General features: G+C 43.2%; 2 protein-coding genes and 1 long non-coding RNA gene across 3 annotated transcripts; all 3 read left to right on the top strand.

Moving 5' to 3' along the window:
- The first annotated feature begins 3,925 nt into the window (after positions 1–3,925).
- On the top strand, positions 3,926–5,570 carry LOC140711412 (uncharacterized). Its single transcript, XR_012092582.1, has 2 exons — positions 3,926–4,383; positions 5,285–5,570. It is a non-coding gene; the product is annotated as an uncharacterized lncRNA (long non-coding RNA).
- A 23,576-nt stretch (positions 5,571–29,146) lies between these two features.
- Positions 29,147–60,321, top strand: C3H13orf42 (chromosome 3 C13orf42 homolog). Its single transcript, XM_007960438.3, has 4 exons — positions 29,147–31,173; positions 54,505–54,652; positions 56,723–56,963; positions 57,957–60,321. The coding sequence occupies exons 1-4, from the start codon at positions 30,760–30,762 to the stop codon at positions 58,129–58,131; spliced, it is 978 nt and encodes a 325-aa protein (XP_007958629.2). The 5' UTR covers positions 29,147–30,759; the 3' UTR covers positions 58,132–60,321.
- An 18,334-nt stretch (positions 60,322–78,655) lies between these two features.
- LOC103214549 (guanylate cyclase soluble subunit beta-2-like) lies at positions 78,656–126,259 on the top strand. Its single transcript, XM_073014551.1, is given in 16 exon segments — positions 78,656–78,721; positions 79,214–79,287; positions 93,886–93,980; positions 108,139–108,252; positions 108,255–108,298; positions 112,121–112,220; positions 113,411–113,598; positions 115,011–115,122; positions 116,373–116,476; positions 117,486–117,702; positions 121,057–121,140; positions 121,143–121,160; positions 121,163–121,378; positions 124,749–124,897; positions 125,478–125,624; positions 125,981–126,259. Coding segments are annotated over 16 exon segments (2,007 nt in total).
- The last annotated feature ends 12,821 nt before the right edge of the window (positions 126,260–139,080 follow it).

The raw sequence follows: 139,080 nt of genomic DNA, 5'->3' as shown, positions 1-139,080 counted from the left end.
TCCTGTATGATTTTTGTCTCAAATAAGCCAAATTTCACCTTTATGTTAGTGTACTATTAATGTTAAACCCAATTCTTAATAAAACCTTATAGACACATATACCCAATTTTAATGTTTGACCACAAAGTAAGATTCTCATAAACCTTTAATAACACGTTTATAAATTTTTGTTAAAGGGCAGATTATAAGCAGGTTTTTGCTTTAAGAAAAACCTGTTGTGCTTTTAATTCCAATGTTTACTTTACAGAAAAACTGAATAACACCCATTTAACTTTAGCCAATATGTTCATGCAGAGAATTTTTTTACAAGATTAATTTTTTACAAATCTTTCATGATTTGTTCAAATGTTCAGCTTTATCTTATCTAACATAACACAATCTTTTAACCCTCTAAACTTAGGCAAGAAATCCACATTCCCGTGCCTTCTTATAATCTTTTACCAGAAACACATTTCACTTTCTTTCTATACCTTGCATATAAAACTGTTTTTTTTTAGTAGTCTCAAATACATGTTACAATGTTAACACTTAGCTTTGGTGAAAACCTTGGTAAGTAAGGGATTTTAATTATGTGTTAGGTGTGGAGTCTAGAATACCAGACAGAAGACCAAATGTCCTTATTTTACCAATAATCTTTAAAGTTATTTTTATTTTCCAAAGATTACTAAAGTCACGTGAACTAAAAGGCATTACACTTTTTACTTTTCTGACAAAATTTAAGCTCTTATTGTTATTAAACCTATTAATCAAAGCTCTTTCATATCACACATACAACACATATAAATACACAGACAGAAGAAGATCCAGTGGTTGTAAGATTTTTCATTCGCCACTTTTTAAGTTTATCTTTAAAGAATGCAGGCCAGTCATGGTGACTCATCCCTGTAATCCGAGCACTTTGGGAGGCCAAGGCAGGCAGATCACCTGAGGTCAGGAGTTCGAGACCAGCCTGGCCAACATGGTGAAACCCTGTCTCTACTAAAAATACAAAAATCAGCCAGGTGTGGTGGTGGGTACCTGTAATCCCAGCTACTTGGGAGGCTGAGGCAGGAGAATCTGTTGAACTCTGGAGGTGGAGGTTGCAGTGAGCTAAGACCATGCCACTGCATTCTAGCCTGGGTGACAGAGTGAGACTCCATCTCAAAAAAAAAAAAAAAAAAGCATGCAGTTTCTAGGGCCTAATAAGCAGGAACAGCTGGAAGGCAAAACAAATCTCCAGAAACTAAGGGTCCCATTTTTATATCAAATCCTGATTCCAAAAAGAGGGAATCAGCTCCTCCTCAAAACTACATTTCTTACCTAATTATTACAAACCAAATTTCTCTCATAATGTGAAATAATTTCTGATACCCCCAAAAGTAAAAAATGTCAGATCACACAATGCAAAACAAAACAGATTCTTAGATTTTGAGAGGAATCTATACACTTTTAATTCCTGGGGTTCCATGAGGAAAACAGAGGTTTTTCCCAAAACAGGGTCTGTGGTGCCTCCTCTGCTTTTCCCAAGGAGTCCCAAGCTGTGAGAGCTTGAATATCCACTTTCAATTAAGCTGACTCTTTTTTTTTTTTGAGACAGAGTCTCACTCTTGTCATCCAGGCTGGAGTGAAATGGCATGATCTCAGCTCACTGCAACCTCCATCTCCCAGGTTCAAGCGATTTTCCTCCCTCAGCCTCCCAAGTAGCTGGGATTACAGGTGCCTGCTACCATGGCTGGCTAATTTTTGTATTTTTTAGTAGGGGATTCACCATGTTGGTGAGGCTTGTCTCAAACTCCTGACCTCAGGTGATCTGCCCACCTCAGCCTCCCAAAGTGCTTGGATTACAGGCATGAGCCACCGTGCCCGGCCGCTGATTTTTAACCATAGCACTCTTTTTAAAAATTCCTTTCAATTTTTTATTACCCAACTTTAGCCAGGCCTGATGGCTGATATTTCTGTGCTTAGTGAAAGGAAAATTTAAGATGGTTTATGGAAGGAAAGGAAATCAACAAATGGTAAAGGTCAAACAGATATTAAACCGGGAAGAACTCACTCCCTAAGTCAGGAATTGAATCCTGAACCCAGGCTGCCATTGTGATGGCAGAGACCAAGAGAAAGTACTGCCATGTGGTTACAAGGTCAAGCTCCCAAGGACATACAAGACAAGAAAGAAACCTCATCCAGGTTTTTTTCAGGGACCTGCAGCAAAGTTTATTATTGACTAGTTTGCTGGGCCATCTTGAAAAGCAGGTTTATGGGTTCTGAGACCTGCATTCTATCCTAACGTTCCCTAAGGTACCCCTCTTTGTGACAGAACAATACAGAAAGACACACAAAGCACACCACATTCACTACAGCTTAAGAGTAGCCTTATGAATCCTTTTTCCTATTAATCAAAACTTTACAGAGGAGATAAACAGTGATTTTTACCATTCATTCAACAAGTTTGCACAGAAAGAGAGAGAGAACAGAAGTCTGTCCAGTAAAAAATTCTTACCCTTTCACCAGCATGCCAGGCTTCTGGGTTTCCTTTCCCTGAGCAGACCCAGTGACCCGGCTGGCTGTACCGCAGCCTTAGGGGCCAAGCTGCAACACGGAGAAAAATTATCTTTTTCTGTTCTGGCCAGAGAAAAATATGTGTGACCAAACATAGACATTAGCCACTCTGTTTAGTACCCAATATCACACTGGCCAGGCTTAAACTTGCCCCTGGTTGGGCCCTGATATTGTGAACCCAACTTCCAACTAGGCGTTTCAACATGTGGTCTCTGGGCAAGATTGTTGCCCTGAGTAATAGAAAAGATAAGAAAGGGAAATGAGAGAAAGAAAAGCTTTGCCTGTGGAAGGGTGGGGAAGGCAAAGAGCTCAGGGAGGCCAGAGGAAGACCCACCCATTGAAGTGACACGGAAAAGTTCAGGCCGTCACTTGTCGGTCATGAAGGGATCTTTTCCAGCAGTCCCATCAGCTCTCGAGTTTCCCCTTTTAGGGAAGAAAAAGCTCCCTAAGTCCCATGATCCTGTACATGCCTAATTCTGTCACCCCCAGCTGTCAGCAAGGAGTGCAAGGCAGATTAATCCAAAGAGAAGAGCAGGTAACATCCCATAGTGCCAAACCCATTCTTAGCCGAGAGGGACTTTACTGAGAGGGGCTTCTGATTCCCTAAATCTTAGGAAGGACTCTAACCTTCCTGTGTTGGGCCTCAAACCCAAGTTCAGTCAAGCATCTTTGCCTTTTATTAAGAGGAGCCTTTAACCTACTCTGTCTTAGGAGAGACTGTAACTCTCCTAAGTTGGACTTCTGACTTAGTCCCATCATTTACCTGGGTAACCCCCCCACTAACCCACAGTTGGCCAATCAGTGCTGCTGTCTGTTTCCTTTGGGTTGGGGTTCTCCTCAGTATCGTCCTTCTGTGGCACACCAGAAAGATGTTACCAGGCCCCACCCCTTACCCGTTAGCCTTGTCCCTTCCGTGGTCACCAGAAAGATGTTACCGGAAAGAGGTCCCAATCCAGACCCCAAGAAAGGGTTCTTGGATCTCACACAAGAAGGAATGTGACGTGAGTCCATAGAGTAAAGTGAAAGGAAATTTTTTAGGAAAGTAAGAGTAGCCCCAAGGTTGCCCATTTTTATGGTTATTTCTTGATTATATGCTAAACAAGGAGTGGATCATTCATGTTTCCCCTTTGTAGACCATATAGGGTAACTTCCTGACTTTGCCATGGTATTTGTAAACTGCCATGGCACAAGTGGGAGTGTAGCAGTGAGGACGACCAGAGGTCATTCTTGTCGCCATCTTGTTTTTGCTGGGTTTTGGCCGACCTCTTCACTGCAAACTGTTTTATCAGCAAGGTCTTTATGACCTGTATCTTGTGCCAACCTTCTATCTCATCCTGTGACTTAAATATCTCACTTCCTGGGAATGCAGCCCAGCAGGTCTCAGCCTCATTTGACCCAGCTCCTATTCAAAGCGGAGTTGCTCTGGTCCAAATGCCTCTGACAGTATAACTAAAATTTTTTACCTGTTGATTAGCAATTCCTCTTTTCCTCATCTCCCCAGCCCGTGGCAGCCATGATCCTATCCTTTGCTTCCATGAGTTTGACTATTTTATTTTATTTTATTTTATTTTATTTTATTTTATTTTATTTTGAGATGGAATCTCACTCATTGCCCAGGCTGGAATACAGTGGCATGATCTTGGCTCACTGCAACCTCCACCTCCCAGGTGAAAGCAATTCTCCTGCCTCAGCCTCCTGAGTAGCTGGGACTACAGGTGTGTACTACTATGCCTGGCTAATTTGTATTTTTAGTAGAGACAAGGTTTCACCATCTTGGTCAGACTAGTCTCAAACTCCTGACCTCAAGCGACCCAACCGCCTCGGCCTCCCAAAGTATCGGGATTACAGGTATGAGCCACTGCACCCGGCCGGAGTTTGACTATTTTAGCCACATCATAGAAGGGAAATCACACAGTATTTGTCCTTCTGTGACTGGTTTATTCCTCTTAGCATAATGTCTTTCAGGTTCATCCAAGTTGTTGCATGTTGAATGATTTCCTTATGTATATATGTTTGACGTGTATATATACATATGTATATATACGTAGATATGTTCATTATCCATTCATCTGCCAATGGATATTTAGGTTGTTTCCACATTTTGGCTGTTGTGAATAGTGCTGCAGGAAACATGGGAATGCACAAATCTCTTCAAGATTCTGATTTCAATTCTTTTGGATAAATACCCAGAAGCAGCATTGCTGGATTGTATGGTTGTCCTATTTTTAATTTTTTGAGGAATCTCCATACTTTTTCCACAGGAACTATACCATTTTGCATTTCCATCAACAGAGTACAGGGTTCCAGTTTCTCCACAACCTTGCCAACAACGATCGTCTTTTTTTTTTTTTTTTTTTTTTTTTTTTGTTTTTTTGATAAAAGCCATCCTGAGAGGTGTGAGGTGGTATCTCATTCTGGCTTTGGTTTGTATTTTTCTGATGATTAGTGACATCTTTTCAGATACCTGTTGGTCATATGTATGTCTTCTTTTGACTAATGTCTATTCAGGTTCTTTGCCCATTTTAAAATTAGGTTATTAGGTTTTTTTGTTGTTGCTGTTTTTGGCTATTGAGTTGTAAGAAATGAAAGCTTTTAACCTACATGCAAATGTGCAGTACAAAATCACTGTAGTGTTCACAGATAATCACAGGATTTCTAAAACTATGAAGTCATAATATGCCACAGCAGTGGGGGCTGATAACAGGCCACAAATTTAAAGTTGTGTAGTAAGCATCTTTCCATTTTGTAGGTATAGCTCTATGAGTGAATCCTGGCATTTGGGGATCCTCTGCCCCTCCTCCTCACCAGGGCCTGCCCTCAGCTCATGGACATTCTAGAAGAATGGCAGACAGAAGTAGCATGGAAAGGAGGTCCCTGGAAGTGCGAGGGTGCTGAGGACACAAACCCTCCTGCCTCTACACCATAGAACACCATGTAACCATTTAGAGAGAAGCTGAAGAACAGTAGACAGTAATCTGAAATAAAGCACATCCATGCCACATTTGTGAGTAACAAAAGCCAGTTTCAAAACCAGACTCTGTGCCTTGTGGGTCTTTTTGGAGAAGGTATATATACATATGCCAGAACACGAAATCGAGATGAAAAATCTATGAACCCACTGTGGGATTATGTGATTTTTAGTTTTCTGGCTTTCCTAAAACTTCCAGAGTTTTTACGATGAATACATACTACTTTTGTAGTCAGATAAAAGTATTTTATTTTAAAATGCTAATATGCAAGAAAGAGGAAAGGAGGAGGGAGAAAAAAGGGGAGGAAAGAGAAAGGGAAGGGCCCCCTTTCTGTTGTGCTTGGTTGGCTGGTTTCCATCTGTCCTGGGGCTCCAGAGAGTGGGAGACAAAAGGACTGAGAGTCAGGGAGTGGCGCTGGGCCTGGAACCAGCAGGGGGACAGAGTAGGATATATAGAGTCCTCTGACAGCCCCTTCAGGGAGGGACGGTAGAGACTGGGACAGTCTGTACTCCCAGTGGCCTCGTCACAGCCCTGTTCAAGAGTGGCAGGACCTGGGAACCCACAGACGGATGCAGGCTGTGACTTGGGAGTGACTGCCGGGCATCCCAGGGTTGCACAGACCCCACATCTCAGAGGCTGTGCAGGGTTCAACTCCCTCGCTGAATATCTCCAACTCTGGTTATTAGTTTTAAAGCATTGTCTAGAAATGTGTCATAGTGTGCCATTTTAGTTAGTTTATATAAACACATGTACTGTTTATAATATAAATAACTTTTTAATTTCCACATGCACTCTCTTCAGTTTTCAGGATAACAAAGAGTTGCACAGACACATAGCTGTGCAATACACACACACACACACACACATACACACACACACACACACACACACACACACAGCTCTTCTCCCTTATGGGGCCAGGTGCTTGACTTTTGCTACTCCCATTCCTCCCCTTTCCAGCTGTCACATCATGTCCCTGAGGGGTCACCTTGTCCCCAGGAAGCCCTCAAAGGAGGAGCAGGGGCAGCAGAAACTGGACAGCAAGTTTTATGAGGGCTGGGCCACAGCGTTGCTCACAGCCATATTCCCGGTGCCTGGCATCTTGGTGTTTGTTGAATCTTTGCTGGTGAATGACCCAATGCATGAATGCTTCCTCAGCACCTCTGGCTTCTCAGGGCCTTGCTCCAGGACTCTGGGGGTCCTGGCCCTGGGCGGGTTACCCTCCTGGTGTCACTTTTTCCTCCTTCAGGACTGGGGAAGAATTGTCTTTGTGTGCTCTTTTCCCACTAGGAGTGGTCCTCTTCCTTTGTGGATTCCAAACTCCAGCATGCCTAAAAATCATTTGGGGGGTTTGTCCCCCACCCTGGTGAGCCCTGGGACCTGCTTGATAGTGAGGTGGCTCTGAAGTATACAGCCCCTCCCATGGGGGCTGCACTTTACAACTTTACTTTTTTTGGATAGCACTTAGATGGGAGCTGTCCAAATCCTTCTCTGCCACGACTAAAAGACTCAGAATCTGATTTGCTCCATAGCCATTCGTTGAGCCTTACGGTTCTGTCTTGACAAAGAGAAGTCAGAGTCACTGGGGTTCTCTGGAGGACTCAGCCAGCCTGGGTTTTAGATTCAAGTTGACCTGAGTTCACCTTGCTTCTTATTTTGGGGGTGGGTTGGGTTGTTATCTGTGTCTTCCTACCAGTGGAATGAAAACTCAAACATGCAGGGTGGTTGTGAAGATTCCAGAGATGATCTAAGCGAAGTGCCTAGCACCGACTAGCTCAGCAATGGGAGCACAGTGTGGTGGGGCAGGGGGGTTGATCCCACAACCTGGGGTCTGGGGTCGCCCAGTGGGAGGCCTGGGGGAGACCAGAGGGTGGGCAAGGGGAAGTGGGGAGTTTGCGGATGGATGGGACACTTCACTCTCACCGTGACCTTGGCCCCTAGGGGTGGAGGTCACTCCCTGCAAATGCTAATCTTGGGTTTACCCTCATCAGCCGCTTGCCTGCTGTACTCTTCCATCACCTGTGTGACCAGTGCCCTAAATTACAGTCTACAGTTTTCAATACACGAGTTGTTTCTATTTTTTTGGTTAGATCCTGACTGATACGGAGAGGAAATGCCACAGAATGAAAGAAGTGAGAGGAACTACCTCTGACCAGGCCAGGGTAGGAGACGAAGGCAGATTGAAGGCAGATACCTCTTGGAATCTTGCCAAGTCAAGGAGAGGGGAGGAATCTAGGAAGAAGAAAATTGTTGGGTTAAGGATCACTAGAGGAATTTTCTTTTGTTTGTTTGTTTTTTTTTAAGGGACAAGGTCTTGTTCTGTTGCCCAGGCTGGAGTGCAGTAGTGTGATCATAGCTCATTGCAGCCTCAAATTACTGGACTCAAGCAATCTTCTTGCTTCAGTCTACTGAGTAGCTAGGACCACAGGTGCCTACCACCATAACTGGTCAATTAAAAACATGAAAAAAAAAAAAAAAAAGAATCTCTCTATGTTGCCCAGGCTGTTCTCAAACTCCTGGCCTCAAGCAGTCCTCCCAGATCCTCCCATCTAGGCCTCCCAAAGCACTGGGATTATAGCCATGAGTCACTGTGCCCTGCCAAGGGGGTAGGGATTTAAGCAAAGGCTCAGAGGTCTGTGGCTGCCCAGGGAGTATGAGATTCATCTCAGCACCTTCTCTGGTTCTCTCCACCTGGCCTCTTTCCAGGGCTCTTGGCTGCTCTACTTCGCCTCAGTTGCAGCCACAGCTGCACCGAGAGCCTCTCGTACCCTCACAGTTCCACTGCCAGTCTGGTTCCTCCCTCCTCTGACAGCCACAGGTGCAGCTCCAGAGCAGGCCCTGAAAACTGGCTCCCAAGAGGCCTCCAGAGGGGTCAAGAGGTTGGGTGAGCTTTTCGCAGGGCAGGCAAGGGGTGGGAGATGAGGGCAGCACCTTCAGTGCTCTGATAACTGCTGGGCGGTGAGATTTATTCTCAAGCCTGCAAAGTGCCCAGCTGTGGCAAGGCAGTGGCTGGCACGGTCACGTGTCCCTGGTCTCTGCATCCCATGGTGCCTGTCTCTGTCTTTCTTCCTTCTTTCTCACTGCCTGGAGGATGTGGGCCAAAACAGAAGGTCTTCTGGTTTCCTGGATGAAGACTAAGGCTGGCAAAGCAGGTTGGGTTCAAATTGGGGAGGCCTCTCAATGGCCTTTGAGGAGCCCAGGCTATGTCCGAAAGGCAACGTGGAGACAGTGAAGAGTTTTCAGCAAGAAAGTGACCAGTTTCACCTTAAAGAAAATTTACCGAGTCCTTCCTGGGTGTCAGGTGGAGGTTTTACTGGGGCTGAGTGGGGAATGAAAGGAGGCTGGATCTGCAGAGCAGATCGACCTTGAGGTTGTGCATTTTAACAGAGGTGGGGCGTGGTCCTTGGGATGCTTAATAGGGGCCAGGTAGGACTTCTAGAACCCCCTGAGGCCACACCATGTGACACCACATTGAACTCTGGCCCTGTTGACCATCTGTGAGCCATGTAGCAGGGCCCATCTCTCCCTGCAAGACCCTCCAGCAGGTCTTCCCTCCCTGAATGCTCTTTAGCTCTGCTGGTGCCTGTAATCAGAATGATGGCAATATATTAAAAATAATGGCATCAATGTGTTCAGTACTTCATTTAATCCCTCCAACACTCCTAACAAAGTAGGTATTTTTGCCCTCGTTGATGAAGAAGTTGAGGCACAGAGAGATTTTGTAACTTGCTCAAGGTCACATAGCTACCAAGGAGCCGAGGTAGGAGAGTGGAAAGAGCAACAGTTTCCAAAACTAAGAGAAGTCCACTGGCACCTGCTCCAGCCTGACTAACTCTGAGATCCTGAACAACTCACTTACCTTTCTGGCTGTCAACTTTCCCATGGGTAAAATGCCAAGAACTACATGAGCTGGGTATAAAACTGTGTGGTGCCTAGAAAGTAGTAAGTATGGAATACAAGTAAGCAATTCCACTTCTGTTTTCTTGTTACTATTATTTCACCATGTAGAAATCCCTGCCTGCTACCAGGGCGCTGGGCAGTGCCCGGCCCTTCCCTCTGCAGCCTCACCAGCCCAGCAAGCATTGGAGGAGGAGGCTTCCAGGATCATGCTGGAGGTGTTCTCTTCACAGGCAGGACTCGCCCCAGTGATTTTCTTTGCATTCTTCTCTTTGCTCCCCCATCATGAGCATAGAGAAGAGGCCATCTCAGCTCCTGTTGTCAGGAGTATGGATATTCCTGCTGTTTTTTTCAGAGGTGAACTCTGTGCCTGGAGATAGATCAATGGATTTAAATTTTATAATTAGAAAGGGCCTTGGAGTGTTCAATTTCCCTCATTTTACAAACGAGGAAAATGAAGCTCTAGAGGGGTGAGCGAGTTGCTTAGCTGGGTATAATGGGGCTTTTTTCTCTCCCACCTTGGTCTTTTCAGTATGTCTTTATTTTGTCTGTTCAAATGATACATGCACCAGCTCCTGGGCTTCCTTGCTCCTTGCCTGCAAGCCTCAGCCTCATCAACTGCATCTATGGAGTGTGATGCTTTCAGCAGTCATCAGTTTCTTATCCTTACGCTCTTAAAATCGGATGAGCTGAGTGCCCAGGGCAGAGGTGATGTGTACGTGGCATGGAGTCAGTCATTCACAAGGCCTAGGGCTCTTGGACTCCTACCCCCCTGTGGCTGGTGGCTCCATCCAGATCAGGAGAGAAGATTGTGAGGTGTCATTTGCAGGCAAACCAATCTCTGAGACCATCAGACTTGTAACCTGATGTGCTGAAAGAGTTTCTTGTCCCCTTGAGGTGGCACTACAAATGACCCCTTCCCTCTTTCTAGGTGGATTTGGGCCTATTCATAAGAAAAGGGAGGCAAACACCCTAAGCAGTCACAGAAATTGCTCTGGGACAGAGAATGTGCTCACACCCTCTCACCTGGAGCTGGACCCAGCAGGTTTTTGATGCTGGTGATCAAATTAACCTCAGACAGGAAGAATTTCCTGTCTTGCTTGTTTGTTTAATAAAGGAACAAGAATTGGAAAACAGTTAAGTTGGAGAAATGAGTATATGTTCATTCTTGCCTATTAACCATCATAAATCCCAAAGGATTTAGAGTCCCTTTGCTGAGAGGTGTCTGTCCACAGCAGTTGAGTATCAGATGAGATGGTGGCTCCCCAAACCCCACCAAAACAGCTTGGTGTTAAGGCAAAGCCAAGTTCATTACATACCCCAGTAAAGGGGATTCTGAGACTTAGGAGTGCCTCAGAAAAGGGGGCAAATGTAGTAATCATTGAGTGTGTTGAATCCTGAGTGAGTGAGTTTTTGATGTGGGGGTGGATTAGAATTGGGAAAGTTGGGGACATATTAGGGTCAGGGGACACAGGGAGGTGAGGATTTGGGCTAGATTGCTGCTATTGTTGGTCCTGAGAAGGGGGGTAAATGGACTAGATTTTCAGAAAATTCTGCAAACAAACCATAAATTACCTACGGGCTCGCCTTCCCAAGGGAGTTTCTGGGAGCAGTGGTGTTGGTGGCTGGTGGCTGGAAGGACCATGGTGTGAGTGTGCACAGGATGCTGCAGGTGTGTGGACTGTTCCTGTTCTCCCGAGGGCTGGTGTAGAGGGCCCCAGGAAGACTTCCCTGGCTTTTGTTCCCTGTCCTCGAGATAGCGTCTGTCCTTTGTAAAACTCCATGTTGCTCAGCACAGGCCCTTTGGAGTCAGAGTTTCCAGATGTCTGGTATCACAAAGCCCCCTCTTCTGTCTCACTTTTCTCTTGGACACACAGTGGCACAGAGTTCGAGATGCAGGAGCAAAAGGTTGACAACCACTGGGGAGGCCCCTGTGCATCAGACCTCAGTGCACACAGAATAGTGCTCAGACCAAGTGAAGGCACTCGGGTACCCACACATTTCCTGGGGCCCATCAGGGCTGTGCTGCAGGGCAGCCTGACCTAGCCCCAGGGCTCCCAGAGTGTTTCTGAAATTGCCAAATTTAATTTAAAAATATATGTTTAATAAATTAAAAATAGTAAATGTTCAGTAGAGAAAATTTCTCTTTGTATAGATTTTAAAATTGTAATATATACATAACTAAAATTCAAAATTGTAACCATCTTTAGATGTACAATGAGTGGCATTAAGTACATTCACAATGTTGTGCAAACATCACTACCCGTTTCTAGAACTTTCCCATTCCCCCAAACAGAAACTCTGTGCTCACCAAACAGCAACTCCCCATCCTCCCCTCTCCCAGCTCTTGGTAACCACATTCTACTTCCTTTCTCTATGAATCTGACTACTTTAGGTGTTACTGGAAAGGGGTACCAATCCAGATCTCAAGAGAGGGTTCTTGGATCTTGTGCAAGGAAGAATTCAGGGTGAGTCCATACAGTAAAGTGAAAGTAGGTTTATTAAGAAAGTAGAGGAATAAAAGAATGGCTACTCCACAGACAGAGCAGCCCCGAGGGCTGCTGGTGCCCATTTTTATGGTTATTTTTGATGACATGCTAAACAAGGGGTGGATTATTCATGCCTCCCCTTTGTAGACCATATAGTATAACTTTCTGACATTGCCATGGCATTTGTAAACTGTCATGGGGCTGGTGGGGGTGTAGTAGTGAGCATGACCAGTGGTCACTCTCATCATCTTGGTTTTGATGGGTTTTAGCCGGCTTCTTTACTGCAAGCTGTTATAGAAGACAGGAGGGAAACCCCATCCAGTTTTTTTTTTTTTTTTTTTTTTTCAGGCATCTGCAGCAAAGTTTATAACTGGCCAGTTTGCTAGGCCATCTTGAACAGTAGGCTTACGGGTTCTAAGGCCATGTTCTATCCTAAGGTACCCCTCTTTATGACAGAACAATACAGAAAGACACACAGAGCACACCAGAATCACTACAGCTTAAGACTAGGCTCACAAATCCTTTTTTCTATTACTCAAAACTTTACAGAGGAGATAAACAATGATTTTTGTCATGGGTTCAACTGGTTTGCACAGAGAAAGAAAGGAAAGGGAAGGGAGAAAAGCATTGTCTGTGGCAGGGTGGGGAAGGCAAGGTACTCAGGGACGCCAGAGAAAGACATGCCCATTGCAGCCGACACTGAATGAAAATTTCAGGCGGTCCCTTGTCAGTCATGAAGGGATCTTTTCCAGCCATCCCATCAGCTCTCAAGTTTCCTTTTTTAGGGAGGAAAAAGCTCCCTAAGTCCCACAATCCTATACATGCCTAACTCTGTCACCCCCAGGTGCCAGCATGAAGTGTTGCTCCTCACACTTGAGGGCATTAGCTGCAGGGGTCTGCCTGCAGACCGTGACCCAAATGATGGATGAATAAAATGTACACTGACACACAGATATTCTGTTTTGCCCGTCCAGCTGAGTGTCCGACTGCCTGCACACCAAGAGAGGTTTGTCACTGCTGCTTGTCCAGGCATTTATTTGGTATACAATTAACAACAGAATCTTTGAGTAAACACACTTGTGGATAATTAACATGGTTAAGAGAGTAGTTCTAGGAATGATTAAAGCTCAGGTACCCCGGTTTAAAGTAAATACCACTGGGGGCAATATCCCTGGTCAACCGCCACCTGAGAGGGCCATCTAGCTCAAAGGTTAGTTAATGGAGGTAGGGTAAACAGACTTAACTGGGAAGCCTCTGTTGTCCCTAGTATTTACCCTATGACCTAATACTCCAAGGTAAGAACCGGCTGCCTTCAGTCTGTTCAATTATTGCAAACTGTGTAATCTTTCAGCCTTCCAAAAGGTTTGTGACTATTCCCTATAACTTTCCCTAATATTTACCTTTAATATTTCTGCCACCATCCTGAGTGAATCCCGACATTGGCAAAGAGTGCAAGGCAGATTAATCCAAAGAGAATAGCAGTTAACATCCCATAGTGCTAAATCTGTTCTTAGCTGAGAGGGACTTTACTGAGACGGGCCTCTAACCCCCTAAATCTTAGGAAGGACTCTAACCTTCCTATGTTGAGCCTCAAACCCATGTTCAGTCAAGCATCCTTGCCTTTTATTGAGCGGGGCCTTTAGCCCACTTGTCTTAGGAGAGACTCTAACTTTCTTAAGTTGGGCCTGTAACCCAATCCCATCCTTTACCCAGGTATATGCACCCCACTTGCCCAAAGTTGGCCAATCAGTGCTGCAGTCTATTTCCTTTGGGTCGGGGTTCTCCTCAGTGTTGTCCCTTGCATGGTTCAACAGAAAGATATTACCGGAATGGAGTCTCAATCCAGACCCCAAGAGAAGGTTCTTGAATCTTGCACAAGAGAGAATTCAGTGCAAGTTCATAGAGTAAAGTGAATGCAAGCTTATTAAGAAAGTAAAGAAAGAAAGAATGGCTACTCCACAGGCAGAGAAGCCCCAAGGGCTGCTAGTTGCCCATTTTTATGGTTATTTCTTGATGATGTGCTAAACAAGGGGTAGATTTTTTATGCCTCCCCTTTTTAGACCATATAGGGTAACTTCCTGACGTTGCATGGCATTTGTAAACTCTCTTGGTGCTGGTGGGAGCGTAGCAGTGAGGACGACCAGAGGTGACTCTTGTTGCCATCTTGGTTTTGGTAGGTTTTGGCTGGCTTCTTTACTGCAAGCTGTTTTATCAGCAAGGTCTTTATGACCTGTATCCTGTGCCAACCTCGTGTCTCTTCCTGTGACTTAGAATGACTAACTGTCTGGGAATGCAGCCCATTAGGTCTTAGCCTCATTTTACCCAGTCCCTATTCAAGATGGAATTGCTCTGGTTCGTATGCCTCTGACATAAGTACCTAGAATGACTGGAATAATGCAGCATTTGTTCTTTTGTGCCTGGCTTATTTCACTTAGTGTAATGTTTTCAATATGTATAGTTTTTTAAAAGTGTAAATTTTATATTACATTGTCTTATCGGCATATAAATTATTTAAATTATTAACATATTTCAAAATTTGAGGAAGTTATATATCAAACACCCAAGACCCCCACCACCTGGATTTCATGGAAGGTAACACTTCGCGGTGTTTACCTCATCATTATTTTCATAAAGTTTTCATGAGTCAGGTTCCACTGACTGATAAGCCAGTCTTCCTTGTGGTTCACACACAGAAAAGCAGGGTAGTAGAGAGGATAATAAGAGACCCTGAGCTGCCTGTCTGAATTCAGATCCAACTCCCTTACTAGCTGTGTGCTATGGACAAGTTACACAGTCTTTCTGTGAATCCACTTCCCTTCTGAAAAATGGGGATGGTCATACTAATATCTATCTCCTCGTTGCTATCACCAGGATTGAGTGAGTCAGTAAATTGCCTAGACTGAGGCTGGTTGTTATTCCTTCAAGATGTGGCTACAACTTCTCTGTGGCCCTTTCCATTTCTTCCCCCTTGTCTCATATTTTTTATTTTTATTTTTTTAAGACACAGTCTTGCTCTGTGGCCCAGGCTAGAGTGCAGTGATGCTATCACAGCTCACTCTAGCCTCATTCTCCCTGGCTCAAGTGATCCTCCTGCCTGAGCTTCCCAAGTAGCTGGGACTATAGGCGCCTGCCACCTGCCCAGCTGTCTTTTTGTATTTCTCTTCTGTAGAGAAGGGTTTTGTCATGTTACACAGACTAGTCTTGAACTCCTTGGCTCAAAGAATCCACCCACCTTGGCATCCCAGAGTGCTGGGATTATAGGCGTGAGCCACCGTACCAGGCCCTTCTCTCATCTTTTAAAATTCCTCAGACACCTGGCCCTTGACCACTATTGAATTCTTCATTTGTCAGAAATAATCAGGTGTGGTATTGGCCTTGGTCCATCAAAAAGAAATGGCAACCATCTCCCCCAGTCTTGGGCAGGAACCCCCCTTGGTAATTCACTCCCTTCGTCCCTGGCCCTCAGTCCCTGGGTAGCCACTTCCCAGCCCAGGACAACACAGGCAGCAATCTCAGAAGTTCTTATTTTGGACCTGGTGAGGGGCTTCCTTTTTGCCTGGCACCTTCCATTGGTAAACACATCACTGTATGCAAATAAAGCATCACAGAACCCTGGGTGCATGTGGACAATTTAACAAATGGAGCTGAAGGTAATGCTTTTTAAATTTGTAGGTAAATTCTGGAATGTTTTAACTTCAAGGAAATAATTTTAATACGCCCTCCTGCATTTCTGTCTCATCCCCAGCTCATTAAAGATAGAGTTTTGCCTGAATGTAATTAATTTAAAAATGTTATTCTTAATAGAAAAGGTGCTTTATAAGCCAATTAAATGGCAGTCAACAGATTAGAGGGAAATGCTTATTTTACTTAAGTGTCAAAACAAATACACCTCAATGCATTTCACTGGCACTGTTCTTCATATAAAATGCTAATTATAAATAAATTCATATTAAAGACAAAAACTAAGGCAAGTGGCACCAGTTTTGGCATATGGTAGGTGCTCAATGCACGTTGAACAAAATAGTGACAATGCCTTTGCCACAGCTTTTAAGATGTGAATATACATCCGCCCGGCCACACACGTAGGTACACAGGCACATGAAATTTGCACACATTCGCTAATTCTGACAGGCTTCCTCTCCATCTAGGTGCACACGTTATTGTAATGGCCTGGATAGTCCTTGCTTTGCTGTTCACACGGAGCAGGACCAGGGCTGAGCCTGCGGACGTGCTGCCCCCTGGTGGAAATAAGAAGACTTGCATGGTCAGCCAAATGAAAGAAAACAGTCACCATGTTAAGAGCTCAGTTAGCTGTCGTCATTGCATTTATTTAATGACCTGATAGATGAAAAGAAAACTATGAAGCAGACGGAGAAGGAACAGCCCGAGGAAAACCTTCACAGAGCCTAGGGCAGTGATGAGCACAGAGTAGCTCCCAGCAAATATTTGCTGATTGATGAAAAGGATAAGCTTAGGTGCTGTAGATGTTGATTCACAGACACTGGGGGGTGGAGCTTGGTGCTGGCATCCTCAGTGAACTGAGTGATTCTTCACAAACACCGAGAATCCTGCTGAGTCTTGAATTTTTTTAATATTCACTTTCAGCAATTGATTAATCCACCCAGCACTCTTAGAGAGGTGTGTGGCTTCTCTCCATCAGCTTTTTGAGTTACAGCATTGAAAGGGCCAGCCATTTTCCACTCGAAGGGACTTTAAAAGTGTAGGGATAAAATATACATTCTCGACAGCACAATCTATGCCCTAAAAACCTCGATTGAACCAGGCATCAGTATTTGATGCGAAGTAGCAGTTTCACTCAGGTTCCTTCCAAGATGAAGAAAATAACATGCTTTGCTGAAAGGGGCAAACCAGGGAGCTGAGAATTTAGTGGGAAGATAATGCAATTATAGGTCAGGATAGACACGTTTGCCAATCTTCCTGCAAAGCTTGAAAGATTTACGACCTCTAGCCATACCTGTTCCTAATTTACTTGTCACAAATAAGACTGGCACCTTTGCCCAGCAGAGAGGCTGTTAATGAATGGAGAAGCAAGGCAGGCTGCTAGCAGGTACTGCACCTTTAGAGCTCTGAAACGATCTTTAGGCCCTTTTTCCAGTTAAGACTTGAGAAGAAACACACTAGTAAACCTTACATAGAGGGCTTGCCTACAGAGTAAATGTAACAAGTTTCTTTGGAGTGTGACCAAAAGGAAAAAAATTTCGTTTAACTCTCAGAAAAAAAAAAGGAAGACCCTGCATTAAAGTCACTCTGTGTGTTATGGGGACAACGAGGTTTAATATGAGAATTAGGGTTTATATGAAGGAACAAGAGCTGGGGGAGTGAAACCAGCTGGAAGGTCATGGAAACAGCTGGAAGGTCAGACTGAACACCTAAGCGGGTGGTTCTCTAACATTTGCCAGGAAACTGCTGCAATTTTCAATTTTCAAGAAACTCTGGAAAAACTCCTACCAAACCTGGCGCTTGACAAGAAGCCTAGAAGCCACTGTGAACCTTCTGTATGCTGTAGCCCCCATGACCTGAGGAGAATTGCCTCTCTTCACTCTCTTCCCAATCTCAGGCAAGTTTCTCTCATTGGAAAATTGAACTCAACCTGTAAAAGGCAGGAGATTCTAGGAAAGGAAGCTCCAGTGAGAAGCAGATGAAAGTGATGCAAAGCTGACAACAACACAGCACAACCTCAAAGCACCTAAATTCCTACATTTGCCTCCTCATTATGTAACCGCCCAATGGGTTCACCTTGTCCGCAGCCTAGACAGAGCTGATTTATCAAGACAGGGGAATTGCAATGAAGAAATAGTAATTCACACACAGCTGACTGTGCAGGAGACCTGAGTTTTATTATTACTCAAATCAGTCTCCCCAGAAACTTGGGGACCAGGGTTTTTAAGGATAATTTGGTGGATAGGCCAGTGAATCTGGAGTGCTGATTGGTTGGCCCAGGGATGAAACTGTAGGGAGGTCAAAGCTGTTCTCTTAAGCTGAGTCAGTTCCTGGGTGGGGCCACAGAACTGGTTGGCAGGTCCAGGTGGGGCCGTTCAGTTGTTAGAAATGCAAAAACTAGAAAAGACATCTCAAAAGGTGGATCCTAGGTTCACAATAGTGATGTTACCTTCAAGAGTAAGTTGGGAAGTTGCAAATCTTATAACCTCCGGAATAATGGCTGGTAATATTTAGAATTCCAGCCCCTCTTGTTCTAACTTGGTGGCTGGTAGCTTTTCATTTGTTTTACAGGGATAGTTTAGCTTTAAACTATAAACTAAATTCCTTCCCAAGGCTAGTTCAGACTACGCCCAGGAATGAACAAGGACTGTTTAGAGGTTAGAAGCAAGATGGGGTCAGTTAAGTCTGATAACTTTCACTGTCATAATTTTCTCAGTTATAATTTTGCAGAGACAGTTTCAATTATGTGAGACACACTATTCCTTCATGCACTCAATAAATAGTACTTGCAGTGTGTCAGGAATTGGGTTAGGTGATAGGGGCGGATTTAACTATGTAGAAGACTTTATTCCTGCCCCGTGTGAGCTGACATTGAACCAAAAGGGGGAAATGGTTTGAATACACAAACTGTGATGATGCACAGGCATTTTTAGGGCTGTTCACAAATATTCTGGCTCTCCTCCAGGCACATGCTAAGATTGTACTTCCCCACCTACTTTGAAATTTGAAGAGACCATATGACTTGCTTTGGTCCACAAAGTGTGGGCAGAAGTGATATGTGTAATTTACATTTGGAAGGTTTAGGAATGATCCATGATTCACCATGCTATCTTCCCCCTGCCATGATCAATCTGTTGAGATGAAGCTTGGGTCAGCCTTAGTCCCAAGAGGCTAAGCAGAGCCCCCAGCTGACCTGCAATAGATATGCAATATGATTGGGAAAGAAATCTGTGTAACAAGCCAATAAGAGTTTGGAGTTATTTGTTGTCACAGCAAAAGCAGCCCATCCTGACTGACCTATAACAAGAGTGAAAACAATGTGCAGTGCTGGGGTCCCTGGGGGAGGGGAGGAACTGTTTCCAGATTGCCTTGTACACTGGTTCATCATTCACCACGTGTGGCTTTGGCTTAGCTTGCTCTCTGGAGAAGATCAAAGAAAACAGATAAGCTAGGGAGATACAGCAGTGGGCAAAACAGACCACAAGTATCAATCCACCTTTCTAATGCTATCATAACATCTCCTTTCTCTCCCATTGTTTTCAGCATGCACTGCCCCCGCCTCTTGGTTTGACTTTAGATGATGGTGAACTGATCACCACAAGACTGGTGAGGATAGAATAACAGTGGGTGGGTGTTTTAAAAATTGTTTCTAACATGATAATCAGAAACAAGAACAGAACTGAAGAAAAGAAATGATCAGAATAGAGATCCACAAGGCCCTAAGGATTTACTATCCAATTTTTAGCCTGGTCGCAGGTTATTTCAGGGGAATTGATAAGGCTCTAGCTTGGTGTATCAGTCAAACCTACTTGTAGTGGGCAGGAATTCAAGCACAAAACAGCTGAGCTAGCACTTTATAACAAGATGATGGTTTAAAAAAATTTTTTTAAGCTTATACGTGCTTTCTTTTCTTTTTCTTTTCTTTTCTTTTCTTTCTTTTTTTCTTTTTCTTTTTGGAACAGTTCTTGCTCTGTCGCCCAGGCTGGAATGCAGTGGCGCAATCTTGGTTCACTGCAACCTCTGCCTCCTGGGTTCAAGCAATTCTCCTGCTTCAGCCTCCTGAGTAGCTGGGACTGCAGGTGTGCACCTTGATGCCTGGCTAGTTTTTGTATTTTTGGTAGAGACTGGGTTTCACCATGTTGGCCAGGGTGGTCTCAAACTCCTGACCTCAAGTGATCCACCTGCCTCGGCCTCCCAAAGTGCTGGGATTACAGGCATGAGCCTCTGTGCCCAGCCCAATGTTTTATTTTCTAATCATATATTCTGGTCATATATATTTCTGATATATATTCTTTATATATGTAAATAATCTTTTCAGCATTTACATTATACTGTAATTACTATTTATATATTTTTCAACTTTCTTTTTTCTCTTAATATACTAAAAATATTTGTGTATTTAAATATTCTTTTTCTACATGACTTCAAAACAACACATTTGTCTACTTAAAAACAATACATGAAATATTTATTATACAGACACATAAAAGGGAATGTATTGTATGTACTGTTTTACATTGAACTTTTTCCACTTATTACATTGTGAATATCTTTTTACATTATTAATTATTGCTCTAAGACATCATTTTTAGTAACTGCTGTGTTCCATTATGTGAGTGTAATTTATTTAGCTAATTCTCAGTTGTAGAAAATGTATGAGGCCAGATGTGGTGGTTCAGGCCTGTAATTCCAGCACTTTGCGAGGCCGAAGCAGGTGGCTCACGAGGTCAGGAGTTTGAGACCAGCCTGGCCAACATAATGAAACCCAGTCTCTACTAAAAATACAAAAAATTAGTCTGGCGTGGTGGCACATGCATGTAATCCATCTACTCGGGAGCCTGAGGCAGGAAAATTGCTTGAACCCAGGAGGTGGAGGCTGCAGTGAGCCGAGACTGCACCACTGTACTCCAGCCTGGGCAACAGAGTGAGACTCTGTCTCAAAAAAAAAAAAAAAAAAGAAATATTTTTTCAGGCCAGATTACTAGAATTGGAATAGCCAAATCAAAGTGAATGCACAATTTTAAGGATTTTGATATGTATTTCCAAAATACCCCAAACAAAAGTTATTCCAATAGATGCTGTCACTTCGCTAACAGCATATTAGAGTAACTTTCCCCTGAAACTTTCCCCACCCTTGCAACCCCGGGTATTATTTTTCTCGAAGTCTGGTCTAACAAGTGTTAAATGTGGTTTTATTTTAATTTAAATGTCTTTGGTCGCCAGTGAGGTATGCCGTTTGGAATCATTCCACACTTCCCGCGGCACTGTTCCAGGTCTCTGGGCTCTGATCTGCTTGGTGAATCCTTCACAGTGTTCCTCAGGACAGCTCCCGGCCCTTCTGAGTGCAGGAGGGCAACTCCACCCCGCTCTCAACCCTGGGCTCAGCTACCAACCACTATAGCTTGTGTGGCTCGAGAATCCTTAAAACCCAACCAACAGGAGACGGAAGAGGGCAGGGTTTATTATGAAGGGCATTTATTTGTTTATTGAGGTGGAGTCTCGCTTGGTTGCTCAGACTGGAGTGCAGCGGTGCAATCTCAGCTCACTGCAACCTCTGCCTCCCAGGTTCAAGAGATTCTCCTGCCTCAGCCTCTACAGTAGCTGGGATTACAGGCCGGTGTCACCACGCCCAGCTAATTTTTTTATTTTTAGTACAGACAGGGTTTCACCATGTTGGCCAGGCTGGTCTTGAACTCCTGACCTCAAGTGATGTGCCTGCCTCAGCCTCCCAAAGTGCTGGGATTACAGGTGTGAGCCACTTCGCCATGACGGGCATTTTATTGAAGAAGAAACCAAAGGCTTTGCCAAAGTCACACAGCAATAATTGCCAGATCCGATAATAGAACCCAGGTCTTCTAACTCCACGTCTGGTGCCTTTTCAGGACCTCTGAAGTTAGAGACAAATGAAAGAAGCTGGGAAGCGGTGAAAACAGTCTCAAGGCATTTGTCCTTTGACAAATATTCAGATAACCATTTTCTATGACCACAAAAAGGTTGAATCTCATTTAACACGTGTTTATAAAGCTCCTACTACATATCTAGAAAGGCAATGTGGATACAGCAGGGAGCATGAGCACCCACAATTCCTGCCTGGTGGAGCTTCTCATAATGCGGCAAGGATACTTGCTTCCAGTGACACAGCTTCTGCGTTCACACCTCGGCTCTGTCACAAAATAGATATAGGATGCTGGGCACGTTACTTAAAAATGTCCGCTTCTAAATGTCCCCATCTCTGTGGTGAGGACAGTAATCATACCTGACAGGTCAAGTTATAGGATTAAGTGAGATGACACATGTAAAAGCCCAGCTTATGTAGTCAGTGCTTGCAAATATTAACCATGATTACTACTGTAATTCTCAAGTGGAACCTCTACGGACGAAACCCTTTACATTATTCATAACAATGGCAACTATTATTGAGCGACCATTTATTGAGTGCCTATAAATCAGCGTGGACTTCAATACTTTCCTAAACTTCCTTGATGGTAATAATCCCCTGGGATAGTTTTTTTTTTTTTTTTAAAAGGAAAAATTCCCAGCTTCTCCAATCTCCTAGAGTTGGGAGTTCCTCTAGAGGGCCTTGGGAATCTATTTGTTTTTAAATGTATCATTTTAGCCATTTTTAAGTGTACAATTCAGTGGCATTAAGTACAGTCACACGGTGCATTCACCACCATCCGCCTCCAGAACTCTCTTCATCTTCCCAAACTGAAACTCTCTCCACATCAAACACTAACTTCCCACTTTCCCCTCCCCTCAGCCCTTGGCAACCGCCATTCCTTCTGTCTCCATGAATTTCATTACTCTGGGCACCTCATGTAAGTGGAATCATACAGTATTTCTCTTTTCGTGTCTGTCTTATTTCACTTCGCATCATGTCTTCAAGGCTCATCCTTGTTGTAGGGTGTGTCAGAATTTCCTTCCCTTTTAAGGCTGGATGCTATTCCACAGCATGTATAGACCGCATTTGGTTATCTATGCATCTGTTGATGGGCATTTGGGTTGCTTCCATCTCTTGGTGATTTCCCATCTCACTCTATACACCATGGCAGCAGGAAAGCATTCAATGCTTTTCTGGCTCTGCTAGAGACAAGCTCATCAGACAAATGAGGACTCTTTTTGAGCATTTTGCACCCACTGATGTCACCTGTGAATTCACCAGGTTTAGTGAAGGTTACTGAATTCCGAACAAACACTCCTTTCCCAGTGCACCCCGGTGCTATTGACCCAGTTCTGAGACCTCTCGCTTCCTCTTGATGACTTGAGGATCTGCAGCTCACTCCATGCTTGCAGCCACAGGGCATGCCATACACCTAGTCGTTCCATACACATGGGCATTTCATACACCTGGGCATGCCATACGCCTGGACATGCCATACATCTGGGCCCGCCATACACCTGGGGATACTGTACACCTAGGCATGCCGTACACCTGGGCACACCATACACCAGGGCATGCCATGTGCCCGGGCACACTGTACACCTGGGCATACTTTACCCCTGGACATGCCGTACACCTGGGCACACCATAACCAGGGCATGCTATGTGCCTGGGCACACTGTACACCTGGGCATACTGTACCCTTGGGCATGTCGTACACCTGGGCATACTATACCCCTGGGCATACTGTATGCCCAAGTATGCAAATAAGGCCAGGCTGGCTGTGTCACTAGCACCCTAGGCTACAAGATCATCTCTTTGGGGTGCTATTCCTAATTATGCCATAGACAAGTAGTAGACAAACTGGATATATGGTCACTCTATGTGCAGGGATTGTTTCACCTTAATATGTTTTGAGTTTTTGCTGCTGCCTGAAGAAGAGTCACCATTTCTCATCGATGAAAGCAGATAGCTGAGGTTGCCTGTGTAAAAAATCACCACCTTGAATGCCCCCATCCAGGCAGCTTCACTCTCTGCCCCAGTGTTGCTCACACCTGATTCTAGGGAAGACTCACTAAGGCTAATCCATCAGCAAATGCCTGGTGGCCCAACACTTGGAGCCCCACAAAGCAATCAGTGTCCCTCCATCGATCGAGAAGGTGAAGACTTGAGGAAGCGTGAGGTAGGAGGCCTTCCGTGCCCCTCTCCAGGTGTCTTCTGGAGGACTGTTGTGGAGGAGGCAGCCAGACCAGTTCCCTGTCAGGGGATAAATAGGAAGACTTTGATCTTGTGAAAAGTTAAAAAGTTGTTTTTCCCTCAATGTCACTACTCGAGGTCCAGATGAAGAAAATGTCTTCTTCATCTTCTTTCCCTTCTCTTTCTTAACTCCACAAATGAAACTGAACGATCTATCAGAGATTGCTGGTTGCCTCCCCTCAACCCCAGAGCTGCTATAGCAACAGAAGTTGGAACTGGACACAAGATCATCCTACAAAAGACCATATGTCTTAGCTCCCCATGCAGCTCTGGGTACCTTGTGAGTAGATTCTGGTCAATGTGAGGTGATTACAAGTGAAAGGAATGTGCAAAGCCTTTTCTTTCCCATTTTTCTGTTGGCTAAAACAAGGATACTTCCTTCTGAGCCACTTTTGACCATGTAGGCAAGAGCAACATACTTAGGGAGTGAGGGAGCAATGACATGGAAGGAGCCTGGGTCCCTGAGTGTTCACATGGAGCAGAGACATCTCCCCTGGATTAGCTTCCTCTGCACTGTTACACAAGAGAAAAATAAATATGTATATTCTTATCTGAGTTATGGAAGCCAAACTGATATTCTAATATAATAGCCTTAAATTAGAGAAAAAAGAAAAAAAATAGGAGGGGAGAGGAAGGTCTGGGAAGAGAGGTAGGTAGGAGGTAGGTGCAGGAGGTGAAAAAAATACCGGACAACAGATATTTCATTTATTCCAACCCCAAAAGTACTGTCAGTCTCAGCCATCTACCTTGGGTTTGGAAAATCACACTCAATTTTTCTGTTGATTGTCATGTAAATGTTTGATAAAGAAGCATAAGCATTCATGAGAAGACTGTATCTTTTTTCTACAAGTTCCAATAAAATGCTGCAGTATATCACTTTAAAATGATTGAGGATAAGGCTGAGTCCCTGAATTTGTCTTTCCAAAGTATTATATAATCCACTCATAATTATTCACTTTCCTTTTACATTTTCGGAAAATGAGACCTATTCCTACAATGATTTATGAAACTCAGTTTTGGGTACTATAATCTATTTTGCTATTAATCTTTGCTGAATACATTTAGAAAAATAAACTGACTAGGATATATAGTATTCTCAAAGTCAGCTACAAATAATTTGGAGCTTATTCTTAGACAAATCTGTTCAGTGGCTGCTCTCCAATGAAGTCCTCCCCACTTCCACCTGGATGGCCATCTTAGCTTCCTAAGGAGCTGTGGCAGTCTACTATACCTGTGGCCCCAATAAGCCATTCTCACACCCTTGTGTAGTCCCCTCCCCTTAATCTGAGCTAGTCCTGTGATTTGACTAAATCAACAGAATTGGGTAGGAAAACTAGGGCGCTAGTTCCCAGTTTCAGCCTGAAGGCTTGGCCGTGTCCACCTTTGAACTGTTGGATGCCCTGAGTAGCCATTTAAGTATTCCAGCCACCTCACTGGAGAGACCATGTGGAGAGGAAGAGGCTCCCCATTTGCGCCTAGACCCAGACAACCCACTACTGATTGCAGTCACACAAGTGCCACTGGCACACCCAACAGAAGCCCAGCTAAATTGCAGATTTGTGAGCAAATATAATGATCATTGTTTCAAGCCAGGAAAGTCTTGGGATGGTTTGTACATAGTAATAGATAAACAAATCATTAGCCTTTCTTGAATCATATGGAGCTCCTACTTAAGTTTCCTAAATGGAATTTTCTCACAATTCCATTTGCCACGTCATCTTCTGTTCTAAGTTTTTAACCAGCCAGGGTCGCCATATACTGTTGTGTGGATTGTACACTGTACCAGGGCACCTGCCAAGGGAGCCAGTGGGGACTGCTTAGCTAGCCTTCACCTGGAGAGGGCACTTTTTCTAAATTGAAGGAAATGTTTTATGGCTCCCAGAAGTCTGATAACAGGCACCTTGTAGAATTGAATCCAAAGTTGTTGAACTGGCCTTTAAGACCCTCCTTTAACTGCCTGCTGCCACCTTTGCCCTTCCCTTCCAACTTTCTCCAATCCAGCCTCTCATTACTCATCTCCAAGCTTGGCTTAGCTGGGTTACTCTACCCCCCACTGTCAGATGTGCCCATTCTGCCTGACGGGCAGCAATGTACACGATCCTTCCAAATTAGGGCCATGCGTTCTAAAGGAGGATATAGTTCCACCACCAACCCTTTGTGTACTCAGGCACCAGGACATTTTCAATCTTGTAAACCTCAGAGGATCTAATGGCTTACAGGTACTTTTTTTTTTTTTTTTTTTTAAGAGGTTTCCAAACACGTTAAATTAAGAGGGGATGGTGTACCAATGTGTTATTCTGCTTTTGGTCTTCATATGTGGAGGGCTTTGGAGCTGCTCTTTCCCCGGAGAACTGTGCTTCATCTGTCAAAGATCTAAAGCACAGGGCTTCGCTGTCTGAGCCAGGGAAGCTGGTCTCCAGGGAAAATTCTTTCCTCAGAATTCATAGTGTAACCAGAAAGCTAAATGTTCCAATACACTGTGCAAATGGACTTCGTGACATGGGATACACGTTGTCGAACTTTGTAATCTTACCCTTCATTCAATATTCAACACATTTATTTGATCTCTTCCTTTTCTCAGCGTCCCCTTCTTCTGCACTCTTCCTTCGTTCCCCCCACCCCCACCTCCCTGCCTCTGGGAAGGGCTGACTCAGAGTCACCTTCCTGTCAGGGGAGTGGTTGAGGGGATTTCTAGATGTGCAATTAGGGACCAAGGTATTGATTGTTTTCTTTGACTCGGGACTCTAGATGAAGTACAGTTGCAGGCTAGTGGGATTAAAGGAGCTATGATCTTGAGAGGTGTGTGCCAGAGACTATCCCCGGTTACACCATGATACAAGGCAATGTCCCCAACTGTAGGGAGGAAAATGATGAGGTGCTCACCTGAATCCATGCCAGAAAGGGACAGGATGCCTGGGTAAATGCCCTGTAAGCAGGTGTGCTGTTCACGATAGGGGGAACCAATGAACATCTTAGGGAAACTTAGCACTATTCAGAATAGCAGGTGAAACTAGCAGTTTCTAGCTGATTGTTATTAAGGCCCATTTGAGCCTGTGATCTCTACAAATATTGCAGAATGAAAGGCCCTTTGAATTATAATTGGATTCCAAATATTTGCCTGGAATAATAGCTTGGCAACTATATTCTGGGAACTGTGAAGTAGAAATCATATTTTTATAGTCTTATAAGTAAAAATTACTATGATTGAGCAAATATGCCTATTAAGTGTTCTCTATTATCTCATTTATTTTTGTTGTTTTTTAATTGTATATATTTAAGGTAGATGACATGATCTTTTCATATACAAAGTGATATGGGTACTACAGTGAAGCAACTTAACGTATCTGTCATCCCACATGGTTATCCATCTCCCTCCTTTTTTGACAAGAACACCTAAAACCTATTCTTTCGGCAGAAATCTCAAATACAACACATTATTATTCAATGTACTCCTCATGTTGTACGTTAGAGTCCTAGACTTGTTCATCCTACATATCTGCACATTGCAGCATTATTCACAATAGCCAAGATACGAAAACAACCAAAGTGTTCGCTGATGGATGAATAGATAAAGAAGCTGTGTATCTATCTATCTGTCTGTCTATCTATCTATCTATCTATCTATCTATCCATCTATCAATCAATCAATCATCTGTCTATCATCTATCTGTAGTGGAATCTTATTTAGCTTTAAAAAAGAAGATTCTGCCACTCACTACAACATGGGTGAACCTGGTGGACATTATAAGTGAAATAAGCCAGACCCAGAAATAAATATTCTGTACGATCTCACTGTATGTGGAATCTTTAAAAAAAAAAAAGGTCAAATACACACAGATAGAGAATAAAATGGTATTTACCAGAGGCAGGGTGGGGGTGCAGGGAGGAAGGAGAAGATGTAGGTCAAAGGATATAGTATCTCATTTAATCATTACACCAGCTCTATGAAAAAGGTGGTATCTAGTTTTGGTGGTGATAGATCCAGAATTCAGAGGTTTTAAATAACTTTCTTAAGCTGGTAGGTAGTCGAGCTGTGATTCAAACTCTGAATAAGGCCCATACTCTCATTCTCTCCTGCTACCCTGGCCTGCCCTTCCAGTCATGAGCAGCACCACGAGACCAGGCTCATCTAGGAGCAAGCAGAGGCTCCGTCAGCTCTTCTGCACCTGCTGCCTGTAGCTGCCCCTGCCCAGCACTGCTACACGGCAAATCTTCTGGACTGCTCAGCCGTCACGCCGGGGTTCTGTACTTTACATTTGAGAAATTCTGGAATAAAGCAAGTTTTGTTACACAAGTCACTTTATGCAGATTCTCTGGCCAAGCCTCAAGGTTCTGACACCACCAGGAAGAGGAAGTCTGGTCTGAGCCCAGTGAGGAGCACATAGGCAGTGGGGCTGATGTGGAGGGGCTAGGCTGGGAGAGAGGATGCAGGCTCTTCTCTCTCCCTGCTTACATGTTTGTCCACATTCCACGATGTGTAAAAAGAGTCAAGCCTGGGGAGCCTGATTTGGAGTTTGATGGGCATTTGTAGTTTCCTTGTGATACACTTTGTGGCTAGGTATGGTTGCTCACTCCTGTAATCCAGGCACTTTGGGAGGCCAAGTCAGGAGGATTGCTGAGGCCAGGAGTTCAAGACCAGCCTGGGCAACATAGCAAGACCCTATCTCTACTTAAAACACACACACACACACACGAAATACACTTTGAAAAGCCACAAGGTGATTTCACACTCATTTTTTACAGCTAAGGTCATGAGAAAATCTAAGTAAGATACGTTACAGGCAGTCACTATTCTGGATGAATTTCCTCCACCAGCAGAGGTGACAAGTATTTTGTAGGGAGAAAGCATTCTTTCCCCTCACCCAACTCAGTAGGAGCTCCAGGAGGGAGGTGGCTTCAGGACAGGACTGGAATCGGAGGTGACTGATGGGAGTCAGCTGCTGGGCCATGGCTGCTGCTTAATGTCCTGTCCATTTCGTGTTGACGAAATGTTCTGCAGAGTTGATGTCAGTAGAATTTTCTCTCAATTTTCTTTCTAGGTCTGACCCTTGGGAAGAATCCAGCAGGAGGTAGGAGTGAAGAAAGGAGAATGTAGAGGAAGACAGTTTTATTCCCTTTGTGATCAAGAGGTTAGGTCGCTTGTGGCATTCTGGATATGGAGGGAGACTTCATCTTTATTGATTTAAACTCTATAAATCCATGTAGAATAAGTGTAATCATAAACCCACTGGCACGAGCTACTGAGAAAGAATGTGTAGTCATAGCCTGTGGATACCTCTGAGAAGAAGTTCAGTCAGCACTTACCCATCCTGGGTGCTTTGATATTATGCATGAGTCCAGGTAGAGAAGTGGGTTGGAGAGAGATTCCCCCTACATACCTGGGAACTCGGTGACTTTGTGAGTTCATTGCAGTGGGTGGGGGGGGGGGGGCGCGCATTGGGACCAGCATAATGGGTTGGAAGCCGGACAGTTGGGTCTGGGGACTGGTTCTGCAGTTGCCTGATTGAGACCACAGAGAAGTCTCATAACCTCTCCAGGGCGCCCCTTCTTCATCTGTGAATTGATGACTACTAAAGATGATAATGGAAATCATGCTTCTCTGCCAAGGAAGCTACAAATATTCAATAAGTTAATATGTGTGGGAATGCATTATCACCGCTAAAGCATCCTGCAACTGTAAAGCTGAAATGCTCCACATGTGAGGGGCTGTGCCACCCCAGTGCTTAGAAGAATGCCACAGGCAGAGGATGCCCTCAACAGGAGAACATTTATAATGATATTTTACAGTCATATAAAGAAAAGTATGGTGCAGGATAGAAACATTTAAAAATGTTTTTATTTGCATCACAGACCTCTGAATATCTGAAAAAACCATGAATCTTTTCATTCTCTTAAAACACACACACACCCCACACACAGAGCAAACAGCAAAAATAAACCATGCTAATACATTCATTCAGTAATGCTTTACATACAATTTCTGGGGGCTCATAGTTTCTCTTAGCTCATAGCTTTAAAAAATGCCTGACCTAGAGACTGGTGCAGGCTTCTACTCTCTGACTGTAGTCTAGGAGAGAAACAGACTGCATAGAAGAACGAACAAAAATAACAACGTTTAGAACCTGCCTGAGAAAAATGCTACAGAGAACACCTCTGGAATTCTAATAGATTCATACAACCCTCTTGAAAAAATAGTTTATGTCTGATCTTAACTAGTCGAAGTTAAAAACGTGCTCAGGCTAAAGAAAGGGTCTACCCCACAAATGTGGCCACCCTTCAGCTCACTGATGCTTTTGTGCAAAAAGTCGTGGTCCGGATATCTGAATCCTCCTCCTGCCTCCACAATGGGCTGCTATCCGGTAACGGCTGCGAGGTCCCATTACCGCAGGGTGAGGCTCCTCCAGGACGCTCAGATGCCTGCTCAGAGCCCGGCTTATCGGGGGATCTGCGAGCTCCTGCCAACGCCCTGGTGTGTCCACCCTATCTCAGGGGACTAGATTTTACCCTGAGCAACACATGATTTTTGGGTAAGGGCTGTCCCTGCTAAGTAGAATTTCATTTTGGATTCAGAGAATTCAGAACTGGAGTCAGCTCAGCCCAGGTGGAAATGTAAAAATCCACACCAAGATGAACTCAAACTGAGTGAAACCATGGCCAGCGATGGAAAGTGAAAAGGAAAGAAAATAACTGAGCAGGCAAAGCTCTGTCCCACTTTCTCCATCCAGCTGGGGCCTTCCACGGGAGAGCATAGAAGGTATTTACACCAAATGCTTCATAAAGCCAGCCAGGGCACTCGTTTTTAAGCTCACAGTGCACTACCTTCTATCTTCGGGTTGTTTATGGCATCTTGGTCATAGGATGTAAACATCCCCCATGGGAGATGTGCAGGTCACCCACCTGATCAAGCCGGTGCTTCCTGGGATCCCAGAGATCAGAGGCCTCCTGGAAGGCAGATGGTGCGAGGCCTGATGTCGGCTTCTCTCCCCGCATCTAGATCAAGTGGCGGCAGCACAGGCAGCTGGAAGGTACTCACAGAAAGAAATCGAACGCTATGTTCAGAAAGATCCACTCCATCTTTAACTCCAGCCCGCAGAGAAAGACGGCAGCCGAGAGCCCCTTCTACGAAGGAGCCAGCCCCGCAGTGAAGCTGATTCGAAGCAGCTCCATGTATGTGGTCGGGGACCACGGGGAGAAATTCAGCGAGTCCTTAAAGAAGTACAAAAGCACCAGTAGCATGGACACCAGCCTGTACTACCTGCGGCAGGAGGAGGACCGGGCGTGGATGTATTCGCGCACCCAGGACTGCCTCCAGTACCTGCAGGAGCTGCTGGCCTTGCGCAAAAAATATCTCAGCAGCTTCAGTGATCTGAAGCCCCACCGCACCCAGGGCATTTCCTCAACCTCCTCCAAATCCTCCAAGGGAGGGAAAAAGACCCCTGTCCGGTCTACTCCCAAAGAAATAAAGGTAAGTGCTGCTGAGCAGTACAATTTAGATGAGGGTTCTTCCAAGAGCCTTGGACAACTGTTTGAAAGCTTCTTCCCACCTCTGCATGGCTAAATTAATCTGACACATTCTGAGCCACAGCACAATAGTCCTCAGATGCTTTATGTGGCCATCTCCCCAGCCTGGGGAAGGGTGGCTAAGCTCATGTTTATTACTCATTTATTTATTATTAACTTTAGGTTCAGGGCTACGCATGCAGGTTTGTGATATAGGCAAATTATGTGTCACAAGGTTTTGGTGTACAGATTATTTTGTCACCCAGGTAATAAGCATAGTGCCTGATTGGTAGTTTCTTGATCCATGTTTATTTTTAATACCCAGGAAGCAAGAAGGAGCAGGTAACAGAGTCCACAGAGCAGCTCGGTGGGGAAAACACGGGTTTTGGTGTCAGGCGGCACCGTAGTTGTGTTGCACATCTGTCATTTACTGCCCAGTGTTGTAGGTGAGATAATGCTTGCATGGCATTTGTATGACAGCAAATCGTTTTTCAACAAATTATTGGTTTTTTAAAAATTATTGTTGTCACATCTAAAAATCCTGGTGAAAAGTAAAATCATCATATGACTAGATGTTTTCAAATATTGAGGTGCTTAGCCCCATGCAAGCCAAACAACTGGACGATTCCTCCATCTGTACCTCAGACCCAGGCATGTGGTGGCTCAGGTATAGCCACAGAGAGAGTCTGTGTCTTTTGGGAGATTCCTGGATGGCTTTGGGCACTGGAGGTCTCCAGACAGTCACAAGCATGAAATGAGTGAAAGAAATAATTTGCATTTATCTCTTTGTTTATGCTTATTGCAGTGTTTTGTATATATCCTCTTTTCTTGAGCATCCCAATAAAGCCAGTACAGTAGGTGGGGAGGAACTCCTTCAGTATCACAGAAGGGCAAACTGAGGCTCGGTGACCCGCCTCTACGTGCTAGGTCACCTAATTTTAATTATGAGCCGGCAATTCATTCCGTTACTCTTTCCTTCATTTCCTCAGACTTGTCTTTATTTATAGACAGAGTCTCCTCTGTTGATCAGGCTGGAGTGCGGGGGCATGATCATAGCTTACTGCAACCTCAAGCTCCTGAATTCAAGTGATCCTCCCACCTCAGCTTCCCGAGTAGCTGGGGCTACAGGCACCTGCCACCACATCTGGCTAATTTAAAAAAATATTTTTTGTAGAGACGGCAGTCTTGCTTTGTTGCTCAGGCTGGTCTCAAACTCCTGACCTCAAGCAGTCCTCCCACCTTGGTCTCCCAAAGTGCTGGGGTTACAGGTGTGAGACGCCAAACTCAGCCTGCTTTTATTTATTTCTAATGCCTGTAGGTTGAGGCTGTATTGTTGTATACTTCCGTCAATCATTTTCTTGATGACTGGATGAGATGTCTGCAGCAGCAGGCCTGTCTCCCGCTTCCTTGCTTTCTCCCCAGAGTGTCTTGTAGGCCGTGCAAGCTCCATTAATGTTGAATGACTGATTGGCCCACTATCAAATCTCTAGGGCTTGGCCTAACCCAATTGGTTTCAACCGTCTGCATGTTACACCAGGTGGGAGCCGTTTAAATCGTCATTTTAACTCTAAAAGTATGTCAGTGTTGGGGGCCCATACAAAAGGGTCCTAATCGCGGGTCCTGGTGCTGACTCTGTGGCCAGCGAGCTGTAGATTTGTGGGCCAGCCGCCTCTGATAACAGAGGGGGTTGCAGTGGTTTCTGGACTCTTTTCCAGCTTGGATATTCTGGGGTTCTAGGCACTGGCTAGATTTCCTCTAGGTACCACATTTCCCTGCAAATGGAGCTCTCTCTTATAGGACCTACCTCCCTTCCTTGTTGAGCTATCCGAAGATAGAGGGAGGGAATAGAAGCAGAATGACCAGCTCTAGCCCTTTGAATGGCTGTGCAGAGGCACACGGGCCTGCTATAATGTAGGGATCTCCTTCAGAGATGCCTCTCACCACAGCGCAATCAGGAAAGAGTTTTGAAAGGACACTGAGGTCAATCAGACCAAGATTTGAATTTTAGTTCTGCTATTTACCAGCTGTGTGCGTTTGTTAAGGGAAGTTCACCTCTCCGGGTCTGTTTTTCTGTCGGGTAGTAATGGAAATGATAACGTGAGGAGTAGGCTCCTGCACGTAATTGTTCGTAGCACATACCAGGTACTTACTCCAGTGTTTACTGACCCTGAAATGTTGGGTACAGGAGGCTCTTAGCAGTCTTTTCAACTGCTCTCTTTCCCCATGGCTCTGACAGAAACAGCTGTATGCTGGGCCTGCCTGTGAAATGATGGGTTCAGGCTTCATGGCGTGGCCCACGGCTGCCTGGGTCTCTGTGCATTGCCAGGACAGGGGACCGGGAGGACTCCTTCACCCTGGAATGCCGTTACCCCATGCTTTGGGACAAAGCTCTGCTGACATTCCAGATTTAGGGAAAACACCATTCTTTCTGCTGACTACCTACTGTGAGTTGAACTGTATCCCCTCAAAATGTATATGTGGAGGTCCTAACCCCCAGTACCACAGAAGGTGACCTCAGTTAGAAACTAGGTGATTTTAGATGCAATTAGTTAAGATGAGGTCATGCTGGAGTAGGGTGGGCCCCTAATCCCATAGGACTGGTGTTTGCATGAGAAGATGGCCATGTGAGGACACAGAGATGCAGGGAGAATGCCACGGACAAAAGCCAAGGATCTACCAGAAGCCAGGAGAAAGGCCTGGAACGGACCCTTCACCAGCACCTTCAGAGGGAGCATGGCCCTGTGGACACCTTCTGGCCTCCAGAACTGTGAGATCTGTAGCTCTAAGCTACAGAAGCCACCCAGTTTGTGGTGCTTTGTTACAGTGGCCCTAAGAAGTGAATATGCCCCTTTATAGAATTAGCCTCTTCTCTTCTCCAGCATTGGTCTGAACGCACCTCTATTTTAGCTTTCATCATGTTCTACTGCGGTTTGTTAAAATGTGTGTCTCCCCTGGTAGACTGCAGTGAACTTGGTGAGCTTGAAGCTGAAACAGTATCTTGCTCATTTTTCTATCTCCAGAGCATAGGAGTGAATGCTATCAGTTATTTGTAGATGCTTTATAGCCTTTAAAAGTCTGATGTCTTTTGTGCCATACAGAGGGGAGAGCTGGCCTCCATATAGGGAGGGAGCAGTGTTCTCTGTGGCTCCAGGGCACCATGTCAGGCCCTGTCTTCTGCCCTCCCTCCATCCAGATGCAAGCCCCTGGCCTGGCCACAGGACCTAAGTTCCCTTGTCTGTCCCTCTTTTGTGGTAAGATAGTGGCTTTTAAACTATTTTGATTAGGATCCATTGCAGTAAGAAACATATTTTGGCTATTGACCCAGTTTACCCAAACACACAAACAAAACAAAAGTTTTATGTAATAGACTTACTCCTGTTCCTTGCTTAGCACTCTGATGGTTTCCAAAGCATTCTATGCTATTCTAATGTTTTTTTTTTTAAAAAAACATTGTCATGATACACTAACTTGATTTCACAAGCCATTACTGGATCAAGGAAAATGGCTTTCATACTCTGGAGTGAGGCTGTCCAACAGGTCCCATTGACATGTGAATGGCATGCAAGTCCAGGGTACCAAATGGTCTGTTATCCCAGCCCCCTGGAGATACCCAGAGCCTGGAAGACCACCCATGTGGGTCGATGGGAGGAGGAAGTCAGGACACGCTAGAAACAAGGTGAGCCTCGGGTGGGTCTGGGAGCTCCTCCTGGGACCCTGCATGGTGGGGGTCTCTACCAGGCTCTCTGGCAATGTACTCCTCCCTCACAATAGGTCATTATAAAAATGAATGAAATACACTTTTTGCAACATTTTAAAATCAAAACAACAACAAAAATCCATATCTGAGGATTTTGTGTCAGTGTTGGGAATGAGCTGCAGGTTGGGACTCATTGTTTGGGTGCTAAAAGGTTAGAATTTCTAACTCAGGGCATAATGTGTGTGGCAGAAGGATGGCATGTTTGAAGTGTGTCTTGTCAAGGAATGTAGTCGCTGAACCAACAGGACAAGCCTCCTCCTGCTCTGGGCACCTTGGGTATTTCTTGCCAGTGAGGAGGAGCAGTGATGTTCTCCTCTACACCCATTTCCCCTGCTCCTGTGCCATAGCCCAGGCACAGTCAGGAACAATCAGCTGTTATTCCTGACTTCTAATCACCCTCCAAACCTGACACGTTGGCTATTAGTCCCATTCTACAAAGGAGAAAACTGGGGCCTGGGGGCATTAAGAGATTCGTGTAAGGCTATGCAGTTGATGAAAAGAAAGCCAGCATTTGATCCCAATCTGTATCATGTCAGAACTCACACTCTAGTCAATGTATCCACAGCACCTTTTGACTGGAAAACATGTTTTGATCTTGTATAACATACAAGATGCAAGAGCATACACCTTAGGATGCAGTGCAGAGGCTGCTTTATCCTGCACACCTGGTCCAGGGAGAGTCATTAGGGAGGCAGCTGCGTCATACTGCACATGGATTCTGTGTAGAATGAAGCCCTCCCAAAGTGGGAGAGACTGGGCTTCTTTTGTTCAAGAGAAACCTGGCTGAAAGGGAGTGGCCAGAAGGTATGCTTTAAATTGTTTTCTTTCCACAGTCTGTGGATGAAATTTATCTCCATCTTGACTTCTCTTCACATGGCTACATGATTCCAGTTTTACTCTAGGTCTCCATAGCACTGAAATATTGAGTTTGTATATCATCTACTTTTGTACTTCTCAATACACACTAGGAAAAGAACTGAGGAAACAGTGCAAGCACAGCTACAATCAGAACTTCATGATGGGTAGGTATTATGTAATGAAATCATTTTTCAACAAAATACTTTCATATTTCCCAGCTCATCCTACAAAGTATCTGATATGAAGTATCTATGGCAGCTGAATTAGCTTCTGTATCATATCAGAACTCACACTATCAATATATCTACAGCATCTTTTGACTGGAAAACATATTTTGATCTTGTATAACATAAAAGATTCAAGAGCATACAGAATTGTTAAGTAGCAACAGAAATTGGAAAATCAGGAGAGAAAAAAAATCATAGAAAATCAAGACCACTCAAAATAATATGCAGATCATAGAAGCTAATTCAGCTGCCATAGATGAGCCTTAGATTTGGCTCTGTCCTTGCTGGAAGCTAAGATAAAAAGAGCTGGACTTGTTTCAAAATTCTGATGATCTGAGAAGAACCATACCCATTGCTTAGGGGAGTGAGATTTTTCTTCTGGCTTTGAATTTCAAAATATCTCATATGGCACTTGACTAAGGGAGTCTTGTGTGATGTGGTTAGTGATGCCCTTAGTAATATTTTAGTGACAGTTTATTAATATATCACTCACTTGTCCCTTAACATATTTATTGAGCACATACTATGTGTCAGGAGCTGTTCTAGATGCTGGTGAAGAAGACAAAGTCCCTGTCCTCATGGGGGGAGTTAGTCTCGTGAGACAGCAAGACCAGAGTTCCTACAGTGATGTCTCAGAGCCCCAGCTGTAACAACACAGGATGTTGTCCTGAACTGCATCTTAGTGGGAGACTATGGATTGGCAGCTTAGCTGAGCTCAGTAGGTTCTGCCAGTCCCTTCTGAGCCCAGGGAACAATTCTAATGCCAGAGGTATGGATAGATCACACACCCTTCCAATGGCCTTTGTCAAAATCCTTTGAAGAATTGGTTCACCCCAGGAGAGAAAAATGTCTGTGAAAAGTAACAAGTTGTCCTGTGTGATTTTTGCTCTTCCCACTCCACCCTGCATCCTAGCATGTTAGACAGCCGATTGCTCCCTGCGCAGTTTGTTCCAGGGTTACGTATGGGATGTGACTGGCTTCAGCCTGTGTGTGTGCCTGTCCTTACTTTCTTGTTCTTGTTCATTTCTTCAAGCTGCAGCCCTCTCCTGCTATGACGAGCCCTGGGTTATTTTACTTCTCTCTTTTCTCACCTACTCATAAACATCACTTTTCTTAGCTTGGCTTTTTTTTTTTTTTTTTTTTTTTAAATAATAGCTTTAATTCACAAACCTAAAACTCACTCTTTTGGAGTGTACAAGTCAGTGGTTTTTAGTCTATTCAGTATTGTGTAATCTTCACCACCATCTAACTTGAAAACATTTTCATTACAAATTTAAGCTTTATTTTGGTGTGGTATAACAAATGTAAATAACTTTTACCATTTTCACACAGCACTTCATGGTTCCTGAAATGAGTGCTTTTTAGTGTCCTCAGATTATGGGTAATGAAGTCTATTACAGTTAACAAATTCTTAAGAAATTAAATACTTTTCTCGAACTCCTGGACTCAGGCAATCAGCCCACCTCAGCCTCCCATAGTGCTGGGATTACAGGTGTGAGCCACTGCGCCCCACATACTAAATGCTTTTCTTTGAATGACTTTGTATCAATTTTTTAAAAAGCAAAAGTGCATACTACTAGATATCTTTCAAAATGTTAATAGCCAGACAATAACCAGAGTCTTTCACACTAGTCTCCCATGAGCTTTTCCAAATTATCATTTATATAAATGCATAATAATTCATCCAAAGGACTATTAAGCCCTAATTAACGTATTTTTAGAACACTTTATGAAAGTATTGTTAGTAGTACCCTAGAAAATGAATTCCTTAAAAGATCGTGGACCCTCTCAAAGTACTTCATTTAGAAATCAGGAGAATGCTTTTATAAAAGGTTTGACAATTATTTCTTTAAATATGAAACAGCCTTTTAAAGTAAACTATTTTTAAACTACCATTTTAACTATTTTAAAAGGTACAATGCAGTGGCACTTAGTACATTCACGATGTTGTGTAGTGATCACTACCATCCATCTCCACAACTTTTTCATTCCAAACAGAAACTACACCCATCAAACACGAACTCCTCATTTCCCCCTTTTCCCCAGTCCATGATAGTCTCTGTTCTACTTTCTGTCTCTGTGAATTTGCCCATTTTAGCACCCGACATAAACGGAATCATACTCGTTCTTCTGTGTCTGGCTTATGGCACTTAGCACAACGTCTTCAAGGCTTGTCTATGTTGACGCATGTGTCAGAGCTTCCTTCCATTCTTTCTTTCTTTCTTTTTTTTTTTTTTTGAGATGGAGTCTTGCACTGTGGCCCAGGCTGGTATGCAGTGACGCAATCTTGGTTTGCTGCAACCTCTGGGTCCCGGGTTCAAGTGATTCTCCTGCCTCAGCTCCTGAGTAGCTGAGACTACGGGCACGTGCCACCACGCCCGGCTAATTTTTGTATTTTTAGTAGAGACGAGGTTTCACTACGGTGGCCAGGTTGGTCTCTAACTCCTGGCCTCATGATCCGCCCGCCTCGGCCTCCCATAGTGCTGGGATTACAGGTGTGAGCCACTGCGCTCGGCCCAGAACTTCCTTTCTTTCTATGACTGATCAGTCTTGGTTTCAATGGGAGGTGAAGAGGAAAAGTTGAAGCCTGTGCTCTGCCTCTGACCAGCGTGCTTGCTGGTATTTGGGGTCCTGCCTGAGGACAGCTCCCCACACTTTTAGGGCCAGAGAAACAGCAACACCCACAGGCCACTTTGAGAAATGGGCCACCTAAGTGAACCCAGGCCTGGCTAGATCACAGAGAAGAGGCTCGGGAGGCTGGCGACAGAGCCAGGCTGCTGTTTTGGGGTTGGCAGCAGAATCCTATGGAACCCCGTGGCTCCCACACAGTCCAGATGGTTCACATTGGACATTTTCTCAGGTGGGGGTTACTTGTTGATATGGCTTGGCTCTGTATCTCCACCCAAATCTCATCTCAAATTGTAATTCCCATGTATCAAGGGAGGGAGGTGACTGGATCATGGGGGCAGTTTACCCCAGGCTGTTCTCATGATAGCGAGGGAGTTCTCATGGGATCAGGTGGTTTTAAAAGTGTGGAACTTCCTCTCTTGCTGGCTCTTCTCTTTCCTGATGCCTTATGAAGAAGGTACTTGCTTCTCCTTCACCTCCTGCCATGATTGTAAGTTTCCTGAGGCTTCCCCAGCCATGCGGAACTGTGAGTCAATTAAACCTCTTTCCTTGATAAATTACCCAGTCTCAGGTATTTCTTTATAGCAGTGTGAACATGGACTGCTATGCTGGTCACCCACCACAGTCAGAAGAAATCTCATTAATTCTCTCATGGATCCCTGAGTAGCTTGGATTTCTGATATGTCTGCCTGGATGAACTAGTTGCAAAATATACACCCCTCCCTGACCCTCAACTAATGAAACTCACCTGTTATAAGAATGGTTTAAAAAGAGCCTGTTGAATTCTGAAGAATACCTGTCAAAAGTGATTGATTTTTAGTGAAAATAGTTTTATTCTGAAAATAGTTACCTTTCAGAATTAATTTTCTATTAAGGCCACTCAGCCTTGGTTCATAGAATGAGACCATATCAACAGCCTGTAGAGGCTCTTTCTCCTCTATGGCAGGAGGGTCTGAATCCAGTTCATCTAAAAAGACTCCAAGTCGTCCGTATATTAATTGCATATGTGATAGGAAGCAGGTTCAGGATCTGTTTTACACCATTGAGAATTATTTTTCAGATCTGTTGAGAATTTCTGCAAACACAGTGATATTAAAATGCAGGTTTTCTGTGAGCATCAGTTACTGGCAGAGGCTGGGGAGCTGTCTCTATCACTTGGCCAGTGTCTGGTTTACATAGTTGAAAGGCACTAAAAATTCAATATGAATTGCAAAAAATTTCCTATTATGCTTGGCAGAGCTCTCCGCAAGATGGCAGATAGTATAATAATGATTGATAACCGTGCATATGATTCCTGCAGTCCCTCTCAGTCAAGCTGCAAGACATGTAATTATATTCCTAATCTATCCTCTGAGCACAAGCTGTTTGCTCTGCCTAGAAACAATACTTCCTCCTCCCTTTTTTCTCCCCCCTACACCACCTTGTTCACCTGGCTAACTTCTTGTCCTTTGGGACAGCAGAGACAGTACTTCCTGGGAAGCCTTTTCTCACATCCACAATTCAACACAATGGATTTCCCTCCTCCCTATGTCTGAGCCTTGTTTTAGCACTCAGCACACTGTAATTGTCTGTTCTTTTGCTTATCTATGCCACCAACTGTGAGCTCATTGAGCAGAGGCATTGTATCTTATTTATCTTTTTAACTCCAACCTCTAGCATGGTTTTAGGCACATGGCAGATGCTCAGTAAACCAATTACCTGAGAAACTCCAATTGTAATTTAGGAAGGAAACTGTTATAAACTTTGATGGAAGATCTGGAAAAGTCATAGATGTGTGGTTTTGATGAGTAGAGGTTTGCCTTTTCTTTTTTTAGTGGAATAGAATATAGTTTGAGTATATTCGTGTGGAATCATATCCTGATAATTAAAATAGCCACTATGTAATTGATTAGAGACCACCATCAAAAACACATGATACACATTTTTTCTGATAATAAAGTTATATTTGCTTATAAGATGAAATTCATAACACACAGAAAAGTATAGGGAAGAAAATAAAAATATCTTAGAATCCTACCATCTAGATATAGATATTCACTATATAATTTTTAGGTATATTTTCTTATAGTCATTTTTTTCTATGTATTTGCACATATGTGCATTGAGGTTGTAAGATAAAATGAAGAATGTCTAGCAAAAATTAGAATTTTTTAGTATAAGGATGTCCCATGTAATATTTGGCAGGTATTTATATGAAAAATTATTCATTGTTTACCTGAAATTAGTCCTTCAACTGCCATGCTTTATTTTCATTTGTTAAACCTGGCAAACCTAATGTCCATATATGTATAAATGTACTAAATTTGGTTCATACCATATATACATCTTTGTATTCTCTTCTCAGTTAATGTTATATATTATGGGTTCTTTTCCATCTCAACTACTTTTTGTAAACAAAAACTTAAAAGGCAAATTTAACAGCTCACTTTCTTTAAACAATTGCTAAACATTATAAATAAACACATTTTACTCTATGTCTATAAGGCATTTAGCAGAGATTTCTAAAGTGTGATTAATGGGTTGAAGACCAAAGGTCATTATTTTTTAGGGTTTCTTTTACATATTACTTTCCAGAAACATTTTACCAATTTATGCTTTTCATCACAGTAGGTTTCTAATAAACTCTTCTTACTGCATTTTATCAGCATCAAGTACTGTCGTTAATTTTAAAAGTTTGCCAATTTGATAAATTGCAGTATCTTAAGGGACTTTTATTATTGCTTGCATAATTACCTTTGCAAAGGGTCATTGAAGAATGACCTTTTTTATCGTCATAAAAATGCATACTTCTTATTTAGTGGATTGTTCATTCATGTCTTTACATATTTTCTTTTGGCTGTATTAAAGTTTTGTTATTCATTTATAGGGACTCTTCTTATATTTTGTTATTTACAGGGATTTTTAAGGATATTAGTGCATTGTCTTCCATATGTGTTAAAATATTTTCTCCAAGTTATTATGCATCTTTTCATTTATTTGACGTTTTCTGATGTGCAGATGCTACTTATTTTTTTGTCATCAATTTTCATCTGTGATTTCTTACATTGCTTTCATGCTAAGAATATCCTTCCATGTTTCAAGGTCAAGTGCATATTTGCCATATTATCCTTTTTATAATGATTCCGTTTATCTTTTTTCTTTTTTTTAAAACCAATCCCTTTGTCTATCAGCAATTTATTTGGTAGTAGGAACTGAGAACACAACTTGAATTTTTCCCAAATAGCAAAGTTTTCCAACACTATTTATTGACAACTGGCATGTATATAAGGGTGTATATTCCTTCTCTTAATGGATTGTGATATTTCACTTACTGTTTGTGAAGATTTTACACTATGCTTTAAGTCTATGAATTCAGTTTTATCAGTTAGGCTTCTAACAGTTTGATATATATGAGCAACATTTTATTAACTTAGTGTTTTGTTAAAGCCAAATGATCATTTAGATGACATATAAGGCCAGGAGTTACAAGGGGCTGGCAAAATAAGTAATGGCTTTAAGATTATAAAGCTGGGCCAGGTGAGATGGCTCATCCCTATAATCCCAGCACTTTGGGAAACTGAGGGAGGAGGATTGCTTGAGGCCAGGAGTTCGAGGCTGCTGTGAACAATGGTCATGGCACTGCACTCTAGACTGAGTGACAGAGATATTCTTCCTCTAAACAAACAAAAACAAATATTACAAAGCTGGGGAAAAAGTAAGCCTAAAACTGTCGGTTGGATCCAGTGAATCTACAACCTCTATTACCAGAAACAAAAGATATGCAGCTGGTCTCCCAAAACTGTTTTAATGTTTAGCTATAATAGATAATACCATAGTTCAGTTATACTAGAGTTTCTGACAAACTTCTTATTTTTATCTCTTTGTGATAATTTTCTCAGCTCAGTTGTCTATTTCACTGATTTTTTCTTCAGTCCTGGCAAGTTGACTGTTTAGCTCATCTATTGAAAATTTGTATGTGGCTATGTGTGCTTATGTATTTAAATTTCAGTGATGATACTTTTTTCTAAGATTTTTTCTTCTCAGTTTACAGTTCTTGTTTCATAAACTTCCACTCTTTTTCCGTAAAACCCTATTCAATTATGAGCATACATTTCCTTGGGTGCTGTAGTATAAAAGAAATGGATAAGTATCACTTTTGACTTGGTCCTGTATCTCCATCCCAAGGATAGCAAGAGGCAAAAAAGATGCACTAGATGGAACTTTTAAGGTTTAAAACCAGAAAAACCTTATTTGGCAATATTAAATTGCTTGTGGGTAAATTTGACTTGTTTTGCATTTAATTTCACCCAGCTGAATGATCCAAGTGTAAAATGACCTCCTCAATCAGGATCAATTCTATATTTGACCCTGGAAATTTCACCACCAATATTGACATTCAGATTCCTAGGTATGATTATCCCAAGAAAGTATTATTAGTACTTCATAGAAATCAGAAGTATAGAGTTCCTAAAAATTTGCCAAATTAAGTCCCAAAGTATAAATTAGCAACATGTGAATTGGTTGGAAAATATAATTAGGTAATGGCATGTATATAATGGTGTACATTTCTTCACTCAACAAATAGTTATTACTCCACATCAGGCACTGAAATAGATGCTCGATGTTCATACATAAAGACAATATATTTGTCCTAATGCAGCCCATAGCCTGAGGCAGCAACTCCCAGTGTCATTGTTCGAGCCACACTGGTGTGTTGAGGTGCCTTGGATGAGAAACAGGTGGAATTACAACCAGAACGTTGGGAGTTGTGAATATCCTACAACCTGTTTTATGTTTGCAGCTGGCAGTGTGCATTTATCAATAGGGGTATGTCATATTCGTGAGTGTTATTTGCCAAAGTCATCTCACAGAAGAGGTTGAGGATCATTGGTCTAGTGTGAATTAATACAGTGTGCAATGTGGGTCTATCCAATGAGATAGAAAATGAGCATAGAAAAGATGTGCCTGGGTCTGTCTGCGGCAATTGGTGAAAGCTTCAGAGAGGAGATGACACATGAGCTGACCTCTGAGGAGATGAGGGGAATTGCCAAGTAGAAGAGGTGAGAAGGGGCTGGATGCTTAGTGGTGGTCTCCTGGGCATTGGCTGGGTTCTCCTTTCTGACAGAATGTTGCTGTTTACAACTGGAAGTTTATTTTGTAGAATTTAGATCTCTTGCAGAAAAATACTGACAGAGCCCAGAAGAAAATGAATAGACCGGAGAAGTGGGCAGCCCTGGTACCCAGAGGGTGGTGAAGCCAAACAGGATGGCAAACTGATGTGAAACGCAAAAAATAAATAAATAAATAAATAATATAAAATTAGAAACTGCCCTCAAGGAATTAGAAATTGAAATGAGAAATACAAACGAGTTTTGTTTGGAAAGTGCAAAGGATTCCATCTGAGAAAAGTAATCTGAGGCCCAGGCCTGGGGTGGGGAGATGGAGCAGGGAAGACGTGGAAAATGATAACCCTAAGGCCATGGAGGGTTAAATGTGAAAAGCAAACTGGAGTGGAGCTGGCAATGCGATACGGATGCTCTTAGAGAAAGCTTCTCCCTGGGCTACTTCAGGGCTGATGGCAAAGGTGGACCCTGTGAAACTCAGCCAGGAAGGCTGCAGCAGGAAACATCTTGCATTACATTTGGCATTTCCAAAGACCAAAAGGTCTGGGCTAGGAAAAAAAAAAATCAAGATTGGGAGGGAAGCAATCCACTTTTGCTTGGAGTTGTGAGTTCAGGGAGGGAAGACTATTTTGGGTTTCATCTGGGGGTGTTGATGACTGAAGTCTCATTTTGTACAACCACCTCTTTGTAAAGCAGATTTTCCTGTGACAATAGCCTGAGCCCTGAAGGAATCACTGCGGGAATGTCATAGTGTAGGTTAGAAAGCCCCATGGAGGCCGGGGGCAGTGGCTCAAGCGTGTAATCCCAGCACTTTGGGAGGCCGAGACGGGCGGATCACGAGGTCAGCAGATCGAGACCACCCTGGCTAACACGGTGAAACCCCGTCTCTACCAGGCGAGGTGGCGGGCGCCTGTAGTCCCAGCTACTCCGGAGGCTGAGGCAGGAGAATGGCGTGAACCCGGGAGGCGGAGCTTGCAGTGAGCCGAGATTGCGCCACTGCACTCCAGCCTGGGGAGACAGAGCGAGACTCCCTCTCAAAAAAAAAAAAAAAAAAAAAAGAAAGCCCCATGGAAATTGTGAGAAGGCAGAAAAAACTGAGCTCAGCCTGAGTTCAATCCAGGAATAGAAAAGGCTTAGCCCTGACTTGTAGTTTAGACTTGGTACTTAGAAAATCATCATAGAATCCATTTGATGACCTTTAAAAGTGTGATTTATAAAAGGACAATAGAAGCTCTATTAACAAACCATACTTAATTAATTGCCAGATTACTTGATGCTCACCATTCTCTCGTTAAGACATCCAGAGCAAGCTGGGTATTTATAAATGGAAGCCTATCTCTAACTATAGTATTACAGGCAAAATACAAAATGACATATGACAAGACTTTTCATTGCTGCAGTAATAGCAAAAGATTGCAAACTACCCAAAGATGTATCAATAGGGGACTGTTGTTTGTATCTATGCCTGTCTGTACAATGGAGAACTATGCAGCTATTAAAAGGGATGAGGAGGATTTCTATTTACTGCTATAGAGTGATCCTCAGGATACACTGAGTGAAGAAAGCAATACTCACAGGTGTACATAGTATGCTCCTTTTTGTTTTTTTAAAAGCAGTAAATACAAATTTACTTGCTTATATTTTTGAAGAAATGATAGAAAGATAAACAAAATACTAAAGCAAAGATAGAGGAAATGAAGAGAAGGGACTGACATGAAAGCAAGCCCTCTCTTGAGTGTTAGTTATAGTTTTGGTTTTGGAGCCATGCATATTATTTACATAGTTTTAAAATATTAAAGCAAAAAGAAAAAGCAATCCTTAAAACATGAAACCCAACTGAAGCATAGGAATCTAACAAATTACCAAGTCAAAAGCATAATTACACAGCAAAACGTTATTTCAAGAGACTTTAAAACAGAATTTTCGTTTTTCAGTCCAAAGACAAAACACATAACACACACACACACATGCACACAGATGCACACACACATCTGAAACTGCATTCAGTGGGCTTACTATTGGTAATGTTGGTGTAACTATTTTGAAATGATTATATATAGTAGGGTAAAATAAATAAATAATATTATGAATGTTGCATGGAACCAAGATATTCAGTTTAATAGAGATACAAATATGAATTAAAGGAGTTAAATATGAAATCTCTACTATTCAATTTGAATTAGACTGTCAGTTTCTGCTCAGGATGTGTACAATGGGAAAGAATATCACTCTCAGCCTTTCAAGGCCATGGAGAAGGCCACATCCCCAGGGACATGGCCCCTGCCTGAGACCGGGGCTTTATCAGAAAATAGTGAATGCCCTCCTGCCTCTCACCACCATCCTAACAAGCATCAGGTAGAAACTGACAGTGGAATACTGCTAACAGAGGGGCAAAGGTGTGGAGGGAGACCCTTTCTTTAGGAAAGCGTGAAGGAAAGACCTAAAGCTGAGGATGCAGCAGACATTGAGGACCAACTCTCTGGAAAATTAGCCTCTACTTTAAACACAAAGTATTTCTGGAGAGATTTAAAGTCTGTGATGCACTTGGAGTAACCATAGCAACAACAGGCCCAGTCCCAGCTAAAATCTTATCTAGATTGACTCAAAGCCAAACTAAAGGCCTAGCCAAAGGAAAGACCATTTTCAGACATAAAAACTTCAGTGTTACTGACCTACATAAAATGCCTGACTTTCAACAAAAAATTAAGAATTATATGAAAAAGCAAGAAAAGAACAATGCAGTGCCAAGCTACAAAGCAACTGATAGAACCAGACTCAGACATGACATGAACATTGGAATCATCAGACGGGAAAATTTTAAAAAACTATAATTAATATGTTAAAAGCCCTAATAGAACAGGTGGAAAACACACAAGATCAGATGGATAATTCCAGCAGAAAGATGGAAACCATAAGAAAGAACCAAATGAAAAGAGTAGAAATGAGCAGCACAGAACAGAGATGAAGAATGCCTTTGCTGGGCTTATCAATAGATTTGACACAGCTATGGAAAACATCAGTAGACTTGAAGATGGGTCCAAAGAGATGAGCAAAACTAACACAAAAAGAAGATATAGTTTTAAAAAAAAAAAAAAAAAACAGAGCATCCAGGAACTATGGGATGACATCAGGGGGTCTAATATAAGTGTAGTTAGAATCCCAGAGAAGAAGAAAGAGAGAAGGGGGTATAAGAAAAATTTGAGGGAATAATGGCTGACAATTTCCCCCAAATTAATGACATACTTTGAACCACAGATCTAAGAAGTTAAGAAAACACCAAACAGGATCAATAACAACAATAACAGCAACAACAATGATAAAACCGACATATATCATAATAAAATTGCTGAGAAGACAAAGAGAAAAAAGACACATTACACAGTATAACTAAGATAAAAATTATAACAAATTTCTCATCAGAGATGATGCAAGCCAGGAAACAATAGAGTTGTATTAGTCTGTTCTCACACTGCTAATAAAGACATACCCAAGACTGGGTAATTTATAAAAGAAAGAGGATTAATGGACTCACAGTTCCACATGGCTGGGGAGGCCTCACAATCATGGCAGAAGGCAAAGGAGAAACAAAGGCACATCTTACATGACAGCAGGCAAGAGAGCTTTTCATGGGAACTCCCCTTTATAAAACCATCAGATCTCAAGAGAATCACTATCATGAGAACAGCACAGGAAGGACCCACCCCCATGATTCCATTATCTCCCACAGGGTCCCTCCCATGACACATGGGAATTATGGGAGCTACAATTCAAGATGAGGTTTGGGTGGGGACACAGCCTAACCATATTAAAAGTGGTATCTTTAAAGTGCTGAAAGAAAGAAAAAAAATACTTGTCAACAGAGTTCTATACTCAGTGGAAATATCTTTTAAAACATGAAAGCAAAAGAAATATTTCTTAGACAAGCAAAAACTGTGAGAATTCATTTTTCAGCAGACCTGTAGTACAATAAATAGTAAGGATATTTTTTTGAAGAGTAAATGTGGTACCAGATAGAAACTTAGATCCACTCAAAGAGGTGAGGAGGACTGGAAAAAGGTAAAAATACAATTTGTGGGTTTAAAACATTTTAAAATTCTCTAAATTATAACAAATTGTCTAAAGCAAAGAGGGTAGCAATATATTGTGTATTTACAGCATAATTAAAAGTGAAATGTATTGTAGCAATAATACAAAGTGTGGGAAGAGGAACCATGAACACACTATTTTAATTTGAGTTGCAAATATCTGTATGAACTCAAGATTTTTTATTTCTAAAAAATTAGTATTTCCTCATTTTTTTTTTTGCACTGAAAAGGCCTAGAAGTAATGACAACCCTGTAGCAATAAAATCCCTAACATGTATATTGTGCTGTCTAAATACCACTTGCAACTAAAAATTAAGGTTTTTTTTGAGAAGTAACAGAATCTAGGTCTGGAGTGGAAAATGTACAAGATGAATATTGGGCATTTATGTCTAAGAGTTTGGAGGTTCTCAAAGATACTAGGATTGTGTCAAAGAGACTCAGGATCCACCTTGAAAGAGTTCTTGCTGTCAAAATACAGGACAGTGTGAGCATCAAAAAGGATACTGACAACTGATGAAAAGACATATGTTAAAAATATGTGAATTTTAAATAATACCCCACTCCAACCAAACGAGCAAGTGAACCTTATTGGTTACTTCGAAAACTTTCTAGGGTATCAATTTATTATATGAGAGAAAAAGAGCAAGTATTCTGCCATTCCTAAACAGACCATGTGATTGACGTGGTAAAGTTCTTCATACCAAAACCACAGTTAATAAATGCGAGAAGGTTGAAGAACTGGAAAAGCAATATTTTGCAACTACTAGTAAAATAATCTAGACAATGGTTGCTAAAAGCATTAAGTAAAAGGTAGATGGCAAATTTTCTAGTAGATGGATCCAAGCAACATCACATAAACCCCCAATCAATGTCAACATTGCATAAAACAGGAAAACATGTGCTGTGTGCCGCCTGGTGTGTGATACACAAAACCACTAACCTTATTATTAAAAAATTAAATCTGAATTGAATTAACCTTTAAATCTGAACTTTGCAATTCAGTAGCCACCAGTCACATATGGCTATTTAAGTTTAAATTTAAGAATTAAAAGTTCAGTTCCTCAATCACGGTAGCCACTTTTCAAGTACTCAATAGCCACACGTGGCTAGTGGCTACTGTGTTGGACAATGCAGATGTAGAACATTCCCAGCACTACAGAAAGTACTACTGGACAGCCCTGCTCCAGATCTGAGTACCAGATATAGGGAATTTGAGGAATAGAGAAACATGTGAACCAATACCCAGAAGAAGGAGTCTGTGAACTCTAGAATGTGAGAAAGTCTGTAGAACAAAAGATGCAGATTCTTCAATTAAATGACCTGCATAAATCATTAAAGAGACTTACACAGGTAGCAACTAAATGTGGACCTTGTTTGGATCCTAACTTGAACAAACCAACTTGCACAAGACATTTTTGAGTCAGTCAAGAAAAATAGAACTAGGTGCTTGCTGATATTAAGTGCTTGCTGATATTAAGAAATTATCAGTTTTGTTGAGTATAATAATATTGTGGATAATGTTGCCGAAAACTCTTATCTGTTAAAGATACATTTTGAAGTATTTATGAGTAAAATTATCTTTAGGATTAGCTTCCAGAAAAAAAAGTGAGAGGTTGATAGATGAACAAGAATGGCAGAAAGGTGATGGTTGTTGCTGATGATGAGTATATGGGGTTCATGGTTCTATTTTCTACAGTTTTTGTATTGAAAAATTGTTTGTAATAAAACATTTTTAAAACTAGGATATGTTTATGTACTTCTCAGCTTCACAAGTTGAATGATGTGCTTATTAAAATTAAGTTATATTTGTTCCCAAACTGGTTTATATAATTTGGACTTATTATAATTTATAATCATTTATTTTAATTAAATATTATAAAATATGAATGATAAAATCTAATTTCTTTTATGGAAACTAAGTTGAGTGTTTTAGAAAGATTCACTAATAGAGAGTTGCTTTTTAAAAAGCAATAAAGTGAGGTTTGGACAAAGCAAATGTGACAGACTTGAAAAATATATATAAATTATAAAGAGCTAGGATTTTACACTCAAGTTTTTTTCTTAGGTGCCTAGATCACTTTAAATAAACCAAATCTGGAAATTTTAGATGAGATATTGTGGAAAAGATTTAGGTGAAAACAAATGGATAATTCAAATGAATAAATCCTATTCAAAAGATTGGTGATCAAAAAACGTGGATTAAAGTGAAGAATTTAGGAAAATGTTATGTATATTTACAGTAACTTGATAATAAAATGCAGCTTATTGCAGGTGGTAACAGACCTGGGGGAGTGAGGAGGTGGCACAACTTGTGGTTTACATGATAAAGGACCAGGTGATTTATCCCCCAACTAGGGACATGTTGGAAGACTGAAAAGAGGTACTATGCATAATCCCACTAAGATAACAGGCATAAACTGGGATGATTCCTGAGCAAACCAGGATGTTTGGTACCCTGGACAATAAGACATAGGATCAGAATCCCAAGCCGTTTGTAACACATTAGAGCAGCAACTGTTTCTAGCCAGAATGAAGTCTGGCAGGGATGAATGCCAAACATTAAATTCAGGAAGCAAACAAAACTGCATGAATATAAGCAGAGGAAATGTCTGCCCAGGAGGTAGCTTAGGTAAAGTTTGGGAATGGGAAAGTGCGCCCCTATGGGTGAGATGTTCTCATACTTCGGGCCAATAGGAGAAAGCAGCAGGGGATGGATGGAGTCCCATTACCCGGGCCTCTCTGTGTGCTAAGTCATAGGAAGGACACAAAGACATGAGGAGTCTGGGCCTCTTAACCCAGAGTTTTGTTCTCATCCCTCAATGACCTGTATCCTGTCTCCTTGGGTCATGTCCCTTGTGTTCTTGTCATCGAGGAGACACTCCTGTCTGCTCTTGCAAACCCAGGGAGTAGAACCAAGATTTGAGGTTTTTCCACTATAAACCAGACATTGAGGTGGAGCTGGTGGGCCCCTTTGCTGTTTCCCCTATGTTCAGGTCCTTGTAGAGTGATGATTCAGCCACTGTGTATTAGAATCACTTAATTGTCTAAATTCATTGCTTTAGGAAAAGGGCACGCATAGATATTCTTTAAAAGCACCCAGGAAAGTCTAACAACCACTGGGATTAGGTACCACTGTTACAGGGTCACCCTGCCACTGATGGGGGATAGCATTATCATTCTCAGGACTGGGATCTCAGACTGAGTCAAGGGGCAGGGAAAGCAGGCAGGGAAGGCAGGCAGGGCTAAGTAGAAGAATAAAACAATTTGTTTATTCACTTACATGTGTTTATGCCCCTGCCTTATCCCATAAAGGATTTGGGGCAAGGCAGTGGGGAGACTAATGAAGAATAATCGGACAAGTGGAGGAAAGCCCTCTTGTGTGACGAGAGTTAGTCACACAAGCACATATGGGTCAGTCACAAATAATGTCACCAATGTGCCACCACTGACTCACTCCCCAGCCACAGCAGGATCTAAAAGCTCTTTCAACAGAAAACAGTTTTATAATGACTGTGGATTGACTGGGCCAGCAGAGCCTGAGAAGTGGGACCTGGAAGAACAGGTTCTTCAGTGTCACCCAAGGAGCTCACTTGTCAGTGTTTCTGAGTGATCTTGGGATGGTAATTGCTGCTGAGCTTAAGCAGAAATGACAAGGTGTGGGAAAGTGACCCAATTTTTGAATCCTAAAGCTGAAGTTTTTGAAATAGGTGACGTGTTTGAATATTTGGAATCTCACCTCCAGCGAAGGTGAAGCTTAAAGGGCTATTGTCTACTAGCTTGGATGACAGAGAGTTCAGCGGCTGAGGTGGTGATTTCTATGCTAGTGTTTTCTTTTTCTAGTTTATAAATGTTATCCTCAGAGGATAATACTTGAGGAGATTCAGGAGATTCACAACAAGACAACATTCATGTTAAGCTAGCCAATGGTAGGATGCTTTCTTAGCCTTTAATAGCTAAGACACCAACATTGACTCTTTTCCTAACTCTTTAACAATTGACAGCAACTGAATCAGGCCGCTTTGAGCTGCTAGCCAAACCCTCCCTCCAGAGACACTTAGGACTGAATCACTTAAATTGAATAACAGGGTAACCCAGATAAAACAATATGATGGACACAAACAAGATTGAGACCTTTGCATTAAGCTAAACACTGATGACAGTTGCCTTCTGAAGACTTGGAGATGTCCCCTCCATGTGGAGGTTTTGAGGTGCAAAACCACCATGGACCTTGCATTACTATTAAATAATACTCATCCTTCCTCAGGGGTCAGCCAAAGAATGACTTTATCCACTCTTTGTTTCTCTCTTCTCCACTTTGCCAAAATCTCTAAAATGATATCCGTCATCATAGACTTAGGTTAGGTACTGAAACCCATGGGAACCTAGAGGATGGAAACTTAGCCCAGGAGAGGGGTAGGCTTCCTGGAGAAGGAGCAGTCTCAGCCAAGATTCAGTGGATGAATTGGAAGTCAGCCAATGAGAACATGCAAGACAAAGGAAGCAGCATGAGAAAATGCAGGGAGAATGAACAAGTGTGGACCCACCTCCAGGCATAAGCCTTCTGTCACTTGCCTGCAAGAAGGATGCCTGGCAACTGGGCCTGCTGCACTCAGAGACTGGGCCTCCTGGTGTTTTAGTCTCATCCCATGCCCAGCCCTTGTTGCGCCTGGTGTCATCCAGTCTAGAGCGTCTCCACTTCCTGAAGGTTGAATTGTCCCTCTTCTCAGCTGCCACCCCACCCATGATGCTCTGGGACCTGGTCCTTCTGCTCCATCACACTGGTCACCTCTCTACCTGCTTTCTGACTGGCAGAAGCTTTTGGAAATTTCTCTTCCATGGATGACCTTTCTCTTGTTCTCTATGTTCTTGAAGTTTCTACTTTTCCTCTCTTCAGTTTCATTTTAAAAGAGAAAGGCCATCCGTGGAAGAGAGATTTCCAAAAGCTTCTGCCAGCCAGAAAGCAGGTGGAGAGGTGACCAGTGTGATGGAGCAGAAGGACTAGGAGACACGGCTGTAAAGATCCTACCCCAGACTGGGTACTTTGTAAATAAAAGAGGTTTAATTGACTCGCAGTTCCGCATGGCTGGGCAGGCCTCAGGAAACTTACAATCATGGTGGAAGGTGAAGGGAGAGTAGGCATCTTCGTCACAAGGCAGCAGGAGAGAGAGGGCGAGCAAAGGGGAGGTGCCACACTTTTAAACCATCAGATCTCAAGATAACTCACTATCACTAGAACAGCAAAGAGGAAACCGTCCCCATGATCAAATCACCTCCCACCAGGTCTCTCCCTTGACATGTGGAGATTACAATTCAGGATGAAATATATGTAGGAACACAGAGCCAAATCATATCAAGGTATATATTGTGGTCCTTCAACCTCTTCCTCTAAGAAAGCTCTTAGAGCTTTCCTTTGATATTTTGCAAGTATAAAAGGAAAAAACTTCTCTATTTAAAAATGTTTCTTAGTAGTACAAAATGCATACACTTAATAAACATCTTGTACAGATAGAGATGCTGTCATTTTCTTTCCTGACACACCTGTCTATAACTAAATCATATTCACTTTTAATACCATCCTATTTTCAAAATGCCCGTATAAAATAAAATTACATTGGATCAAAAGTGCCCATGTTAACACATCTGTCCCTTTTTTTCTCTCCCCAAGTCCTCTTATTTCCTAAATTCCTCAGAGAGTTTTTTATTAGTACACATATTGATTTGGTCAGTTCTAGAGACCATGAGTTCTCCACTGAAATCCATCTTGGATCGTGAACTTCCATGATGTCAGTCACTTATGACAGGACTATTGTGAAGATCATGAAGGGAATGGTCAGGAAAAAGCCTGGAACCTGGTTAGCTACTGAACAGATTCTTGAAACTCTCTATTTTATTATTCCTTGTACTTTTCAAACAACCATACTAATTTTAATTTATTCCATGATTTGAGGGTAAATTTGGTTCCTTTAGAAACTGAAAACATCTTTATTTAAAAAAAAAGTTTATTTTTGATTTTTGTGGGTACATGGTAGGTATATATTTATGGGGTATATATTTACAGGGTACATGAGATGTTTTGAGACAGGCATGCAATGTGAAATAATCACATCATGGAAAACGCGGTATCCATCCCCTCAAGCATTTGTCCTTTGTGTTTCAAAAAATCCAACTATACTCCTTTAGTTATTTTAAAATGTACAATTGAGTTATTATAGAAACTGACAACTCTTAGAGCATTTTCAACATATCTGGAGATCTATCATTTCTTTTCTGCTGTGAGCATCTCACCACCTACCTAAGGAACTGTACAATCTCCTAATTGGGTGTTTATCAGCAAGGAACAAGGCTAAAAAAAGATTAATTATTTTGCCTAATGTCTGACAGCAAATTTGTGACCAAGAAAGAAGTAGATCTTGTCCTTTCACTCTCCCTTCTTGACATAATTAGAAATCCATTGACCTACAGCAATCGTGGACCTGGAGTATCTACCCTCCTTTCACAGGGCACTTATTCATAGTTACCTTTGAAACCTCACAACTCCCTAACCCCATGCGCATTTCGTTTTAACAACATTTCACCCTTTTCTGAGTCTCTGGCTTACTGCCTCAGGCAACTCTCTCTCCTCCCCTTCACCTCTAGCAGAAAGCAACCCCAAAGAAATACTCGCAGTTCAGTGCCGATGTGGCCGAGGCCATTGCCTTCTTTGACTCCATCATTGCAGAGCTGGATACAGAGAGACGGCCCCGGGCTGCCGAGGCCACCCCACCCAATGAAGACGTGGACTTTGATGGTGAGTGCCAGGAAGGCAGTGGGAAGATGGTGTCTGAAGGCGGGTGGGGCTGCGATGCTGTGAGGACGGGCTGGGGGCTCTGCGGTGGATTTACAGGATAGGCCACCAGGAATCCTACCTCCCTGATTGAAGGGAAACCCTGCACCTCCAAGCTGGAGTCAGGCCCTGAGCCCATCCTCTGTGGGGATCTCTTACTTCCGTTGTCTCTGCTGCCACTGCTCCAGCCTGTCCCTCCAACACTCTGGCGCCATGTTTGGACAATGTTTTCTCTGCGGTCCACTTACCACGGCTGAGAAAGTTGAGACTTTCCTAAGACTCCAAGAAGGACAGCAATAGGGAAATGATGAAGGAAGGAGAATCAATGAGGGGTGTCATTTAAAGGGTACAGTTTCAGTTTTTTGAGATGAAAGAGTTCCAGAGATCGCTTGCACAATGTGAATATACTGAACGCTACTATACGGCACACTTAAAAAATGGTGATGATGGTAAATTTTATGTTCTGTACGCTTCACCACAACTTAAAAAAAAAAAAAAAAAAAGGAATGGACAAACTGTATTTGAGAATCCAGCTTCCGACCATACCTAGGTTAGGTAGTAGGGTGGTGCGCAGGGCAGGAGAGGCCCACCGTGGCTGCCCAGATGCAGCCTGGACTGCTAGAGCTGGAGTGGGGTGAGGCCTGAGGCCATGCTTCCCTCCTCACTAAGGTGTGTCCTGGGGCATCCCTCCTGATGGAGAGCAAAAAATCCAAACACATCAGCTGAGCCCCCTTTATATTCCGTCATGCGAATGTCAGACAGTTTGTTTAATCTTTGACTTGCCCCCCATGGTGTCAATTAATGATGGTTTTATTCAGGGGGCTCACTGGCCCCTTATACTAAGGTCAAAGCTTTTGGTACCAATATTAAATAATTCATGAGTATTTTCCCTAACGCTTGAAAGAAGCTTGTGATTTATTGTTGTTGTTCTGGCCTTGATAGATGTGAGTCTGTGGGATTTGGGGTTTCAAATTGGGTTCTTTGCAGTTTCACAGAAGGTTAACTCTGCTCCCCAAGCTTATTCTTCTCCTCCTCCTCTCCCACGCAGCCCCTCCAGTCCCTGACAGACAGCAGCCCTGCCCCGGGAGTGAGGAGGCCTAGGAAATTCAGGATATTGCTGAAGGAATGACAAAATCCACTAAGGATGCAAGGGTCATTTTCAGAGTTATGATTTTTAATAAAAATGAGTGTGACCAAGTCATTTTTATTCAGTTCATGAAATGGCCACTTTTCTCCTCTGATAACAAAAAACATACCAAAGCATAAAGAAGAGAGCAAAAAATATGACCTGTAAAACAACCACCCAGAGATCATCATCACTGTTAACATTTGGGGATATGTCCTTTTGAGTGTGGTTTTCTCTCTCTCTCACACACACACACACACACACTCTCACACACACATAAACTCACAGACTCATTTTAATTTTTTTGAAATAAAACTAGGATCTCCTTTCATTTAACAATTTACAATACATCTTGGGCTACTTTCCAAGTCAACAAATATAGATCTGTGTCTTCAGGTTTTTTTTTTCTTCTTCTTCTTTTTTTTGAGATGGAGTCTCGCTCTGTCATCCAGGCTGGAGTGCAGTGATGTGGTCTCGGCTCACTGCTACCTCTGCCTCTCGGGTGGCTGTGATTATAAGCGCCTGCCACCACGCCCCCGGTTAATTTTTGTGTTTTTAATAGAGATGGGGTTTCTCCATGTTGGCCAGGCTGGTCTCAACTCCTGGCCTCAGGTGATCCGCCTGCTTCAGATTCCCAGAGTGCTGGGATTACAGGCGTGAGCCCCCACACCCGGCCTATGTCCTCAATTTTAATGGACATATATTCCATTGCATTCCTCCTGCACCGCAACTGCAGAGTGAAATCTGCTTTGCTAGGCTATCAGGCCTTTCCAAGAATTCGCTATTAGGATCATGGTTGCCTATACCCATTTCCTGTGAGTGTTCAGTCCAATCCGCCCTCTCCTTTGCCTTATGTGCCTCCCAAGGGCAAGTCCTTCCTTCCCGGGTCACATGCTTTTCTCTTCCAGTGGCCACCAGCTCCCGGGAGCACAGCTTGCATTCTAACTGGATCCTGCGGGCGCCGCGCAGACACTCCGAGGATATCGCTGCTCACACTGTGCATACTGTGGACGGCCAGTTTCGAAGGAGCACTGAGCGCAGGACCGTGGGCACTCAGAGGAGACTTGAGAGGCACCCCATTTATTTGCCCAAGGCTGTGGAAGGGGCCTTCAACACCTGGAAATTTAAGCCCAAAGCCTGCAAAAAAGAGTAAGTACTTGGGCTAAATAGCATGACCAAGATGTTCTCATGGCCTCCAGACGCTTGGGGTGATCCTTAAGGTGCCTCGAGCCCCATCTTACATGCCAAATTTTTTTTTATATATAATGAATATATATATATATATGTAGTGTTGGGGAGGTCTTAGTTTCAACATTGTTTTTGGTAGTCTGCACTCTAGCCTGGTGCACTACTGTTGCCTGTTCCTAACTTGCTTCTTCCTGGGTCTGCCTCCCTTTCTTTCTGGCCCACTTAGCCCATGCACTGTGCCATCCACCTTCATGGATTCCCCCCAGTGCCACTGACACATTGCGTGCTACAGACTTATAATGAGTTTGAGGTTGAACAGAGCATAGCACTAAAAGGAAACCAACATCAAATGAATCAGATGCCCTTCTCTAAAAGGCACTGGGCAGGCTCCGAGATGTAGAACTTCTTGCTGGCCAGGCCCCTCTTGGGCCATCTTACCACCATCTCCTCTGGCCTCTTTCCTTTTAGATCCTCTTCCTTCAGGCCTAGTTACCATTACTAACCGTCAAATTCCTGTTATCTACTCACTCAGAGAGGTAAGTTCTTTCTGGGTTTGGGCAACCCAGGCCATGCTGCAGGGCCTTACCTGTCACAATGGAAGGGCCTGTCAAGCCTCACCAGCTGTCTTTCTTTGCTTCTACAAAAGCCACTAAACCCTGTTGGATTTAGGGGTTTTCTAGATAGCATTTTCCTCCCACAGTAACAGACCTCGCACTGGACATATTAAAATCACAACCCGGCCCTCACCACCCATCCTTCCCCTTCAAGGCCAGGCCAAGGTCCAGCTAATGTCCACCCATGGCCCCCATGGTGACACCATTCGGTCCTCCCCAAGACCCAGGACTGGGGCAGCAATCTGAGGGTCTCCATGAGAATGGTGGTAATCGAGCATCCCTTCCCTCTGTGTGGCCAGCCAAGCCGAACTTAACCTCCTGCCTCATTCCTTCCTTCCAGCCTGGGGAACTCCAGACAGATCCTTTTCAACTTCTCAGGAGAAGATATGGAGTGGGATGCAGAGCTCTTTGCGTTGGAGCCCCAGATGTCTCCTGGGGAGGACTACTATGAGACAGAGAACCCCAAAGGACAGTGGCTGCTTCGAGAAAGACTTTGGGAACGGACAGTGCCCTGACCCCATCTGGATTCCTTGACGTGTCTCAGGCTGGGTCCCTGAGAAGCTGTCCACTTTCAGCGCAGCATGAGGTGTTTGGTAGAGTTGAAAATGCAAATTGTAACACAGTCAACCCCCTTGGCACACTGCCTGCTGGTGCTGTGCTAGTGCCAAACAGACCTGTGGCTTCCCAGGGGACGGGTCTCAGGACACTCTCAGAGCTTGAGTTTCTCTGCATGGGCTGATGAGCAGGGACTTACAGCCTGGCTGGTCTTCAAGAGCTGAAGGAATGGAAGGTGTTGAGTGGAGTGTCTGGCCTCACTCCCCTGACCTCACCCAGCCTGTTCCTCATTCTCCACGTGTCTGTCCAGGTGGCTGCTAGCGATGTGCTCAGTACCAGAGATGAACTCACCCGTAGATTTCTGGGCCACAGCTTCAGAGAGGTAGCTCCTCTTTCTATGAGGCTCAGAGACCCGCTGGATCTGCACTGAGGTTGTCTTCTTGTGTGCAGAATGCAGTTGAGAAAGCAGCTCCCTTTGCTCTCTTTTCAAAGTTTTCCAGAAACTCCTGCTGCATTAGGCTAAGATGAGGCTAATGCCCTGGCAATGGGGTGAGGGAAGGGGTATGTCAGGGGCCTGCCTGGGGGCCACACTGTTTCCTCAGGCCCAAAAACTTAACCCTCCTTCCTGTAGGCAATTGACTAGAGAAGAAGGAAGATGGGGTGATTCTTTTTCTTTTTCTTCTAATTCTTACCCAGAAAAATCTCTTTAAATATCCATGGAATCAGTTTATGACAGGCCATGCCTTTCCCTTTCCCCAGTTAAGAGAACAATCAGAATCATTATGTTCTTTTGGTATAGAAAGGATTTCTGTATTTTAGGAAGTATCTGAATCAGAATTATATTTAAAATATATTCTTTGTATTTCTAAATACTTTTTGCATTTTTGCAATAGTTGTGCCCATTCAAGCTTGAGAACCACTGGTTTGGAGAATATACTGAACTTTATCCATTCTCACTTCTTTTTTTGGCATTTTCTTGTAAACCAGTCTGTGCATGTATAAGAGCCTTTGGGCAGAAGGAAGGGAGAGAGACTAAAAAACAAAAACAAAAACAAAAATAAAAAACAATCACTTAAATTAAGCCAAGGATGTTCTAGGCTAAGGTCAGGCTAAGAACTGAACAGAAGCTTCCTTTCTGCCATGACTGTGGGATGATATTCTTATTGTTCCATTTTTTAGGAAGAACCTTTTGTTTATGTGAACCTGATCATATGCATCTAAGAATATGTAACTCTTACAAATAAAAGACAGCTAGTAATTATATTGCATTCTTAGAAATTTCATCTCAACATGTTTTCAGAATGAAACCATACTGGAAATGTTTTAATACTTCTCTTTATTATTTTTCGAGTGCCAATGTCAATGTTTGGTAGGATTCTTTCATTTGGTTGCTTGTACTAACCCAACTATAGCCAGAAGCTTGTCTGGAAAATAAATGTTTAGGAGATTTTTTTTATAAACTGCATTAAAGCACTGCCATTTATCACCACGGATCTTTTCTTTTCTCTGAATGTAGCCTTGTTTGAAACCTCATCTATAAAAGTTCATTGTTGGGGATAAACTCAGGATAAAGGTGTCTTTACTCTGCCTCTTATCAAACTACAGTTTATCACAGATCCACCCTGAAATTATGTAGTGAAGATACTGTATACATTTTGTTTTCAAAGATAAGAAAAAATAAACGTGGCTGAGAGGATATTTGGAGTCCGGTTTTTTTTTTTTTTTTTTAAAGCATTTATTGCTTATGGGACATGAAGCTGTGCCATCTTATTTTGCTTTGTTTTGTATGTTTTTGTTTTTCACTAGACTACACACAGACAACCTGAAAAAATTCCATGATTGGGAAACAGAAGGTTGTCTCGTCTTTGGGGATAATTTTTAGTGTTTGAAGTTGGTGATAAACCCAAGGATCTGGGCTCCGCCTGGGGAATCTTGAGATGGCGTCTGGTGGGGTTTGAGATAAATCAAATCTGAAACAATAAAAGTCAATTCAGAAAACCCAGCTGAGTCGACGGATTCTTTTCTTCCTTGGACTGGCCAGTTATTCAGTGGAATCAAGCTGGTCACTGGGGCTATGTTAGCATCTCTGGCTTTCCCAGGATTCTGTTTTGATACATGAAAATCTGCCTATCCTCAGACAGAATGTCAAAAAGAGAGGATGTGCGTCCCTGGCATCTGGCTTGTTTTTTAGTAGCCCCTGGTTTCTAGCTCCTGCTACAGACTGTCTTCTGCTTCATGGGGCAAGATGCATGGAGCTGCTAGTTCAATTTGTATCATGTGTACCCAGCCATGTGCCATGCAACTGAGAGCATGGCTGCTAAGACTGACCTTCCTGGTGCCCATTCTCAGACACAGAGCCCAAAGTGTGTCTAACAGGACACTGTGTTCCTCTTACTATTGATCACCTTTGCATAGAGGATGTGTTTCCTGTTGCTGCTGTAATAAATTACCACAGATTTTAATGCCTAAAACAATATATATGTATGCTTTTACAGTCTGGAAGTCAGAAGAACCAAAACCAGTTTCACCAGATTAGGTCAAGGTGTTGGCAGGGCTATGTTCCTTCTGGCAGCTTTAGAGGAGAATCCATTTCCTTGCCTTTTTCAGCTTCCAGGGGCTTCCTACATTCTTTGGCTGGTGACCCCATCCTTGCGTCACTCCAACCCGTTGATTCCATCATCACGTCTCCACCTGCTCAGTCTGTGTTCCTGCTTCCCATTTAGAAGGGATTTTTTTCTTTTTTGAGACAGAGTTTTGGTCTTGTTGCCCAGGCTGGAGTGCAGTGGGCTCGATCTCGGCTCACTGCAACCACTGCCTCCCGGGTTCAAGCGGTTCTCTTGCCTCAGCCTCCTGAGCAGCTGGGATTACAGGCATGCACCACCGCACCCGGCTAATTTTGTATTTTTAGTAGAGACAGGGTTTCTCAATGTTGGTCAGGCTGGTCACAAACTCCCAACCTCAGGTGATCTGCCCGCCTTGACCTCCCAAAGGTGTGAACCCCCAAGCCCAGCCCATTTATAAGGATCTTTGTGATTACATCACTCTCACCCGAGCAATCTGGGGTAGTCACTCCATCTCCAAATCCTTACTTTAATCAATTCTGCAAAATATCTTTTGCCATATAAAATGACATTCACAGGGGATTCGGATGGAAACATCTTTGGGAGGCCATTATTTAGCCAACCATACAGCATCACAAGATGTTCTAGTCCTTCTTACAGACCCAGCCCAATTCCCTTTTAAGCTTCATTATAAAAGCCCAATATCTGTGACTAATTCTGACTTTACATTTACATCCTCTCATTTACAAACTCCTTTGGTTCCAGCTCTTCCCTTGTAATTTGGTTAAGATGAAATTCTGTCTTGTCTGACAGGTTTCAATTTCAGAAAGACTTTTCAATTACACAAAATTCCCAAGTGGAAAAAACATGTCATTTCAACCCTATAAGGATGAGGAATGGGCAATGGTTCTAGATAAACATTGCTGCTGGTCAAGAGTGATGTTTTCCTTCAATGAGTCCATTACGTCTTTATTAAGCAACTGCTATGTGCCAAGCAAAATAACACTTTATCTGCTTTCTTCCCTTCAGCAGTTGGTGATCCAAAGGGAGAAAACAGGATGAACACAGAGAATCTGTGCTGAGCTCCTTCTGCTTCACTGAGTGTCACTGTCTACCTACAAAAGGAGCTCTGGGAAGGGAGAGAGCCCACAGAACTTGAGGTGTTAGGAGAGAACGTCATGGCTGGGGTGAAGCCTTGAAAGATGGATTTGGACTTTAACAGAAGACTGCTGGTGGGGAACAGCGTGCAAAAGCACAGTTATGGAAACAGTAATGGAAAGGGTAGGGGACAGTAAAGAAGCGCCCTTGACTGAAGGGCAGGGTTTCTATTGAGCAGCCATGGAAAATCAGACTGAAAAGGTTGGAGGAAATCAAAGGAGGGGCATAGAGTTGGGCAGATGGGGATAAAGAATTGTACCATTATTGCATCTCAAGTTGGAGAGTGGAGACGTGAAGTAGAACCCAGTATAGTTAGGGGGAGGAGTAGGATCCCCAAGGCTGTCCCCTGAAACATTGCGGGCTTAAACCAATCCAAGCTGCCCATGTCCCCAGCAAGAGAGACTCTCCAGCCCTTGTCCCACTCCTGACTGTCCCCTGCCTCCCTTGATTTCTCCATCCTCTTTGACTTCTTTCCTCCCCAGGATGTGGTATTTGCCCCTAAACTCCCCAGATCTGGCTGGATCAGACTCTTATGGCAGATCTTACCCATGGTCCCATGTCATTCACCTGCATCCTCAGGGACTGCCTTCCTCCAGTCATTCCAGCATCCCTGATCAAACACTGGGTGCTCAGCACCCCCCAGTTCTTCATCAACACCCTGGTTCTATGCAGGTCTCCTTGCAAGGAGGAGGGGAAGTGTGGTGAGATGAGTAGAGGTTTGGGCAGGCACACTTTGTAAATCAATTCACATAGTCATTCATAGCCATTTTGGATGATCTCACAGGCCACAGAGAATGCCAAAGCCTACTGGAGATTCTCTTGGGAGAATTGCCTATGTTTGTTTATCCTTTCATCTGTCATTTGACAAATACTATTGAGCATGTGCTATGTCCCAGCCCTGTGTCTGGGGATATATCATAAACAGAGCCTCTCATAGAGCTTCTAGTCTCACAGAAGAGACAGACGTTAATCAAAGAATTACACCAACACACGCGAATCAGAATTGTAGTATGTGCTCTGCCAGAGGCCCGGGGTGTCTCCAAAAAGGTGTAACAGAGAAATCTGAGCTAGTCAGGGCAGGGTGCCTTGGGGAGAACATTCTAGATCCCACATGGTTTCATTTTTTTAGGCTCCAGCACTCAACAGTTGCCTCCTCAGAGAGGCCTCTCCTATCCACCGGATCTCAAGCATCACTGCTTCATCCCTACAATGCTGAAGTTTTATTTGTGGTGTTTACTATGATCTAATGCATGCACACACACACACGCATGCACCCATGTCTATGTCCGCATTAGACTGTGAGCCCCATGTGGGCAAGGGCTTAGTCTGCTCTGCTCACTGTATCCCTGGGACTTAGAACTACACCAACTGTGTGTTGACTGAATGATTGACAGATTGAGTAAATGAATGAAATGACCATGAGATGAGACCAGCAGGAGACCATGAAGCATCAAAATGTCAAGGGCTGGAGGTCACTTCCAAGATGGCCAAATAGGAACAGCTCTGGTCTATAGTTCCCAATGAGATTGACGCAGAAGAGGAGTGATTTCTGCATTTCCAACTGAGGTACCTGGTTCATCTCACTGGGACTGGTCAAACAGTGGGTGCAGCCCATGGAGGGTGAACCAAAGCAGGGCAGGGCATTGCCTCACCCAGGAAGCACAAGGGGTTGGGGGAGTTCCCTTTCCTAGCCAAGAGAAGCCGTGAGTGACTGTACCTGGAGGAACAGTACACTCCTGCCCAAATACTGTGCTTTTCCCATGGTCTTTGCAACCAGCAGACCAGGAGATTCCCTACTGTGCCTGGCATGGCAGATCCCACACCCATTGAGCCTTGCTCACTGCTAATGCATCAGTCTGAGATCAACATGGGACACTGGAGCTTTGTGGGGGGAGGGGCATCCACCATTGTTGAGGCTTGAGTAGGCAGTTCTATGCTCACGGTATAAACAAAGAGGCAGGGAAGCTTAAACTGAGTGGAGCCCACTGCAACTCAGCAAGGCCTACCACCTCTCTAGATTCCACCTCTGGGGGCAGGGCAAAAGGCAGCAGACAACTTCTGCAGACTTAAACATCCCTGCCTGACAACTCTGAAGAGAGCAGTGGTTCTCCCAGCATGGCGTTTGAGCTCTGATAATGGACAGACTGCCTCCTCAAGAGGGTCCCTGGCCCCTGTGGAGCCTGACTGGGAGACACCTCCCAGTAGGGGCCGACAGATACCTCATACAGGTGAGTGCCCTTCTAGGACGAAGGCTCCAGAGGAAGGATCAGGCAGCAATATTTGCTGTTCCGCAGCCTCTGCTGGTGATATCCAGGCAAAAAGGGTCTGGAGCGGACCTCCAGCAAACTCCAACAGACCTGCAGCTGAGAAGCCTGTCTGTTAGAAGGAAAACTAACAAACAGAAAGGAATAGCATCAACATCAACAAAAAAGTCATCTACAACAAAACCCCATCTGTAGGTCACCAATATCAAAGACCAAAGGTAGATAAAGCCACAAAGATGGGGAGAAACCAGAGCAGAAAGGCTGAAAATTCCAGACACCAGAATGCCTCTTCTCCTCCAAAGGAACACAACTCCTTGCCAGCAAGGGAACAAAACTGGATGGAGAATGAGTTTGACCAGTTGACACAAGTAGGCTTCAGAAGGTCGGTAATAACGAACTTCTCTGAGCTAAAGGAGCATATTCTAACCCATTGCAAAGAAACTAAAAACCTTGAAAAAAGGTTAGACTAATGGCTAACTAGAATAACTAGTCTTGAGAAGAGCTTAAGTGACCTGATGGAGCTAAAAACCACAGTATGAGAACTTCATAAAGCATATACAAGCTTCAGTAGCTGATTCGATCAAGCAGAAGAAAGGATATCAGTGATTGAATATCAAAGTAATGAAATAAAACTAGAAGACAAGATTAAAGAAAAAAGAGTGAAAAGAAATGAACAAAGCCTCCAAGAAATATGAGACTATGTGAAAAGACCAAATTTATGTCTGATTGGTGTTCCTGAAAGTGACGGGGAGAATGGAACCAAATAGAAAACACTCTTCAGGATATTCTCCAGGAGAACTTCCCCAACCTAGCAAGGCAGGCCAACATTCAAATTCAGGAAATACAGAGAATGCCAAAAAGATATTCCTTGAGAAGAGCAACTCCAAGACAAATAATTGTCAGATTCACCAAGATTGAAATGAAGGAAAAAATGTTAAGGGCAACCAGAGAGAAAGGTCGGATTACTTACAAAGGGAAGCACATCAGACTAACAGTGGATCTCTCGGCAGAAACCCTACAAGCCAGAAGAGAGTGGGGGTCAATATTCAAAATTCTTAAAGAAAAGAATTTTCAACCCAGAATTTCATATCCAGCCAAACTAAGCTTCTTAAGTGAAGGAGAAATAAAATCCTTTATAGACAAGCAAACGCTGAGAGATTTTGCCACCATCAGGTCTGCCTTACAAGAGCTCCTGAAGGAAGCACTAAACATGGAAAGGAACAACTGGTACCAGCCACTGCAAAAACATGCAAAATTATAAAGACCATCGATGCTAGGAAGAAACTGTGTCAACTAATGGGCAAAATAATCAGCTAACATCATAATGACAGGATCAAATTCGCACATGACAATATTAGCCTTAAATGTAAATGGGCTAAATGCCCCAATTAAAAGACACAGACTGGCAAATTGGATAAAGAGTCAAGACCCATCAATGTGTTGTATTCAGGAGACCCATCTCACATGCAGAGACACACATAGGCTCAAAATGAAAGGATGGAGGAAGATCTACCAAGCAAATGGAAAGCAAAAGGAGAAAGCAAACAAACAAACAAACAAACAAAAAACAAAAGAAAACAAAACAGGGGTTGCAATTCTAGTCTCTGATAAGACAGACTTCAAACCAACAAAGACCAAAAGAGACAAAGAAGGCCATTACATGATGGTAAAGGGATCAATTCAACAAGAAGAGCTAACTATCCTAAATATATATGAACCCAACACAGGAGCACCCAGATTCATAAAGCAAGTTCTTAGAGACTTAAAAGAGACTTGGACTCCCACACAACAATAATGGGATACTTTAGCAACCCACTGTCAATATTAGATCAACAAGACAGAAAATTAACAAGCATATCTGGGACTTGAACTCAGCTCTGGACTAAGCAGACCTAATAGACATCTACAGACAGAACACTCCACCCCAAATCAATAGAATATACATTATTCTCAGCACCACATCACACTTATTCTAAAATTCACCAGATAATTGGAAGTAAAAACTCCTTAGCAAATGTAAAAGAACAGAAATCACAACAAACTGTCTCTCAAACCATAGTGCAATCAAATTAGAACTCAGGATTAAGAAACTCACTCAAAACCACACAACTGCATGGAAACTGAACAACCTGCTCCTGAATGATTACTGGGTAAATAACGAAATGAAGGCAGAAATAAAGATGTTCTTTGAAACCAATGAGAACAAAGACACAACATACCAGAATATCTGGGACACATTTAAAGCAGTGTGTAGAGGGAAATTTATAGCACTAACTGCCCACAAGAGAAAGCAGGAAAGATCTAAAACTGACAGCCTAACATCACAATTAAAAGAACTGGAGAAGCAAGAGCAAACAAATTCAAAAGCTAGCAGAAGAAAAGAAATAACTAAGATCAGAGCAGAACTGAAAGAGATAGAGACACAAAAAACCCTTCAAAAAAATCAATGAATCCAGCAGCTGGTTTTTTGAAAAGATCAACGAAACAGATAAACTGCTAGCAAGACTAATAAAGAAAAAAAGAGAGAAGAATCAAATAAATGCAGTAGAAATGATAAAGGGGATATCACCACTGATCCTAAAAGAAAACAAACTACCATCAGAGTATACTATAAACACCTCTACACAAATAAACCAGAAAACCTAGAAGAAATGGATAAATTCCTGGACACATACACCCTCCCAAGAATAAACCAGGAAGAAGTTAAATCTCTGAATAGACCAATAACAGGTTCTGAAATAAAGACAATAATTAATAGTCTACCAACCAAAAAAAGTCCAGGACCAGATGGATTCACAGTCGAATTCTACCAGAGGTACAAAGAGCAGCTGGTACCATTCCTTCTGAAACTATTCCAATCAATAGAAAAAGAGGGAATCCTCCCTAACTCATTTTATGAGACCAACATCATCCTGATACCAAAGCCTGGCAAAGACACAACAACAAAAAAAGAGAATTTTAGGCCAATATCCCTGATGAACATTGACGTGAAAATCCTCAATAAAATACTGGCAAACCAAATCCAGCAGCACATCAAAAAGCTTATCCACCACGATCAAGTTGGCTTCATCCCTGGATGTAAGGCTGGTTCAACATACACAAATCAATAAACATAATCCATCACATAAACAGAACCAACGATAAAAACCACATGATTATCTCAATAGATGCAGAAAAAGCCTTGAACAAAATTCAACAGCCTTTCATGCTAAAAACTCTCAGTGAACTAGGTATTGATGGAACATATTTCAAAATAATAAGAGCTATTTATGGCAAACGCACAGCCAATATTATACTGAATGGGCAAAAACTGGAAGCATTCCCTTTGAAAACTGGCACAAGACAAGGGTGCCATCTCTCACCACTCCTCTTCAACGTAGTATTGGAAGTTCTGGCCAGGGCAATCAGACAAAAAGAAATAAAGGGTATCCAGTTAGGAAAAGAGGAAGTCAAATTGTCTCTGTTTGCAGATGACATGATTGCATATTTAGAAAACCCCATCATCTCAGCCCAAAATCTCCTTAAATGGAGAAACAACTTCAGCAAAGTCTCTGGATACAAAATCAGTGTGCAAAAAATCACAAGCATTCCTATACACCAAGAACAGACAGAGAGCCAAATCATGAGTGAACTCCCATTCGCAATTACTACAAAGAGAATAAAATACCTAGGAATCCAACTCACAAGGGATGTGAAGGACCTCTTCAAGGAGAACTACAAACCACTCCTCAACAAAATAAAAGAGGACACAAACAAATGGAAGAACATTCCATGCTCATGGATAGGAAGAATCAGTATTGTGAAAATGACCATACTGCTCAAGGTAATTTATAGATTCAATGCTATACCCATCAAGCTACCACTGACTTTCTTCACAGAATTGGAAGAAACTACATTAAATTTCATATGGAACCCAAAAAGAGCCCTCATAGCCAAGATAATCCTAAGCAAAAAGAACAAAGCTGGAGGCATCACACTACCTGACTTCAAACTATACTACAAGTCTACAGTTACCAAAATAGTATGGTACTGGTACCAAAACATATATAGACCAATGGAACAGAACAGAGGCCTCAGAAATAACACTACACATCTACAACTATCTGATCTTCGACAAACCTGACAAAAACAAGCAATGGGGAAAGGATTCCTTATTTAATAAATGGTGCTGGGAAAACTGGCTGGCCATATGTAGAAAGCTGAAACTGGATCCCTTCCTTACACCTTATACAAATTAACTCAAGATGGATTAAAGACTTAAATTTAAGACCTAAAACCATAAAAACCCTAGAAGAAAACTAGGCAATACCATTCAGGACATAGGTGTGGGCAAAGACTTCATGACTAAAACACCAAAAGCAATGGCAACAAAAGCCAAAATTGACAAATGGGATCTAATTAAACTAAAGAGCTTCTGCACAGCAAAAGAAACTATCATCAGAGTGAACAGGCAACCTATAGAATGGGAGAAAATTTTTGCAATCTATCCATCTGACAACTGGTTAATATCCAGAATCTACAAAGAACTTAAACAAATTTACAAGAAAAAATCAAACAACCCCATGAAAAAGTCGGCAAAGTGTATGAACAGGTGCTTCTCAAAAGAAGACATTTATGCAGCCAAGAGACATATGAAAAAATGCTCATCATCACTGGTCACTAGAGAAATGCAAATCAAAACCATAATGAGATACCATCTCACACCAGTTAGAATGGCGATCATTAAAAAGTCAGCAAACAACAGATGTTGGAGAGGATGTGGAGAAATATGAAAGCTTTTACACTGTTGGTGGGAGTGTAAATTAGTTCACCCATTGTGGAAGACAGTGTAGTGATTCCTTAAGGATCTAGAACTAGAAATACCATTTGACCCAGCAATCCCATTACTGGGTATATACCCAGGGGATTATAAATCATGCTGCTATAGAGACACATGCACACGTATGTTTATTGCAGCACTACTCAGAATAGCAAAGACTTGGAACCAACCCAAATGTCCATCAATAATAGACTGGATAAAGAAAATGTGGCACATATACACCATGGAATACTATGTAGTCATAAAAAAGGATGAGTTCATGTCCTTTGTGGGGACATGGATGAAGCTGGAAACCATCATTCTCAGCAAAATATCACAAGGACAGAAAACCAAACACTGCATGTTCTCACTCATAAGTGGGAGTTGAACTATGAGAACACATGGTCAGGGAGGGGGACCACCACACGCCAGGGTCTGTTGAGGGGTGGGAGGCTTGGGGAGGGATAGCGTTATGAGAAATTCCTAATGTAAATGATGAGTTGATGGGTACAGCAAACCACTATGGCACATGTACACCTATGTAACAAACTTGCACATTGTGCACATGTACCCTAGAACTTAAAGTACAATAAAAAAAATGTTAAGGACCATAGGCCATGGAGAGAGACTCAGGCTGAGGGAATACCATGGCAATATCTGTGCTGGAGGGAGTATGGCTCATGTGAGGCTGCTCCAAGATGTCCCTTATTGATCTGCAGTGCATTACTGAGCACCCGTATTTGTCAAGCACTCTTCTAGGCCCTGAAGGCAGAATAGGACCAGATCCCTTCCTTCAGAGCTTTCAAATTTGGGGGCAGAGGTGTACAGGCAATAAGCAGTCACCTCTGACAGGAATATATATTTATGTAGAACAAAGGGCCAAGGGTGAAATGCTGTGAAGACTGGTGGAGAAAGGCCCAGAGCGTAGAGAGGTGGAAGGTGGGGTGTTCAGTCAGTGGAGGCCTCTCAGAGATGGTGACACTTGAATGGAAGGAAATAGGGGATTAATGGAGACCAGAAGGAGAACTGCCCAGGCAAAGGAAGGCTCCACGTGGAACAGCATCAAGGGATCTTGAGGAGAAGAAAGGAAGGTGCCCAGGAGTGCTCGAGGGTTTTGAGCAAGCGAATAACACAATCTGATCACGTTTTTAAAAGATGATTCTGGCTGTTGGGTGAGGTTTTGACTGGGGATGGGGGCAGGGTGGGGACAGCTGTTGAGCAGCTCTGTGGGGTCCAGATGGAGTAGCTTGATCAGGGTGGGGATAGGGAAGTAACAAAAGACAATTGGATTTCGGATCAACTCTGAAGGAGAACTTTCCAGTATTTAGGTTTGCCGTAAATTCGATATGGAGACATGGGGCAGTGATAGAGGTTCGCTTTATTGAGTTGAATGAAGGATGGGTTGATGGGCAGGGGTGTTTGGTGGCGAGGGAAATCAAGAGATCTATTTTAGGTGTGTTCACTTAGAGCTTTCTGTAGACCTCCAAGTAGAGACGTCAAATGGGAAATTAGATACCTTTGTGTAGAGCTCAGGGGAGTGGCTTGGTCTAGGGTGTGATCCCGGGGCCATCCTTGCAGAGACGGAATTTGAAGCCACAGGGAGGTGAGGTCACCTAGGTGCTGAGCGGAGATGTAAGAGGGAGGAAGCGGACACCTGAGGCCTAGAATACCCCAGCATGCAGAAGGTAAGCACAGGAGGAGCAAGCAAGGTTTGAGGAAGAGTGGGCCAATGAGGAGGAAGTGCTCAAAGGGTGCGGACTGAGCCCAGAGGGCGACAGGGGAAGCGGCTTGGGAGGCTGGCAGGGTTGGTGGAGCAGGCTCCACAGCCAGCTGAGAAAAGCAGTCTCAATTTTGATTCAAAATCCACAGTCCAGAGAGCTCACTAACCTGTCTCATGAGACCCAATCTGCACTACTTCTGACTGTTTATAAAACTCAAGCCCTGCTGAGAGATAATTGCCTGTAGCAGGAGCCCATGGGCAGCTGACGTGTCAGTCATGACTTAGGTGCTCCTTTCACTGGGTGGCCTGCACCGGGTGGGAGAGCGGATGGACTCTGGGTCCCGAGCACCCCCTCGTGCAAAGGACAAACTACCCAGCCTCACCCCATCTCACACGGTCTCATCCAAGCTGCAGGCCTGAGGCCCTGGCTGTGTAAAAGTGGGCAGATGATTTAGGCTCTCTATGCCTTATTTTTTCTCAAATGGGAATTGGGCATGATAACAACATTTCTTAACACAGTGTCATGGTGACGGTTAAATGAATTTACGCCCGTTAAAGTGCCTGGTAGATAGTGTTAACTATTGTCGTAATGAAAGAATGTTGATTTGCTATCACTTAGGATATTCAAAAATTGTGCCACACACTCTGAAAAGAGCTGTAAAACAGAAATTCTCAAAATGTTTCCATTGGAGGAAGTACAGTCTCCTGAGAAAGGTGTTTGGAAGAAGACAGCACTGCTCCCACTTGTGGTTAAGATTGGGCTCTGTAGGCAGGAGGTCTGGCTTGAATCTTGGTTCCTCCACCCACCAGCTGGATGTCCTTGAATGTGCTACTCACCTGCTCCCAGCCCCAGCTTCCTAACTGTAAAATGAACAAAGCTCAAGTGCCTACTTCATGGGACCCTCATAAGCACCCGATAGCATAATGCACGTAAAGCCCTTGGCCCTGTGGCGGCAGAGTAAGTACAATAAATATTCAGTTAATATTTATTGTTGTTATTATTAGGGTTCTCAAAATACATAAATCTGCAAGCTACATTCAGTTGGTTACAATGTGACAATCCTTTTTTTTGTCATGCCTCCTTATATATGGTCCTGAGATCACCTGGTTTATTTGCAACTTTTCCTTTATCAAATGGAAGTATAGATTAGGTTAGATTTGTTTTTCTTTTATTTTTTATTTTTTATTTTTTTTGAGACGGAGTCTCGCTCTGTCGCCCAGGCTGGAGTGCAGTGGCACGATCTCGGCTCACTGCAAGCTGAGATTAGGTTAGATTTGAAGATTGTTGACTCTGGTCTTAAGGAGCCCTTACCTCGAGTGCCAGTGTAATGAGACCTCACCTCCATTCTTGCCTGGGTTCTGTGCATAATGTGCAAAGTCAGATGTATATTCACTTTGCAGTTCTGGGACCACTGCACCTGGAGAAGGTTGTAGCCTTATTTTACACTGAGGGACACTATCACTTGGGGAAGACAGAGGACTTTTTCATGATTAATCCAGACCTCAAGTACCAGTTCCAGGGTGAAGACTGACTTGAGCCCACTCCTCTGAGCCACCATCCTCCACCTGGTCAGAACCACACACCTCCTGCCTCCCTTCCCTCGGGAATGACTTACACAGCGGCCTGTTGGCATGTGGGGCTTTGGCCACACGGTGGCGCTTTATGCCCAGCAATCCCGCTGGTCCGCTTATGCATCATTGAAGATTTGAAAATCAAATTGAAAAGGAAAGAGCTCTGCCCTCTAGTTCTTCTTAGAATACACAGACAGCATTGTCAACGAGTATGGGGCTGTTAGCAATGAAGGAGGTGAACTGGCCTCACTAGCTGGTTACCACCCTGTAGGAAATGCCTCAGTTCTTGCTGGTTTCATCCGTCCTAAGGGGATATCAAAGGACCTCTTGTTTGAAATCAAAGGATTCAGAATTCCACATTCAGAGCCCATTTTCAGGTGTTTTTCACAACATTGTACTCGACCACATGTGTGAATCAAACCTCACTGTCCAGTGTGGTAGATGAAATAAAATGGGCCCACATAAGCCAGAGTTTTGATTTTCCTGGAAAAAGAGATTTTTTCTTAAGATATTGCCTGACTCCAAGACAGGGCTAAACCTCTTCCGGAAAAAAGAGAGGGGTTAATGGCAGCTGGTTTTATTCTTCTCTTGAAGGTGATATAGGACACAGGCCTGGACGTGCATACCGGCTCCGACACTAACTACTTTTGGAGCCTCAGGGAAGCTACTTCATGCCTCTGCACCTCAGTGCTCCCATCAGTCAAGCGTGTTCACGATAATATGACCTGCACGATAGGATTGTGGTAAGACTGAATTAATATTAACTAGAACCAAATGAAGGTGGTTCAATTGGTTCAATTCTGAAGTCTTTGACCTGTAAAAAATGGCAATTTCAGGAGGCTCATTCTAAAACATGGAAAGTGCTTTGTGCCAGGCATATGGTGAGGCTTGGTAAAAGTGAGTGATTATTATCACAGCTGGCATGAAAAGCGTACAAGCACTTACTATGAACATTTAAGAAAACAAACCGCCCTGTCTTCTGGATATTTTTTTCTTGAAGATTCTTACTGATCGATGACTCAGTTGTTCCTGCATACTAAAGTTTATAATACACAAATACGTGGAAAGAAATCTGACTGTTTATCATAGCTCTACCTTTAGCCAGGTTATCCCAGCCTCAAGACATCTTTCAATGAGATATTAAACCCACCAAGGGAGAAAACTCAAGGCCAACCCAGTACCACCTGCCACACGAGTAAAGCTGAACTCTTTCATTCTGTGCCTCCGCGGTCCCTCGGTGATGGAGACCTCCCTCTGCAGAGCCTGCCTCTCAGAGCGCTCTATGCCTTGGACTGATGTAGAAATTGATCCTCTCAGTGCCTCTGAGGCACACACATCAAAATTGACCTCTTCTATGTCCTTTTCCTTCTTAGGTGAATACTAGCTAATCTGTTTGGCCAAAGAAATAATATTTTTATTCTGTCAGAAGTTTCCCAAGTTATAGCTAAAAGGAATGAGAATTTCAGAGACCTGGCAGGCCTTGGGGGGTGGGGCTGGGGGGCGTATTTTTTAACACGCCCCCCAGCCTCTGGGAGCCCAGCTTCAGCCACACCCTGTCTTGTGTCCGGGGACACTTTCCTCTGCTGATGTGACCCTGGAAAGAAAGCCAGCAGTGGCTCAGAAGCCAGGAAGTCTGAGGTAGACTGAGGGCAACAAATCAACCACAGGAAAGGCTTCCTACCAGGAATGAGGCAGCTGCGTTCCCAGAAACGCACAAACCAACCACCAAAAACCGGATCAGCGTTCTGTTTTCCTCTCAGACACTCTTACCTTGTATTCTCCCTCTAGTTTCTTTCCTTAAATGATAGAGGTTTACTCCAGTGACCTCTCAATGGTATCCCGCCCTCCCCACAAGTCCATGAAAAAGAAAAGATGTGTGTTTCTCATTGCACACAGGAGATGAGATGTGGTTTATTGGATCTCATCATGTATCTCAGGACACGCATCAAGTGAAACTGTGTTTACATACGTGTGTCTAATTTGGGGAATGATGTTTGAAGCCTTCAATGCACCAAACGTGAGTTAGCAAGTTAAGCCAGGCACAGCAGAGAACATACTGTATTCACATGAAGTTCAAGAGCAAGCGAAACTAGTCTGTGGCAATAATGGGATAGTAATCTGAACAGGGGCAGCTGGGGGTGGTAGGGTTGATTAAGAAGGGGTACGGGGGAACGTTCTATGACCACAGAGATGTTCTATATCTTCATTAGGGTGTGAGCTACACAATAGTATACATTTGTCAAAGGTCATGAAACTGCTTACTTAATATAGAAAAAGGTAACAGTGAAAAATATCCCTCAAAACAACAATCACAGTATGGGCAAGGAGGTCCATCATGTCGTGGAAGAGAGAAGGGGAATTTCCATATAGTGAAATTTCCTCCCTGACTGTCTATGCAATTGAAAAACATATAAAACGTCAGCCAATTTTCCAGACAGTTTCAAAAACTAGGGACTTTTTTTTTTTTTTTTTTTTTTTGGTACAAGCACTGTCTATGTCTTTTCAAATGTTTACAGAGTATTTACAAAAAGTAGTCCGTTGGGTGGCAGTTGTAATTAGGGAAACTGGCAGTGAAAATTAACACATACCATAAAAGAGGGATAATTACTCCACTGTCATATACAATATTATTATCAAATGGTATTCACCCAGGAATCCAATTGGTTCGTTCCCACTCAGCCTCGTTGTTACAGGAAAGCCTCTCCCCTCCTTGTTACCCTGGGTATGAAGCTGCCACGTTCCATGGATGATATGCCATATGGTACTTAACATCAGAATCAAAATGAGCTTGTGCTTTTTGTGTGAGATGTTGAAATTTATTAGAAAATCAGAAAGCCTAATTTCCACCAAGTTCCTGAGAACTGCCATCTGCTGCATGAAAAAGAAAATGGAGATTTTTTTTTTTTTTTTAAACCATTTACTTATTGTGAAATGTGAGGGTGCTGGTGTATGTGTTTGAAAAAGCGGGTTGGGGGCGGGGAGGGGGTTTGTGAGAGAGCGCCAGAGCAAGCCCACTTGGCAGGGCAGAAAGAAAGAGTGTCAGCTGAATGGAGGCAAGGGCTTGCGAAGCGTAATTATGGAAATCATCTATTCCTGAGCCTTTTTTTTTTCTCCTCCTGACCACATGTTCCTTCCACAGAGGAGCAGCACATAGAGTCCAGCTTTTGAGAATAAGTGAAGTCCCCACTTCAGAAAGAAGGGGGAGCTGAAACCAGTCTCTCCGGGTGTCAATCTGTCTATGGAGGAGCTGACGTGAGTCAAGCCAGGAGGGTAAAGGCGAAGCAGCCAGAAAGGTTGAGTGGAAGGAGGACCAGGAAGTCTTTCTAAGGAGAGTGACAGAAAGAAGGGCAGGCAGGATGGGAGAGGGATGCCAACAGGGGAGAGTGAAGGAGTGCCTACTGAGAAGGGAAGAATCTTCCAGCACACTTCGGATGCCAAGGGAAAGATGCTGAAGTCTTTCAGGAGGGCGTGCGATGCCTGGACATTCATTTCAGCAGATGGCCCCGGTCATCGATAGGCTGTCTTAACCATGAGTCACATCCATCTAGTGCCCCACACCTCCACACTGCAGCCTGGAGGGCTTACCCCAGCCTTTGATTTTACTGAATTTATTTATTTGTTCTCTGTTTTTACACCAAAGCTAGCATGTGTGTTGGAACAGCTACAGGCAACATTTGTTGGACCTGGTTAGTGACTGGATTTCTCACCTCTGACCACAAGTAATACTCAGGAAATAGACCTCTGGCAAACAGCCCACCAGAGCCTGAAACGGAACAGTGATGAGGATGGAGGATAAGGCTCGAGGCACCAGGGGACTTCCCATTATGACACTGTAGGGCCAAGTGTTGGTCAAGGCAGGACGTTCTTGGATGGCATCCAAAGTGGTTTAATTAAAGATAGACTAAAAAGACACTCAACAGACAGCCTCATCTACAAGGCAGTCTTCCCACAGGAGCTTAGGGGTGTATGCCTTTCTGTGCTGGCAGAAAAGCGTTCTGTGCCGCTGGCACCTTGGGGAGAAGCTTCAGGTTTCTGTCTGAACTCCTGAGAGCTTAGCATCCAGGGTGTGCACGACTTGGGGTGCCAGGCAGCAGGTCCCACTCGCTCACTGGAGGGGGTGGCCTTACGCTTTACCCCCCAGATGACTGAGGACCCAACAGCGTGCTCCTTGCTTGGAGGCTGGTGATGAGCTCCTAATTTCCCTGTGGACTGCCCAGACTTCTACAAGTCAGGCTTCTGGAGATGCTGCGGATTCTCTCCTGAGTGACTAGGGGCTGGCAGGAAGGGCGGTTGCTTGGCGCTGCATCTCAATCGCTGCGGCCCCAGGAGCAGCTGCGGCAGGAACATGGTGAGCAGCTCTCAGCACCGTTGGCCCTGATTTTCCCTCCGCTTCCATTTGTTGAGCACCTATTGTTCAAAATGCCTGTTATCTACGAGGCTACAGTTTCCTGAGCGCTTACTATGTGCTAAGTACATCACACATATTACCTCATTTAATCCTTACTAAAACCCTGTGAGGAAGGGACCATTCTCATCCCCATTTTCCAGATGAGACAACTGAAGGTAAGTAAGATCTGGCCTGAGTCAAACAGCAAATAAGACTTGGGGTCAGCAACGAGCCCTCATGGTCTGACTCCAGAAAGGACGTTCCTCTATAACCCCAACAACCATCCTCCAACAGAGCAAATGGTATTATTTCCACTTTCGTGCATGAGCAGATTGGGCTCAGAGAGGTTAGGCAATTTACCCAAAGCTGCACAGCTACAAGTCACAGAAACAGAAACCCTTCTGGTTCCAGAGCCCAAACCCTTTCTCCTAAGCCGTACCCCCTCTCTGAGCTTACTGAGGCTGCATTTTATTTTGAAGCCACATTCCCCAGCCAACGTCTGGCAGGCACAGTGAGTAGGATAGGATATGGAATGTGAAAACATCTTTACAAGAGAAAGATTTGGCTAAACCTTAACATTTTCAGACGTTTTAACTGATTCTTTGGAAAACAGATGTTTTTTGGGGTGCCGCAGCCATGGCCCAAGTAGCCTCTGAAAGATTTGGGTGCCGCCAGCCAATGAGAGTCCCTGCTTGCTGATCTCACTGGTTGAGCAGCACTAGTTCCAGATGGTTAGAGAACTGTGGTGCTGGCTTGCCTTTCTTGCCCATTTCAGTGAGGCCCTCAAATGTGTAGGGAGTGTGTCCTACCGTGTATCCCCCTCCACCTGGGTGTGGGCAGCAAACACCAAGGTCCCCGCCTACACTGGACACATCGTGTGGGATCCATTGCCTCTTCTGCTTTCTCCAGGGGCAGAGAAAGTCACCTGATTTCAGTGGACAGGAAAGGGACATGTTTATAATCAGTAGAGGTTGAGGGGTCACTCTCTGATCTATAAGCTCAAGGTCTCTAAACGATCAACTCTGCTACCAGCTTGGGGAACTGCTGAACACCAAAGACAAATGCTGGACCACATGACTCAATGGCCCTAAATTCATCAAACAGAGGCACACTATCGGGATGGTCATGACCCAGAAGTAGATGATGTGGTTATCAACCAGCAGCGGACTTCAAATTCCCCAATGCCTCAGTTTCCCTTGTTATACACTAGAAGGGTGTCTCTAGTGCTTGGGCAGTGGGCATGATGTTTTATTCGATTGGGCATGCTTTTGCAAAGATTGCTAAGTTGAACAATTGCTATCTTTGTTTACATTGGATTGATGTTGAATAACTGGGGTTATTTAAAGATTTTCGTAGTTCAGACTTGAGGCTTCAATTCAGTACTTCCTTACTCGATAAGTATTTGTTAAATACCTCCTATGTAGCAGACACTGTCTTGGCACTTTAATCAAAATATAGATAAATGACACTTACTTCCGGACCCTGAGGAGCTTGCAATTTATCAAAGGACAGGAAAAATATATATATACACATACACACATATGCATTTATATGTATACATACCCACATATAAACATACATAATATATAAGTATATACAAATACATGCACACCCATACATATATGCCTGTGTGTGTATATATATGTGTGTGTGTTGATAGATACAAAATCCAAGCGTGTGCATGTGATAGTTTAACACACCAGCCCTGTGGTGATGAGGACACAGAGGCATCCAGCAGTGAGCCTGACAGGGGATGATGGCTGGGTCTGGCAGAGGGAGAGGGAATGGTTCTGCATACCAGGCAGTATCCCAGTAGCATCGGAGCCTGGCCTTGCCCTGGGCTGACTGGGTGAGAAAGGAGGAAACTCTATCCGTTGAAGAAGTGGCATCACTGTTTGGGGAAGAGTGGTAGGCATTTTGGATGAGCCTAAGGCAGCAGGAGTAGGTGATAAAATGAAACATAAATTAAGACAGTTCTAGAGAGTGCTTCGAATGCCAGGCGAGGGTGCGGGCACATATTGGCGATGCTAGAGCCAGGACAAGATGGAGTAAGGATGACGTTGGTGGTGGGGAACTGGAAATATAGCCCAGTAGGACAAATATTTCCATTTCTGGAAAAGAACTACCAGAGTTTAGACACTCTCCTTCCTGTTGGCACTGGGCTCTTTCACTTTGAGAAATTCCTACATATATGAAAATCCAAACCTATAAAACAAATCTGGAGCCTGATATTTGCGGGACAAAGGAATTCTTCCCTTTAGGAAGAAATCTTTTGAAAGCTGAGCTCACATAGTGCTTTCAATATACCTCAATCACTGCGCTTGTGTTAGGAGACCCGAGCTGCGGAAGGCAGGTGGCCTGCCCGGGGCACACTACCCCCCAGTAAGCAGAAGTCTTCGTGGGGTTTTCCCTAAGTTGGGAATGAGCAGAACTATTAAATTAAATCACAAGAAACAAGGAAAAGGTACAATTAGTTTCTCCAAGAGGATGCCATTGCATATTTCCTAAAAGACATGAAGATGTCTATGACTGGGGATTTCATGCCTCATTACATATATTTTTCTTCTGGTTTTGTATTCTAGTATGGGTTTATCAACACCTGTCTGCAATCTCTCATGATAGAGAAATTTAGCAAAGAAACCTGGGAGAAATTGAAGTAAGTATACGAAAGGGAAGATGAAGTGTCTCTGGAGCAACGGGTAAGCCTCCGGTGTTTTTACGGTTACAGCTTTTTACTGACCTGTGGATTAAGCCAGTTAGTTGAATTAACCCATCTTAAAAGATACAGCTGGTTCTCAAAGCGATTCAGTTACTAGGGAGATCAATTCCAGCACCGTAAACATGTGAATTAGATATAGAAAACACCTGGTACACCTTAGCTGCCTTCCATGAAGGTATCAGTCTTAATCACTAAAATCAGCCTTAAAACGGGGTCTCACTGTAAATAATACCAACATTATTTTAACTTTTATCTCATGAATGAATTCTCATTTTCTCTTTCTAATCACAGAACAGAGAGCAACTGCATTATTTCCACTGCACATCAATGGAGCTGCCAAACAGAAGAGGGGAGATACCTTTTAAGTTTGGCCAGAATCACTTCTTAGGTGTTCTTTAGTTGATTCTTAGTTTTTCTCCTGTGCCTCTATCCAGTAACCCCTTAATGCCATCACTTATATCTCCAGATAGTCTCCTGTCTGACTCTTGCAATCTTGTGCCATCTGTCTGCTTCCCTAGAGGCTCCCAGACCTCAGGTTGGGGATGAAAGTGCCTGAGAAATCATTTGATCCTAGGAAGGGAGAGGAAAACAAAAATATGGAAAAATGATTGGCTTCCTCAGTTCATCAATGCCATGCAAATTAAAACAATTAGGCACTGCTTTGCCTATTAAATCTCCAAAAAATTTAAATGATAATAACCAGTTCTGGTTAAGATGCAGCAAAATGGGTAATTGTTGGTGGCATAGGAGATCAGTGCAGCCCCTTTGGAAAGCAATCTGACAACATGTACCAAAAGCTGTGCAAATGATCAAATCCTTTGAAGCAGTAAGTCCATTCTTGAGAATCTATTCTCTTAGAAACGCATACCTTTATGCACACATATACGCATATATATGCAAAAAGATATAATGTAGCTTTATATTTATAAATAATAAAATAAAAATTGTCTTTAGGAGTTAAAAACAAACCAACAAACAAATGGAATGATGAAAGAAATATGCATTATTATGTGATGATTGCAAAGATCATGAAGCAACTTGCAAATTTTTATGATAAAACAAGAAAAAAACAAAAAAGACACAAGTTACATATCTACTAGGTAAATTACACAAATGAGAAAGGATTAAGAGAAAGACCAAAATAATAACTAATAGTGACTGAATTAGATAAAATCCTGGATGATTTTTTTCCCTAATATCTATTTCCCAAATTTTCTTTTTCTATTTCCCAAATTTGCTGTATGTTTTTATTGCTTCTGTAATGTAAAAACAACTTAAAATGCTTAATGCAAACTTTCCCTCCCCTTCCTCCTACCCCCATTTTAAAAAGAAAATAAATCGAGCTGAGCACACAGTGACTTGCCCACAGTTAGGTCCTGCCCACACCCATGGCCCTGCACAGGCCTGGTCACTGCAGCCCACTCCTCACACGCAGGGCACTATCAACCATCTTATTCTAGGGAAGGCAGCCCAGGGGTAAATCAGCGTCTCTGGGGTAAATTGCTTACAGCTCCACAAATTTAGATGGGAAAAAGGAGCTCTGGCCTCACAGAGGTGAAGAATACTCATTTCCAAATATTTTAAGTAGGAGCACTGAGTAATTATGATCAGAGAAAACTTGGACTGGTGGACCCTTGAGAGATTACTTAGCCCAGATCTTCTCAGTTGACAGGTGAGGAAACTGAGGCCCAGAAAGGTTAAGTGACTTGGCCAAGACTGCACAGCAAGGGGGCAACAGGACCCGGATGCACTGTTGGAACCGTAAAGTGCTCCTTTTCAGCCCCCATGCGACCTTGGGAAGAGAAGCGTCTGAAGACTTTTTAATTTTTTATTTTTTTATAACAGCCATTGTGTTGTAAAGGCTAAACTCAGTAAAAATAGAGAACAGGAAAGAGCAGTCTTCTTATTTTAAGCACTTACCTTGGGCCACGCCTCTTATATAATGATCTTATGAAAGCCCAACAAGAACGCTGCAAGGCGAGGTATTGCCCTGCTTTACCAAAGAGGAAACAGTCCGGGAGAGGACGATGCTGAAGACTGCTCGGTAGGTAAGGGGGCTGGGGTGGGGACACAAATCCAGGTCTGTAACTGCAAAGACTCCTCTTTCTATTAAGCCATTCTACCTGGGGAAAGGAAGAGCAACTGGCAACAGGAATTCATTTTCTTTATTCTTTTTTTTTTCTTTCTTTCTTTGTGAGACGGAGTCTCACTCTGTCGCCCAGACTGGAGTGCAGTGGCGTGATCTCGGCTCACTGTAACCTCTGCCTCCCGGGTTCAAGCGATTCTTCTGCCTCAGCCTCCGGAGCAACTGGGACTATAGGCGCCCGCCACCACGCGGGAATTCATTTTCAGGGACTTTATGTGAAATAAGAGAGGCGTGTCTTTAAACATGCGTTTACCGAGTTCCCATAGTAGGTCTGGTACTGCGAAAAACACTAGAAGATTGAAGCAGCAAATAAGCCATTTGGCCTGGATGGCTTTAGAATCTGTGGAAACCTGACAGGTGTGCCTGGAACACAGGAACTAGGGTGCTGAAGGGCCATGTCAGATGGGAAACTGGGATCGTTTCCTCTGCTACAAACTTGACAGGGGCAGGTCAGCTCCAGCCATGCCCACATGGGCCTTCCAGAGGATCAGCTGCTCCTATGCAGAGGGCGAGCAGTCTTCGGAGGAGGAAAGAGAAATGGCGGGCTCAGCCAGGCTGTTGGGTGGCCATTGCAGGGTCGGGTGGGGAACCAACTTGGTAAATAGGATACTCATCTTCTCAGAAGTCACAGGGCATTGTTGCAAGTCCCCAGGAGGCAGTGGTTGGATTCAGCGGAGGCTCTGGGGCTACAGTGCTGAGCTCAAAGCCCAGAAACGAGGCTTACAGTCTGTACGAGCCCGGCATGGCACTTAACCACTCTGTGACCCAGGTGTTTCATCCGAAAAGAAAAATAGTAAAAGTAGCTAACCTCGTGGGGTTATGGCAATTGTTAAATGAGATTGATAATACAAACCGGGCACTTAGAAAAAATGAGTGGCCCAGGATGGGCACTCCACAAATGTAAGCTGCTGTTGCATAATGGCTGCTCCCGTGGTTGGTACTGGCTTATTTTCAAGATGCTGGTCCTCACCTGGGGTGGGGGAGAGTTGGGAGGCAGTGGTCTGCATTCCACTGGACTGGATTTGCATGTAGGCTCTGCTGTTCAGAGCTGTGTGATCTTGAGTGGGTTGTTTCACCTCTGTGAAGCTCTGTTTCCTCATTGATAAAGGGGGAATAATGTACCTATCTTCTAGGGTTAAGGAGATAATTGAGTGGTGCAATCTACACTGAAGTACCTAGTAGAAACTCAGTAAGCATCCTTCTTCCTCCTCTGAGATATAGGTGCTACATTAAGATTACATTATTCTTGACATTATTAGAACCACTTTGCTGCTGGTCAGATAACGATGCTTTCCATCTTGAAGAAGCAGATGTTCCTCAAAGGCTTTCTGTTTGCCCAGAGGAGACCTTGCCTCCTAAAGTTAGTATGATTTGCTGAATGGCTTTATCTCCACTCCTCCTTTCAGTCTGATCTCCCTGACACCCAGTGCGGGCCAGTGTCTAACCCTGCCTCGAGGAACCCTCATAAAGCTGGGGACCAGGCTGTGAGCGGGAGAGATGGATTTTTGTTGATTGATTTTTGACTTATGAATCTTCTACCATGTGATTTTCTGGTTAGCCTCAGCTCAGCTGAAGTTGAAGCTCAGCTGCTGCTTAAAAGAACCTGTTCTGCCTAGGAGAAAGGCCAGGGCTCTGGGAATCACTGAAAATAGCCAGAAATAGCCAGAGCACTTAGACATGAGCAGAGGTAAAATGACACGTTCAGCTCTGCCTCTGACAGGCAGCTGAGATGTGCTGTTTAAGGAGGGACTCTCACCCTCTGGGTATGACGGAACGTAGGTAGCATGGCCAGCTGCTGGAACCCTCATTGGTTGAGATATTCAGCACATCTTTCCAAATCAAGGGGGAAAAAATCCCCAACTTTCCATGTGTAAGTGGATGGAAGAGACTTTTTCCTTTTCGGATCCTTGGTGCGACCTCCCTGAAAGGCTGGAATGTCATCTCTTTCTTCCTTTAGAAGAGCAGTTCTCACAGCATTCCCAAACAAACAGGAATCTACATGACCTCCAGGGGGATAAAAGACATTTGAATGAGGGTACAAGAATGCAAGGGAACCAGAGAAATATGTCTGGGAATAGAGAACCCAGCAGGGCATATCCTGTGCTTGTGTCATTAGGTTTTATCTCTTTCATCTTGAAGTTTCAATTCTCTGCTTAATTGGGTCTCAGAGGATGTTTGTATACAGAGCACTAGGCATCTATATGATTGCATTGGAAATGTATCTTTAAGCCAAAAGTAAAGTCAATCTAACAAGTCCACCAGCTATGAAAATTGCATCATATTAGAATTTACTTAAAAAAAAAAAAAAAACAAAAAAACCCCCAAAAAACTAGTGCAGAAAACTCAGCTTTTAAAGGAGAAATTAAGGCGAGATTATTGGTTGTGTAAAAGGATTTGCTTCAGGCCACATTTAAATAACAAATTCCCTGGTGCTTGTAGAGTAGAATTTCAGCTGAGAAAGAAAAAACCCATCAATTCCTACAGAAATTTTAAGAAGAAATGATTAGGTAAAATGAAGCATGTTTCCAGACCTTATGACATAAATTTTATCTTAACATGAAATAGGAAACAGATGTTTCTCCTCCTTTGCTTGCAGTGTTTTCCTCTCTTATAGTCTAGATTTGTAGATTTCTAATTATAAATCACTTTTTTTTTTTTTTTTTCTTTTTTCTGAGACGGGGTCTTACTCTGTCACTCAGGCTGGAGTACAGTGGTACGATCATAGCTCACTGCAGCCTCAAACCCTTGATCTCAAGCGATCCTTCCACCTCAGCCACCAGAGTAGCTGGGACTACAGGCATGCACCACCATGTCCAGCTAATTAAAAAAAATTTTTTTAGAGACAAAATCTCTCTGTGTTGCCCAGTCTGGTTGTGAACTCCTGGCCTCAAGAGATCCTCCTGCCTCAGCCTCTCAAAGTGCTGGGATTACAGGTGTGAACCACTATGCCTGGCCTAAATTGCTTGTTTATAATCTTTTGGTTAAAACCTTTATTGAAGCTTAACAATGAGAAGGAACTAATGGATTAGGAAGAGTAAGGCCTTTGGGATCAGATAAACCTTTACATTTTGCCTGGATCACTTACTTGCTGTTTGACTTGGGCAAATGTATTTATTCAACAAGTATTTAGCTTCTAGGATGTGCTGAACAAAGTTTCAGGCACTGGGAATAGAGGCAAAGGGAATAGGCAAGGGCTGTGTTCCCTGGGAATGTATTCAATGTATTCCAATGGGGAGGACAGTAAACAGGCAAATAAACAAATAAAACTCAGGTTGTGGAAAGAGCTAAATTTAGAATATTTAGTAGTGACTGGGGAGAGAAGATGCCAGTTGCCCTGAGTTGGTCAGAGAAAACCCTTTGGCAAAGGTAATGTTTGAATGAAAGGAAGGAAGGAGCCAGCCTAGAGACAGGGAAGTTATCTGTGTTCCAGAGAACATGGCAAGTGCAAAGGTCCTGAGGTCAGACTGAGCTCAGTGAAGTTGAGACCCAGAAAAAAATCTAACACGGTTGGAATATCATATGTGAGGAGTCTAATAGGAGATGAAGGTGGAGAGGGTTTTAGGGATCAGAACATATAAACGTGTAGAAGATGAGAAGGAGTTGAACTTTTCTTCTAATTGCAAGAAGGGTTACTGAAGTTTCTGAGCCTTGGTGCGCTCACTTGTAAATGGTGATAATCATGGTGCTCACCTCCTCCACTTGTGAGGACTGAGGCAGCTAACATAGGTGAGGCGGCTAACATCCCCTTGGCACTTTGGTTGCAGAACTTAGTCCAGGATTTTGCTTCCAAGGATCAGCAATCCACTGTGTAAGCTAATGTTTAAAGGAGTTACTGTAAAGATTCAGAAGACTCTTAACAGAGCTCAGTTGCAGGAAGTACAGAGAAATCTCAGAGAAAACAGAAAGTCAGCAGGCCTCTTTCCAACTCTGCGTCTCCCTTCATGTTTACTCTATTTTCCTGGTTCTCTCTTCTCTCTGCAAGACTTTTAATTTCTGTTCCTTTTTTTTTATTTTTTGGAAATGCATCTTTAAGCCTGTCACCCAGGCTGGAGTTCAGTGGCGTGTTCATAGGTCAATGCAGCCTCAAATCCTGGGTTCAAGTGATCCTCCTGCCTCAGCCTCCTGAGTAGCTAGGATAAGAGGCACATGGCACTGTGCCTGGTTATTTTATTTTATTTTTTGATGAGACAGGCTTTCGCTTTGTTGCCCAGGTTGGTCTCAAATTCCTGACTTTAAGTGATCCTCTCACCTCAGCCTCTCAAAGTGCTGGGATTACAGGTATATACCACCATGACTGGACTCAATTTCTGTTTCTTCCAAGCTTTTCTATACGCCCTTTGGATTCAAGAGATCACCATCATCAGACTGGCTCAGTTTCTCAGTGCCTCAATTGCAGATACCTGAGAAAGAGGGTTTAATGGTCTTTGGTCTGGAGTCCATATGTGTCCCCTTCAGATGGACTTTGGAGGGTGGGGTAATGGGTAGAGCCATCAGGACTGATGTATATTCTCCTCTGTATAAACAAATACATGAAAAAGGAATGAATGGTTGGATGATTCATGTGTGTATGAATGGAAGATGAATAAATGAATGAGAGGTGGATGGATGACTGACTACCAAGCCCAAACCAACCCATTTAGGAGAGAGGTGGGTGGGATTACATGGCTTCTCTCTGTGTCATGGATTCTTAACCAGAGGTTTGTGGATAGGCTTGGGAAGGTCTGAGAACCCTTCAAAATCATCTATTAAAATGTTGTGTACATGTGACTACATGTATTTTCTGGGGAGAGTGTTCATAGTTTTCATCAGAATCTCTAAGAGCTCTACAATCTAAAAAAAATCAAGGATCCCTGATTATGAATCCTTAGGATTTTTGTTCTTCCTAAATAGGAAATGCTTGTCGGGCGCAGTGGCTCATGCCTGTAATCCCAGCACTTTGGGAAGCCGGGGCGGGCGGGTCATGAGGACAGGAGTTCGAGACCGGCCTGGCCAACATAGAGAAACACCATCTCTATTAAAAATACAAAGAAATTAGCTGTGTATGGTGGCAGATTCCTGTAATGCCGGCTTTTTGGGAGGATGAGGACAGAGAATCACCTGAACCTGGGAGGTGGAGGTTGCAGTGAGCCGAAATCGCTCCATTGCACTCTAGCCTGGGCGACAGTGTGAGACTCCATCTCAAAAAAAAAAAAAAAAAAAAAAAGATGTTAACACGGTGACATCCTGAGAAGCATTCCTTCAAGCCCAGTATATTGCAAAACTAATTGAGCCAGAAAACATCAGAATTCATTCATTCCCTTTTCTGCTATCCCTTGTCCATCCAATTGACTCACCAAGTTTCTTACCCCTTCTTCAAGACTGAAAGCCCCTGTCCCTCCATGTTATCTACTTTTCCCATAAATAAAGTCTAGTGAAAAAGTAGCTGAAAGCAGAGAGTTTTTATTTTTAACTTTGATCCAAAAATGTTGCCTGTCTCCCTACTTCTGTCCCATTCCTGACCACAAACGTGTTTGCTGGTTCATCTAGCTGCCTGAAACCACAGCCCCTCAGTGCCAGAAGGGCCCTTAGAAATCAATCTGGTCAGAGCATTTCACCTGGAGGACTCAGCCTCCAAAAGCTCATATGAGAATATCTGTGGGAAATTCTAAAAATATAGTGAATATTATAATATTAAATATACAAAGCGGAAGTGTTTTTTTCTAACAAAAGCTGTCGAAGGTAAAGCTTGAGAAATATTTTTGTTTAATAGGACTATATGGAAGATAAACTTTTTTCTTTTTTTTTTTTTTGAGATGGAGTCTCGTTCTGTCACCCAGGCTGAAATGAAGTGGCGTGATCTCAGCTTACTGCAACCGCTGCCTCCCGGGGTTCAAGCTATTCTCTTGCCTCAGCCTCCCGAGTGGCTGGGATTACAGGCATACGCCACCACACCCAGCTAATTTTCTTATTTTTAGTAGAGACAAGGTTTCACCATGTTGGCCAGACTGGTCTTGAACCTCTGACCTCAAGTGATCTGCTGACCTTGGCCTCCCAAAGTACAGGGATTACTGGCATGAGCCACTGCGCAGGGCCTGGAAGATAAACTTAGTAGGAGTAGAAACAGATATCATGAGGCCTGAAGCTTATATACTTTGGGAAGCCTCCTTTAAAAAGAATATAATTACAAATAAAAATTTAGCTACAAAAATAAGTACTTTTTTAGAATTAAGGAAGAAAACTTTAAAGCTGACAGATAACATAAACATTGCAAGCTGAAAACATGTTTTTATTATTACTATCATAAATTAACCCTCTTTTAGAATATGCTTTCCTGCATCTTTGGCTGTATTTTGCTTTTTCTGTTCATCGGACAATGATTTTATAATGTCATTTTCTATAAAGAGGATAGAATGAATATTCTAGCATGGCTGACTGAAAATTGTTTTTGTTGTATTTTGTTTTCATTGTTAGTATAGACAAATTTCTTTATGCACATCCATAACTTTCTCAGCAGTTTCTTACTGAAGTGTGCTTCTTTCCTGGTGGCAAGTCCTGGGAAAACTCCAGCCTTTGATCTCCCTCGACCTGTTCCACCCCTCTCCCCTGCTTTTAGGCAAGTCCTCTTGGACCAGGCAGTCCCCACTGGGAATGTGGAGTCTCTCTTTCAGATGCCTTTTTGGGAGTCAGAATAGAGTCTGGATGTGTGTTGAGTCTACCAGAAGCAAGTGGTCCTGAGGACTGGGTGGTCTGCAGCCCTACCCACAGGCACCCAGGACCACCACCAGGGCATATAAAGTGACCTCTCAGGCTGGGGATGGCTTTTAGCTAGAGGGGGCCAGGTGGGGCTGCTTCATCCCTGTCCCGGAAGCCTCAGCTTCATTAGCTTCCAAAGCAAACCTGAATTACTCTTGATTTAAATCAGAAGTTCTTAAACACTTTGGTCTTCAGAAGCCTTTATACTCTCATAAATTATCGAAGACCCCACAGAGCTTTTGTTTAATCTATGGGTATTTATGGTATTAGAAATCAAAACAAACAAATTTTTAAAAACATTTTTAAATTCATCTAAAATAATTATATGTTATAATATATAATATAATTGGGGTACAATACATAATATTACTTGTTAGTGTAATGCATTTTTATGATAAATAACTATATTATTCAAATAAATTAATGACAAGATGGCATTACTTTACAATTCTGGAAATCTCTTTTAATATCTGATGAAGTAATGGAAGTGGGATTCCATCTTCCACAATGTATATATTCTGTGATATGATTTTAGTTGAAATTTATGAAGAAAATATGGAAGGAAGAAGAACTTTACTACTCTTTTCAGATCATTGTGGCTATTCTTTTAAACCTCACAAAAGCTTGACAAGTGGTAGTTTCTCAAAGGTCAGTTATAATGTTGAATCTCTAACTGTACGGATGACCTTCTTCATACTCTGTCATATTAAAATCTCTTGATCTGTGTTATATTTGGATATAAATTTTTAGCATCATTTTGTACTAGTTGCATGAGTTATTTGGAAACTATTAGCTCACTGACTTGTGTTAATCTTACAAATGTTGACACGTTTCACTATACAATATCAAAATTGCATTTGTCAATACCATCCCAATCTTAGCCTCTAAGGATTGGGATGCTAATAAGCTTACAGTATAAGATGCAATTTTTTTCCCCAAAATTCTTATTTTTGTTTCAGAGCATGAGTTTTGTCACTGACAACACATTCTGCCAGTTATTTTCCTTGAAGTGACAGGCTAACTTTGTTCTTTTCTTAAGAAAATGTCTGCCAAATATCCAAGTCTGAGTAACCATGGTTCGTCTGTCAGTGGTTTTTTAAGTAGAAATGATGTTCCATTAAAAAAAGTGGCTAATTCAGCTCATAACTCAATTGTGTAAGTCCTTTTCCTGGAAGTGGCCATTCACACTCGTGCATATAGGAGAAGTACTTTATTTGAGTGCGTACTTCCCATTCTGTTACACAAAATATTCAAAAGATGTATACTCAGGGTCAAGATTTCATAACATTGGTAATTTCTACTACCTCAAAATGAACAACCTAAAGTGAAACTGGCATTTTATTTTAACTGCACATATGTGACAGTGAAGAATATGATGACTATAAATAATATACTGAAGATTTAAAAAAAGAATATAATAAATAATATAATAGTTTTGTGCCACTGTCTTGATTGATGCTATAAGGCACCAAATTTTACTCACCAATGCTTATGGGCCATTAGTACAAATACCAATCAGTACAAAAGGCAAATAATGTCTTAATTTGGTTTTGAAAATAGTTTGGCCTCATGGATTCCTAAAAACACCTTAGGTATTTGTACCTTAGGGTTCCATGGGTCATACTTTGAGAACTACCAGCTTAAATGTCTTAAGCGACCTTCTAAGTGAATCAGAGGTCAAGGAAGGAGATAGCATTGGTGGCTGAGGGAGAGAAGGGGAGGACCAGACATGACAGTCTTCATGACAACAATGACCTAATTGAATACTGTCATTGTAAAAATGAAGAAATGGAGGCACAGTGAGATTGGCTCCAAGTCATCCAGCTAGATGGTGGTAGAGCCAGGGTTAACTCCTAGGTCTCCTCCCAACACACAGAGTCTGTGAGCCTCTGCCAAGTTAGGTCTCTCACCTAAATTATCTTACAATTATTTATTGAGTACCTGTTGTGTGCCAGGTACAGGGCTAGGTATTGAAGATGTTAAATCGAATGACATTGTCGCGATCCTTCCACTTGGTAGTCTAGGAAGCATGCAGATGGGCGAATCAATTCCACACACAATTAGCCCGAAGACAGGTGATACAGAGAGCCACGGGGGCCCAGACCAGGGATGCCCGGATCTGCAAGTGGCTGAGAATGTCCACAATTGGGATTCTGACACTGAGTTCAGAAGGAAGAATCAAGTTAGCCAGATCAGGGGAAGTGAGAGCTTTTCCAGTGGAGCAGAGCCTGTGGGAAGTCAGGGAAGAGAGGAGCTTGAGAAGCTGGAGGAATGGATGGATGGGAGAAATGGCTGGAGGTGAGGCGTGGGTGTAGGGGCTGGGTCACGGAGGCTGGGTATGTCCACCTAAGAAGTCTGGATTTTATTAAGAAAGCTGTGGGGAGCCAGACAGGCCAGCTGGAGGACAGGCTAGAAAGACAGTCTGGTGCTTTTTCTAAATACCAGATGGTAGTGACACCAGGACAAACCTTTTGCCTTTCTGGGCCTGTCTTTCCCCAAGCACACTTTGAGTCACACAGTGACAGGCAAGTTTGTTATATGAATTCCCCACCTACCATTAAGAGAGCTGCTAAAAAATGAGTTCCTATGGCTTAAATTGATCCCATTCTCTTGGCCTGAAACTTGCTACAAAGTGCTGTTCATTTTTCCTATGGGCTTTATAGCTCACCCTGGACTCTGAAAAACCATTACATCAGTTTAGTAAAACAACGTAAAATGTATCATTTGTAACCTGTTGCCTTGCCAGACTGAATCCTAGAAAGTGTTTCTGTGCAGTGGTTATCAAACCTGGACAGTCATCTGAGGCAAGTGGTTAAAAAAATATGGATTTTCAGACACCACCTCCTGGGGCTCAGGAATCTGTGTATTTATTTTGCTTTGTGAGTTGCTCTGCTATAGGCAGCCTGGCCCTGATTTTCTGCTCAGATATTTTGGGTATCGCTAGTTGGAACTAACTAAAGAAGAACACGTATTGAATGCCTGCTGGTGCCAATTAAACACTGATTCCTCAGTCTCCTGTACATGGATGCATACAAGCACCTGTGTGGCTGACATTTTTCATGTTCCATGACAGGTACTCCTCTTTGTGTGAGCTGGAAACATCTCTTACTTCATTTCCTACATTTGTTGCATCTTCAACTCTCAATCTCTTCAAAACACTTTCCAATAGTCATTTTTCTCTCTTTCCCCTCTGCACACGAGAGGCTTTGTCATCTCATTGGAAGGTATCAATTGGTTTATTTATTTTTAAAAAATTCTTGGTGAACATACTGTTTTATTAAAGCAGCTTGAATGACTACATATGCAAGTGTGCACTGGCTCTGTGGGAAATGTTATATGCAGGATTGTGGAGATCAATAAACAAGGCTGAAAATCCCTGTATAATCATAACAGTCTGGGCACGTCTGGCATCCCAGCAACGTGCAACATATATACAAACCCAAATAAATATTTGACACAAAAATATGATCAGTTCAGCCTACAGGAAAGAACAGGCTGCCAGATCCAGAGATGGGTTAATGGGTGGTCCTATCAGAGGGCCGGGGAGCGCCATGGAGTTTGTTACATTTCTGACAGTCCTGGAGGTCACTTAACCCTTTCTAAGGTCTTCAGAACACATTATGACAATGTGTCAAGTTTAAAGCGGGGTCTTGCCCACGTGTTGCTGTTTTGCTTATTGGCACAGAAGGAGGGCACATGCTTTCACAGAGACTTGTGGGCCTGTGGGGGCGAGTAAGAGGCAACTCCAACATGGCGGAGAGTACCCCACTTAGGCAGCAGTGGTGGTGTAGAGCGCTGCTCACCCGAGCAGGCCTACAGCCGGTTTCTCTGAACAGCTGCCTCCGAAGATGCTTAGAAAGCACTGTACAGGCATAGGCCAAAACTGGAACTCTTACAGGCAAAGGAGAATTCAAGCAGCTTCTAGTCCAGGATCCTCAACTGCGTGCACAAGTGTTTCTGGGGATGTCTGAGAATCCCTAGTGGATGTGTGTGTTGCAGAGAGGTTAAAAAAGGTTGAGAAACACGAATCTTGCCCAGTATCTCCCTTATTTTACAGATAAAGAAATCAAGGCCCAGAAGGGGAAGTGATTTTCCCTCAGAGCTTATTTGTGTAAGGCATAAGCTGGAACCAACGTCTCCTAAACCCCAGCCCTGGTCACCTCCCACTCACCACGCAGCCCCTTTGTTCTCATTGTCATCACAGCTCCCCTTGGATTTGCATGGTAGTTCTCATTTTCCCCAAGCTCTTTCACATTTGTTGTCCTGTTTTATCCTTACCAACACTCCCGGCAGATAGGAACGGCAGGTAATAATAATTGCCACGTTTTACAGAGCGGAAGATGAAGTCCAGAAAGATGATAAAGAGATAATTAAATTTAGCGGTGAATAAGGATCCTGAAACATTAGAAGGTTAGGTATCCAGAGGAGGAACCAGCCCAGTCTGCATTTTCCTAAAGGGTAGAACTAAGGCCAGTGAGTAAATTCGCAGCAGCACAGTACAGGAGTGATGTGGGCTTTGAAGTCCAGAGCCCAGATCCTTCTCTGGTCAACTGGTGACCATAGCAAGACATTTAATCCCTCTGAGCATCAGCCTTCTCAATAGTACGAGGAATGATAAGTAATAAATTGGTCATCTCTTGGGCCAAAAGCTCAACAAATAGGAGTTATTATGAGGGCCCAGAAGGGGGTTTCAGTTGAACATAAGGAAGACGTTTCCATCAAAGAGAGAAGTTGGTAAGTGGAATGTGCTGTCTTGCAAAGGAATGAGCTTGTTGTCACTGGAAGCATTCAAGAGGAAACTGGAAAACCAGCAGTCAGAAATAGCATGTAGTAAGCAATTGGACATTTAGAAAATCAGACATGTAGAATATTCCATACTTCTTGCAATGCCAAGATTTTATGGTGTGTTCTGGATCAGCTTGAATGCTCTGACCCCTCTCTGTTCTCCAAACATGCTCTCTGCTGCCTAGGAGCCTATTCTCTCTGTACAGAAGGCTCTTCTTTGCTTTCCCATCCTTCAATCTCAGCAAAATCTCCCTTTCTTAGAGACACATTCCCTGACCAACCTCCTTCCCCCATTTGTTAACTCAATTGCCAGTTACAGTTTGATGACTCACATAAAGGCCAAACCAAGGGTGCAAGTCCCAGACTCCCAGCAGGCTTGGCTAGCTGTTGAAGACTAAAGTCCATCAATAACTCCTGCAACACAGCCAACTACACTGCAAAACAGTGAGAAACTCAAGCAGCTGCTCTACCATCCAGGGAACAAGACTCTGTGACCACTGGGTTCCAGTTTACTACCATATATTAAGTTCTGAACATGTGCTCAGTACAGTGCCACTTGCTGGGGGTTCAAAGATAAAAATAAGCCACAATGCTTACCGTCAAGGAGCCCAGGCTAGTGGGTAAGGCCAACAATCTTTATATAAGTTGAGGAAGTGCATAGCCTATCCTGGGTACTTGAGAAGGGATCTCCAGGCTCAAACTGAGGTCCAGGGAAGGCTTCTTGGAGGAGCTGACACCCAAACACTCCAATGTCTCACATTCCTTGTGATCAAGAAGGTTATTGCTATGTATATCCTGCTGGGTCAGTGGATATATTCCTGGGGCAAAGCTTCAACTGATGAGCATTCATTGCACCTTGATTTATCTTCTAGAACTTCTGCAGAAGTACAAGATGCCTTCATGACCTACACAGTGTATGATGACATCATCACCATTAAGCTCATCCAAGAGGCCTGCAACATTCTGGGTAAGTATGAAAGAACTTGTTTTCCTTTCTTAGAGCTGCTGTAACAAAACCCAGTTGATTCTCATTATTGCCGTGGTTATAGTCTATAAAGCTGCTGCAATGCTGAATTAGTGAATACTGAACCGTTGTTCCTATGGGAAATACAGGGTTAGTTTCCTGAAAGTCTCTGGTCACAAGATTTTTGCCAACCAATCAATGCATAACTTTGTTTCATGTGTGCTTTTGTGAAAAAAAAAAAAATTGATATACATAGCTGATTCATTCACATTGAACTGCTGGCCAACAGTACCGTAACTCATGCCTGAAGAAGGCTAATCTAACACTGCCTGTTCTCTGGAAGGATGTGACAGTCTTCTTGTGCTTAGGGACACTAGACGGCACTTCAGCCTACACTTTGGGGTCATTCTAAACAGCAAAATCACCAACAAAAAGCAGAAAAATGTGAAAAACATGACACTAAATAGACTGCAACAAGGACACTTGGTTATAGTTCGAACTAAAATAAGAACGTAGAGCACAGCCTTGTTCTGCCTTGGCTAGAAGCATTCACGTTGCCCGGTGGAAATTCTATGTCTGTGAATGACCTTGACAGCTCTGTGAGTATTAATTTTGGGGCTACAGATAAATAAGTAGCCAAATTTGTGAATATGAAATCCTCAACTAATGAGGATCGATTGTATCATAATCTGGGTGGCTTAAAACTACAGAAATTCATTTTCTTGTGGTTCAGGGGACCAGAAGTCCAAAATCAGGTTGCTGGCAGGGCCATATTCTCTCTGAAGGCTCTCAGGAAAAATTCTTCTTTTCCTCTTCCAACTTCGGGTGGCCCCAGGCTTTCCTGGGCTAGTGGCAGCATAACTTCAATCTCTGCTTCTGTCTCCACGTGGCTGTCTTCTCCCTGTATTTGTGTCTCTGTGTCTAAATTTCCATCTTCTCGTTAGGACATCAAGCATATTGGATTTAGGGTCCATCCTAAATGACATCATTTTAGCTTGATTACCCAATTTCCAAACAATGTCACATTCACAAGTTTCTGGTAGACATGAATTTTGGGGGGCACTATTTAACCCAGTACAGGGCTCAGGCATGACCCTTTCCATTTGAGTGACCTTAGGCTTCTTACAGACAAAAATGATGAGCACCACCGTCTCTACCACTACCATCATGTTTGGCTTTGATGTTGGCTTTACAGGTGCGCTGATGCCTTTAGAATGGTCTGCTATGATTCCCTCTGGGTGTCAGGAGGAACAACATTGAGAATCCACGTATGCCATCCACACTCATGCTTACCTGGAAATGGACGTGGGGTGCTCTGCAGCATGCTGAGGGCCCTTCCCCTGTCTGCTCTCCATCGCATATTTTCCCATCTGCTTGGACATGAAAATGCCATTGACAGGGTCATAGGAGGGGGACCATGTGTGGATGGTCCCACTGACAACGTACATGTCCTCCCAGGATGGTTTTATCCATGGATGTATTAGCATGGAATTTTTTAAATCTTGTTAATCTACTCACTCCCCAGGCCCTGAGGCCCTGAGGGGAAGAGGTACAGAACAACAACAACAACAAAAAAAAAAACAAAAGAAAAAATAAATTAGCTCTGCCTCATTCTAGTTTAATGACCAGAGACAAATTACCTAAACAGTCATAGTTTTCTCATCGGTTGAACAAGATCTACTCTTCAGAGTTATTTGGAGGATTAAATGAGAAAATGTATGTAAAAATATCATATGTGGTACCTGGCAAATAATAGGCTCTCAAAAAACATTCCCTCCCTCCCTCCCTCCCTGCCTCCTTCCCTTTCTTCTTTCTTCTCTCCCTCCCCTTTGTGTTTCCTGGGCTGCTGTAATAAAGTACCAACAACCAGGTTGCTTCAAACAACAAACATCAATTCTCTCCCAGTTCTAGAGGCCAGAAGTGTAAAGTCAAGGTGTTGGCTGGGTTCATTCCCCTGGAGGTTCTAGGGAGAACTTGTCTCTTGCTTCTCTCCCAGCTTCTGGCAGTTGCTGGCACCCCTTAGCCTGTAGACACATCTCCCCAATCTCTGTCCCCATCTCCACAGGCCATCCTCCCTGTGTGTTCACGTGGCCTTCTCGTATGGACAGCAGCCATTGGATTTAGGGCCAACCCTAATCCCTTATGTCCTTACCTTATTTTAACTAGCTACATCTGTTCTCTTTTCAAATAAGGTCACAGTCTGAGGTTCTGGGTGGACATCAATTTGGGGGCACACTATTTAACTCAGTACACCCTCCCTTTCTTTATCCTTCCTTCTTACCAGCACTGAGTACACAGTGAGCCAGGGCAGGCCTGAGGGGAGGGAGGGGCAGGCAGCCTCCAACATCCCAGGCTCCAGGGATCTATGCAGGAAGCGGAAGCCCCACTCTGTACTTCCAGGATCTTTGATGAAGTCCCTTTTTCCATTCCCATTGAACTTCTTTTACCTGTTCCTCACAGGCAGTGCTGCCTTGGGTCACTGTGAGAGTGTGAGATGGCATTTAAGGATGATCTCAAGCAGACATTGCATCAGGCCTCATGCTTGGCACCTGGAACCCGGGTATAGCCTTGTTGGAAGTGTCTGACTAGGCCCAGTCCCTGGGAGTGTTCAAGCTGGCTCTTATGCAGCCTGCAGAGGGTCCAGCAACAGGGGCCATGGTTTTGAGTTGGTTTCATGGTGCCTCTGACGGCCTAGCAAATTGGCTTGCCATTCTCAGGAACAATAAACCTAAACAATGATATAGGTTTAAGTCAGTGGCAGGTACCACAGTTATCAGTCCAGCAGGAGTGCCTGAGAACACGCCAGGGCAGCTAGCTAATGCTAAGCCCACAGGGACAGGCAGCTTCTCCAGAGCGCAGCAGTGATGTGTACAGTGCCTGTGTCATGTGAGGCATTGAGCGTATTTCCCTTTCCTTTGGATTTCAGAAACATTCTCTGATGATTACAAAGATAGTGCCAGCTTTACTCGCAGGCAACTGGATCTGACAGATGCGAGGGCTTTTCCCATGGCTTTCACAGGGCGATGTGACTGACATCTACATCTCTTCTCATGCTCCTGGTCATCTCCTGAATGCAGAAGACCTTCCAGGGATCTGTATCCAGGAGAGGCCCAAAGACTCTGCCAAGCTGGGAGGGGGAAGTCATTGAGGCTAAGGAAGCTAGATGTGTGTGGTGCTCAGAGTCCTCTCCGGTAACAAGCAGTCACCTGCTTCCCCTGCCCACTCTGGGCCACCATCTCATCATGCTGCTCTCTTGGAGCCACAGAGCCAAGAAGGGGCCAGAGCTGCCAATGAGGCCTGGAAGGTGATAGTGATCAGAGCTAGGAGGAATCTGGTGCCCCAGCTGGTTGTTAAAACAACTTCCAACCAGATGTGTGTTAGCCCCTGTTCACTTCCCACCTGCATCTTTCGATAGAACCGAGGTTGTGTCTGAGGCTGGAAATGAGGCACAAGGAGTGAAACAGTCGTTTGCTCCTTCGGCTCCTGGAATTCAGGCGCCAAGAGCAGCAACACCTCCCGGATGCTTCCTAAAGCCAATTCCCAGCCTCCCACCACGGCAGCACTTAGAGGGGGGACACAGGCAGCTGGCAGACAGGGCCCCTGTGGCCTCCCAAGAATCACAGCTGGGCCTCTGCCCTGAATCCACCAACGAACTCCGCTCTCCAGAGAAGCTTACAGAGAGAGACTCTAGGCCGAAGCCAGCCCAGGAACTGGGAAGTGTCAGTGATACCTGTAAACCTCACCCCTATCCTATCCAGCCTGTTTTGGGGGGACTCCCAGGCCCCTTTGTCTCTCCAGCAGCTGACACCAGGGGAGGTTCCTGTGGGGCCGGATTATCAAAGAGCACACAGCATCGAGCTTTCTGCGCTCGAGTCTGAGCGCGGGGCGTGTGCTCTTTACCACACTGTGCTGCTCCCAGAGGCTGCAGGCCTGGAGACCTGGGTTCTAGACTCAGCTCTGCTCCCCAGCTATGGCCTTCTTGTTCAACAGGTGGCAGCAGCACAGCCATCCCAGAGGGTCACCTCTCAGCCTTCGTGCTTGACACACCTGCCAAAGAGATTACCTCTTGTATTATTTATTTATTTATTTTTTTGAGATGGAGTCTTGCTGTGTCGCTCAGGCTGGGGTGCAGTGGCCGGATCTCAGCTCACTGCAAGCTCCGCCTCCCGGGTTCACGCCATTCTCCTGCCTCAGCCTCCAGAGTAGCTGGGACTACAGGCGCCCGCCACCTCGCCTGGCTAGTTTTTTGTATTTTTTAGTAGAGACGGGGTTTCACCGTGTTAGCCAGGATGGTCTCGATCTCCTGACCTCGTGATCCGCCCGTCTCAGCCTCCCAAAGTGCTAGGATTACAGGCTTGAGCCACCGTGCCCGGCCCTCTTTTATTTTCTTAAGCATCGCTTTAATTTTTTAAAAAGTATGTGATTACAATGTTAAATATGCTTTTGCAAACCAGACAGACAGATCCCCTCTTGATCCTAATATGTCCACCCCATATAGGCAAAGCCTAGGCGCTGCCCTTATGGCTGACTGTGATCCCAGTGAGGGCTGGAGGCCCGCAAGTAAGTCCAGTGGTTTGCAATTGCCTCCTTTCTTCTAACGAAGTAAGAGGAGCATCTAGTAACCTTCCCTCCACAGAAAGAATACCCATCATTAGGTGGAAATTCTGTAATGAGGGGCGACTGCTTTTGAGCTGAAAATCTGGAGTTTTGACAGAGCTTAGGAAATAAAAGGGCAAAAAAGCTTAGAATGGGTAGTGAAATTAAGCCCACCTTTAGTCTTTTCTTGATTTTATTCCAAGGGATCCCAGCAGCAGAAGGACATAGTGGCTATATCGCGTAGTCTTGATTTGGTCTGAGCCCTCTGCCAAAGAACATCTCGTTGTTATTCCAGAATGAGAATGGAGGGTGGATTCTTTTCTGTCACACCAGCTGTGTGACCTTGGGCTAGAATTTCATTGAGAGTTGATCTCCTGCAAAAGGAATAATACCTTACAGGGTTGTGGGAAGGAATGAATTAAATAAAATAACAAATGTAAGGCACTTAGCAACATGCATGGCACATATTGGGTGTTCGGTAAATGTCAGCTGAATGTTGAATCTGAAGGAAGGATGGGAGTCTTTCTATGTTTTGTACCTCTGGATCCTGTCCCTTATAAGAAGAGACAGGCTTTGCTATGCACTTCAAATGGCCGTGGTAAAAAATTATGTTCTATGTGTACACAGGGAGGGGAACAACACACACTGGGGCCTGTCGTGGGGGTCGGGGGTAAGGAGAGCATTAGCAGATTTAGCTAATGCATGCTGGGCTTAATACCTAGGTGATGGGTTGATCCATGTAGCAAAGCACCATGGCACACATTTATGCATGTAACAAACCTGCACATCCTGCACATGTACCCCGGAACTTAAAATAAAATAACATAAATTATGGGCCAGGTGCGATGGCTCATGCCTGTAATCCCAGCACTTTGGGAGACTGAGGTGGGTGGATCACCTGAGGTCAGGAGTTCAAGACCAGCCTGGGCAACATGGTAAAACTCTGTCTCTACTAAAAATGCAAGAAAAAAAAAAAAATTAGCTAGGCATGGTGGCGTGCCCCTGTAATCCTAGCTACTCAGGAGGCTTAGGCAGGAGAATCACTTGAACCTGGGACGTGGAGGCTACAGTGAGCCAAGATCATACCACTACACTCTAGCCTGGGTGACAGAGCAAGACTCTGTCTCAAAAAAAAAAAAAAAAAATTATGTTCTGAGCTCTCTGATTAGTGGTCAGCAAACTACATACAGACTAAGGGCCAGATCTGGGCCTTTGCCTGTTTGTGTAAATCAAGTTTTATTGGAACACAGCCATGCCCCTTTGTTTACATATCATCCGTGGCTGCTTTTGTGTTATGTGGCAGGGCTGAGTAGCTGCACAAAGACCATATGACCTGCAAAGCCGAAAACATTTACTATTTACTATCTGCCCTTTACTGGAAAAGTTTGTCATTTCATGCTCTCAAGGGTAGATGCAGATACTTTACAAGATTCTAAAAATATCTTTTAACCTAAGAAATGCTCTGGACTGAATTGTGCCCCCATGCCCCAAATTTATATTTGGAAATGGAGCCTTTGGGAAACAATTAGGTTGAGATGAACTCATGAGGGTGGGGCCCTCTTGATAGGATTGGAGCTCTTATAGGAGAGATACCAGAGCACTGGCTCTCTCCCTCCCTGTCACATGGGGACATGGTGAGAAGGTGACCCTCTAACAAGCCAAGTAACCATGTTATCACCTTGATCTCAGACTTCTGACCTCCAGAACTCTGAGAAAATAAACATCTGTTGTTTAAGCCCCCCCATCTATGGCATTTTGTCATGGTGGCCCTAGTGGACTAATATAAGAACTTGAGTCAGCTTGTATATCTCCAGAAAGAAATACTCTGTATATATCGTATCACCCCAGTCCATTTTTGTGGCTGTCTGTGCTCATGTACATCAAACCGTGTGGCAGTACCTTCAGCAGTGAGATGCCATCACATACCTGCCCCATTGCCGTCACATTCCCAACCCAACCAACCTGTGTAGAGGCAGCAGCCAGTCTACAGACCAATGTGTGGACTGGCCCACATCACCTTTCCACCGAAAGCCAACGTACATCACTGTGGTTTCTCTCTGCCTAGCTTTGAGTGTCAGAAGTGTTTTCTTCTTGTTGTTTATTTCCATAACATCTATTGGCCTATATCTATCTGAAAGAGCAAATCAGTATGGCGAATGTAGTTTTCAAATAAGAAGTTGAGATGCAAAATCGAGTGAACACATGTATGAGATGTGGAATAAGGACAGCCCCAGGAAGTCCGTGGTGATTCTGTATGTCTACAACGCCCGTGAGTCTGAGAGAGCAAGAGCAGGACCCAGCCAAAGGGAAAGCTACAGGAAGGACTTTTTACTCTCTAACAAAATACACTGGTCAGTTGAAAATCCTCCCTTTGACAAAGGAAAAAGCGTGCTTAGTCACCAATAGCAAGGGCTTTGCTTTCCATGTGGGCTTCAGAATGCAATTTCCCTACCTTGAAGCAATTGCTGGTACTTTTCCAGACCGCTCTGCCACTGCATAGCTCTGTGCTTTCCAATTAGCATAATTCAGGAGGGGACCAGATGGCAGGTTGAGCACTGCATAAGGAATTGTTCTGTGTATGAATAAGTGCCTACTTAGTGTGTAAGTGGGTTATTAGTGATCTGAAGTGACAAAATTCAAAACAACACACAACAGCCATTTGGCACAGCTGTGTCCGTCTAGACTTTGCTTGCGAAGACACCCATAGTAAAATGTGTTTCAACAGTTAGCTATCAGCGAATGCCAGCAAGCTTCTCTGCACTCACATCTTTAAAAAGAAGAACAACATAAAACTGACAAAGTCTTGAAGTCAGGCATTGTAACGTTTGCTCTGCACCATACTCCTCTGAGGGTGGGACAAGTAACTCAGGCTGCGCAGCCAGCCACGAATGGAGACCTGAATTCAGGTCTGCTGATTCCAAGGCTGGTGCTTCATTCCGCAGACTGGAGGGGGAAGTTGACAATGTCTGGAGCAAAGGCTTTGGAATCAGACTGACCTGGATGAGCCCCCCTGGCTACACCGGCTCCTGATAATGTAACCCGGGGCAAATGTTCCCCTGGTTGTGCAGCAATGATACCTGTGACACTTTGTTCACCTTATTTGATTTCATCTGTAGGACAACAACCCAGAGGGTTTTATCAGTCCTACAGAAGAAATCAAATAAGGTGAGCAAAATGCCTGACACCCAGTGGGTATACAGCAAGGTACCTCACCCTATCCCTCACCCCTCTATCGGTTGGTGATAGACCCCTGGACCTCTGCTGTGGCCCTGGTAGGGCTGACTACTCTGTTCCAAGGTTTGACGGGAACCAGACAGCTTCTTCTCTACCAGGCTTCAGTGGAACTGTTTCATCCCTGCAGAGCACCACTTTCTGAGCTGCCTTAATCGACTTCCAGTTTATTTTTTCTCTATGCCTGAATAAACTTACTACTACTTCTGAAACCCAACCCTCCCAACTTAGAGTCTTCTTTCTCCTTGCAAACTATGGCATGGACACGGGTAGATGTTTCTTTCCTTCTCTTAAACTCCTCTTTCTCCTACTCCAAAATATTTCCCCATAAATTAACTCATGCCTGACATTAGTGATATAATTGGAGAAAAAGAGTATGTGAGATTGTGGCTCTTTTCAGGTGTCTGAAGAGTAATCCTTTGAATACCAATGCTTGGGGGGAAAAATTACCACTTTTCAATAGAAAACTTTGTCAAAGGTAGAGCATGTACTTCCCTTTGCTGTTGAAGAGCATACGTTTTGCTGGTGACTCAGGAAGGGTGCCATGAGGAATAGCTCTTGTTGCCTGTGACTTGGGTGATGGGAGGTGGGCAGGGGTCTTGGCAAGTCTGGCCCTCAGTGGGCTGTTTGCCTAGGAGGCTCTGCTTTGGTGGCTAGGCTGTCCCTGCCGGCCTCACTGGGGCTTCAACAGGTTCCCTCTGTCCCCGTGCCCTAGACAGTCCAACTCTCCTCTTTCCAGTACCTTGAGCTGAAACCCAGCAAGAAGCAAATGTTTCCCAGTGACAAAGAAGACCTATGCTTGTTAAGTCAGAAAGTTTGAGTTCATGCAACATTCCAATGTAAAAGCTTGTTAGAAATCTCCACACCTGGGGAACCAAGCTTTGTGACCATTGTTTTCCTTCTGGAAAAAAAGTCTTCACTGGGTGCTGTAATCCTAGCACTTTGGGAGGTCAAGTCGGGTGGATCACTTGAGCCCAGGAGTTTAAGACCAGCCTGGGTAACATGGCAAAACCCCCATCTCTAGAAAAAATACAAAAATTACCCAGGAATGATGGCACAAATCTGTAGTCCCGGCTACTCAGGAGGCTGAGGTAGGAGGATCACCTGAGCCTGGGGATGTTGAAGCTGTGTGAGCCATGGTGGCGCCACTGCACTCCAGCCTGGGCAACAGAGTGAGACCCTGTCTAAAAAATTAAAAAATAAAAATAAAAAAAACAACCAACCAAAAAAACCCCAAGTCTTTTATTTATTTAAAAAAAAAAAAAAAAACAATGTATTTTAACACACACACAAAAGTAGAGAGAATTGTTTACAGAAGCCCACATACCCTCCACCCAGCTTCACTAGTTAACAATATTTTGCCAATCTTATTTCGTCTATTTGATTCCTCCACTCTTTTTCTGGTTTTATTTTTTCTGGAGTGTTTTAAAGCAATTACCAGGTTTCTCACAATTTCACCCATAAATATTTCAGTATGAGTCTCTAACAAGATAAAGACATTAAAAATATACTGATAATGCCCCGATTATAACTAACAAAATTCATAGCATTACAGATGCCTGGGCTGCAGGTGTATTTCAGCTGGCCATGGATAAACGTGGTCTTTATGGTCTTATTATGTAAGATTCTCTATGGTCTTTTCAGAGCAATCAACAGAAACTCTTTTACTTTGACATAATTTCAAACTTGCAAAAGGCTTACAAGAATAGTACAAAGAATTCCCATGCAGTCTTTATCCATATTCCCCAAATGTTGACATTTTACCATATAGTGTCTATCCTTCTCTTCATACCTAGATTTATACTTTTTTCTTGAAATTGTAATGCAAATGTGATGCCTTTTTGTCCTTAAAAATTCTCTTAAATAACTACAGTACAACAATCAAACTCAGGAAATGAACATGGATATAGGGCTATTATCTGATCTATAGAACTTACTGAGATTTTTCCAGTTGACCCAATGATGTCCTTCAGAGCAAAAGAAAATCCTGGATCATGTCAGTTATCATGTCTCTTCAGTACTCTTTGGCTTGGAACAGTTTCTGAGTCTCTTTATGTTTTATAAAATTGGTATCTTTGGAAAGTTCTGGTCAGACATTTTGCAAAATGTCCCTCAACTCAGGATTATCTGATATTCCTCATGATATAATTCAGGTTATGCTTTCTTGGCAGGAAGATCACAGACGTGATCTTTAATCCTTCCCGGTTTATCATATCAGGAGGCATATTGCATTGATCTGTCCTATTATTAGTGAGGCTAACCTTGATCCCTTGATTTACTTAGAATTTGCCAGCTTTCTCCACTGTAAAGTTACCTTTTCCCTTTGTAATTAGTATCTTGTGAGAAGATACTTTCAGATTATGCAAATATCTTGTCATTTCTCAAACTCCCTCTTTCATAATTTTAGTATTTATTTGTGATTTTTGTCTGAATCGATACTTATGATGGAAGTCAAATAGTAATTTTTAAAATATTATTCCTTTTGTATTTATTCATTGAGTTTCTGTAAGGAAGAATTTCCCCCTCTCCCCATGTTTTTATTTACGTATTTCAATGTAGATTTGTGATTCTTATTTTTTAAAAACAGGCTGTCATCCTTTGCTTTTATTATTTATTTTGATGCTCAAATTCTGCAAGAGTTAGCCAGTGGCAGCCTCCCTAAACTGGCCCCTGTGTCCTTTTGACATGTCCCCATTATTCTTTGATCACTTCTTTACCTTCTCGTATAACAAGATGTTATGGGCTGATCTCATCCTTTCCCTGCCCCAGCCCTTGAAGCTGCCGTTTCTCCAAGGCACTGATTCCTTTTACAGGAGAAGGGCATTTAAAAACTAAGATCTAGACATTAGGCAACCCCACTGCTACTGGGGTGTCACTGCTTTTAGGCCCTCTTAGTGGACAGTGCTGGAAAATAGATGTCACATACACACACCCACCCACACACACACACATACACACATACACACATCCATCTCTCTCTATATATACATATAATATATGTTTTATATAATATATGTCTAAAATTTATAAAATATATAAACATATTAGATACATAATATATTAGAGATATAGATATCTAAAACCATGATAGATTTCATTGTCTTATTATGTTAGATTTTCTAATCCAGAGGCACAGGGTTCATTCTAGTCTTCTCCTTTCCACAATTGTAACTTCGTTCTCAGATAGTGAAAAACCTGGCTCCCACTATCCACAACATATTACTTGTTCAGAACATAGTTTCAGAATTGCTAACCCACACTGCTGTGAAAAGGAAGCCTACTAACTGCAGTAACATATTTGTTTAAAGTTCTTTTTGCTTTTGGCCTGAGGACACAGTAGTGTAAATACTATATTCAAATATTACTGGGTTAATTTTTTTCCTGGGTAATTATGTTATTCAAAACTGTTCTGTTGAAATGCTGTTCTGTGAATTTGTTTCTGTTTGTATTCCATCTTAGGGGTTTTCTCTATCCTTGTTGATCTTATATTTTATTTGTTTTAAGCATATGAAACATTAACATGACCCCCCAAACCAGAACTGTTCAAAAAGTTATGCTCAGAAAAATGTCGTTTTCCCCAACTCCACAATTTTTCTAATCTTTCCACCCCATTCCCTACCAATGTCCTGTAGGTAACCAATCTCAATAGATCCAGGTTTATCCTTCAGGTGTTTAATTTTGCACAAGTAGGCAGATTGATGATTATTTCCTGTTTTCCCTTCTTTCTTAACATGAAAGAATACTAAGCATAGCATAAATTGTCCCCTGCACTATCAAAAAACATTTTAAGGCACTTTAGTTTAGTTCTTTCTTGCAGTTTCTAACTATTTCTTATATATCTTGGATACTCTATGACTTAGCGGGCTCTTAGAATCTTAAATACACTGAGGTGAAACTGTATAAAAGACTAAGACAGGTGTTGATTTTTTTTAAAAAGTGGGCTTTATTCTCTGCTGGACAAGCATTCTCAACTAACAATTCTAGAAAAAGCTCCAAACCCGTTACAGGTGGAAAACACCCCGCTCAAACGCCAGATCCTTGTTTCGGAAACAGTTCATCTCTCAGCCAGACGTCCTTTCCTGTTAACAGAGCTGGTCATCCACAAACAAAATAACCAGAGCCTGGAACAAACAGCTTCATGGATTTTTGTAAGTTTAAAGATTTAAAAGTCAAACAGGCAGTCTTTTACCCAAAGCTGCCACTCTCACTTGAATATAACTTTGCTTGGCTTACAGGCAGCCCAGTCCTCCTGGCAGAGGTTCTTGGGAGAAGGGGGGCCACTGGGACCCCTGCTTTTCCTGGCAGGTAACAGGATGCACCTGCTCAGAGCTCCAGCTGCCAGGATGCACAGCACAGCTGTTTTTTCTTAGTCTGAATAAGCTAGATTTAGAGGTAACAGAGGGATGGAAGCAGGAGAGCAGAAGGACAATTTCCCATCTGTCTGTTTACCTTTTAGCAGTTCTCCTCCCAGAGACTCAAGCATTGGAAAGGAACGTGGTAGAATCTGTCTCAGATCCCCTAGGGGTTAGCAGGTGGCCCCTGAATACTGGTATAGACAAGCCTGCCTGCAGCCAGCCAGGATGCACCCACAAGCGAAGAATCCAACGGAGGCAATTAACACAGGCCATTACCACTGGCTCCTTTACCATCCCAAGCTTCGTCTAGATTCAGATCGGACTAATCAATTTTTGGAAAATACGTGTAACTCATCTTGGAAAATATGTACAATTCATCTCTGACAAAACTAGACCAATTCAGTGGGGACTCTATCCTGCTCAGATTACAGAACAATGATCTGCCCCATGGTCTGGCTGTGGATTATGAGCTGTAGGGAAACTGCTCTTCAGACCATCCTAGGAAGCAAGCAGGGTCTGGAGAGTGCCCAGACCTCCTTGGTCTGTCCTCTGTAGGATTTAGCCCTGGATAGCTCATGAGACCTGGAATGTCCCTTGCTGTGAATTTCAAATCCAGCCAGAGCATCATAGAGTTTTTCAAGGATGTAACCACAGATGCTGGTGATGGTGAGCTCTTCAGGCCTTCCATAAACCTGGGCAGTACGGACATTTGCCCCAGCCCCCAGGACTTACGTGTGTCACAACCCCATTATAAATAAGAGGGCGTTTCTCACAGGAGCTCCAGACCAGCAGCATGGATGGATGCCCTCTCTCCCGTGTCAATGATGCCAATGCATAAGCAGCCCTTGCCTTGGGGAGACTCCTTGCTTCTCTCATTGCTGCTTCAGAGGCTGGGGGATGTGGTACAAAAAGCGCTGAACTTAGAGTTGGAGCCTCTTCAACAAATCTGGCCTCTGCAACTCTATGTGACTGGAGTCAATTCACAAAGATGACTCAGCCCCCATAGGCTCAGCTGTAAAAAGGACATGATAATAAGGTTAGCTACCTTATAAGAGCTGGGCAAACATTGAGTAACAGAACCATAATTAATGTGTGTTGTCAGAACTATAAAATATTCTTTTAAAATATTTGCCGTCTCTCCCATAAAGTGGACACTTGCCCACTGTCTATTCCAACAGTGCAGCCTGGGGAGCAGGGAGGTGAGCAGCAGTCCCAGCTAACGCTGCAAATCTACCTCCAGGTGTTCATCAGTCACCTACACTGTGTTTAGCACAGAAAACATATAGGACCAGGTTGCTTCTCTCCAGAATTACCATGAATTAGGAAGAAAAAAATGCAACATTTAGGGAGACAGAATTCCGTGTGACCTGGACTCTTCAGAGAAATCTTTATGGAGAATAGAATGTGAACACTGGGCCTCACAGGGAGGCCAGGATCTGATGAGGTCAAGAGAGAAAGGAAATGTCGCTGCAAGTATTTGGTATCATCTTTTTGGTAAATCAGGATCCTATAGCCTTGAAGGCATAGGTTTTTCACTGTGTATTAGTTATTTCTCAGAGACATCCCTGTAGTCTTGTTAGAGACTGTTACATTTAAAGATGTGGGAGGTGTTGGGAGTGATCGTGGAGTGCCGTGCCCTCCCCACCCAGAGTGAAGCTTGTTCTGGGTACTGGCTTCAGCAGCTAAGCAGGTATGGCATCTCTGCATCCCCTTCTTGACTTTGAGGAAATGTTTGTCATGGGACTCGTATTTCACAAACACCTACCCAGTGCCAGGCTGCACTGGGCTCCTCACAAAGGCCCCATGACATCAATGTGGTTATTGGCATTTTACCGATGAGGCAAGTGACGGCTTAGAGAGTAGCTCAATAGTGTCACACAGCCAGGATGTGAACCCTCTGGAAATAAATGAAGACCACGCAAAGGACAACACACACCACCCAGGGGATTTATTTAGGGGGTATACTTTGGTTTCTACAGGTGTCTCCATGGAAGCCATCCTGAAACTCTTTGGAGAATACTTCTTTCAATTCTGTAAGATGTCTGGCTATAACAGGATGCTACGGACACTGGGAGGAAATCTCATGGAGTTTATTGAAACCTGGATGCCCTCCACAGTTACCTGGCACTCTCTTATCAGGTAAGGTCACTTGAGTCTGGTCTTGGCTGCCCAAGAGGAAGCAAATACTGTGGCAGTCCTGGGCCAGCTCCCCGCCTCCCCCCTACAGAGGTGCAGTTGTAGGAGAACCTTCCCATCTGCAGAATCTTTGGTACCTGGTATTGGTGGGCCCAGGAGTTCTTTTTGGAAGAGAATGAAAAAGAAACACCTGCTGGCCACTTTTATAAACTGGCTCACAAAAACCGAAGGGATGGCCTTTTCAGATAGGGTGCGGTGTTGATTTGGAATTAAATCCTGGAGACTGATTACAACTGGAACAAAGGCTGGAAAACAGTCAGGTTTCAGTGCATTTGCAAAAGCTCTCCTAAGGTTTCCTGGCCAGGATGGAGCTGATAAATTGCGTACGCAGCCAGATTCATGTTATTCATGTATCAGAAGGGAAGATTTGACAGGGCTAAGAGCCAGAATCAGAAACCATCCAACTCTGATTAACCCATGGGTGACCGACTGAGGTGTTAGGAAACTAATTTCCCTACTGGGATATGCCCTCCTGGAGTTCTTTCCTTGGGTTTCTTGTTTGTAGAGGTCACTGGAAATTCAAACATCTAGATTCTCTTTTATTTTTTAGACAAGAAAAGGTGAAAGAGCATTTATATATATCATAATAATAGTTTATTACTTTATAGAAAATAGTTTAATTTTAGGGCCTTTATACTTCACCGAGATCTTCCTTCACCATTTCTATCCTGGTGTTCATATCTACCCTTTCCGGGTTGTCATGGGGACAAAATGGGATTGTGGATGTTAAACAGCCTCAACAACCCTTACACTCCCCATAGACGATACATGGGAAAAGTATTATTTTCTCCATTTTTCATATAAGGAATCAGAGGCTTGGAAGCCTTAACTAACTTCAATTACGAGTCATGAATAGTTGGGCATGAATAGCCAGGCCTGTCCTATTGTTATCATGTGAACTAGTCAAGGGTAGAGGGAGTGGAAAGAGCCCTGCTTATGGGGTCAGATGGGCCCATGAGGCTGTCCCACTGGCTCTACAACTTAACAGCTGTGCAATTCCGGCAAGTTAGTTGCCGTCTCTGAATCTCAATGTATTTTATTTAATAATATTTATTGGGTGACCAAGATTTATTGAGTGAGAGTATGTATCAAGCACTTTTTAAGGTATTGGACACAAACAGAGACAAAAAGAAATAAGTAGGGAAAAAAATAACCTGCCTCATAGCAATATGTGGATTACGAGAGATAAGATGTAAAAGTCTCTAGCATTGTAATCAGTCCAGAAAAATCAGCTTTCCTTAAATAAATAATAACTCTATTCCTTCCCCTTTCTTTTCTCTCTGTTCAATATGGCCAGTTTAATAATTACGATAATTTGCATGACAACTTCCTTTCAATTTCTTAGCTAAAGCACAACAATCAGAATATAAAGAAATACAGTTAGGCCCTTTTAATATTTTTATAATGCATATATTTTTTTATTCTATGATCTTTTTTTCTTTGCTTTTTTATAATTTCAATTTTTTGGAAAAGACTCAGAGGGTACAGACGCAGGATTTTTACATGGGTATATGGCATGATGCTGAGGTTTGGGTATGATTCATCCTGACACCCAGGTAGTGAGCATAGTACCCAATAGTTTTTCAACCCTCGACCCCCATCTCTTCCTCCCTCCTCTAGTAGTCCCCAGTGTCTATTGTTGCCATCTTTATGTCCATATGTATTCAATGTTTAGCTCTCACTTATAAGTGGTGCTAGAGAAGCAATAGAATAGAACTTCTCTAGTGGTATTTGAGGACATTTTGCATATAATGAGATAAATAAAATATTTAAATATTATAATATACAAGTTGGAAGAAGATACATGCAATGATACCTAACAGCTATATAGTGCTTTATTCTGGGAAAAGTATTATAGATTGTCTCTTCAGGCAAAAATAACAAATTAAGATAATGTTCACTTTTTTTGTGTCTGTCTAGTAATTTGGCAGTGCCTTTGAGGCATACGTTTCTGGTTATAACTGAGCCTTTAATCTTCTTATGCTTTAGCTAACCTTTATTGAGTGCTAATTATGAGGCAGGTGTTGGGCTAAGCCATGTGTCAACATTGACTTATCTTCCTGATGCCATTAGAGTTGGCAGTCTTATTTTTCCTATTATACAGATGAGAAAACTGAGGTCCAGAAAGGTCAAGTAACTGTCCCCAAATCACCCAGGCATGGTGGCTGAGCTGGATCCAAACCCACACATGTCAAATATCACACGGCTTTAGGTGTACAGCCTTATTTCTGGGCTTTCTATTCTGTTCTGTAATGTTACCTAACAGCTATATCGTGCTTTATTCTGGGCAAATTATAGATTTTCTCTTTAGGAAAAATTGTTTTTATTCTGTTATTCTTTGCCCTGATTCTCCACTTTTAAAAAGCCCTATTTGAAGCAAGAAATAAAAGTATAAGAAATAAAAGTATAAGAAATGAAAGTATAAAAGTACAAGAAATAACTATATTATTTAGAGACTTAGTGACACTGACCAGAAGAACTAAAAGCACAAACTTTTGGAAGTGTCTCTGGGCAGGGGCTAAGGAGGGAGGGGCATGAACAGGATCACGTGGACTTTCTTTTACTTTATTTTCACTATGTAGGATTTGGATATAATTTTTAAATTAACTGTTAATTTCCTATTTTATTGATGCTTTTTATATGTGCTGCCTCAACTACTCTTTACATTTTGTCAAGATGTAAACACACATACATACAAATAAATACATACACTTTCTCTAGGTACACACTTTTGGAATTATAAAAAAAAATAGTATTTGAGGGCTGGGCATGGTGACTAACGCCTGTAATCTTAGCACTTTTGGAAGCCAAGGTGGACAAGATCATTTGAGCCTAGGAGTTTGAGACCAGCCTGGGCAATGCAGCAAAGCCCCCATCTACACACACACACACACACACACACACACACACACACACACAAAAGGAGCTGGGCATGGTGGTGGCGTGCCTGTAATCCCAGCTACTCAGAAGGCTGAGGTGGAAAGATCACTTGAGCCTAGGCAGCAGAGGCTGCAGTGAGCCGTGATCGTGCCACTGCGTTCCAGCCTGGGCAACAGAGCGTGATCCTATCTAAAAAAAAAAAAAAAAAAGATAAAAAAGTATTTGGGGAAAAAAAAGAAACCCATTTTAACTAACAACCTTTCATCACGGAAGACGACAAAGATCTTGGAAGGAACCCATCTCCTTTACCTATTCCCTCATGGCCAAAAGCTGTGTGTCCAGGGTACTGAACTGTCTACTAACTAGCTAGAGACTCCCCCAGGCAAAGTCTCTATTCTTCTTTCCTGGTATACATCTCATTTACTGTGTGCAAATTCTCTGATTCCCTGATGTGTTGGAAAGTGAAGATGCCCGTGGTCACTTGGTCACAGGCCAAGTGTGGCGGAAACTCACTAAGGCTTCCTGTTACCAGCAGACAGCTGCTTTTGGAATATGGGTAGAAACAGCATGGCACGGTGCAAAGGCTCATTTGGGAATCAAATGTTGTTCTACCATTAACCTAGGTTTACCTTCCCTGAGCCTCAGTTTCTTCCTCTTAACATGGAACTGGTACTTGCCATATAGGGTTGTTTAAAGTATAGTAGGTACAGTATAAAATTCCTGACATACAGGAGCAGAAACAGTAGGAATTTTTATGTGATTGGACAGAGGGTTGGGATATAGTTCCGTAGGATGTAATGGATAAATACTATTGTTTCACAAAGCCTCAAAAGCATAATTTACACAATTTGTGTCCACTGGGAAAAATGTCTGTCTTTTAATTAGGAGATGCATGCACCATCGTTTCGTGTGGAGAGAGGAGCAGATGGGAACATGTTTCTCCATTACTACTCAGATAGAAGTGGTCTGTGCCATATTGTACCAGGTATGGAAATGGCTTAGCTGACCGCAGAGCTATGGAGCTTCTGAAGTGAGGAAAGTTTCCCCACAGATTCTCCAGGATGGCTAATAGCTGGCTACAGGGAAGAAGTTAAAACTCTCTTAGAATGTGTGACTTCATATCGTCTTGACCACTGCTCCCAAAGTCCTTGAGCTTTTAAAATAAGTTTCCAAAATTCCACAAAAACAAATAATTTGTATTTTTCTTTCAACGTATTTAAATTATACAGGTTTTTACATAGCTGTGATAATTCTGCATATATTATTTTGTATCAACTCTTTATTTGCATTTAGCATTGTAGAAAAAACATGTTTCCACATAATCTTTAAAACCACATATTAAATGGCTGAATGATATTCCATATTGTGATTATCTTAACTAATCTCCTATTATTAAATTTTCCATTGATACTAATCTTTTGCTTTTGTAAACAATGCTATCATGAACATCTTCATGCATGCTTTATATATATATGTTTTCTTTTTTTTTTTTGAGATGGAGTCTTACTCTGTCCCCCTAGGCTGGAGTGTAGTGGAGTGATCTCGGTTCACTGCAAGCTCCACCTCCTGGGTTCACGCCATTCTCCTGCCTTAGCCTCCTGAGTAGCTGGGACTGCAGGCGCCCGCCACCATGCCTGGCTGATTTTTTGTATTTTTAGTAGAGATGGGGTTTCGCTGTATTAGCCAGGATGGTCTCGATCCCCTGACCTCATGATCCACCCGCCTCGGCCTCCCAAAGTGCTGGGATTACAAGCATGAGCCACTGCGCCCGGCGCTTTCCCTATATTTTGTATATAACCCTGGGATAGATGTCCAGAGGAACACTTTTAAAAACTTGATCCTTAATGCTTTTACAACTGAATTTTGCTTACATTATCTCTAGGTTTATTTGTTTGTTTAATGAGTTAAATGCCTACCTGAAATAACAAACGAATGAATAGATGCTAAACTAGAAATTAAAGTGGCATGGATATATTTGGTATCCAAACATATATAACTTCAGTCTCTGCATATTTTTATTTAATTGGCTGTCGCTGATGTCTGATTTGAAGCAGGGCCTGGGCTTGGTGAACTTCAGAATATTCATCAGAAGTTTTACAATTTGATTATTTTATGATTTTTGCTGATACAATTGCCTTTGGCCATCCCTCAACAATAAGTGTCCTTCTGCTGCAGGTATCATTGAGGCTGTGGCCAAAAACTTCTTTGACATTGAGGTAACCATGGACATTCTTGACATGAATGAAGAAGTGGAGAAGACAGGGAAGAAGGAGCATGTTGTGTTTCTGAAGGCTCACAGGAAGAAGAGAAAGGCAAAGTCAAAAAGGCTACAAGACAGTCAGGGCATCGAGAGAGACCAAGAGGTACTGGGTTTGCTATGCCTTTAGAAAGAACAGTTGCACTTAAGTAGAGCTATCAGTCTTGGAAAAATCTATGCAAACAACAGAATCAACTGAACCTTTTGATTTTTTTGTTTTTGTTTTTTACATTTTCCTTTGAGTTCTGGGTTACATGTTTTGAACGTGCAGGTTTTTTACATAGGTATGTATGTGTCATGGTGGTTTCCTACACCTATCAACCTGTCATCTAGGTTTTAAGCCCCACATGCATTAGGTATTTGTCCTAATGCTCTCCCTCTCCTTGCCCCTCATCCTCTGACAGGCCTCAATGTGTGATACTCCTCTCCCTGTGTCCATGTGTTCTCATTGTTCAACTCCCACTTATGAGTGTCTACAGCTATATCACCCTGAACATGACTGATCTTGGAAGCTAAGCAAGGTTGGTCCTGGTTAGTGCTTGGATGGGTGACCGTCTGGACCTTCTAATAGTGGAATTAAGGCAGAGCTTCTCAATTTTGACACAATTGACATTTTGAACCAGACAATTCTTTGGTGTTGATGGTGTATCTTTTACATTATAGTGTCCTTAGCAGCATCCCTGGTCTTTTCCTACTAGTAGAACCTCATCCCTTCATTTGTGGCACAAAAAAAAAAAAGAAAGAAAGAAAGAAAAAGAAACATCTGCTAGCATTGCCAAGTGTCCGCATAGTGGGGGTAATGGATAAAATCATTCCCAGTTGAGGATTGCTGGGTTAAGGTTAAGTGGATATATACTGAGAAGCATTCTGGAATGTACCTGAGCCTGGAAAATTGTTCACCTATAAGAATAACCATATGAAGGATTTGAAATTTGAACTTGATGGCTTTTTTTTCAATCTTCCTCAAATAAATTGATCTTTCCAGTCTTCAGGGCCCACTTTTGCAGCTGGAACCATTCATAGGTCCTGAGTCAACTCAAGACCCTGTAGTTGGCCACCTCAGTTGCACCTGGTAGGGTGACCATTACCTGCTTAGGTTACCACGTACATTAGGTGAACAGCTCTCCATGACCATAGCTTGTGAAAATACTCAGATTAGGATTAGTCTGTGATTCCTTAGAGTATTTTCAAAGTCCACCTCAGAGTCTGTTCACTGAGGAATCTTCAACCACAGGAAGAAATGTTCGTGCATGATTTTCTTGCCAGATAGCATCTTAGTTCCGTCTTGAGATTTTCTAAAAAGTTATGGCTTTCTTTGATAGAGAAATAGTATGAGGACTAATTTGATTTAAAAATATCAGGAACGCTAAAATCTTGGTAGATTTGATCTTGTAAGCCCTCATGCTGTTCCTCTGGCCATGGCACAGTTCCTTATTTAAAGGTGGACCCCATCACAGCAAATGGGGTTTGTGCTTCTCCAGTCACGTGACCAGGTGCCTATCTCCCTACCATCTGCAGGCCCTCCAGGCAGCTTTCCTCAGGATGAAGGAGAAATATTTGAATGTTTCTGCTTGTCCTGTGAAAAAATCCCACTGGGATGTTGTGAGAAGCATAGTCATGTTTGGAAAAGGTATGTGAGTGGTTCTCCCAAGCTCAGCTCTGAGATCAGAAAGACTGCTTGATTCTCAGGAGTAGCTGCCAGTGTACACTGACGGGGCCAAGCCCTCTGCGATTATCATGGCACTAGTTTCTGCAACACTTGGATTTGGCGGCCATGGTTTTTAACTTTAAAATGCCAGACTCTAATTGTCCTTCCAATGCCTCTCATTATTTGTGCTGGGTCACATGGAGACATCGTCTCTCCTGTCCTAAGAAAAAGTGTTTGGAGACACAATTGGAATCACTCCAATTGTGTGGCGAGAAGGAAGATGAGCACTGATGTGCCATCAGGAACAATGAATTTTCCACAGCTCCTCTTCTGCAGTCAGGCCTTCTCCATCTGGACACATTTCTGGACTGGAGATCTGTGGATAACAACCCTAGTCACCCAGCAAGGCCACTAGATCAAGAGCCAAGAAAGCAAGTTTCTGGCTCTGTGCCTAAGGAGCTGTGTGACCCTGGACAAGAGTCTCCATCTTCTCATTTGCAAAATGCAGGCATTAGGCTACTAAGGTAGCCCCGTGGGCACTGAGCCGGTCTAACGATTAGCACCTAACGCCTGAGTCTGAATGAGGGCTCTGATCCACTGGGAGAAGGGAGTTAGGGTGCTCTGTGTCACGGCTCAATGGGCCAGGTGACACGCATCTGGGAGAAGGTCTGCAGGGCTCAAAGGGCTGCATTTTGCGTCCTTCAAGCCATGGCAAGTGAGTCAAACATGCAATTGACATCCTTTGTCTAGGAGATTTTCATATCAAAAAGGCTCCATTTCGAATCTCTACCCCCTGCCAAATAGGACTGTTGGTTAAATTTTCACGTGCCACCCAAAACTGTCAGTCTAAAAAGCTCCATGGCAAATGTCCCTGATGCTGGGCCCGGAGCACACGCTCTGCTCTGCTGGCTCATTGTCTGGCTGTCACCATTTCAATGCCGACTCTGTGTTCATGGCGAGACATACTCAATTGGCCCAGAAACTCTTCAGCGGCAGGCAGAAACTTGGCAGGGGGCAGAAGGGCTTCTCAACCTGGTAGCAAGTTTTCTGTTTGTTTTAATTTGGAAGAAGAATTGCCGTGGCCATCTGGAGATGCTGAGGGAGCCCATGCAAAAGAAGTGGGATTGCACTTTGCTTGTGAAACACTTAAGATACTATCCCTATCCTGAGCTCTGCTCTGTGCAAGGGTGGCGGCAGGGGCTGCTTCTCATCAGCACTTTCTCTACGTCCAGGGCATCTCATGAATGCCTTTGAGCCCATTTATCCTAAGAGACTCTGGATTGAAGAGAAGACATTCTGCAACGCTTTTCCTTTCCACATTGTATTTGATGAATCAGTAAGAGACTCTTCCCTCTATAGTTTGGGATTGGGGCTAAGCCAGGGAAGTGAGCATGATTTATAGTCCGTCATGAATAGTGGAGATTTTCAAGTTCCTGAGAAATCCCCAGGACTTGGGAGACTAGGCTTTACCCTGGCAGGACTATTGATTTCCTTTTCGTATTGTGGTATCCTCCAGAATCCAGAATGCAGGAGCTTCTTGATAGGGTAGAAAGGGAGGTTTGAACTAGTAAAAGCATAGGAAAGTTTACCATTAGAAAAAAGGGGAAAAGGAAGTGACACTAAAATTCACTACATAAACAGACAGCGAACACAATCAGTGGCAATGATAGGGTGGAATTCTACCCATGAATTCTTCCCATCCTTGTGGCCACCAGGTATGTCTCCATCCCACCCAGCTTCACATTCTGCATCTTGAACATGGGGAAAGGGTCATGCCAACTCAAGCCACTGCTCTGTGAGAGTTGTGAGCATAACTATTTAAGTTTGATAGTTAATCCATTTTCATGGATAAAATATATGTCAACTGAATTGATTAGGAACTCATTAAAAGGACACCTATTTTACTTCCTCCTTCTGTGTGTTCACTGGAGATAGCAGTGAAAGGCATCCCCCCACCCCCTTGATGAATTTCTTCATCCAGACCTGGGTAATAGATCCAATGCTATAGAATTTGCTAGTTTCTTCATTAGCAAATGAGAGAGAGAGAGAGAGTTGTCTCAGAGCTAGGGAGGAACTATTAGCCCAATAGAGAGCTGTAACCTCATTTCTCTTTAGTCAGAAATAAGCCTCTGAGCACTCTCATACTATTCTTTTCTCTTTCAGACATTAGCACAGATTTGATTGTTTCAAAAAAAATTATTACTTCCACGATGTTGATTCCATTACTGACCCCCTTTCCCGACAGTGAGCCACAGAACATGGCTAGAACATTATTTCCAAGGGGAAGTTTATGGGGAGGGGGGGTCACCTTCTATTCCTGTCTTATATCTGTCTTCTGTGGATAGCTACAGGTGAAGCAAGCTGGAGTGAACATTCAGAAGTACGTGCCAGGACTCCAAACCCAGAAGATTCAACTGGACGAGTATTTCTCCATCATTCATCCTCAAGTTACCTTCAACATTTTCAGCATCTGCAAATTTATCAACAGTCCATTTGTCCTGAAGACACGAAGAGAAATGATGCCTGTAGCATGGTAAAGTCAGACCACACTCAAATTTCGAGGTAATCACTCACTCCTTTCCTGTTGCTCCCTGCCTGTTTGAGAGATTGATCAGAAAGGGAAGACGCAAAGTTTTCCAATTTCCAAAAAAGTGGGGTAGGGGCTACGTTGAGAACACGTTTTCTTTTTTCTGACCTTTCCACTTGACTTGATCTGTAAAGAATGTATTTTATTTCCTCCACCATCTCTGGTTTAGACATAAACTATATATAATATAGTTACATACATAATTATAAAATTATATACATTATGTAACTATAAAATTCTGATGTTACCAAAATTTTCAGAATGCATGAGGTACTATTGGTATTAAATTAATGTCTGTATTTTATATAGTAACATGATCATCTAACTCACTGTTAGTAGGGCACACGTTTTGTTTTTAATTGAGTAAAATTTACATAACAAAATTTACCATTTTAATAATTTGTAAATGTACAGTTCATTGATATTAAGCACATTCACATGTTGTACTACCTTCACTACCACCCATCTCCAGAACCTTTTTTATATTGTGCAAAACTGAAACTCTACCTATTAAGCAATAACTCATTTGTCCTTCCTCAATTCCCTAGCAACCAGCATTCTACCTTCTGTTCCTATGAATTTGACAAGTCTAGATACCTCATATAAGTGGAATAATACAGTACCTGTCCTTTTGTGACTGGCCTATTTCAATTAGCATAATGTTTTTAAAGTTCATCCATAATGTAGCATGTGTCCGAACTTCCTGCCTTTTTAAGGCTGAATAGTATTCCATTGTATGAATATACAACATTTTCTGTATCCATTCACCCATCAATGGACACTTGAGTTTCTTCCACCACTTTGCTATTGTGAATAATACTACTACTATAAGTGTGGGTGTACAAATGTCTCTTTGAGTCCCTGCCATCATTTATTTGGAATATATGTCCAGAAGTGGCATTGCTGGATTTTATGGTAATTCTATTTTTAATTTATTAAAATTAGGAACTTCCATACTGGTTTTCATAGTGGCTGCTCTATGTTACATTCCCATCAAAATGGATGAGTGTTCCAATTTCTCCACATCCTCATGAACACTTATTGTCTGCTTTTTAAAAAATAGTAGCCATCTTAATGGGTGTGAAGTGGTATCTCATTGTGCTTTCAATTTGCGTTTCTCTAATGATTATTGATATTGAGCATCTTTAATGGCCATTTCTACTTATTCTTCAGAAAAATATCTATTCAAGTCTTCTGTCCATTTTTAATTGGGTTGTTTGCTTTTGCGGTTGAGTTGTAGGAATTTCTTATACATTCTGAATATTAGCCTCTTATCAGATATATAATCTGCAGATATATTCTGTGTGTTACCTTTTCACTGTTGGTTGTGTCCTTGATGCACAAAAGATTTTAATTTTGATGAAGTCCAATTTATCTATTTTCTCTTTTGTTGCCAGTGATTTTGGTGTCATATCCAAGAAATTGTTGCCAAATCTGATGTTATGAAACTTTTCTTCTATGTTTTCTTTTAAGAGTTTTATAGTTTTAGCTCTTACATTTAGGTCTTTGATTCATTTTGAGCAAATTTTTGTATATGCCATGAAAGGGCACACATTTTGAGCTATCTTTCCATTAGAGGGATGATTAGGTATTCCAGGGATAAGCACAGGCAGAGCTGGGGGGATGTCTGATGGGAGAATGACATGTTCTGGGAGCCCGAGTGAGATGTACAGTGGAGTGATGGGAGAGGAGGCTGGCAAGATGAGGACTTGAACTCTATCCTGCAGCTGGAAACATGTTGAAGTGTCTGCCATTATCAGATTTGATTTTAGAATGATCACTCTGGAGGTGTGTGAAGGATGGGTCAGAGTGTAGAGAAAATGAATCCTGGGAGGCCAGACAGAGGCTGCTTCTGGAGTGCAGGAAAGAAGCTCTAAGGTGCTGAACTCTGGCAGTGGCACTGGGGTGGCAGTTGGAGGATAAACTCACAAGATAATTAAGGCAGGACTTGGCGACCTGATGTGGGGGGTGGAAGAGAATCGTTGGGATAATTATTAGCTTCCTTGCTTGGGTAACTGGGTGATGAAGGTGCAATTAACTGAAAAAAAGACATGATATAATGTCTTGAGGCAGGGATTTTTGTCAGTTTGAGTTACTGCTGTATCCCCAGTGCTTAAAACGGTATGCCTGACTCATCGTAGGGACTAACTACATATGTAATGAAAGAACTAATAGAAAGAGAAGTTTTGTGGAGGGGATTGAAGATGAGTTCAGTTCAGATATCCGTGAACAGACACCTGATAGGGAGAACAGAAGAAAAAAAAACACTGTTCATAGAGTTATTAATTGTCACAATCATCCTAGAGGGTATTTTGGCAATATGTATCAAAAGCCTTAAAAATGAGCATATTCTTTGTCTAAGTAACCCGTGTCTAAGAATATATCTTTTAACAAACTAACTAGCCATGATTATACACAAAGACTGCCTCAAGCTTATTCATCACAATGTTGTTTATACAATGATAAGCTAGATATAATATAATCAATACTAACTTATTATTTAATAGTTAGTATGAGCAAGGTAACCAGCAAAAATTAAGATGCATATCTATATTTAATACTATGAAAGAATATGTTATATATTTTAAGTGAAAAATTCAGATTATGAAAAGAAGATGCCATGTAATCCCTCTTTTTTTGTAAAACAAAGATGTACTACAAAATATTAACAGTAATTATCCATGTGGTGTGATTGTGGGTGATTTTTACTATTTTCTTTCACTTTTTTTTGTTTTCTCCAATGAATGAGTACTGCTTTTACAATAACAACAAACATATCTATTTTTAAAGAAATACACATATTGAGTTCAGGAAGCAAGATTTCTCTGGAAATTCAGATTCAATCAGCATGGTGTAGGATGCAGCTGTGTGATGCTAAACGAGAATACCAAGACAGAACCTTCAGGAACACTAATGTTTAAGGAATGAGATTAAAATAATGTAAATAAAATTCAAAGAAGTAGGGGACATCTCAGAGAGAAAGCAGTGCAGAGAAGTCCTAGGAAGTGAGATTTCAGGAAGGAGGGTCTGGTTAACATCATCAAACAGCAGAAGGGCTGAGTAAAGAAAAGTCCAAGAAACTTGTGTTGGTGTCAGTTGCACGGAGGCTCTTGATAGATGGGAGCCACTTCAATGGAGGCAATGGACAGAGCTGCTGGGGAAAGAAGAGAGATGAGTAAGGTCTCATGGACCTTGGGTAAAAGAGAAGGAGCATGACTGTGCAGTGACTAGAAGCACACAGTGTGGGAGATGATTGGTTGTCCAGCGAGCTCGTCTCAGCCCCTACTGGTGACATACAATATCGTTGCATTTCTCTCCATGATGGTAAGGCCAGATGATCTGGATGGAGTCCATGCAGTGCATGGTGTACCTGTGCTCTCCGAAGCTCCGCAGCCTGCATGAGCTGGAAGATTCAATATGCATCTTTCTGACATCGACCCGATGACACCACCAGGGATCTCATCCTCCTGAACCAGTAGCGGCTGGCTAAGATAGAGTTGTCCAATCGACTGGAAATGAAGAAGAAGGAAGAGCTATGGGTCCTCTTCAAGCACTTGGCCACCGAAAAGAAAAAAACAGAGACCTTGCTTTATGCTATGCTGCCCAAACATGTGGCCAACCAGTTGAGGGAGGGCAAAAAGGTGTCTGCAGGTAAGGCACCCTCTCCTGCACAGGGACCTCTGAGCAGAAAGTGGTATGTCTTAGTGGTCAGGGCCACAGGTTTTGAAGCCAGACAGAAGTGGTTTTGAATTCTGGTTCTGTCACTTCTAAGTGACATGATCTTGGGATAATTACTCCACCTGTATATTCTCAGCTTTGTTCTCTCTACATTGATAATAATAAAAATAATACAGGAGTAAAATATGAATTATATAAAAATGGTTGTCAACTACACACACATTAGGTTCTCTAAGAACGTAAGGATGTATCCTGAGACTGGCCTCATTACTCAGTGACAATGAGTAGGATTCTTAACTGTAACTAAAAATAATACACTTGCACACTGGTTAAATCACAGGGTTCCTCTGAGGATCATTCTGGGACAGTATACTATTTATGGAGGCAGGGATGCTGTGTTTACCCTGAACTCACTTTCCATTTGTCATGGGACTGTGTTCATTCACCAGACATGCCTGGTGAACTTACTCTGTGCCAGGGTGCTGTTCCAGATCTGGGGACACAGAGGAGTTTACAGACTTGTGAGTTTGATAGATATATGCAGAATAAATTAATGGATGTAGAAATGACCAATGGAAAAGAAATTAATCTGTGTTAAGGAGCAATTATTGTGCCAGGATCCGTGTTAGACATTTTACATGTGCTGTTTCATTAAATTTTCTCAACATTTCTATGAGGGAGGTGTTGCCCATGCCATAATGCTGAGCAAATTGACATTCAGCACAGCTGATAAGTGAAAGAGCTGGAAAGTAACTGTGTTAAGGCCATCTAACTTCAAAATCCATACTCTTTCCATCACATAAGGTGCTATGGCAACACGGGGACAAGGAAATTAATAATAAAGAGATGTCAGGAGAGAAAGAGATAGGGTGGCCAGTTGGGGTTGTGGAGGTACCTCTCAAAAGTGTGTGACACTTGAGTTGGGCCTTGAGGCTGAATTTCAGCAAGCAAAGAGGAAAAAGGCATTTCCGGAGAATGGGCTACTAAGAGCAAAGGTAAGGCAATGTGCAAATAAATACCATGGGGCATGTTCCCAGAGCATGAGGTATGTGGAAAAGTGGGGTCTGGTGAGGCTGAGTGGGTAGGGTTGAGGTTCAGGTGATGCAGTGATTAATCTGGACTGTTAAGGAAAAGGAAATTGTCTTTTATTTTGTAGGCAGTGAGAATTCATTGAAGTTTCTTCTCTTATTATGGAAGTGACATGATGAGTTTTATAAATCCAATTTGGGCTGCAGTGTAGTGAATACGTGAGGTGGGGCTGAAAGCCCTTAAGGGCGCAGCTGATTGATGGTAGAGGCCTGAACTAGGGCAGCCTAAGGAAGAATCAGCAGGATTTCCCCACTGACCAGATGGAGAAGGTAAGACAGAGAGGGCAGGCATGGGTCTGAGGCTTCTTGCATGGAAAAATGGGATGATTTACCATAAGGCAGGGCCAGAAAGAAGAGCAGGGTTGGGGGAGAGTGATAAGGTCCATTTTAGAACCACTGAGCTGGAGATGTCTGTGGGATACTCCACATAGGATGATCAGAGGTAGGAATCTTAGTGAGAGCTCAAGGGAACATTGTGGCATGGAGCTATACATCTGGGAGTTATTGCAAGGTGGGCGGGGTTAATCATAGACTCTGTGAATGGTGGATAAGATCACCTAGAGGACAGGAAGTGAGAAGAGAGCGGAGTATTACTGTTCAGGGAACATCTAGTACTTAAGAAGGTTGAGAAGCCAAGGAAAGATATAAAACAAGGAAATCAGAAAGCTAGGAGGAATATGAAGAGAGGATGATAGGCCAGAAGCCAAGGAGAAGAGAAAGTTTCACGAAGGGGGAATTACAATTAGAGGCTTAACTAACAAAGAAGGCACCCGGCTGCGTTCAAGGAGTCATTGATTCACTCACTTAATATTTATTGAGCATCTACTATGTGCCAGGCCCTGCTTTAGGTGCTTGGGATACAGCAGAGATCTAAACTGACAGTCTCCCATCTCATGGAGCTTTGTGTTCTAATGCAGAGGTAGACAAAAACCAAATAAACCATTCCATACAAAATATCGGGTCGGGCGCAGTGGTTCACGCCTGTAATCCCAGCACTTTGGGAGGCTGGGCTGGCGGATTGCCTCAGCTGAGGAGTTTGAGACCAACCTGGGCAACATGGTGAAATCCTGTTTCTACTAAAAATACAAAAAATTAGCCGGGCATGGTGGTGTGTGCTTGTAGGACAGCCCAGCTACTCAGGAGGCTGAGGCAGGAGATTTGCTTAAACCCAAGAGGCAGAGGTTGCAGTGAGCCGAGATCGTGCCACTGCACTCTAGCCTGGGTGACAGAGCGAGACTCTGTCTCAAATATATATATACACACACACACACACACACATACAGACACACACATACACACACACACACATATATACATAATATCACATGTGTATGGAGTGGGCGGAAGGCAATCAAGTAAGAGGATAGCCAGTCTAGGGGCTATTTTATACAGGGTGGTCAAGAGAATTCTCACTGAGTTGGTTACATTTGAAATGTGAGTAACAGGCCCTATAGATATTTGAGAAAAGTGTCAGGCAGAGGAAACACCTCTTTTCTTCGGTGTAGAAGCCCGAAGGCAGGAGGCACTTGGCATGTTGGAGAAACCCCATGAGGCCAGTGTGGTCAGAGTGGAGGGAGCCGGAGGGACATGGGGTCAGAGAGGTGGCAGGGACAGAGGTGGGGGGTCTCCTCTGTAGGCCAGGGTCAGGCCTGGGTTGCATTGGGTTGCACTCTCAGTGTGATGGAATCATGAAAGATTGGAGATTGAAGAATGGGAGACCTGACTTAAACAGGGCATCTGGTTGCTATGTGGAAGTTAGCATGAATGGGGGCCAAGGTAGAATCAGGGGCATGACTTACGAGCAAGTGTTGAGGACAAGGTAGCTTCCCTGTCATACAAAGACGGGGAGCTACCACTTCACAGTGACCAGTCTCTGTCAGCCCTGTCCCCAGGTCTCCTGTAGCTCAGGCTCTGCTTGGTCCACTTACTAGGGACCCTTTCTGTCCTCCCACAGCACTGGTTGCATCTTACTAGAAGCATTTGTTCACTTTTCTGTCTCCTTCATTCGACTGCGGGCTCCTTGGGGGCGAGGGCCTGGTCTGCTTGCCCCCTGTGATATGATTCTCCTAGTGTGACTAGCTTGCAGCGAGCACTCAGTAAACGTTTGCTGAGTGATGCTGAATGGGGAATGGTGTCTGGCTCCTTTTCCCACAAGCCACAGGCAGGTTTGATTCTCAAAGGGCCTCTGAATCCAGAATTCATGGACTTATTAGTCTATCTCCTTGGTTCTCACTGATACCTGGTTTCTGCTGTAGGAGAATTTAAAAGCTGCACGATTCTTTTCAGCGATGTGGTGACATTTACTGACATCTGTGCTGCCTGTGAACCTATACACATAGTGAACATGCTGAACTCCATGTACTCCAAGTTTGACAGATTAACCAGTGTGCACGCAGTCTATAAAGTAAGCGTCTGTGCAGTGTGGGGTGTTACACGGCGTGCTCACGCAGGGCAAGTGCTTGATTCTAAGTCTTCCTTTGCCTCTGTCTTCACTGGTCTGGGGTTTGGTGTGGATGAGTGTGGGCTCAGAATAAGAGCTGAAAGGGAACAGGAAGTATTTTAGGAATTCTAGTTTTTAGGAATTCTTTTTACAATACTCAGTGCTAAGATAGCACTCTGGTGCCCTTGAAGGGCAAACACTGTTGCCCTAGAGCATCGTTCTCCTACTCCTAAATTCAGCAGAAAGTCGAATCCAAACAATGTGTTATCTCATATATAGCATCACATGACTACCCCAGGACCTTCCTCTTCTCTGGAATTTGTTTCCGCCCAAAGCAGAAAGGCCTTTTGGCTCTTTCATGTTTGTTTCCTGTGTCCTTTTCCTTCTCACCTCCTGCTTCATGCTCCTCATACCCTTAGCAAAGAGTCAATCACCAGCTTTAATATAGTCCCTTTGTCAATATATGCAAAATGAAAAAAAGCATAGTGACATGTTTAGTGCATGAAGGAAACCCTCTGAATACCCATTTTTTTTTTCCTTACAGGTAGAAACAATAGGAGATGCTTATATGGTGGTAGGAGGCATACCAGTGCCTACTGGAAGCCATGCTCAAAGAGTGGCTAATTTTGCCTTGGGGATGAGAATTTCTGCAAAGGAAGTGATGAATCCTGTTACTGGAGAACCCATCCAGGTAGAGGGCAACTGAGTATTTGGCTTAATGCCAAACATCTCACACACAAAACTAGAATTCTGCTTATGTGCTTAGGTGATTACTGAGTAAGTTGCCGTCATTAAAATGGGTAATGCATCCTAGTCCTTTTCTTCTCTTGCATATGTTCCTAATAGAGATATTCCTAAGGCTACTATAGTCTCAACTTTTCTCAAATTTCAGAGGAGGCTGCGGTGCTCAAGGTTTTCCTACAATTGACTGTAAGCTTCCTTTGTCAGTAATTTAGGACAGTGCTGAGCAGTTCTTCCTATTTATCTAGCAGGGCTCAATCCATCTTAAAAACTAGCTCATTTATAATTCCTGCTTTTTTGTTCAAGCATTTCAACAAGTGGTTCAGGTTTACTGAGCAGCCAACTTTTCCTGCTTATGAAATCGTGTCTCCAACATGCCATCTGACAGGTTCAGAACTCAGGCTGAGGTGTGAAGCTGCCTGCAGTCAGCAGGCCAGGCACCATCATGCCATAAGATATTCAGAATGGCTTTCCTTCCACCACGTGGCCACTGGCGAGACATCTGCTCGCCTTTCTCACAGAAAAGTACGTTTCCAAGTCTGGAAGTTTGTTCACACTCTAAAAGTTGAACAGTTTTGGAGATGAAAAATGAATGTCCTCCTCCGCTGGCTCAGCAGATCCTAACGCTCCTGGGATGGCTGAGAGTGGCGTCTGTCTGCCTTTGATTTCTAGATCCTTCTCTTGCTATTATCATCAGAAATTCAAAATAAACGAGTCAATTCAAGATAGAGCCAATTATAAGATGGACTATGATTTTTCCACATTATAACCTTTTTACAGGAGAGTTTGAAAATGTGCTGCACTTACTCTGACCATGGTGAGTTAGAAGCTGAGAAACAGTGCAGTTCATGGCTACAGCGTTCACTGTAGTCTTCTAAGTAGAAGCTGGCCTTAGGTAGTCACAAGAACAAGACAGCTGCCATAATGACTCATTGCAAACACTGTGTGCATCAGTGGAATAAAAATCCAATGTAATAAATAAAAAATCAGGATGGGAGGTAATGAGGGAAGAGATATAAGAACATTAGATAAGAGATAAATGTTTCAGTTAAAGGACCCTTGTATAAGTCACTGGTGAAAAAATAAAAATAAAAATGGAAAGTGTAGTGTGTGTGTGTGTGTGTGTGCACGCGTCTGTGTGTGCGTGTGCGTGCACGTGTGTGTGCATGTGTGTGCGTGTGTGCATGTGTGTGTACGTGTGTGTGCATGCATGTGTGTATGAAAGGGGCATAGTGCTAGAGATTAAAATAATGCTACACCAATAAGAATGAAATAGACAGTGAATTCTAGGAAACACTCAAGGTGGATTTACCAAGAAAAAAACAGGAAAAGATGTTAGCAATTCCAAGGTAAGAATATGGACATAATTAGGAGCATCATTAAATATCCACCAGAAAGAGCATATCATATGGGTTTATTCGAGGATATAGGGGAAAGAACTGGAAACGCTTTCTCTCTTAACAGAATTGTGCTGCCATTTCTATATTTTAAAAATTATTTTGCACTGAGATATTCTATTATTTTATTCATATAGCTTTAATATACATTTACTGAGATCCGTCCATGTATGAGACAGTATTACTAGGTGCTTTGAAGGGTTCAGAGACTCCTCTTTTTCTAGAGGAAATTATAATATTATTTCAAGGAGAAGAAAATCTAGCAAGTAAAAACAACAAGCAACCTGATTAGGATGTAGAAAGCTGCAAGACACTGTTGCTCCCATGCTAGCAGTTTTTTATTTTTTATTTTTATTTTTATTTCCCACCAGAAAGCAAAGGAATCAAAGTAAACTAAATTCCAGTATGTAACAAACCCTTTCAAAGAGAAGACCCTCATAATTGCATTCAATCCTGGCAGGGCAGCAGAAGAAGTAATCTTCCAGAGGTGAGGGTAGGGATAAACCCGTCTAAATTTTAGTGGATTTTTAATGGTCACAGGGCTGAAACAACAAGTTACAATGCCAGAGCGCAGCAGACACAGAGTCTAGACCCATCTACCAACTCTTTCTCATAGGCCAAGTGTGGGGGGTTAGTCAACCAAAGACTAGGACAGGAGAGGAAAGCTGAGAGAACTCCCGAGTCCCTGAGGTGTTTGGGGCCTTTCCCAAATGCAAAGCGGTGGCCCATGAAAGGCTAATGTTAGAGTAAGATAACCAAGAGAAATCCAGCTGAAGTACTCTTTATCTTTACCAAGTACACTACAATGACCTTTTGAAGTCTGAGGGCAAGGAGGAATGGCAGAGAAAATTCTCCCAAAGTGCAGAGAGCCAGGTTGGGACTGAAGAGCAAAGAGACTTCTGAAAATCTCACTGTTGGACTGTACTGCAGAAGGAGATCTCCTACAACTCCAAAAGCTGGTGGATGGGCTGTACAGCACTCAAGGTCCTCAGAGCCTTGCTGGTGCTTAGATTCTAAGTTCTGCTGTACTGAAAGTTCTGATTCAGCCTTCATAATATTTGAAACCTGTGGTGCATGGAATCTACCAATATTTCCAGAAAAGCCCTGACCCAACTCAAATATGGATTAGATTACTCCTCATTCCAGCAGCCTAATTCTGAAGGGATGTAACATTTTCTGGGGGATAAATGTTATCTACTTCAGTCTCTACTGTATTTTCACCCACAATATGGATCATTCAATTAAATAATAAAAAATATGAGATGCAAGAAGAATCAAGAAAATGGTAATATAGTGGATAGCCAATAGAGAAAATAGTCAATAGAAGCAGGTCCAAAAATAGCCTAGATGTTGGAATTATCAGATAGAATTTTTAAAATAAGTCTGATAAATATTTTAAAGAGTCTAGAAGAGGCAAAACAAGTGTGAAGATATGGGAAATACATACATACTATCTATATTTACATCTATATCTATATCTAATAGAAAACTATGATCTCAGAAATCAGAAATAAAGAATTAATTTTATGGGCTTAACAAAGACTAGACACAATAGAGAAAAAAATGAGGGAATTTGAAGACAGAGAAATAGAAATCATCCAAACTGAAATTCAAAGAAGAAAACAGTGAAAAGGGGAGCAAGACACTCTATATCTGTAGGACAATATCAAATGGACTCCTATATACGTAACTGAAATGCTAGAATGAGAACAGAGTGAGAATGGGTAAGAAGAACTATTTCAAGAGATAATAGTTAAGAATTTTTCAACATGAAGGATATCAATGCACATATCCAAAGCTCAGCAAACCCAAGCAGAATAAATACAAAACAACCACTTCTAGTTAAAGTATACCAAAAACCCTACCCAGTGCACTAAGGCAAGAAGAATAAATATAAGACATTAAGTTTGGAAATGAATGAAGAAATGAAATTATCATTATTCACAGAACAAATAATGGTGCACCTAGAAAATCTTATACAAACTACAGGAAACTACAATGTCTAATAAATGAGTTTAGCAAGGTCATAGCATAAATACAGGAAAATTATTTAAATTTTTATATGCTAAGGACAAAAAAATTGAAAAATGAAATAAAAAGAAAATAAAATTATTTAAATTTCTAGGAATAAATCTAACAACAGATATACATGACCTCTATGCTTAAAACTACAAGATATTGCTTAGGGAAATTAAAGAAGACCTAATTAAATGGAGACATACACCATATTCATTGGAAAACTCAATATATTTAAGCTGTCTGTTTTCCCCAAATTGATGTATAGATTCAGCAGAATACCAAACAAAATCCCTGCAAGCTTCTTAGAAAATAGTCATACGTTAATTTAAAAATTTATATGGAAGTGTAAAGAACCTAGACTAACCCGAACAATCTTAGAAAATAACAAAATTGGAGGATGTACACAACTAATTTTAAGACTTATTCTAAAGCAACAGTAAAAAAATACAGAGTTAGATTGGGAGAAGAACAGAAAAAGAGACCACTGGAGCAGCACAGAGTGTCCAGACATAGACTCACGTTTAGTCCATTGATTTTTGACCAAGTCATCAAACAATTGAGTGGGGAAGGCAACCTGTTTTTTATAAAAGGATTCTGGTACCACTGAATATCATATGGAAAGAAAAAATGTACCTCACTTCTACCTCACCCCATATACAAAAAGATCTTTTGATATGTATCGCAAATCTAAACATAAAATCTAGAATCATAAAGCTTCTTGATGGAAATAAAGAATAGCATCATGACTTTGGGGCAAATGTTTTTTTTTTTTTTAGATAGGACACAGAAAGCACTGACCATGAAGGGGAAAAAAATGATAAATTTCATTGTTACAGGCTGAATTGTGTCCTACCCAAAATTCTTATTTTGAAACTCTAGTACTCAGTACCTCAGAACATGATTGTCTTTGGAGCTAGGCTACCTACAGGTAGCCTTCCATTTATTCATGCCTTCCTTTGTCCCTCCCTCTTTCCAGAACTTATAGAGTGCCTAGCAGCCATGGGACGGGGTAGTGGAGGAAACTCGTGCTTTTTCTTCCACGTCTCAATGGCTTACAGAAGATATTGTGGCAGACAATAAATTTTGTTGTGCTTCTAACTGTAACACAGTTTTTACTCTCAAGGAGCATGTAGTTTAGTTCAGAGAACAGCAAATTATAACCCCACAGACCAAATCTAGTCTGCTGCTCATTTTTGTAAATAAAGTTTTCTTGGAACACAGCCATGCGCTTTCATTTACATATTGTCTATGGCTGATGTCATGCTACAAAGGCAGAGTTGAATCACTGCAACAGAGACCATATGATATACAAAGTCTAAAATATTTACTCTCTGGTCTTTTATATAAAAAGTGTGCTGACCTTTGTTCTAGCAGAAGAAAAAAGAAAAGTTGCAGTTAGTTATTTTTAAAGTGAGAGGAGTACAATGATAAATATGTGCATAAAACAATACAGTTTCTTGAGCACTTACAGTAGGCCACATTCTATTCTAAATTCTTTCATATGTTAATTTATTTACAGTTGCAACAGCTCTGTGAAGATACATTATTATTACGTACATGAAAGAAAAGGCACAAAAAGGTTAATCATTTGCCTCAGGACCAGGTAGGCTAGGAAGGAGAACAGCCTACATGCAGCCCACGAAGTCAGGGTTCACAGTCCTCCCTTTAACTGCTGCACTCTTATCCCCAAGGGAGTCACAGAGGGTGCCATGAGAGCCCAGGCAAGGGTACTTGACCCACTAATAAAAAAGGGCTTCGTGAAGGAGATTCCTGAGCTGAATCTTGAAAAAGGAGTTCCAGAGTAAAATTTAGCCAAAATTGGGGTATTGGGAGTAAAAAGCAGGTACAGGCTCACATGTGGAAGAGGTGCAGAGAACTATAAACACCTGAGCTTTTCTGTATTGGAAAATATGAGACAGGAGTTATGAGAGCTGCACATGCCTTGCTGAAGGGCAAGGGCCCTATGCCATAGGTGAGGAAAAAACCCCAAGGAGTGTGAGGTTGAAGACAGTGACAGGGTCAGGGTCCTATTTGACACTGACCACTCTAGAGACCCTGAAAGGACATATTTGAAGACCAGAAAATGAGATAGATGAGACCTGCTAGGAGTTTGATCTGAATCAGAACATTAGTGGTAGGAATATGGGGGAAAATAAAACCAGCTAAACTAGTTAGAAATGGGGGAGGAGAAGAAGGGAGGAGCCCGGGTCTCCATTTTGGGTGGACTAGGGCTCGAATGGTGGCCCCACCATCTGCAATGGGACAAATGAGAAGTATCCCAGATCACAGGGGCAGACAATGAGTTCAGGTTGGACACATTGGGTTCAAAGGAACTGTGGAACACTCAGCTAGAGGTACCACAAAATGGATGGATGAAGTTTGGAGTTGAGTTGTTCAAGATCCAGACTTGGAGTAAGCAACATATAGGTGGTAATTAAAGTCATGAGAGTTGATGAGATCAACCCAGGGAAGGATGCAGTATGCAAAGAACAGTGGGAAAAGAAAGGAATCCTGTGCAGGACCAACATTTAAGTGGCATAGAAGGAAGACGAGCCCATGGAAGAGACAGAAGAAGAAATAGTCAGAAAGGACCAGGAGAGTTCAGGGTGAGAAGCACTCTTGTAGATGACTGTAGGAAGGAGGAATTGAACAAAAATGTCAATTGTAGTAATAAGGATGGAAAAATACTCACTAGAGGTTTTGGGGACATTCTCAAAAGTGGTTGTAGTAGAATGGTGGGATAGACATTGGGCTGAAGAATAAAAAGAAGAGAAAATTTTATGGGATTAAAGCAGGTGAGAGGCTATTTGTTTGCTTCTGTTTAGGATGGAAGAGACATAAGCACACTGAAAAGCAGAAGGAGAAAGGCGAATGGAGTGGGAGCTGAAGATAAGGGTGGGGTGGCCAATGGAGCAAGGCCCAGAGGTGGTGGGAAGGGGGCATGTGTGAGGAGCCCCTGGACAAGAAAGATACCTCATCCTCGGAGATTGGGGGACAGGATGGTGTGGTCATGGGGTGAGAAGTCACAGGCTCTCACTTGTAATTAATGTAATTTTCTAGATGAATCAGGGCATAAAGTAGGAGGCACAGCCACCAGCATAAAAGTGAGAGGAGCAGATGCCAAATGGAGGCACATGAGGAGTGTGGTGAAGGTCTGAACTCTCTACCAACCTGGCCAAGAACAAGGGAAGGCTCGATGGACTGCCGAGGCAGGTGGTCATGAATTTGAATCCTCGTTATCCTCGTTGGTTTGAGTGGTTCTTTGGCTTTTCTCCAACATCACTTGGTGGACAGTAAATAAATAAACAGGAAAACATTTTGTAATTACTTTGTAGCTCTGTCTCTTTTCATGGTCCCTACCCTATAGTCCTCCTCTTCAGTTCCTCTGCAGACAGAAATTATGGTGGAGAAAGCTTGGGTAGTTAGGATGAGCATAGTAGCAAGCGTGGGGTATATGGTGCACTTGGGGAAGATGGAAAGAAGAGTACTGATACTCAAGAGCCTTACGTGGCAGAACCATGAAAGGTGGTGTCCACACGGGCACTGACAGCATGGTGTGTAGAAACGTGAGAGATGCCCAGATGAGGGGTGAGCTGGAGGGAGGAAAATTGGTGGCAGGGTTGGGAGGGTTCTGGTGGGTCTCTGTGCTCTCTTTTGGCCTTTGGCATCCTGTTCAGAATATCTCATCCTCACTTTCCCCATGGCCCCTGTCCCACTTCAGCAGGCTGATGTCTGGGATCCTCCCTCCTCTGCTGTTGTGTGTCCTGTGTCCTGAACTTTTCCTCTTGAGTAGCCCTTTGCATTGTAGCCAGCTCTTGACTTACAGACTCACAATCTTTGATGTCTGATGCATTTTTTTTTCCTCTGTGCAGTGCCTTAAAAAATCAAGGGTTTGAAATCATTGAGAGGGGTGAAATCGAAGTGAAAGTTAAAGGGAAAATGACCACATACTTTTTGATCCAGACCTTGAATGCCGCAGAGGACAAGTTCATGGGGAGATCTAAAACCCCACTTGATCACAAGGGTAAGCAAAAAAGAGAAGCTTTGCCATTAGTGTTGAGTAGTTTTTCCACTAACTACCTCAGATATGTTTAGTATCTGCAGGGTCAACACAGATGGTGTCCCTGCCCCCCACGGAGCTCCAAGACTCAGTTCAACCATCTTGCCCTGAACACTCTTCTCTTGTATCCTGGTTATGATGATGTTCTTTGAGCTGGGCCGATAGATCCAGCTGAAGAGTTCTACATACATTTGTCTTCAGGTTCTTCTCTGGGCGTTTCCCATGCAGCTCTCTGGTAGCTGGGGAATGATTTGTGAGTGCTTCCTCTGCTCCCCAGCCTCAGAGGCTCCAGCACAGGCTTCCCTCGCATGCTGGAACATTTTGCCTTTCACATTTTGTTCTAGCTTCCAAAACTGGGATGAGGGACAACATTTGTGACTCACCCAGCTCCAGGAATGAGAAGAGGGTGGGAGTTTAGGGTAAAACAACCCAGTGCTAAGCTGGACCAGGGATTACTGTTTGGCTCATGGTACCCCCAAAAGAAGCTGGAATCCAATGGCGAGGTCTCCATCAGCTGCAAGGCTGATCAATCCCACACACTCAGGGTCCCTTAGCTACAGCCTGGCTAAGACGGAAGTGCTGACCTGAAGGGGAAACCCGGTAGCAGGAGGCAAGCCTTTCTGAACCTCCAAGAAGGGAATGAATTCCTTCTGACATGAACTAATCTGTAGCCACTCCCGAGGCCCACAAGGGGAATCTCAAAGTCCAGAGATTCCTTATTTACACAGCTATTATATGCAGTATGTCTCTTTGGGACATGTGGATTATGATGACTATTTTTTAAAGTGGGACTATCCCAAAGAAAAGATGGATTATTTGAAGAATGTTTAAAATTGTCATAATGCTTTCATTCTAATTTCAGCTTACCTTAGTATCCCTGTGAGTTATAGTTGGTTTAGGTCACATTTTACTGCTGTAGACACTGAGATACAAAAATCTAAACAAAAAACAAGAAATAACTTTGGCAATAAGGACCAGGAACAGTCCTCACTAGAGCTTGTAGCCCCAGAATTTCCAGGCTCTGGGCACCTCATCCACTGATATCTCCCGCTCCCTCCCACCCACCATCATGCCAGCCCCACAGTACAGAGGGTTTCTAGAGAGAAGTCAAACGAACTTTCCCCCCTTTTCTCTTCGTTGTCAAGAAATGGACAAAGTAAAGTGGGGAGAGGGCATCATGCCACGTGATCATTGGAGAGGGGAAGGCAGGGCTGGAGGCTTTGCCACAGGACAGGGCAGAGGGGTCTCAGCTGTGCCTGGCTCTAACCCCACACTGCTCTCTCCCACTCGTCTGCTGAGGGTTCCCACGCTTCTTAGAGAAACAGTATTCTGGAGCGAAGTCTGAGTCAGTAGAATCAAACCCACTTTCAGTTCTGAGCTAGGGAAAAGTAACCCCGAGTAGAAAGTGAGGAAGCGTGCCTTAACCGGGAGCCCTCAGAATGGAGCCTGAGAAAGAGGAGGGACGGAGGGTGGGTGTGAAAGGAGGGCAGGGGATAGCAGCCCCCATCCCCCAAGGCCCCAGTCAGTGTCTCTGCAAATTAAGAATAAGGACCCTTTTGTGGGGTATGGGTTGACAGCCCCCAGACATGGCTTATCGTAGAGGAAAATGGCAGCCTTCTGTGTGGGCTGAGGTCAGTCCTCACCCTGAAACCCTTGGCCAGGTGCCTCTATGTAGAGAAAACTGCACAAACATATATGTGGTCCCAGGAAGGAAGGATCCCAACCCTTTTCTTTTCATGCTTCTGTGCATTTCCCAGTCCCCTCTCCCTTTCCCCAGCAGCCTTGGATTTCCTGCTGTGAGCCTCAGCCCCCAGGCTCTGGGGGAGGGTGAGTCTGTCTCTCTCCCTGCCTGCCTTCATCTGCCCTCAGTGCAGCACGGGGAGGGTGGGCAGCGGGGGCTCCAGCAGGAAGGCCAGGCACTCTCAGGGGAGACCTCATGCGGATACTGCTTCCTAAGGAACCCCATTAACTTCCGGGGGCTAGGGTGTTTTCTCCCAGTGACCACTGACAGCTCCATGAGGCAAGATAGAGCCTCTCAAAGACAGTCATGGGGGAGGGGCATGGAAGCACTATTATGTTCACTGATACTCTTTTCACATGGGTCTATTCCCTCAGATTATCTCCCACGGGACACACACTATGTTTTGGGGGGTGGTTACTTAGGGAGGAGCAGGAGTGAGGCCACTTCAGTGATTCTAAGGTGCAGTCAGCATTAAGAACTATGTCTAAGACCAAAGCAATGCAGAAGAAAGGGCCCTACAGGGTCTTTCTTGTGCCCCACTCCACCCTAGCACAGAGAGACCCAGAAGGTGAAAGGAACAAGAAAGGGTAATGTCCAGGAGAGCTCTTCCTCAAATGAGTGTCCTCTCCTCCACTTTGTTCTCAGACAGTGCATTTCCTTGTTCTAGGCAATGAGTACATGAAACATGTCAAATGTCCTTCAGCCTCCCTAGCACGACATCCAACAGCTGGAACTTCCATCCAGTCCTTCACATGATGGGCACCTGTGGGAAACCTGCCAGGTGCAACCGATGTTCAGAGGCATCCAAAAAGTCTCCCACTTCGGCCGCCATGAAGCCCACTCATGCAAGCATCCTCACTTTTCCTTCCTCTCACGGTTTCTTTGCAGAAGCAAGTGCTCAGGGAAATCAAGACAAGAGAACTGTCATGAGCTATGCCGACAGTCAGCAGCTGATCCCCAACAGAGACACAGCAGACGCAGACGGTGAGTACAGCGGGCCTGGTCTAAAATACTTCCAGCCCTGCGTTGCTCCTAAAGACAATCGGACCCTTCAGAGGTCACTTCGTGGGCAGTGAGAAAGAGCTGGGAAGGGATAGCACAGCTGGTGTTTGGGGTTCTGGGGCAGGATGCTACTGACTTGCTCGCTGTATTTTGAATAAACTGTTGTTTTGAGCACCCCCATCCCAGGTGTCCCAAGGGATCTCATTCTGGCAGGGCCTTCTATACTCGCTTCCAAAAGAATCTCTAATAGCAGAAAAACGTATTACTTTCTCTGCATCCACCAAATGTGTGTCCACCAAAGTTTCTCTGGACAGCGTGGCCCTCAGTAGCTTGCCTTGTCTTACTAAGGAGGGCTGAGACTTCCTCTTCCTGCACTGTCTGGTGCTTTACAGAGACCTCAGGGCAGAGTAGCCCAGTTACCCTCTTCTCCACTTTGTCCTGAGGGTCGTAGGGACAGGAGGGTTTGCTTAATTCATGCTTATCTGGATGGCCTTGGCAGTCATTCAGCTCCCTCAGAGCCAGAGCCATTCTCAGGACTGACAAGGCTTGGTTTTGAGTATGGAGTCACAAAGTAATAATGAAGAACCAGGGATGGGTGGACAACAGGAACCCCTGTAGCAGCAGCTCCCCCATCCCTTTCTAGAACCCCCTTGCTAGGTGATCCATGTGGAGTTAAGTGAGGCTTGGCCACAGTATGTGTTTGTTAGAGGGGATCACATCTCATGCATTTTCTAAAAACCATCTCTAGTCACTGAGGCAATGTCTTAAGACAAATAAACTAATCCATGTGATGAGTTAGAACAGCTTAATAATCCATATAAAAAGTCCAGCTCTCGTTATCTTTACTAGACAACATCTCTAAAGTTGAGTGTCGCTTGAGCCCTTGGTGTTGGCACTGCCCTGATGGCCAAAGGCTTCCCTTTAGCTTCATCCTAGAACCTGAGGTTGAGGGAATGAATAGCAGCCTTCTGTTCATTTCAGGTGAGAGGAGACAGAGCAAAGCTTCTGTCACTCTGATCCTGCGGTCAGACGGACGTTCGAATTCTGGGACATGAGAAGCTCAAAGCAAAGTTGTTGCCTTTGCCTGGAGGCATTTCCCTCCCGTCCCCACTCCTCTCCTTCCTGGAGTGGCATGTTTCCGGCAGTGCCCCAAACCCTGAATAGTTGTTCAACCTATTACAGGATAGAATTATAACACTCATAGATCCATTTGATAGTGTTCCTTGGAAAACTGTTGCTGCTGCAGGAACGGACTAAGCATCTAATCACTGTCCAGGGATCTGCAATGATCACTGAACTAAACACATGAGGTCCCTGCCTTTGGGCAGCTTGTGGTTTAGTAGAGGGAGACAATTAACATGTAACTAAACAAATAAGATCATTTGGGTAGTGATGAATGTTAAGAAAAAAAATAAAACTGATAGAGGGCCAGTGAAGCCTTCTGAGAGGGAGCAGCATTTCAGCTGAGACTTGGATGAAGGAAGAACCCCCATGTGGCTACCTGGGTAGGGGCTTCCAGGCAGCACTGTGCCCAGGGCAGAAACAGCCTTGGCAAGTTCACAGAAGACAAGAAGACCAGTGTGCCTGGGAAGGGCTGCAAGAGGAAGGGAGCCAAAGGGATGAAATCAGACAGGTGCATGGGTGCCTGGGACAGTCTTGGCCTTGGGACCGCTTATTGATGTGCAAAAAAGCATGAGCATGAAATAAGGGGTAGGTGAGGAGGTGCTGGAGCTCCCTGGGGACCTTCAGAGGGAGAATGGCTCTGCCATTTGAATTCCTAAATGGCAGTTCCATAAACAGCTCAGAAGGGAAGGTCTTAAAACTCTTTATGCTCCAGGAAGATGAGTAAATTCATTTTTCAAACTTCTGCTGGGTGGGAGATGGGGAGGTCCCGCCACAGGGACCAACAGAGCTGGATGTCTTGCTTAGAGGTGAGAGACAAAAATTTCACAGCACCTCTTCTAACTGTGGCTTTCCTGGACGGAAAGCAACACTGACAACTAGAGAAGGAAAAAATTGAGGCCACCTCAGATTTGAGGGGAAACTTGAGGGGTGAACTGGCATTTTTTTGGCAACTACTTTGTGCCAGGCATTTTACCCACATTATCTTATTTACACAACAGTTATATAAGGTCCCACAACTAGTAAGTGGAAGAAATAGCATTTGATCTTCATTTCAGACTTGTTTGTCTTGGGCAGATCACGTCCCTGTGAGTTAGTTTTGAGCATCAGACCAAGACAATTCCATAGTTTCCCTAAGTGGCAGCCATTGCACTTGAACTGCTTGGGTTGACAGTGGTCCAGCCATGTGTCTCTCAGATCCTCCGGGCCCCATCTGAACAGATCTCTGATGGTTCGCTGTGATTAGCAGGTGTTTTAATGAGGAAGCACTCCCACACTGTGGGTGCATGACAGACTGCACCAGAATGCCATTGGACCCAAAGCTACCTACACCCAGATGTATTGAACCAGAAACTGCTCTTTCACAATGTGCCCCAGTAATTTGAGTTTGAGTTTACCACCGACATAGGTTTCTTCCTTATCTCTGACAGTTGGCAGCAGACATAGAATTTAGCAATGGAGGACTCATGCCACCTGCTCATGGGCCCTGCCTCTTCACTGTGGTTCAGGTCCTGGTTCTCATGGGTTTTCAGGTCCAGGTAGGTCTCCTATATCATGCTTAGCTCTGAAGTCAGTGAAGGCTGCCAGAGGGTCACTGTGGGAGCACCACCCTCGCCACTACCCCTGGGCCATCCTGCTCGGTCCCTGTGTAGGCATCACAATGGGGAAGCGTCTCCATCAGTAGCCATGACCTGTCAGGATTCCTCAGAGACTAGCCTGCTTCCCAGGCTCCAGGCAGGTGGGCAGTCAAGATTTGCTTCATCCATCATCTCTGCCACCAACCTCATCAGGTGGTCACCTGGCTGCCAAACATGATGGCTCTCCAGTTGCACATCCTTCCATCTGACTTGGCTCTCTCGAGTGGGAAACAGGCACTCCTGGCCTCCTCTCCCCGGAGAGGACCATGGATCCTGACAAAGTATCTTAGAGTCTTGGTAGCTTGTGCAGCTGCAGTGCACCTAGACTTCTCTCTGCTGGCCAGCTGAGGTCTGGGCCTCACCGTCTCTCGACCCTCTTTAAAAAGGGGGCCACATGGAGTCCCTGCAAGGCCCAGCCACCTTCTGCC

Source organism: Chlorocebus sabaeus, chromosome 3 (assembly GCF_047675955.1).
Source record: "Chlorocebus sabaeus isolate Y175 chromosome 3, mChlSab1.0.hap1, whole genome shotgun sequence".
NCBI lineage: Eukaryota > Metazoa > Chordata > Mammalia > Primates > Cercopithecidae > Chlorocebus > Chlorocebus sabaeus.
The sequence above is the reverse complement of the archived record's forward strand: the minus strand, read 5'-3'. Positions and strand labels throughout refer to the sequence as shown.

What these genes read in the sequence shown, in the direction of transcription:
- C3H13orf42 (XM_007960438.3), top strand. Translation starts at nt 30,760, where the DNA reads ATGTTCAGAAAGATCCACTCCATCTTTAACTCCAGCCCGCAGAGAAAG. An exon ending in TGAAGACGTGGACTTTGATG is followed by an intron (nt 54,653 to 56,722) that starts GTGAGTGCCAGG and finishes TTTCTCTTCCAG; the next exon opens with TGGCCACCAGCTCCCGGGAG. An exon ending in CCCAAAGCCTGCAAAAAAGA is followed by an intron (nt 56,964 to 57,956) that starts GTAAGTACTTGG and finishes CCTTCCTTCCAG; the next exon opens with CCTGGGGAACTCCAGACAGA.